At 43.7% G+C, this 144,179-nt stretch overlaps 3 protein-coding genes across 3 annotated transcripts; 1 reads left to right on the top strand and 2 right to left on the bottom strand.

The window, feature by feature from the left end:
* Positions 1 to 37,241: 37,241 nt before the first annotated feature.
* LOC139277493 (protein snail homolog Sna-like) lies at positions 37,242 to 43,987 on the bottom strand. Its single transcript, XM_070896008.1, has 3 exons — positions 40,731 to 43,987; positions 39,759 to 40,295; positions 37,242 to 38,159 (listed from the first exon to the last, which is right to left on the bottom strand). Exons 1-3 carry the CDS (start codon positions 40,807 to 40,809, stop codon positions 37,978 to 37,980), a joined length of 798 nt encoding a protein of 265 aa, XP_070752109.1. The 5' UTR covers positions 40,810 to 43,987; the 3' UTR covers positions 37,242 to 37,977.
* A 9,616-nt stretch (positions 43,988 to 53,603) lies between these two features.
* Positions 53,604 to 84,332, bottom strand: rnf114 (ring finger protein 114). The gene is made up of 8 exons (XM_070896006.1): positions 84,282 to 84,332; positions 75,475 to 75,605; positions 74,763 to 74,943; positions 72,376 to 72,526; positions 71,212 to 71,318; positions 66,932 to 67,046; positions 65,217 to 65,324; positions 53,604 to 54,124 (listed from the first exon to the last, which is right to left on the bottom strand). The coding sequence occupies exons 3-8, from the start codon at positions 74,885 to 74,887 to the stop codon at positions 54,047 to 54,049; spliced, it is 684 nt and encodes a 227-aa protein (XP_070752107.1). The 5' UTR covers positions 74,888 to 74,943; positions 75,475 to 75,605; positions 84,282 to 84,332; the 3' UTR covers positions 53,604 to 54,046.
* A 418-nt stretch (positions 84,333 to 84,750) lies between these two features.
* On the top strand, positions 84,751 to 126,377 carry spata2 (spermatogenesis associated 2). The gene is made up of 3 exons (XM_070895009.1): positions 84,751 to 84,890; positions 95,033 to 95,464; positions 124,517 to 126,377. The coding sequence occupies exons 2-3, from the start codon at positions 95,153 to 95,155 to the stop codon at positions 125,783 to 125,785; spliced, it is 1,581 nt and encodes a 526-aa protein (XP_070751110.1). The 5' UTR covers positions 84,751 to 84,890; positions 95,033 to 95,152; the 3' UTR covers positions 125,786 to 126,377.
* Positions 126,378 to 144,179: the final 17,802 nt, after the last annotated feature.

Here is a 144,179-nt window from a genome sequence, read left to right as displayed (position 1 = left end):
AGTTATTACTTATTAATGAAATGTATTTTTTAGCTGCTCTCATCCTTTTAATGTGACCGTAGTCAAAATTAAATGTGTTGTTTATCAAATTATTGGAGAGGTTTTCCTTCATTGCTGTCGGTGGCAGCAGGTATATTAATATTGTCATTAATAACCTGCCAATAAAAGATACATAGCTAAAAATTGAGTTGATTTGGAGGGAGGCAGGACCTTATGGGTTAAAGAAGCACTAGTAACTAATAACTAAAATTATTTGTAGAGATATAGATTGAAAATTACTATCTGTGTGGATAAATGTCAATAGATACTCATTGTTAGTGCACTGCATAGTTAAAACTGCCCAGCATTTAGGGAATGAACGGCACTATAGACCCACTAAAAGATGGGGCTACAAATTTGCAACTGGGATAAAAGAATCTGCTTCCATAAAATGAACATCAGGAACTAATCCTTTATGCTTGCATTCACTGCAATCAGGTCTCTGCAGCACACAACAGAACCCAGCGACTTATACACAACTGAAATATTATAAAAGAGAGCAGTGTAAACAAGTCGCTGCTCTTAAATGGGAACAATCTTGTAGGTAAGTTTTAAATTGCCTACTGTAACAGAAGTGAATTAAAACATTGCAAAGTGGATGTGATACAAAGAGTTAAGTAGTGCACACAATCTGTCTTTAGTCTGAATGCATTTTTAAGGCACTGTGCCCTTGCTTTAAAAGAGGTTATTTCCTTTTGCGGGTCACGCTTCTCGGAGTTTGCAATGAAGCCAAATTTTAGATTTATGTGCCTTCCATTCAGTTTGAATTTCCAAACACAGGGCTGAACTGTAAACAACACCAGTGAGATGGTTTGCAGCTGATACACAATGCACATGTGACTGAAACCAAAGGGATATTTTGCCGAGTTTGTTTGTATGAAATCATACTTGGGATGGAATTTGTATTTAAACTTAAGAAACATTCAGGAATATATGTTACTCTTTGTAAAGTTAAAGAAAAATATTTTACTAAACTGGGGAGGCGTTCCATGACAGTTTAGTAAACAAATCTTCCTTTACTTTTACACACAGAGTGAAACATATCCTTAGTCTTTAGGAAATTCGTTATTGTGGTGACTTGATAAAAATATGTTTCTCACATACATGCATTTTTGTAGCAACTAGACATTTTCAAGATATAGATGTTATTCTGAATTGCTGCAGAACAATAATTTACACCTCCGGTATTATCCTAACCAATTGTTTTCCCAGTTTTCCCTTCCTTTCCTCTTGAGTACAATTCCATGGGTGTCAGCAACTCTGGTATTATAATCAAGCTGCCATTGCTCATAAAATAGTGAGTTGTGTCAACTGCGGGGCATCACTGTTGGGTTCTTACTCAACATCCACACATGCAGGGGCAGGCGCTCTAGGAGGAGTCACTGGATAGCAATGTGCAGTGGGAACCTGGCTGAGGTCAACTAAGGTGCCCAAATATCATCCTGTTTGAGTTCAGCTAACTCAGCACAAACTAGGGATCTTTACAGGACTTGCTAGTCTGTCTGGCTCAGGACCACACTACATGGTGCATTTATCCTCTGAACTATTGGGGAGCTCATAAACAATTTTTATAGGATATTTGAACACGTCCAATATGATTTAACTGAGTACTGGTACAATCAATGAAAATGTCTATTATGATCAAAATTTACAATTTAAAATGTCAGCAGTCAAAAAAAAAACACAAGGTTAAATTTCTGTCCTTACAGGAAATAAAGTGTTTTTTTAAATTAGAAATTAGATGATAAAGGTAATGTGCAAAGATGAAATGAGTTCAAAGTAGGATTATGTGCACATATAACCAGGATTAGTGAGGATTAGATTACAAGCCTAACACTGACTCACATGCACATCCCCTTTTCCTAAGTCCATTTTTAAGTTTCCTTGTACTCGTGCTAGAGAAAAAAACATGTTGTGTAAAGAGCTGATTGTTTTTTTACCCACAGATGCACAAAGGGAATTCTCAGTCCGTGAGCCTTAAATTTAACATATGCTAATGATTTTGAACAGAAAGTAATTTTTTATTAATTTTTGAACACATCAGCCTAAGTCATGTTGAGGAATACCATGCTCAACACATTTTATCTGAAATTACTCTCTCTGCTATTTGAGTAGAGGTGTTTAACTCATTTAAAATAAATGAGTTAACACCTCTGTTAAGAGGACAGTGAGAGAGATTCCAAACTAACACAGTTGTATGCTAAGAAATCCTCAGAATCATTTTAAGGCCATAGTAATTAAAACGAAAAAAAGAACAATATTGAATATTTATGGAAGAAAATCATCGACTGTCAACATATAATGGTTAATGGTAGAATTGCAGATATAGTGTAGCACAGTCTTTCAGGGACTGAGTGATGCACCGGACATAGTTCAGAAAGTACATCAATTATCAAAGCCAAAAATTATTTGCAAGTGATCAGAACCCCCACAAACTATATTTATGGGAAATGTATAATTGTGCTCTTAAATTATATCCTTGAATGCAAATTACATACGAAGTTGGAAATTACAATTCCTTCCTTCCTGTGGTTTTTTTAAATCAGTATCTGATGGCACTGAAATTCCAACTAAAATACAGCATGTAAACATTAAAAAGAATTGTAAATGATTTGAAAGCATTGTAGAAAAATAATTCATGCATACCAACAATGCACTTTAAAATCTTAAAATTGCCTTTTGACCGACTCAGTACAAAAATACATCGACATGCAGCATCGTTAATTAAAAAAGTAATTTGTTGGTTTGAATATTTATAAATTTTATTTTTCCTATTCAACTTTATCAGTGGATTTTAGTTATGTTTTAATTCGCATCTCTTTGATGTAAGTTAGTTGTAATAATAGAGATTGAGGATAAGTTTGTTAGAGGCCAGAACAAACTCATAGACATACTATATACAATATAAAAACAGAAAATGCTGGAAATCTCAGCAGGTCAAGCAGCATCTGCGGAGAGAAAGCAGAGTTAACATTTTGGGTCGATGACCCTTCGTCAGAGAGTGTTCGGAAAGAACAGATTCTTAATAAGCACTGAAAGGGGGAGGGGAAGAAAGAACAAAATGGAAGGTCTGTGATAGGTTGGAAGACAGGAGAGATTAGAGAGACAAAAGGGATGATGGCCCAAATTCAAATGGTTAATGCCGGGAGTTAGAAAAGCATCATTCAAGATAGGGTGTGAATGGTGGGATAATGACCAACTGCCATTAGAGACAAGGAGAAAAAAAGAAACAAACAGACTCTGAGGGGGGTGGGGTGGTTGGGGTGGGGAAGGGGGAAGGGAGCCAAAAATAGGCAGCGGTTACGCTTTGAAATTTTAAAAATCGATGTTGAGTTCAGAAGGCTGTAAAGTGCCTAAACACTGAGGTGCTGTTCCTCGAGCTTACATTGAGCTTCATTGGAACAATGTAGGAGACTGAGGACAGAGAGGTCAGAGTGGGAATTCAGTGGAGAATTAAAGTGACAGGTGACTGGAAGCACAGGGTCACATTTGCAGACTGAACGGAGGTGCTCCGCAAAGCGGTCAATCTACGCTTGGTCTGCCCAATGTAGAGGAGACCACATTGTGAGCAACGAATACAGTATACTAAATTGAAAGAAGTACAAGTAAATCGCTGTTTCACCTGGAAGGAGTATTTGGGGCCCTGGATAGTGGGAAGGGAGGAGGTAAAAGGGCAGGTGTTGCATCTCCTGCGCTTGCACGGAAAGGTGCCGTGGGAAGGGGAGGGGGTGCTGGGGGTGACTGCAGAATGGACCAGGGTGTCGCGGAGGGAGCGGTCCCTCCGGAATGCTGAGAGTGGAGCGGAGGGGAAGATGTGATTGGTGGTGGGATCACGCTGGAGGTGGTGCAAATGGCGGAGGATGAAAGGTGAGGATAAGGGGAACCCTGTCATGGTTCTGAGAGGGAGGGGAAGGAGTGAGAGCAGAGGTGCGGGAGATAGAACAGACACGGTCGAGGGCCATGTTAACCACGGCGGAGGGGAATCCTCGGTTGAGGAAAAAGGAAGACATAAGAGAGGCACAAGTGTGAAAGGTGGCATTGTCAGAGCAGATGCAACGGAGGCGGAGAAACTGGTAGAATGGAATGGGGTCCTTACAGGATGCGGGGTGGGAGGAAGTGTAATCCAGGTTGCTGTGGGAATCAGTGGGCTTATAGTGGATACTGGTCGAAAGCCTATCCTCAGAGATGGAGACGGAGAAGTCGCAGAAGGGAAGGGAAGAGTCGGAGATGGACCATGTGAAGGTGAGGGAAGGGTGGAAGTTGGATGCAAAGTGAATGAAATTTTCAAATTCAGGTCGAGAGCAGGAAACGTCACTGATACAGTCATCAATGTACTGGAAAAAGAGGTGAGGGAGGGGACCCGAGTAGGACTAGAACAAAGAATGTCCCACATATCCCACGAAAAGGCAGGCATAGCTAGGATCCATGCGGGTTCCCTTAGCAACACCTTTAATTTTGAGGAAGTGAGTGGAGTTAAAGGAGAAGTTGTTCAATGTGAGAACAAGTTCAGCCGGGCGGAGGAGGGTGGTAGTGGATGAGGACTGGTTGGGTCTCTGCTCGAGGAAGATGCGGAACACCCTCAGGCCATCCTGGTGGGGGATGGAAGTGTAGAGGGATTGGACATCCATGGTGAAAAGGAGATGGTTGGGGCCGGGAAACTAGAAACTGTTAAAGTGACGGAGGGTGTCAGAGGAGTCATGGATGTAGGTGGGAAGAGAGTGGACAAGGGGAGAAAAAATAGAGTCGAGATAGGAAGAAATATGTTCTGTCGGGCAAGAACAGGCTGAAACGATGGGACTACCAGGACAATCCTGTTTGTGGATCTTGGGAAGGAGCCAGAAGTGAGCTGTGCAGGGTTGGGGAACTATGAGGTTGATGGCTGTGGAGTGAAGATCTCCAGAGGAGATGAGGTCAGTGACGGTCTGGGAAATTATGGTTTGATGTTCAGTAGTGGGGTCATGGTCCAGGGGGAGGTAGGAGGAGGTGTCAGTGAGTTGGCCAAACAACAACAGTGCCACCTTTGTCAGCAGGTTTGGTGACAAGGTTAGGGTTGGATCTGAGCGAGCGGAGCGCTGCAAGTTCAGAGGGAGGTAGGTTGTAGTGAGTGAGGGGAGCAGAAAAAATGAGACGGCCGATATCCCGTCGGCAGTTTGCAATGAAGAGGTCTAGAGAGGGTAAGAGGCCAGAGGGAGGGGTCCTGTTATTTTTCTTTCGGTTCTGAAAATATACACATTATTTCTATCGCACAACATTTGCAAAAAATAAATGTTTATTGCTGAATAAAGTCAACGCCAAACATTGCTGATGTGAAGATCTCTCTGATTAAAGCAGAGCATTCCGATGCACTAAATAATTTTCCATTATAGGAACATTGCTGATCTAACCAAAACATATGAGAAGTGGGACATTATTTCCAGTTCATTCGTTTTTTAATCCTTACTCCATTACCAATTTTAAATGACAACAGAATATAGTAGCCTCTTCGATAGTAACATTTTGCATTATTATCTGCTTAGAAAATATATTTCTTAATATTTTATGAGAAAAATCATTTTGCATTGTTTTAGTTTAAACTCAGTTCTGAAATAAATCATTTAAACAGTTCTCAATTAAAATTGAACAATGCCAAGTCATGCTAATTATAGCAATCCCTTTTTCATTTCATCGCTGTAGAGTCACTACCAGAGCCAAATTTAGGTTTCCCCTTTTTAAAGAGGGAGTATTGGCATCAATCAGTGCCCCTTTTTAAAAATCAAACATTCTTTTGTTATTCTCTGACTAATTCTGTTGATTTTGCGAATGTTTTTGTTTAAATAGGGAATACTGATGACATTATCAAGGGTATTGAACCTGACATGTGAAAAAGCTAAATTACCATCAGCAGAAATGCAGTTGTCAACCAAGAGGCCTTTGCCATCATGTTGTCTCAACTTGTGTATGTTAATTCAGCTTTCTTACACTCAGTAACTCCTCATAGTCTGTTCACTGCTGATTATATCAGATTTTCCTGTTCAAACCTAAATATTTCCCAAAAATCAACAGAAGAAAAATAGAAAAAAAAATTAGGGGCCCAAAATTCCACATTGCTGTTTTTTTCCCGTTATTTCAGATTAACGGTTGTTTTTTTTAGTCTGAAATAACGCCCCAAAAAAGTCCGAAGTTCCAGCAAAATTATTTTTCATTTTGTCGCAGCGCAGAAATACCTCTGGTTTTGAGGGTGGAGCTAATTTTTTGCGCCGAGAAAGTGAGGCCCATTCTGCGCATGCCCAAGCTTTTAGGTTTCCAGGGTAACGCGAGGCACAATGGGAAGGAAGGAGCTGTCTCTCTCCAGTTCCCGGGCGTGGGAAGAAGGAAATGTGAGCTGAGGGCTTCTTTTATGTAATTGTGTAGAGGGAACTTTACTCTGTAGCTAACCCGTGCTGTACCTGCCCTGGGAGCGTTTTGATGCTGAAACGTGAACTCCCCGTCCGAGCCGCCGGCAAATAACCTGCTGCGGCCGCCCCTATCCCTGGCCAACTGGCCCGCTGAGTGTTTTATCACAGTAACTATTAAGTCCAAAAAATAAAATAGCTTTCTTTTATAATGAAGTAATTCAAAGATAATGGCCCAGAAATTGGGGTCGGAGGCTTCCCGCGGGCAGATGCCTCCGACCTGAAAAATTTCTGCGCAAGTGCATGGTGGTCCCGGAGGAGCGTGGGATTCGGTTGGGGAGGCATTCTCTTCCTGCGCTGCGAAGGGCGCTCCCGTCCTCCAGGTTTGATCGCAGAAGATGCAGTCATGTGTGACTGCTCAACCAATCAGGTAAAGTATTCTCAATTAATAGCAATGGGAACTCCGTATCTACAAGTTCTCATTGCTATTAAATGAGAAAAAAAACAAACACGATAACAATAAATTAAAAATTAAAAACATACCTCACATAATTATAATAATTGAAACGAAAGTTAATAAATATCTTAGAGAAAAAATTTTCCGCGTTTTTAAAAAGTTTTTTTAATTATGTTTTAAAATAAATGATGTAGTGAGCAGGGTTTTTAAAAAAAAAATGTGTTTTTTAAATTTTATTTTATTATATTTTTGTATGTTTTTAAACTCTTATGCCTGTAAAGGTAAGCTATGTGCCTGCTTTTATCAGGTGCAAGATTTTTGAGGACATTTGCTGGGCAAGATATGGGTAAATCCCACAATCTTGCCCTTGCAAATGTCCTCACTCCCAATATGCAGCTCCAGTTTGACAGATCAGAAAAGCCGGTTTTCGGCGCATGAGAATTGTGCGCTGAAAAACGGCTTTTGCGATGCCTTCCCGGGTCCGTAGACACTCCGTACAGACCCGGGGAGGCCGGAATTTCCAGGCCAATATTGCATCACTACATTCAATAGGAATATAATAAATACAGATCAACGCAACAAATCAATCCTAAGCCCCCGTTAACGCCGATTTCGATCGGACTCTGACTTGGTAAGGTAAGGTTTTAAAAAGTGATCCTTAGCACTGTCCTTAAAAAAAATCCTTATTGCCGTAACTTGCAAAAACGGGCAAAAATGGCATTATGGGTGGATTTGACCCCGAGTGACGTCAGAAAAATGGTATTTAAAAAAACCTGCCGTTATCAGTTAAGGATGGCGTAATACCATTGGCGAAACAAGCAAAATTAAGTTAGCTCCAAAAAACACTATTAGCACAAAAGAAAATGGAGCTAAATGGTGGCGAATTTTGGGCCCCAGGAAAGTAAATGAGGAATGATGTATGGGAGGGTGAACCCCATGTGGGGCAGAATGTGAAGTAAACAATAAGTAAAAGGAAGTGTCTTTCTCACATGGAAAGAATCAGATGGTTGAAAATTATGTTGATAAATTTTAGCAGAGTGTGTTCACTGATCCTGCACTCCCAGTGGAGAATTGCATTTGAAGGGCCCACAGGTAGGTCATGGGGCAACCATGGTAGCATCAATGCTGCAACCCGTGCTCCCCTTAAGACTAGCTCCAGGCTGAGAGCGCAGGGTTGGTGACTTTTACCGTGACAGCAAAATCAGTCAGCCTGCTTTGGAACGTGTTAGGTCCATTGTTGTTTATGCCATTAATTACCCAGTATTGGCCAAGGCATGGTGAGGCAGCTAACGCATCATCATATACAGACTTTTAAACCAAGGCTTCTCCCAATGAGGCATTTTAACATTCAGCTGTTTAATCACATTTACTTTGGTTTAAAAATTGCATAGTACAGCTTTGCAAGCAGGATTTTAAAATAATGCTCATTTTAAAATCAAACTGTTGCAAGAAATTATAATTTAGTTGCATGACTATTTGATTTTTATTTTTTCTCTCTATTTCTATTGGGTTTTATTGCTTTGAGAATTTTGTGCTGATCATATTGTTTACTTAGATTAGTTTGATTTAGTTCCCAGCCGTCTGAAGTTACCCAATTAAGAGGCGAGAAATCCATTCAGCAATCTTATTAGTTTAACTCTGTCCATTCAGATTGTGTTCATAGAATCATAGAATGGTTACAGCACAAAAGGAGGCCATTCGGCCCGTCGAGCCCGTGCCGACTCTCTGCAAAAGCACTTCAGCTAGTCCCACTCCCCTGCCCTTTCCCCGAAGCACTGCAATTTTCTTTCCTTTAGGTGCTTATCCAATTCCCTATTGAAAGGCACGATTAAATCTGCCCCCACCACCCTTTCAGGCCGTGCAATCCAGATCCTAACTACTTGCTGCATAAAAAAGTTTTTCCTCATGCCGCCTTTGGTTCTTCTGCCAATCACCTTAAGTCTGGGTCCTCCAGTTCTTGACCCTTCCGCCAATTTAAACAGTTTCTCTCTGTCTAGGCCCCTCATGATTTTGAACACCTCTATCAAATCTCCTCACAACCTTCTCTGCTCTAATGAGAACACCCCCAGCTTCTCCAATCTATCAACGCAACTGAAGTCCCACATCCCTGGAACCATTCTTGTAAATCTTTTCTGCACCCTTTCTAAGGCCTTTACATCCTTCCTAAAATGTGGTGCCCAGAATTGGACACAGTACTCCAATTAGGGCCGAACCAGTGTTTTATAAAGGTTCATCATAACTTCTTTGTTTTTGTACTCCACAAGGGCGAGAAATTGGCCAGTCTTGCGCCCGTTTTTTCGGCGACAATTCGCCTTTTTTGACGGAAAAAGGTGCTCACCTAAATTGGCCAAAGTTGGGCATGAGTGGTTTTGAAATACCGTTGAAAACGGACTGCCATCGTGCAAGATGAAAAAAAGCGCGTCGCTTTAAATTGGCCGTTCGGCGCACCCGTATTCTGGGCCAAAAAACGCCTGAGAAAAGCGTTGCAGGTAAGTATGAAGACCTGCAAAAATGGTAAGTTAAAGTTTTTATTTTTTAATTATTTTTCAGCGATGGGAGTCCCTGGCCAAAGACCGCCCTAAGTGGAGGAAGTGCATCCAGGAGGGCGCTGAGCACCTCGAGTCTCATCGCCGAGAGCATGCAGAAATCAAGCGCAGGCAGCAGAAAGAGCGTGCGGCAAACCAATCCCGCCCAACCCTTCTCTCAACGCCTATCTGTCCCACCTGTGACAGAGACTGTCGTTCTCGTATTGGACTGTTCAGTCACCTAACGACTCATTTTTAGAATGGAAGCAAGTCTTCCTTGATTCCGAGGGACTGCCTATGATGATGATGAGATAAGTGTCTTGTGAATGTTTTGTGATTTTTTTTTTGTTTGTTTTTTGCAATTTCTTTTTGTGGTTTCCCCCCTCCCAGAGCCTGTCTTTTTAGCGGAAATCGGCCTCGGACTAAAGCTGGCGAGGACCACGGTTTCCGCCGTGAATCCTTGTGCAACGTCAATTTTTACCGTCGGGCACATTTTTTTGCCAATTTTAGGCCTTTAAAAATAGCTGTATTTTAACGGTATTTTTGGCAAAAAATGCCGATAAAATACCGCTATCACAAAAAGACCAATCTCTAGCCCTATGCCTCTATTTATGAAGCCCAGGATCCCATATTTTTTTTTAATCACTTTCTCAACCTGCCCGGCCACCTTCAATGATTTGTGCACATAGACCCCCAGGTCTCTCTGTTCATGCATCCCCTTTAGAATTGCACCCTTTAGTTTATATTGCCTCTCCTTATTCTTCCTACCAAAATGTATCACTTTGTACTTTTCTGTGTTATATTTCATCTGCCACATGTCCGCCCATTCCATCGGCCGCTCTATGTCTTCTTGAAGTCTAGCACTATCCTCCTCACTATTCACTATACTTCCAGGTTTTGTGTCATCTGCAAATTTTGAAATTGTGCCCTGTACACCCAAGTCTGAGGGGTCGAAATTGGTGAAGGGCAAGGGCTGCCCAACTGCCACCCAAAGGACCGCCGATGGCCACCTGATGTTACTCTGGGCGGGGTTTTCGGCGGCCGGTGGCAAAAGAGGGACTTGCGCCGCCAATCTGGGCGGCACTGGGTGGGAGTTCCCAATCTCGGCGGCAAAGGCACTTGCCGCCCAAGTGCCGCTGAGGATGGAATCGGGCCCACGGAGGGTCAAAGAGCTACAAATAAAAAGCATCAAAAAATGTTTTTAAAATATTGGAAGTCCTTCAGGGACCCCATCAAGGTAAGTTGTTGTAAAGAATTTTTGAAAAAATTGTTTACTAACCATTGGGGACAGACCAGCATCTACTCCTGTTGTGGCGCCTACTCCCACCGACTCCCGCCCACACCAATCTGGCATCTCGGCGGCTGGGAGTCCACTTACGCCACTCGGCCATCCACTGACGTCAGCGGGCGGTTCCCGGCGATTCTCCTCTCCCGCCCGCTCCAGCCCAAATCGAAACTGGCACTGGCCGCAAATTGAGGCGGAATGTTAGCGGCAATCGGTGGCAGTGGGTGGCAGTCGGCGGCAGTCGGCGGTAAAGCCATCAATTTCAGCCCCTAAGTCATTAACATAGATTAAGAAAAGCAGTGGTCCTAGTACTGACCCATAAGGAACACCACTGTATACCTTCTTCCAGTCCGAAAAATAGTGTTTACCACCACTCTCTGTTTCCTGACACTTAGCCAGTTTCGTATCCATGTTGCCACTGTCCCTTTTATTCCAAGGGCTACAAGCCTATTTTGTGGTATCTTCCCCCTTTCTGCCCTTTACACTATTACTATCCCAGTCTATATTAGGATAATTGAAGTTCCCCCCCTTATTACTATATAGTTCTTGCACCTTTCTGTGATTTCCCTGCAAATTTTCTCTTCTATATTTTTCCCACTAGTTGGCAGCCTATAGAATACACCTAGTGGTGTAAAGGCACTTCTATTGTTTCTGAACTCTAACCATATAGATTCTGTCCTTGACCCCTCCAGGACATCCTCTCTCTCCTGCTCTGTAATATTCTCCTTAATCAATACTGCCACCCCACCTCCTTTCTTTCCTTCCCTGTCTTTCCTGAACACCTTGGTCTGGATTTTCATTTTGATTGCGCCTCTGTTAGCAGCCCAGAGGGGCAGTAATGGGTCTGGAAATGGTTACCGCCTGAGCGGCCAGCTTCCAGCGTGCCGCCGGGACATTTGGTGCTGGTTTTGCCGTGGCGCTGAGCATTACCGCCCGGGAGCGTCGCGCCGGTGTGCAACGTCTCCAGTTTCGACAGCAGTGTGAGATTTGGTTGGAGCGGCACCTGTAGCACCCTGTAATGAGATGGCCAGGGAAAGCTGGTGGTCAGAGCTGTCCTGGCCACGGTGAGGGAAGCAATGACTGCATGAGGTAAGTGTCAGCGTTTTTTCCTGTTTTCTTTTTGCGATTTTTCTTTATTTGGGGTCAGTAATATATTGGGAATGGTTTTTGTGTTTTGTGTGCCAATTCTTTTGTTGTTGCAGCGAAGCCTCTCTTAGGGCACACCGAAGCCAGCTCTTTAGCAACAGATTTTCAGATGCTCACCCGGCCTAGCCCCCTAAGAGAGGTGTGGAATACCTCCCTTAGCGCTCCACTCCACACTCAGGGCCCAGCTGCTGAATTTTGTGGCTGCAGACACAAACCATTTCCCAGCGCAAATATACCGCCCCATTGCCATTAGTGCCCTAAGAAGCCTCCAACCGAAAATCCAGCCCCTTATATCCAGGAATATTTAGTACCCAATCCTGCCGTTTTTTGAGCCAGGTCTCCATTATCACTATGACATCATATTCCCTTGTGAGCCTGCAGCTCACCAACCTTATTCACCACACCGTGCATTCACACACATGCACTGTAAACCTATTCTTGTATTCTCTCTTAGTCTGACCCCATCTAATACCGTACTATTTCTTACTCTAGTGCTCTCTGCCTCTCCCAATCCTTTGAGCACTGTATTTTCCCTATCTAATGCTACGTCCTGGTGCCCACACCCCTGCCAAATTAGTTTAAACCCTCCCCAACAGCACTAGCAAAACAGACCGCGAGCACATTGGTCCCAGCTCTGGAGAGGTGCAATGTGTCCAGCCTGTAGAGGTCCCACCTTTGCCCCAAAACTGGTTTCAATGTCCCAGGAATCTAAAACCCTCCCTCCTGCACCATCTCTCCAGCCACACATTCATCTCCTCTATCCTCATCGATCCAACCCTCTTCTCAATCTTCCTCGCTGCCATGCTCTACCTCACAGTCAACAAGCTCCCCGCTGGAGTGGAACTAAACTACAGAACCAGTGGGAAGCTGTTTAACCTTTGCCATCTCCAGGCCAGGTCCAAGACCACCCCAACCTCTGTCGTCGAGCTACATATGCGGACGACGCCTGCATCTGCGCACATTCAGAGGCTGAACTCCAGGATATAGTCGACGTATTTACTGAGGCATATGAAAGCATGGGCCTTACGCTAAACATCCGTAAGACAAAGGTCCTCCACCAGCCTGTCCTCACTGCACAGCACTGCTTCGCCCCCAGTCATCAAGATCCACAGCATGGCCCTGGACAACGTGGACCATATCCCATACCTCGGCAGCCTCTTATCAACAAAAGCAGAGATTGATGAGGAGATTCTCCAGTGCGCCAGTGCAGACTTTGGTCACCTGAGGAAAAGAGTGTTCGAAGACCAGGTCCTCAAATCTACCACCAAGCTCATGATCTATAGGGCTGTAGTAATACCCGCCCTCCTGTATGGCTCAGAGGCATTGTCCATGTACAATAGACACCTCAAGTTGCTGGAGAAATACCATCAACAATGCCTCTGCAAGATCCTACAAATCCCCTGGGAGGACAGACGCACCAAAATTAGTGTCCTCGACCAGGCCAACATCCCCAGCATTGAAGCACTGACCACACTTGATCAGCTCCGCTGGGCAGGCCACATTGTTGGCATGCCAGACACGAGAGTCCCAAAGCAAGCGCTCTACTCGGAACTCCTCCATGGCAAACGAGCCAAGGATGAAGAGGAAACGTTACAAGGACATCCTCAAAGCCTCCCTGATAAAGTGCGGCATCCCCACTGACACCTGGGAGACCCTGGCCAAAGACCGCCCTGAGTGGAGGAAGTGCATCCAGGAGGGCGCTGAGCACCTCGCGTCTCATCGCCAAGTGCATGCAGAAAACAAGCACAGGCAGCGGAAGGAACGCGCGGCAAACCAGTCTCACCCACCCTTACCCTCAATGACTGTCTGTCCCACCTGTGGCAGGGACTGTGGCTCTTGTATTGGACTGTTCAGCCACCTAAGGACTCATTCTAAGAGCGGAAGCAAGTCTTCCTCGATTCAGAGGGACTGCCTATGATGATGATCTATCCTCCTATTTCTATACTCACTAGCTCACGGCACCGGGAGTAATCCAGAAATGACTACCTTTGAGATCCTGCTTTTTAATCTCCTTCCTAGACCCTAAAATCTGCCTGCAGGATGTCATCACTCTTTCTACCTATACCGATTTGGACCACAACCTTTGGTTGTTCATCCTCTTCCCTCAAAATGTTTTGCAGCCGCTCTGTGACATCCTTGACCCTGGCACCGGGGAGGCAAAATACCATCCTGGAGTCATGTCTGCGGATGCAGAAATGCCTATCTGTTCCCCTAACTATCGAATCTCCTATCACTATTTCTTCCTCTCCCCCCCGCCCCCCCCTTCCTGTATCGCTGAGCCACCCGTGATGCCATGGACTTGGTTCTGGCTGTACTCCCCAGAGAAACCAACGCCCTCACCAGTATAATACTGGTTGGAGAGCGAGATGTACTCAGGGGCATCCTGCACTACTACCTGGTCCTCCTCTTCTGTCTGGCCATCATCCATTTCCTCTATGCCTCACAGTCTTACGCTGCATGGTAACCATCTCCTGGAAAGTGCTATCCACATAGCTCTCAGCCTCACGGATGCACTGTAGTGACACATGAGTTCCTCCAGCTGACGATACTTCCTGCACATGTGCTTGTCCAGAACACGGGAAGCATCCTGCCGTTCCCACATGGCATAAGATGTGCATTCCTCTGGACCGAGCTGCCCTGCCATGTCTTCATTTAATACACTATTAAGTAACTTAACAAAAATAAACTTAAGACCTAAAAGAAACAATCATCAACAACTCACCCAATCAGCTCCTTCCCTTGTGTTGACATCACTTAGCTCTCTCCTTGACACTCCCGCTCTCTCCGGGCTCTTGGGCCTACCTTTATCTGCGGCCGCTCCTCTCACTCTCCCGCAGGTCTGCTCTCGTGTCTAGTAACTTAGAGACTTCTTGGGTTCTGAGGCTCCACTCTTCCTTTTCAGTCAGCTGACTGAACTGCCTTCCTCCTCTCCACAGAATTTATGTGGTCACAAAATTCCTCCACTCTGCTTGCAATCCGCTACATTTGCATTCTCCCAGCTCTGTCTCCAAGCTCTGACCTCAAGGTCATTTTGTACTGTGAATGCTGATAATGTTGTCAGAGTCAGTTCCATTGTGGATGGCATCAACACGAATATTCCTACAAATGTATTTAATTTGATCCATAGACTACCAGCAACTCCAGCAAATTCCAGTTACCTGGGACAGGAGAATCTTTTAAAGTTCTCAGCTCATGCACCATAGTACTGTAATACAATAAATGTTACTGTTTACAGTAATGAACGTGTTCAGATATCAGAACGGGTGTTTTTAGTGCAGCATTAAGCATTTTTAAGAATTAGACACTTACCTGTTTTCCTGAGTCTCCGGGGTGCCATTGTGTATTCTGGAAGTGGGAACCACATTAGCTGAAAACAAGCTCCGAAGGCTAGTGTTTTAACCAATAAAAGCAAAAGATTAAAAAAATTCACGTGATTCCATCATACATGCATCATCATTTTTGTAACAATTTTTTTAAGATTTCTGGAATTCCCAGCTAGAGCTCTTTGGATAACTAAAGATGTAGACATTAAAATGAAGCATAAAAAGAGGCTCATGATAAATGTCAGGCTCACAATACAGTCGAGAATCAAGCTGAATACAGAGAGTGCAAAGGAGAACTGAAAAAGTAAATAAGAGGGACAAAGCGATTGCACAAGAATAGATTAGCTGGTAATATAAATAGGAATCCAAAATATTTTGTAAGCATATAAATAGTAAAAGAACAGTCAAAGAAGCGTGGGCTGATTCGGGACCAAAATGGAAATCTTCTTGTGAAAGCAGAGGGCATGCCTGAGGTATTAAATGAATACTTTGCATCTGTCTTCACTAAAGAAGAGGATGCTGCCAATGTCACAGTAAAAGATGAGGTAGTAGAGTAATTGGTCAGGATAAAAATAGATAATGGGGAGGTACATGAAAGGTTGGCAGTCCTCAAAATAGAAAAGTCACCCAGTCCAGATGGGATGCATCCTAAGTTGTGAAGGAAATAAGGGTGGAATTTGCGGAGGCCGCAATCTTCCAATCCGCCTTAGATTTGGGAGTGGTGCTGGAGAACTGGAGAATTGCAAATGTTACACCCCTGTTCAAAAAATGGGGAGAGGGATAAACCCGGCAACTACAGGCCAGTCAGTAGTCAAGTGGTGGGTAAACTTTTAGAGACAATAATCCAGGGCAAAATTAATTGGCATTTTGAAAAATATGGGTTAATTAGTGACAGCCACCACATATTTGTTAAAGGCAAACCATTTTTGACCAACTTGATAGAATTCTTTGGTGAAGTAATGGAGAGGTCTGATGAAGGTAATGTGATTGATGTATATATGGACTTTAAAAAGGCATTTGAAAAAGTACCACATAAAAGCAAAATGTATCACTTGTTAGCAAAATTAAAACCCATGGGATTAAAAGGGCAGTGGCTGACTGAATGCAAAATTGGTGAAGAGACAGAAAGAAGAGAGTAGTGGTGAATGGTTATTTTTCAGACATGAGGGAACTATACAGTGGTGTTCCCCAGGGCTTGGTATTGGGTCCAATGCCCTTTCTGATATATATTAATAACCTTGGATATACAGGGCATCATTTCAAAGTTTGCAGATGAAACGAAACTCAGAAATGCAGTAAACTGTGAGATGGATAGTAACAGACTTCAGGAAGACATAGACAGACTGGTAAAATGAGCAGACCCATGGTAGATGAAATTTAATGCAGAGAAGTGTGAAGTGATGCATTTTGGGAGGAAGAATGAATAGAGGTCATTTAAACTAATTGGTACAATTTTAAAGGGGATGCAGGAAGAGAGAGACCTGGGGTGGCTTCAGTACTCAAATCTTTGAAGGAGTAGGATGTTGAGAAGCCTATTAAAAATGTATATGGAATCCTTGGTTTTATAAACAGAGCTACAGAGTGCAAAATCAAGGAAGTTATGCTGAACCTTTATAAATCATTGATTAGGCTCCAGATAAAATACTGTGTCCAATTCTGGGCACCAAACTTTAGGAAGGATGTCAAGGCCTTAGAGAGGGTGCAGAGGAGATTTTCCAGAATTAAACCAGGGATGAGGTACTTCAGTCACATGGAGAAACTAGAGAAGTTGGAGTTGTTTTCCTTAGAGCAGAGAAAGTAAATGGGAGATTTAATAAAGGTGTTCAAAATCATGAAAGTTTGAAAGCTATTATTGAATCTGTTTCCACCACCCTTTCAGGCAGTGCACTTTTCCCATCCAACCCAATTTCCGCTGCTTTCCTTGCCTCCTTTCCTGAAGGCGTTGACTTTTTCTGGGATGTGGCACCAGTTCCCAGCTCAAAGAATTGTTACTCATGTGAGTCTTCACAACGATTTCAGCAATCCAGTCCTGCCCTCTCCAGCATCCACACGTGCACTTTCAATAGGAATCACAAGGTAGTGATCGGGAGTGAGAACCTTGGCTAATTATTCCTCTCTTTAGCCTAACGATGTTGGACCCAATTATAGCATGCCAACTGCTGCCCTGGCTGAGATACATTAACTCAAAGATTGAATCTGGGATCTTCTGGCATCTGTAGCTCAATGCTATTTTGGGTAGTGCTTTAATACACTAAGCCAATTTGGGAGCCTTAAGAGCAATATATTGTTCAAAATAAACATTGCTGTTAAGTAGAATAAACGATGGTGATAACTTACATAACAATCAATACATTTCACATGGACAGTCAGCATTTTGAAGTGAGTTCAAGTTTGCAAATAAAAATCAATGCCACTCCCAGATAATGGGACAGAGAGCAATTAAACTGCCTAAGGTAACACGCACTATAGTAGATGAAGTACCCACAATGGGCAAGAGAAAGCTCCTTGTCCAACTGCTGAAAAATACTGCACACATATTTAATGAAAACTCTTGCGTTGTGGGTGGGTGTTGTGCAGGTGAAGAGAAATATTTGGAGAGCCTTGAACATCACTGGATGAAGATTGCAGCCCTAGCAACAGGGCACAGAGTGAAGAGGAGGTGGGCTAGGGTAAGGAGTGAGAAAAAAGCAACCTTACAGCAAGGAAGTGAGGTCCCTATTTTGCCCAGCACTGGGCACCGATTTTTCTGGCACTGAAGGTCAGTTAACAGTTTCCCCAATGTTGGGGCGCTGGCACTAACTACCAGCGCCAGAATGTTTGATGCCATACATTCTGGTGCTGGTGTACGTTAAAAAGCAATTTACCTTTCTGGCCATAAGGCCACTTTCCCCAATAAAGTTTTTTTTTGAAACCGTGCACAGACACATGCAACACGCTTTGAAATATCCTCATTTACACTTAAATAAATCGGCGCTGACCCACTCCTATCCCCGGCCGAAGGACCTACATGGTTATTCTCTATCAACTTAATGCAGTTAGAAAATAATTCAGCTTAAATAAAACTTACATTTAATGCTCTTCCTCATTTGAGAGAACTGCAGGCAGGCAAATTAAACAGAAATCTTCACCACTCGCCTTTTCCATCGAAGCTCCAAGTGGCTAAAAATTTCCAGAAATACTCCAAAAGTGCAGAGAAGCCTTACTGCAAATGGTAGGCAAAATCAGCACACCCACAGGAGTCATCCTTCAACAAACACAGGGCAGCCTTTTCCAATTCTTCTACGCAGCCCGACTCGACCGCTGCTGTCCCTGGCCGAAAGTCCTCCAGGCACATGGCCCGCTGCTATCCCAGGCTGAAGGTCCTCCAGGCACATGGCCCGCTGCTATCCCTGGCCAAAGGTCCTCCATGCACGCGGCCTACTGCTATCCCTGGCCGAAGGTCCTCCACACAAGACAGTGCAACACACTCCAGGCACCTAGGAAAGCATCAGTGATTTATTATAAAGAATGGACATTTAATTATCTTTTTAAATAAACCCCCTAAAATGTTCAATGTATTAATACAGTGTAGCGATGCTTAGGTGGACCTAAATAAACAATAATATATTTGAAGGGATATTTAATTAGCGTAAAAATGTCCTTATACACTAGAATAGGGTCTAATTAACCTCATAAGTATGTTTATTACCGTGTAGTGAAGCCTACCTCCATTCTTGCCTGAGCCCATCAGCTGAAACCCTAATGTGTGCCTTTTTCATGTCCCGACTCAACTATTGCAATGTGCTTCTAGATGGGCTTACATCCTCCAACTCCCTTAAACTTTAGCTCATTCAAAACTCTGCTGCATATAGTCCCGCTGACCCCTCACCTCTGTACTCACTAGCCTACATTGGCTCCTGGTCCAACTACGCTTCCAATTTAAAATTATTAGCCCTATGTTTAAATTCCTTCATGACCTCTGCTGCCCTAATTCTAACCTCCTCCGGCCCTAAAATTCCCCTAGAACTCTACATTCTTTTCTCCCCTTGCCCCACCATTGGCAGCCATGCCTTCAGCCATCTAGGCCCACATTCTGAGATTTACTCACTGAACCTCCCCGCCTCCCTCTCCTTCTTTAAGACCCTCGCAAACCCATCTTATGACCCTGATTTTGGTCACCCCTCCGAATAGCTCCTGGGTGTCCTTTTTGGTCTGAGTACACTTGTGTGAAACACCTTGAGACATTTTTCAATGTTAAAGCAAAATAAAAAAGCTGGTTGCTGCATGATCTGCTCCTTAACAATAGGAGGTGCTTAATGACAACTTGATTCCCAATCAGATGTTCTTACCGATCTCAACATGTCAACGGATTCAACATGTCAAATGGCCTCATTCCTTGTAACCTATAAGTTTAAATGAAACAGGGGCAGGTTCTAGTACTAAAGTGTTCATGGATCTAGCCTTGTTCAGGGTCACTGATACATGCACCATGGTTCTGTGTTGCATGTATCAGTGACCCAGAACAAGTCAGGGTGCAGTACTGGAACCTGTCCCTGTATCATTTAAACTAATAGGTTACAAGGAATGAGGCCATTTGACATGTTGAGTCCATTCCATTATCCAAAAATATTTAAAGTGCTGCATTAAAAAAATAAAGTGCAGGAGTCAGGTTAAAAGTCCAAAATAAATATGTTTATTAAACATTTGAATAGCACAGTTGTACTTAGCTTAACATAACTTATCTTTTAACTTTAAAAACTTTAATAAATTTTGTGTCAAGCTTTTAAATGAACAACCAACCAAACTAACCAACAATCAGACAAGCCATCTCTCCTCCTACTTAACGCTGTGCGTCACTCCTGCCCCAGTAGATGCCACTACCCCTGCGCGTGCCCGTTGTTGCAGACTTCTGCTTCCTCGCTTCCCCCCCCCCTCCCCCCAAGGTGTATTCTGTGTTTTTTCTGATGCAACATTTCTTGTTGTTGGTATACGACAGGGACAGAGCTAGCATGTGTCAATGTGGAAGGCCTGGGTTCCTCTTCGTAATCATCCTCAGTCTGTGAATCAACCCCTGATATTGGTGTGGAGTTATAAACGTACCTGGCAGCAATGACAGCCTGGGTGAGCCCCTCTATTGCAGCTACTACCTCTATCATCTGTCATCTTGCCACCTCTAATGACAGTCCCACAATTTCCCCCCTCACCTCACCCATTCCTCCAGCCAGTGTTGCTACTTCATCTCTCAGTCCCGCTAATTCTACCCTCACCCCACCAAAGGTTTCCAGGAGCAATCTCGATCGTTGGATGTTCTCCCCAATCATCCCCACAAGATGTCCTTTGTTCTCTGCATCCGGTGTTTCTGCATCAGCTCTCCCTTCAACCCTCTTTTGACATCTCGCAGGCGTGGCTTGCTGCGACACACTGGGACCCGCAGCCTCGCACACCTAGAAATGTCCCGTCAGTTGATTCGCTCAGGAAAGGGCTTGAAATCCTCAAGGGGTTCACCATCTCCAAATCCAGGGTAACCATCTCATTGTCGAAGTCTTCATGCTGCCCTTCATTCTCCTGCTGTAGAATATCTGACGTGGTGATTTCTTGAACATATTCTTCTTTTACTACAGGTGCACCTTCTGTCTCCACCTGATGCGTAACATCTTCAAAACATAACAGGGATGCTTGGTTAGCAGCATTGAGGAAGGAGAAGTGTAGGCAGCACACGCAGTACATAACATTTAGCCAACCCAGACTGTGCAATTTGCAGGGCTTACTCTCTCTTGGAAAACTGGGCCCAGCTTCCGCGTTGATGGTTGGTCTTCTCCTGTAAGATTTAATCATTGATGCTATCCTCCGCTCCACGGCTGTTAGTTGCAGCCTACTTGCTGGGCCTCCTCCAGTTTGTGACCGTTCTCGGTTGATCTGTGACACCATCTTCTGCAAAGATGAAAATGGAATCTTTAAGAGAGGGTCTTTCTGAACACACACACACACACACACACACACACATGAATCACATTTACAGATGTTATTGCAGTGCAGAAATATAAATATAATTTAAAAAGTAAATACATTTAAATTAAAATTATTATTCACAGTCACTGCTTATCCGAGGTCCTGCCATTTCTTTTTGAGCTGTGCACCGGTTCTCGGGGTAATAAACATTGCGACCTGGTCCAAAACTTTTGTGAGTACAAAAGGTTTAAGTTTCTTTTTACCGAAGCTCCCCTTGTTTTCAAGAACTTCCTATCTACTCTCAATTAAGTGTATCAGGGGCTCAATTTCTTCCGCGAGAAATCTCTTGGCCCTTACAGCTTTCCCTTCTCCGTCTCCGTCTCTGCCCCTTTCGCCTTTTCTGCGCCCTTCCCTTGCATCCATCTCTTGATTGAAGCTGCATTTCCTACCTGCAAATCCACCTCTGCCACCAATGGATTCTCACTGCTGATCCAGACTGACTCTACACATGCTGATTTTTTTAATAGCGCATGCGCACAGTTTTTTTTAAGCGCATGTGCAGTGCATGTTAGGCGCACCCTGTTAGTTCGGCCCCCAGCCCCCAACCCCCCCCCCCCAGATGCACTCGGGTAGCACCGGCGCTACATTGTTGTTTCGTTTACCAGAAACTTATGGGGTTTTTTCGGTGCTGACGGGGTTGAAAGAAATGTGCAGGTAAGTGGACACCATAATTTTTGATTGGGGAAAATAGGGGTCTGAGTGAGGGAAGAAATCTCGCATCCAACCTGTGACAGCAAGTGAGAGAAGAGGCAGCTGAATGAATGGCCCGGGATATCCATGTGAACTGTATACGTTTGTTGGTGAGAATCAGCACTGCTGCTAGCTCCACCCCTTAGCACCAGTTCTGACTTCTATCTGTTGGTCCAAGGGTGGAACTGTGCTGTGGTGGAAATTCCTGCAATAGTTTTGTGAAAACAGAAATTCCTATTCTTAGCAGAGTTACACTCCCTGGAGCAACAGCATAGGATTACATAGGATTGCATAGGATATACGGCACTGAAACAGGCCATTAGGTCCAACCAGTCCATGCCGGCGTTTATGCTCCACTAGAGCCTCTTCCCATCTTTCCTCATCTAAATCTACCAGCATAATCCTCTATTCCCTTCTCCCTCATATGCTTATCTAGCCTCCCCTTAAATGTATCTATACTGTTCGTTTCAACCACTCCCTGTGGTAGCGAGTTCCACATTCTCACACCCTCTGGGTAAAGATGTTTCTTCTGAATTCTCTATTTGATTTGTTGGTGATTATCTTATATTGATGGCCTCTAGTTATGCTCTTCCCAACAAATGGATACACTCTCTCTGTATCTACTCTATCAAAACCATTCATAATTTGAAAGACCTCGCAACAAAAATATATCCCAATGAGAAGGAAAGACTGTAAGAGAAGGGCTAACCATCGTGGCTAACTAAGGAAATAAGGGATGGTATCAAATTCAAAATAAGGGCACACAATGTGGCTAAGACTAGTGGGAAGCCAGAGGATTGGGAAACTTTTAAAAGCCAGCAAAGAACGACTCAAAAAATGATGAAGAGAGGGAAGATAGATTATGAAAGCAAACTAGCATGGAATATAAAAACAGATAGTAAGAGTATCTACAGGTACATAAAAAGGAAAAGAGTGGCTAAAGTAAATGTTGGTCCACTAGAGCACGAGACTGGGGAATTAATAATGGAGAACAAGGAAATGGCCAAGATATTGAACAAATGTTTTCTTTTCAGTCTTCACGATAGAAGACACTAAAAACATCCCAATAGAGGATAATCAAGGGGCTATAGGGAGGAAGGAATTTATCGTTACAATCACTATCACTAAAGAATTAGTACTCGGTAAAATAATGGGACTAAAGGTGCACAAGTCCCTTGGACCTGATGGCTTACATCCTAGGGTCTTAAAAGAAGTGGCGGTGGAGATAGTGGATGCATTGGTTGTGATGTACCAAAATTCCCTGGATGTTGGGGCAATCCCAGCAGATTGGAAAACCGCAAATGTAATGTTCCTATTTAAAAAAGGAGGCAGACAAATAGCAGGAAACAATAGACTAGTTAGCCTAATGTCTATCATTGGGAGAATGCTGGAGTCCATTATTAAGGAAGCAGTAGCGGGACATTTGGAAAACCATAATTCAATTAAACAGAGTCAGCATGATTTTATGAAAGGGAAATCATGTTTGACAAATTTGCTGGAGCTCTTTGAGGATGTAACGAGCAGGTTGGATAAGGGGGAACCAGTGGATGTGGTGTATTTGGATTTCCAGAAGGCATTCGATAAGGTGCCACATAAAATGTTGGTACTGCACAAGATAAAAGTTCACAGGGTTGGTGGTAATATATTAGCAGGGATAGAGGATTGGCTAACTAACAGAAAACAGAGAGTCAGAATAAATGGATCATTTTCTGGTTGGCAAACAGTAACTAGTGGGGTGCCGCAGGGAACGGTACTGGGGCCTATCTTAATGACTTGGATGAAGGGACCGAGTGTAATGTAGCCAAGTTTGCTGATGATACAAAGATGGGTGGGAAAGCAAATTGTGAGGAAAACACAAAAAATCTGCAAAGGGATAGAGACAGGCTAAGTAAGTGGGCAAAAATTTGGCAGCTGGAGTATAATGTGGGAAAATGTGAGGTTATCTACTTTGGCAGAAAAAAATAGAAAAGCAAATTATAATTGAAATGGAGAAAAATTGCAAAGTGCTGCAGTATAGAGGGACCTGGGGGTCCTTGTGCACGAAACACAAAAGGTGAGTATGCAGGTACAGCAAGTAATCAAGAAGGCAAATGGAATGTTAGCCTTTATTGCAAGGGGGATAGAGTATAAAAGCAGAGAAGTCCTGCTACAATTGTACAGGGTATTGGTAGGGCCACACCTAGAGTACAGCATACAGTTTTGATCTCCATATTTAAGGAAGCACATACTTGCATTGGAGGCTGTTCAGAGAAGGTTCACTTGGTTGATTCCGGAGATGACGGGGTTGACTTAGGAAGATAGGTTGAGTAGGTTGGGCCTATACTCATTGGAATTCAGAAGAATGAGAGATAATCTTATCGAAACATATGATAATGAGGGGGCTAGACAAGGTGGATGCAGAAAGGATATTTCCACTCATTGGGGAAACTAAAACTAAGGGATGTAGTCTCAGAATAAGCGGCCACCCATTTCAAACTGAGGAGAAATTTCTTCTCTCAGAGGGTTATAAATCTATGGAATTCTCTGCCCCAGAGAGCTGTGGAGGCTGGATCATTGAATATATTTAAGGCGGAGATAGACAGATTTTTGATGATAAGGGAATAAAGAGTTATGGGGGCGGGGCAGGGAAGTGGAGCTGAGTCCATCAGATCAGCCATGATCTTATTAAATGGCGGCACAGGCTCGAAGGGCCAGGTGGCCTACTCCTGCACCTATTTCTTATGTTCTTATGTTTTTATGTTCTAATAGGTCACCCCTCAGCCTTCTTTTTTCAAGCAAAAGGAGACCCAACCTTTCTTGTTAGGTAAACCGTTGCATTTCTGATATCCTGCTTCTAAAGCTTCTCTGCATCCTCTATATCCTTTTTATAATATGGTGACTAGAATTGTATGCAGTGTGGTCTAACCAAGGTTCGATACAATTTGGCATAACTTCACTACTTTTCAACTCTATCCCTCTAGAAATAAACTTTAATGCTTGGTTTGCATTTTTATGGCCTTTTTAACCTGTCACTATTTTTAGCAATTTGTGTATTTGTACTCTGAAATCCTTTTTCTCCTCTGCCCCACCCAGACTCACACCCGCCAAGTAATAACTGACCTCCCTATTCTTCCTACCTAAATGTACAACCTCACATTTATCCGTATTGAACTTCATTTGCCAATGATATGCCCATTTTGCAAGTTTATTAATGTCCTCCTGTAATTTGTTGCAGTCCTCCTCAGTATTGATTATCCCCCAATCTGCAAATTTAAAAATTGTGTTTTTTATTCCAAAGTCTAAATCATTAACATAAGTTATGAACAACAGTGATACCAGCACTGATCCTTGTGGAACACCACTGTCAGGATCAGTGTCAGGAGAAAAGCTGGGAATGACATTGAGGGGCACCGGAGAAGGTGGGTAGTAGCCACATTAACTGAGAGGATAGGGAGAAGACTATCAGAATTAACTAGCAGGAAGGAGAAAAGAATGGCAGTGTTAACTGGGAGGTGGGAGAAGAGAGCCAGTTTGAACTGGAGGTTGGGGGAAGAAGAATTTGTGAATTTGGGGGTGGAAGGGGTCAGAAAGGTGCCTTTGTGTCATTGTGCCAACTATATAGACAATTTATTAAATGTAGTAAGTGTGTCAATACATATCCACAATCTCCTGCAGTTTCTCTGTAAGAAATGAAGAAAAATCGCCACAGTTGTAAGTGTAAAATGCTAAACATAGGAAGGAGATACAGACAACATGTACTCTATGAATGGTGAAATAACTAAGTGCAAAGCTAAAAGAAATCTTTCAGCCTTAGCAGAGTTCACAAACATGTTCAACTAATGCAGAGCAGCAATCAACAAAGACAATAGAAACATAGAAACATAGAAAATAGGTGCAGGAGTAGGCCATTCAGCCATTCTAGCCTGCACCGCCATTTAATGAGTTCATGGCTGAACATGCAACTTCAGTACCCCATTCCTGCTTTCTCGCCATACCCCTTGATCCCCCGAGTAGTAAGGACTTCATCTAACTCCCTTTTGAATATATTTAGTGAATTGGCCTCAACTACTTTCTGTGGTAGAGAATTCCACAGGTTCACCACTCTCTGGGTGAAGAAGTTTCTCCTCATCTCGGTCCTAAATGGCTTACCCCTTATCCTTAGACTGTGACCCCTGGTTCTGGACTTCCCAAACATTGGGAACATTCTTCCTGCATCTAACCTGTCTAAACCCGTCAGAATTTTAAACGTTTCTATGAGATCCCCTCTCATTTTTCTGAACTCCAGTGAATACAAGCCCAGTTGATCCAGTCTTTCTTGATAGGTCAGTCCCACCATCCCGGGAATCAGTCTGGTGAATCTTCGCTGCACTCCCTCAATAGCAAGAATGTCCTTCCTCAAGTTAGGAGACCAAAACTGTACACAATACTCCAGGTGTGGCCTCACCAAGACCCTGTACAACTGTATTAACACCTCCCTGCCCCTGTACTCAAATCCCCTCGCTATGAAGGCCAATATGCCATTTGCTTTCTTAACCGCCTGCTTTACCTGCATGCCAACCTTCAATGACTGATGTACCATGACACCCAGGTCTCGTTGCACCTCCCCTTTTCCTAATCTGTCACCATTCAGATAATAGTCTGTCTCTCTGTTTTTACCACCAAAGTGGATAACCTCACATTTATCCACATTATACTTCATCTGCCATGCATTTGCCCACTCACCTAACCTATCTAAGTCACTCTGCAGCCTCATAGCATCCTCCTCGCAGCTCACACTGCCACCCAACTTAGTGTCATCTGCAAATTTGGAGATACTACATTTAATACCCTCATCTAAATCATTAATGTACAATGTAAACAGTTGGGGCCCCAGCACAGAACCTTGCGGTACCCCACTAGTCACTGCCTGCCATTCTGAAAAGTACCCATTTACTCCTACTCTTTGCTTCCTGTCTGACAACCAGTTCTCAATCCATGTCAGCACACTACCCCCAATCCCATGTGCTTTAACTTTGCACATTAATCTCTTGTGTGGGACCTTGTCGAAAGCCTTCTGAAAGTCCAAATATATCACATCAACTGGTTCTCCCTTGTCCACTTTACTGGAAACATCCTCAAAAAATTCCAGAAGATTTGTCAAGCATGATTTCCCTTTCACAAATCCATGCTGACTTGGACCTATCATGTCACCATTTTCCAAATGCACTGCTATGACATCCTTAATAATTGATTCCATCATTTTACCCACTACTGAGGTCATGCTGACCGGTCTATAATTCCCTGTTTTCTCTCTCCCTCCTTTTTTTAAAAGTGGGGTTACATTGGCTACCCTCCACTTGATGGGAACTGATCCAGAGTCAATGGAATGTTGGGAAATGACTGTCAATGCATCCGCTATTTCCAAGGCCACCTCCTTAAGTACTCTGGGATGCAGTCCATCAGGCCCTGGGGATTTATCTGCCTTCAATCTCATCAATTTCCCCAACACAATTTCCCAACTAATAAAGATTTCCCTCAGTTCCTCCTCCTTACTAGACCCTCTGACCCCTTTTATATCCGGAAGGTTGTTGGTGTCCTCCTTAGTGAATACTGAACCAAAGTACTTGTTCAATTGATGTTGCACTACATAATTATACTCATAGAATATCCGTCAGAGGAGATAATGATCAAATTGTATAGTGCTCTAGTCAGATCACACCTTGTCTACTGCGTCCAGTTCTCGTCGCCAAAAACAATAGAGACATTCAAACACTGGGGGAAGTACAGAGAAGTCTGACCATCGAACTGGATTTTTGGCTGATTTGCGGCCTATTTAACGCCTCGGTGGGGCGCAAAAATGATTTTTTTGGGCGTAAAACGAAGCGCACAAGAACAAAACTTCCACGAATGGTTTTGCGGTGGCGCTAAAACTTACCACCCCACTGCTGTCTTGACCGTTGGGGTGACGTAAATCGTCGTGCATCGCTGCACTAGCGCCCCAGGGCGGAACTTTCAAGCATTTCGTCTGATTTGGCATCCGCCCAAGAACCCACCCTGAAAAACCAGATGGATCCAGGGCTCACCAGGCACTAACGGCACCGTGTTGAAAGCGAAGGAGAAAGTCATAGTTGTGAGTGAATAAGACGGTTGGGAGAAGAACGCTGCATTACTGCATACTTTTGATTGTGAAGTTTATGTGAGTTTCTAGTTTGTTTTATAAAGGATATTTAAGGACATTTTAAAAAATGACGGCCATGCTAGGTCAGGAGCCAGTGATCCTAGCTACTATTGCCATATAGCTTCAAGCTGGAAGAAGGCTTATTGTTGATCAGTTGCAACGTAATCGAAGAGGTCGCTGATGTATGGGGAGGAGGCCTTACCCCTCACAAATTTACAGGGAACAGCGCTCATACCTGCAGCTCTCTGAGGTACAGTGCGTTAGAAGTCTGCGCTTCTGAAAAGAAGTGGTCACAGAGATATGCCAGCTCATACAGCCTACGAGCGGCAACAGTATTGCACTGCCCATCGAGGTGAAGGTGACTGTGGCACTTGCCTCTGGCTCCTTTCAGGCATCAGCGGGGGACATATGCTCCACCTCGCAGCACGCTACACATTGCTGCATTTGCCAGGTGATTAATGCACTGTGTATGCAAGCAGGATGGACTTCATAAACTTCTCAACGACCAGGGAGATCCAAAATGAGAGGGCTGTAGGTTTTGGATGATTTGCTGGCTTCCCCAAAGTTCAGAGTGCCATTGACTGTATGCAAGTCGCCCTGCGAGCACCTTTACAGAATGCAGGGATTTTCTGAAACCAAGAGGGATTCCACTCCATGAACATACAGATCGTCTGCGACCATACTCAGTGCATCACGGCAGTCAATGCCCAATATCTAGGGAGCATCCATGACGCTTTCATCTTGCATGAGAGGAGTGCTTGTTTGAGTGTCAACCACAAGGCCAGAGCTGGATGTTCGGGGACAAAGATTACGGCCTCACCACCTGGCTCATGACCCCCCTCCGGAACCCTAAGACAGAAGCCAAGCATTGCTATAATGAGAGCCACGCAGCTACATGCAACATCGTCAAACAGACAATTGGAGTGCTGAAGCAGCGCTTCCGATGCCTGGGCCACTCTGGAGGCTGCCTACAATACTCCCCTCAGCAGCTCTCTGAGTTCATTGTGGTGTGCTAGTGCTACACAACTTAGCCATCATGAGAAGACAGGAATTGCCAATGGGGATTGCAGGACCACCTCAGGAGAAAGGGGGGGGGGGGGAGGAGGAGGAGGATGAGGAGGAGAAGCCTGGCAAGGAACCCATGCCACCATTACCACCACCACAGCCACGGGGGAGGCATAGTGGAGATTTTGCCACTGCAAAAGCCTTACGTCGGCAGCTCATAATTGAATGCTTTGCTTGAAGAGTGAACGGCACGTTTGAATGTTGCCTGGTCACTCTATCCCCATTTTGACTATTCCCCCTCTATTCTGCAAATGAGACACTACACAGGAATGGCTCAGGTGAAAAATATATTATTCATTGCAACATTGTAAACTTTTTATTGTGATGCTTAAATAAAATAAAATGAGCTGCATCCAGCAGTGTGATAATTCAACAACATTATCAACAACATAATCCAGTGTGATACAATCTATAACATAATTACTCATCTCATAGGCAGTCCCTCGAAACGAGGATGACTTGCTTCTACGCCAAGAAAGGATGAGTTCACAGGTGTTTCTATGAAGGACCCGAACTACATCCTGAAAGGTGGAAGATGCCTGTGCGTGGATTTTTTTAACGTGTGGTGGCCGTTGCACACCAGCCATCACATGGGCTTGACAGAGTTAGGTCTTGGTCCAGTGGCAAGGTCTAACCAAGATGACTGGAGACCAGCTCTGCTGCGCTGAACTAGTGCGCACACATATTGCAGTGTGGGCTGGCCTGTGCTGCCCCTGGGCCCCTGGTCCCAAACTCACACCTCCCTTGGGCTCCGATCATATACTGATACATAAAACATACGATGCATCCAGCATCAACAAAATAATGCAGCAACATCATATCCTGCCCCACTATTTTTTCCTACTGTTTTTTGCCCCCCTTCCCCTTATCACCCTCCTTTGCCTGCTGCTCCTACTCAAAGTGGCACCACAATGGCATGCAGCAAGGCTGCCAGAGCACTGCTGTGTTGCGGGGAGAGACAATGGAAACGCGTCGGGGAATGCAGTGGAACAGCTCATGGCATGGAAGGCCCGGCTTCTGACTGGCTCGCCACTTCATCGGCGATGTCCAATCACAGGTGGTTTGGGTGTGACAGTGGGGAACGCAGAGAATATGGCAGCAGGCATGGACTGCATCACCTGCCCAAGCTGAAGCAGAGCTTGTGCCTGTGATGCACCATATTCTGCAAGGGTTCGCGCCACACTCACCGGGACTCCACTGTCATGTTGGAGGCCACCAGCCTCGTGTGCGCATTGATGGCCTCGCAAGTATCATGGCTTACATTGACAATCTGCAACCCTACCTCCATAATGGTCGCTTTCAGACTGTCGATGCTTGTGGGAATCCTACCCAGGACATCAAGGAGCTGACAGCTGTCCTGGATGCTCTCCCTGGACATTCCCACCATGTCCAGTGCCACGTGTGCCTGTCCGTCAGCAAACCGAATTTGCCGACTCACCCTCCGGAGAGATGGCATACGGGATTTAACCCCAGCACTGCGTTGCTGCGTACCACTGGTCCCAGGAGCCTCTATTTCGTCTAACCCTGAGAACGTCACGTCATTCTCAGAGGAGCTGAGTGCCGGTGGTGGAGCAGGGGTGGATTGATGCTATGCCGGGATTGGCTCATCGGTATCCTCCTCCTCCAGACAATGGCCTGACATGGAGTAGTCGCTTGAGGGATGCTGCGCCTGTGACTGGTCATCTGGAAATAGAAAGCAACAGACAAGTGGTTAGCAGCAGGGGAGGGGGCAGGGTGACATGAGGAAGGTCGCATAGCACAGGCTCATTTGAAGGACCACCGCTACTCCATTATATCTAGTCCAGAGACACTGCAGGACATTGCCCCAATCCAGCCCAGAGAGTGTGCAGGACATTGTTCCAACCTATCCCAGGGAGTGTGCAGTACATTGCCCCAACCCAGCCCAGGGAGTGTGCAGGACATTGTTCCAACCTATCCCAGGGAGTGTGCAGGACATTGCCCCAACCCAGCCCAGGGAGTGTGCAGGACATTGCCCCAACCCAGCCCAGGGAGTGTGCAGGACATTGTTCCAACCTATCCCAGGGAGTGTGCAGTACATTGCCCCAACCCAGCCCAGGGAGTGTGCAGGACTTACCCTCAGTATCTGAACGAGGGTCAGCACCCCCAGTGGCAGCTGCCTGGCCAGTGACGCCGATGAGGCCTGCCACTTGTTTTTCAATGTCAGTAAGTGGCAGGGTCTGAGGCAGACCGCCGCCTGTCCACACCTGCTCACGGCGATTATGAGACTTCTTGGCCTGCAAAGATGAAAATGGGAATGGTTACAAGACAGTCCATCTGCTCTTGTGGCACAGGTCGCCACCAAAGCACTTATACCATACTGTCTGAATGTAGTCCCCTGTTTAATGGCCTTGAAAGTTGCATGTGGTTCATCAGGTGGACATCGAAGTGGGAAGCCATCTTAGGAGAAAGCAATCTTAATAATGTGTAAAGATCATTCATGTTAAATAGGGTGCCACACTAAGCTTACCTATGTGTCATGCACTTTAGGAGGCTACCCAGAGAGATAGAACAGCATGAGAACACCCACAGAGTGCTGACAGGCACCAACAACATGAGAACAAATAGTGTGTCAGATTTATAATTGAAGTAATGAAGGAGTGCACGAATTAAAATTGTACTTACTCTGACCACCCGTGTCAGATCATTAAACTTCTTTCAGCACTGTGTGCCAGTCCTGACCACAGTGTCTGAGGCAGAGATCTCCTCAGCGATTTCCCTCCAAATCCTTTTAAATATTGATGGCTGTGGTCCAGATCCACCCGAAGATGCAACTCCTGTCATCTTTTTTCCACAGCCCCCACTAGAGCTTCATTAACTTCCTTGCTGAATTTCCTGGCATGCTGTCTAGAATCATCGTCCTCCATGATCAAAATCCAAATGTAAAATGGCTGATTCAGCCCCAGTTGTAATGCGCATGTGCGCAGCCGCGCCCTGCATTAGCGTTTGCGACAGGAGACCAGACAAGAAGTACGGGAAGAAAAAATAAATTGCGCATGTGCAGAACGGACGATTTTTTTCAGCTTTCGGCTGCGGCACACAAAGTGTGTGGTGCAATGCCGGAGTTAGCGCTAACGCTCCTCGTGAACTTTCATTTGGTGAAAGTTTCTCGCTCTGGCGATAACGTTAACTCAGTGCTAAATATTTGGCTCCGCCGCGAATTGCGCCCAGAAATGGGCGAAACGCAAAAAGCCGAAAATCCAGTCCATAGTGTCAGGGGTCTGATTTATGAACAAAGACTGGCGAAACACAGGCTTTTCAGCCTGCAGAGGGGATATCTAAGAAGTGATCTTAGAGAGTATTGTGTATAATTTGTGATTTGTTAAGTGATTTTTATTAAATTATGGCCTAGAAATTGGTCTTCTTAGCACCTCCCATTATCACCTCTGGGGGGGTCGATAACGGGGCACTAACAACTCACTGACCGGGCATGGCGAGATGAACGACTCCCGCTAATGTGGCTGGGAGGTATACAGCAGCGGTACAATGTTACACCATGATCCCCTGCGGCCGGAGAACATGACATCATCGTTGTGCGCATTGCTCCAGTAGCGCCTCGGACCCCAACTTCGATTCCGTCACCTGCAGCATTGTCGAGCGACAAAAGCTGCAGGAGGCGTTGTTCGGGAGGGCGGGCGCTTCGGGGGGGGGGGGGGGTGAAAGTTAAAGGGGAGGTTGCCGAGGTAAGTAGGAAAAATTCTAAAAATATTTTTTTCCAATTTTTTTGATTTCTCCTGGGCTGCGATCCATCAGCCCGGCACTCTGCTGTAGTTCATGGGGCTGATCGGGCCGGATCGCTGCCGCCGTCGGGCGCCAGCTCACTAGTCACAATGCAGAGCCTCGGATCGTGGCAGCACTGCATGGCCCATTGTGCAGCGCTGCACAACTACCGCCCTGCCTGAGTCCTTTAGTAGTCCAGGAAGGAAGTGGAGCACATGATTTAATGCTCCACTTCCTTCCTGGAGCGCTATCATCAAAATTAGAAAAAGCTCGGAATCATTAGTGCCTGGCGCTCATTTTTCCAGCTTTCAAAAGTTTCAGGCGCTCCCAAATTGCTTCCCCTATATTTTTGTACATTTGGAGAAAAACTGTCAAATGCTTAGGCCATGGAGTTGGTTTTCATGCTCAGTAAACAATATCATGTTTAGGTTAAAATGCAATGTGATATCATTTTGCATTATCAATGGCAAAAAGAGGAATATGCTAACTAGCGTAATTATTAAAAAAGAGATCTACCAGGTAAACTGATGGCTATGCTTATTTATTTCTTTACCATGTTTTACTTATTTCTCTGCCCACCAGATCCATGAAAACATTGTTTTCTCACAGAGTAGGCAGGTGAACTGGCCCAATCCTCTGTCAATAACACGCTGGTTTCAATATTTGAAGAGATGCAAAACCATTGTGGGGTGACCTGCCCTCTGATTTCACCCAACTCGCCTTCCTGTGAGCAGCAGGCCCACAGAGAAAGTAGTGCTGTCTTGTATAAACACACATTACATCTTTCAGATGAAATGTTAAACCAATGCCCATCTGCGCTCTCAAATGGACATAAAAGATTTCAAAGCACTTTTTGAAGATCAGCGGAGTTCTTTCCGTGTCCTAGCCAACATTAATTCTTGATCAAAAAACAGATTATCTAGCCATTTATCTCATTTGGGTTTGTGGGACCTTGCTGTACGGAAATGGCTGCTGTGTTTTCCTACATTACATCAGTGATTATACTTTAAAAGTACGTCATTGGCTGTGAACTGCTTTGGGATGTCCTGAGGTCAAGAAAAAAGCTATTTAAATCTGTTTTTTTCTTCTTACAAGGGTTCGGGCATATGTAAACTCTTATATTGTTATAAAGGACAGTTTTCTGTATTTTACCAGGACACCTTTGTTCCTTTCATTTAGTTTAGTTCTTAATACAATTTATCTTTTACTCATAATTTTTCCAATCGAATTCATTTCACTGTGACTGTTAAGTAGGTTTGGAGTTCTCATTATTTAGGATGAGTTATTTCTTAGTGTTACATTTTTATGAAGACATCAACAACATTCATTCACTATATTCAAACATAATTGATTATATCTCCATATTCTAAGTCAATAATATAAAATGATCTGCAATTAGGATCTTCAATCATGACACTATGAATTTGTTAATCAAATGTTAAGTAAAATTGTTGAATAAGAAATTGATAGTGTTTTATGGTGTCTATAAGCAATGTCATTCTTACAACAAATTACATTTATACGGTTCCATTATGTTCCAAGGCACTTCCTAGAGGCATGAGGGGATGATGCCAAGGGAAAAAGTTCAGGAGGGTTGACTAAAAGTTGGTCAAAGAAGTGGGTTTTAAAGCGGATCTTAATGTAGGAGAGGAAGATGGAAAGACAACAATAACAGCAATAACTTGTATTTATATAGTGCCTTTAACATAGTGAAATGTCCCAAGGCACTTCACAGGAGTATTATGAGATTAAAAATTTGACACTGAGCTGCATAAGGAGAAATTAGGGCAGGTTGGTCAAAGAGGTAGGTTTTAAGGAGCGTCTTGAAGGAGGAAAGAGAGGTAGAGGCGGAGAGATTTAGGCAGGAAATTCCAGAGCTTAGAGCCTAGGTAACAGAAGACACAGCCACTAATCCACACCTGGAGTATTGTGTACAGTTTTGGTCTCCTAACCTGAGGAAGGACATTCTTGCTATTGAGGGAGTGCAGCGAAGGTTCACCAGACTGATTCCCGGGATGGCGGGACTGACCTATCAAGAAAGACTGGATCAACTGGGCTTGTATTCACTGGAGTTCAGAAGAATGAGGGGGACCTCATAGAAACGTTTAAAATTCTGACGGGGTTAGACAGGTTAGATGCAGGAAGAATGTTCCCAATGTTGGGGAAGTCCAGAACCAGGGGACACAGTCTAAGGATAAGGGGGAAGCCATTTAGGACTGAGATGAGGAGGAATTTCTTCACCCAGAGAGTGGTGAACCTGTGGAATTCTCTACCACAGAAAGTTGTTGAGGCCAATTCACTAAATATATTCAAAAAGGAGTTAGATGAAGTCCTTACTACTAGGGGAATCAAGGGGTATGGTGAGAAAGCAGGAATGGGGTACTGAAGTTGCATGTTCAGCCATGAACTCATTGAATGGCGGTGCAGGCTCGAAGGGCCGAATGGCCTACTCCTGCACCTATTTTCTATGTTTCTATGTTTAATGATTGAGCGATTATATTCAGGGATACTCAAGAGGGCAGAATTAGAGGAGTGCAGACATCTCGGGTGGGGGGGGCGGAGGGGGGGGGGTTGTGGGGCTGGAGGAGATTACAGAGATAGGGAAGGGCGCAGCCATGAAGGGATTTGAAAGCAAGGATGAGAATTTTGAAATCGAGGGGTGTTTAACTGGGGGCCAATGTAGGTCAGTGAGCACAGGGGTCATGGGTGTGCGGGACTTGGTGTGAGTTAGGACACGGACAGCCGAGTATTGGATTATCTCTAGGTTACGTAGGGTAGAATATGGGAGGCCAGCCAGAAGTGCATTAGAATAGTCAAGCTTAGAGGTAACAAAGGCATGGATGAGGGCTTCAGCAGCGGATAAGCTGAGGCAAGAGCGATGATACGGAGGTGGAAATAGGCGGTCTTAGTTAAGTTGCGGATATGTGGTTGAAAGCTCATTTCAGGGTCAAATATGACACCAAGGTTGCGAACAGTGTGGTTCAGCCTCAGATAGAAGTTGGGGAGAGGGATAGAGTCAGTAGCTAGAGAATGGAGTTTGTTGTGGGGACCGGCAACAATGGCTTCGGTCTTCCCAATATTCAATTGGAGAAAAAGTCTGCTCATCCAGAACTGAATGTTGGACAAGCAGTCTAACAATTTAGAGACCGTGGAGGGGTCGAGAGAAGTGGTCGTGAGGTAGAGCTGGGTGTCATCGGCACACATGTGGAAACTGATGCTATGTTTTTAGATGTCACCAAGGTACAACATGTAGATGTGAAATAAGAGGGCCAAGGATAGATCCTTGGGCGACACCAGAGGTAACAATGCGGGGACAGGAAGAGAAGCTGTTGCAGGTAATTCTCTGGTGCTACGATTGTAGATAAGAATGGAACCAGAGGATTTAGGGAGAGAATTCCAGAGAGTGAGTGGCCTAAGGCACAGCTGCCAATGGTGGAACAAAGGGAGGATGATGCACAAGAGGGCCGAATTAGAGATACTGAGAGTTTGTGGGGCAGGAGTTACAGAGATATGGAGGAGCGAGGCCATGGAAGAATATGGAAACATGACGAGAATTTTAATTTGAGGCATTGAGTGACCAGGAGCTAATATAGGACAGTGAAGGTGTGTAGAGTTGTGGGGCAGGCAGGGTGGTGGATCAAATGCGATATACTGAGAGATGGTCCAATAATAACTGTTTTATTTTTGTAAACTCGTAACTCCCTTCCAGTCAGAACAATTGAGATCAGTCATCATCATTTCCCAAGAAGCTATTGATGGCTTCCAGCTGTGGGGTTGTTTGCATCAGTAAATTATTTTAACCAATTATGAAGTAAGTTCAGCCTCACAACATTTTAAAACATAACAATGCTATTCGTTGCTAAGAGTTAAATACTGAGTGTTTTTATTTGATAGGCATCTTGGCAATGATATAGTATGAACAAAGCTTACTGTACGTTTTGGGAACTCGGAAAGAAATCTTTAAAAATTCACTGGAAGTATAACCTACTCAAATCTAATGTTTAGGATTGCAACCAACCTGTTTCAGCTGACAAAATGGGAAAGATGACTTGGACAATATTATACTAAGGTGCAGATGTATTCATTTTTTAAACTTAGTATTTAACTTGTGTCTATGAGAGTATAATTTAGTAAAGGTTTTTATCCAGTGTTGATCCATACAAAGAAGAAACTGAAACATCTTGCAATCTTTAGAAATTACGGCCACTACACAGGTGGGCTCTAAACCTTCCACACCATTTAACAAAAGGATTTAAATGTCCCAATAAATTATCAATTGGACATGTTATATAGTTGAACTATACTATCTGCTTTAATGTATTTTGGAATATTAGATCCATGCATTGTGTTGAATTATTAGACATGTAGCAAATAGGTGACCTACATTGGTCACTGATATTTCTTATACATTCTCCATAAAATACTTCACATTCTGTTAAATGTAAAAATTTTATTACATATTCTTTACATAATGTACATGTTAAAGTCTCAGCAATACAAAACTGTCACGTAAAAAATTACAGTATACAAAGAGTAATACCAGTGTACCCTTGTAATGTAAACAAATATATATTGTGACAATTGTGTACAAACACTGTATAGAAAAAGATGCATTCACCAGGCACCTGTCAATAGCCATAAAAAGTCTTTTGGCATACACCTGTCAATAGTCAGGCATTTATCTAAGCCCTGCATTGTAACATGTGACAACTGCTTGCCATTAGTTACACTTCTACTGAAAAGCAGTTGTTAAGGTTCATATTAACAGGTGCTTCAGCACACAGCTTGCCCGTAAACAGGAATTTTGTTTCAAATAGCAAGTTGTGTCTGTTAAACCCATTGCACAAATCTTTACACATTGTAGGGCTTCATTGTTTCACTGAGAACATTTTATGCCAGCAGCCCTCAGAAAAAGACATTTTATTGCATAGTTACACCATAAGAGACAATCTCTTTTTTTTGGGTGGTTTATACTGAATCAAATACTGAATGTTATTGAGATCCCCTATGGAGTCCCTAAAAGAGCCAGTCTGTCCTGTCCTCCCCCCCCCCCAAAGGTGGTAGCTTTGATACATAAAAACAGAATGTTAATATTTATGATCTAATAGTAATAAATAAAAATTGACGTAGGCCAACAGAAGAGATTCAGTCTGTTACCAAAATGCAATGGGCTAAAATGCACACAGAAGTTCTTGCTTTGAAAGACCATTTCTTTCAGCGAGCTGCACAGCATCCTGTTTCTTCGTGTTTGTGAAGAAGAGACATTCTGGAGAAAGTCTTGGAGCAGTTTTTGCACTGGTACTTTTTGACATCTGAGTGAGTCTGCAGATGGGCTCGGAGGTTGGATCGATCTGCAAATGCTCTGTTGCAATGAGGGCAGGAAAAGGGTTTCTCTCCTAAAAAAAAGTGCAGAAAATAAATAAGCAACAGTGTGAATTTTCAGAGGTTGATTCGATTCCTTCCAGTTTTTCTTGGAAACTTACTTGGAAATCTCATTTTTTTTAAATGCCTTCATTTTAACTATGTCTTTTCAATTCTATTTTAACCCAAGCTATAACTCATATATAGTAATGATTAAATATTTTGGACAATGACAAAGGATGAAAATTGAAACAAGTTTAACCAAATCATTTAATCTTTGAAATGCTGATTCTTGCGCTGAGGCCACTGCAACAAAATATACTTTAAGATAGAAAAGTTATGTTGGGTTATATTAACAATGGATGTAACATCACAGAGCAGTCTTAAAGAGTACTGTTCCCTCAGTATGTGCCAAATTGAATAATATATTAGATGTGTTTCACAGGGCTAATTAAACAGTACAGCAATAAAATAAGGCATAATGGTAAATCGTTAACAAAATATGAAACAAGTAAACCATCTGTTCTTAAAAGGGGGGGGGGTTAAGTTGGAACTTAAACTTAAGAATTACAACTTCAAAGAAACAGTGATTGAGGGTCAATTTACAAGACGGAATAAAAAAAAGTTTTCTTTTAACTAATTCCTTTGAGAGCATTTGCTGTTACTTAAGAAGGTGTGAAATCAACAACAAAGTGGGTATTAACCCATGCCAGAGGCTGATAAATAGATCTGGAGAGGCTACATTGTGAAAAGTGATAATTCTTGTATTTAAAACTGATAGGTGACAGTGACAGCTGGAGTCTATAGCTGTGCCTGCAGTGTACTGTAACAGGTGCACTGTACAAACTGCATTGCTACATCAATGCACCTGCCCCATGTCTGTCAACCATTCACATACATGGCCCTCCGCAGGACAACACCACCACTCAAAAAGAATTAAATGCAATAGTGGTGAAACGAAGAATGACAACCGGGTCTTTTTGTTTCCTACTAAGAACATCCTCTTTTAGCTACTGGAGACAATGTATGGAACAAAAACGCAGTCTGCAAAGCCACCAACAAGGTTTAGGCCGAGAGGTGGTTTTATTGCACCATGTGTGTCTTTTGTACTGATTCAAAGGGGAGCAAGTTATATATCAGTATGTGAAATAGGCTAAACATATAAACAATCAAATACATTGGGAAGAGTGGGTTCCTTCACTTATTAGGCCATGCAAAGAAAAAAGCACGAATCGTAAATATTCGCACAAATACTAGTTTGGGCAAGTATAATCGAATATTGCACAGAACCGAATACAGAGACGTGTGTGTATACATGTGTATATATGTTCGTTCATATTTCTTTCTCACTATGGTAGATTAAATATCCATGAAATATCACTTCAGATAAAGGCTTGACGGGCACCAGTGACATGATTCTATTCCAGCAAACGTGGTCTGCTGTGTAACCACCTATCGGTTTGTGTGAATCACTTTCAAGCTGGAGTAAAACTCCACTTTCGGCTGGACATTGCCGGGTTAAAAAAGTTACCCGAACGGTTAAATCTCCCAGGCCGAGAAGGGTATTCACGGGAGGAGAAATTGAGAATGGCGTTGACTTGCTGGAAGCCGCGCTCGAGGGTTGCAATACTCACCAGTGTGTGTGCGAATGTGTCCTTGCAGCAGCCAGGGTCTGGAGAAAGCCTTGCCGCAGATTTTGCAAACGCAGGGCAGCGTGTGGCTCCTGATGTGCATCTTCAGGGCTCCCAAACTCACGTACTCCTTCTCACAGTACTTGCAGTTAAAGGATTTCCTGCTCTGGGTCTCGCAGTGGAGCTGCTTGTGCTTGGAGAGTCCGGCAAAAGTCGAGTAGGACTTGTTGCACTGATTGCACTGGAACTTCTCGGCTTCTGTCGCCGAGGAGTCGGGGCTGGGAGGATCCGATGTCTTCCCGTCCTCTTCCTCGCTCGACAGGGAGGCGAGGTCGTGAGGTTTGCGCCGTTTGGGGGTGTCCGCCGAAGGGGGGTCGCTTTTCTTACTGGAAAGGTTCGTTTCGATTTCTGCAGAGCAAAGGCTTGAGATCAATCCCGTGTCCCACACGATGGTGGGGTAATAAGCTCCGGCACTGAGGATTTCAGGCTGAGGGATGACTGGGATCGGGTACTTCTCATAAAGGAATGGAGAGATAATCACTGAAAGGAAAACATGAGCATGAATGAATGGGGAATAGATCGAGCTGCTCAAAACCGCCGCCACAAATACATTAACACACGGCGCACAGATTGATCAAATTTGGGGTTTTTACTTTCAAAAATCGCATAATAAATCGGAACAACATATGTGCATGTCGTATCGATGTTGCCTATCGAACAGTCACATTAACATGCCCCCAAGCAAAGGCTTTACGATTTTTTTTTGCTAATCCTAACTTTATTAAGGCTGCACTCCGCTCACTCAATCCAAAACCCCCTTTGCACTTGGCAGCGTGCTGAATCTGCATTGTCATTTCACTATTCTGCAATAAACTACATGCATAGTTACAGCAACAATTCAAAATATCATTTGTGGCGAACCGGAAAACAGATGCTAAATGTCGCCCATGTGATTGTCTCACACAGTCCCTGTACCTGTCTGGCTGTCGAGCTCGCTGTAGTTGGGTTTTTTGCTGGTCGAGAAATGCTTCTTGATGAGAAAGGACCTGGGCATCTTGATGAGATTGCGGGTTGCCTAAATTCTCCAAGTCCTGTTTTAGCAGCGAGTGCACCGATTGAATGCACCTCGTCCTTTTAACGCAGTGAGACCACTTGCGCAAAATGTGCGCGATCTGGTGTAAATATTGGGTCGTGGAAACGGCTGGAGGAGGAGGGGGGGCTTGCATTTGTCCCAGGGCCATCCAATCGGATAGAGGCACCAGGGGAAGCCGAGAGACGGGGAGGAGCTTTAGCCCAACAGGTGTTTGTACAAAGCTGCGAACCTCGGCATCTCAGTACAGACTCCCCGAGAAAGACTGGCTGACATTAACGGACCGATCGAAATCCATTGTCTGCCCGAGTAAGCGCTTAGCACAGGAGCAACAGTTCACAGCCGCTCAGCGATAGAACGAGCTCCAAATTGCCCCTCACTGATATTCATTAGGCTAGGCATTTCACCGCAGATTATGGATTCGGGTCTTAAGGTTCAATGGACGATGAAAGAGAGGAATGGCTAAAAGCAAGTTGATTGTGTATAACCAGAATTCAAATATTGTTCAGGATTTTAATTTCAAACGCGAGATGCTTAATGCTGCACAAGGCAAGACATCAGTGACTGCATTGGTCTGGTGACTGGTCCACCGATGAGCCCAGTCCAGTTCTCCGCCAACTTGCTGATTGTTGGTGGGTTTGAACCAGTCCTGTGTCAATTGTCACGTTGTCAAATCTCCATTCAAAAGTTGCCAGGACTCTGTTCGAACTTCAATACGACACAAAGCGATGGGCATTCACTATTTGGTTTGAGAATCGTAACTGCATATGTTACATTCCTTTAAAAAAAATCCGAAATTGTAAATCGAGGCGTGCAGTGCATGGCGTAAATCCGCGAACGCTGCGATTGCGCACAGATGCGCTGGAGAGCTGCGCCGCCACCCCTCCCTCCGTTGGCAACTGCACAAAATTATAAATCTCAATGAAGGACATTTGTATTCGGCAGGTAATTTGCTGCAGGAGCCCGGATCAGGCGGGTATCCCTGTACGCCGCTCAGCTCCACAGTGTGCAGGGTTGTCCCGTTCAATAGCAGATCTCGATTATTTTAAAATAACATTAATGTATGGGTGAGAACCTTTCGAAATACATCTCAGACACTTGTTATATGCTGCAATTGTGCTTGAGACTGGAAAAGCGAACTGTGTTCTTCATCTTACTTTAAATATAAAGTGACCCAGAACTGGACAAGCTGTCTGATCTGCTGGATATAGACCAGTTTGCTGGAGGCAGAACAATGGGTTTAATGCGCGTGATTTTGAATGCGAGACGCTTTCAGATTATCCTTGTAAAATTTAAGTGCTTAATTTTCTGCCAACACGAATTCAAGTTTTTGAACTGAAGATTGTGCAAGCTAAATAGGCGTCGTATTATTGTCTTACTCGGCTTACAGCGTAAATTTAAAGAGCAAAATGTGTATAATACTAAGGATGCCACGCAAGTCCCATCTTGCTTGTTTAAAGAACAGTAAGTGATGCTTCTTTGGAGTTGCTGGCACGTACAAAATTCCATGCAGACAAACAAAACACTGGCTTGTTGTGAGTCAGATTTCCTCTAAGACAGTGTCCCCAGGCTCCGAGCCACGTGTCGGGACAGGATGCACCTGCCTGGCGTGCTGCTGCTGATGTCATCCAGGTGCGAAGACAGATAAGACAGGCGCTTCAGGACAGGTGCAGGCAGTGAAAGGTGGGGCACTTGGGCTCGAGTGGATAGAACTGCAGAGAAAGTCCGTGCCTTTAGGGCAGGTGGTTGAGGAGATTCCACGTAAACCCATTGAATCAGCATTGCACAAAAAAAAATCCGGATTATCGAAGGCATCTTCAGATAATCCCGGTATTATTAAAGATGTTCTTTGTTTTTCATTCAGATACCACCAGAATTTGACACTATAACGTCAAACATCTATTCATGGCAGGTGGCAGCAGAAACCGCGAGCAACCCTTTTAAGGCATCTCGTCCATATTTGGACGGAGGACCTGTTAAAATGGATTAGCATTCCAAGGAGTTTCTTTAAATGGTATAATTAGAATAACGATTTAATTAGGCTAGTATTAACTTTTTCTAAAATCGGATTGTATATAACGAAGGAGAAAATACTAGTTAAAGGAAGGGTGTTTAACGAAGCTATCTCTTCATTAACACATTAGGGATATATGATTATTCTCGAACAGCGTCCAATGTCATTTTTTTAAAACGTGCAGAAATCTGGTTTTCTGAAAAGGCAAGCATGTAAATATAAAATGGTGTATGTTGCAGTTCAATTACAATGTTGGTTCTTTAATATTTAGCATCATTTCATTGCTAAGATGCAAATGGCATTTCAAGTTACTAAGAGGTGGCCTGTCGCTATAAAGCAGGAGACTGGATTTTGTTTTCATGAGGAATTGACAGGGCAGTTTATAGCTTTACACAACATTCTCAGTCAAAGGATCAGCGAGGGAAGATCGTAGATTGTCCATCATATTGGTCAATGTCTTCATCAGCCATGTGTTGGATGGCAAGCTAAGGGAATTTTCAGGCATTTCTGACAGAATTCAGCTGGTAACGCTCATTGGGAGTCGATTTCATTCCATTTGCCATTTTCATCAATGGACTGACCAGGGGATAGAATGTTGGCAGTTCCCAAGTGTGGTATAGTAGTGTTCACCCTATCCTGAGCAGATGACAACAATGGACTCATATACTTAATGGAGATGATCCTGTTACCCACTGTCTGCCTACTGAGAGCTTTAAACTCAAAATGTTCAGTTTCTGATGCTCAGCTAGGGGAAAGCTTGTTTGTGTGTGCGTGTGTGTATGTGTGCTCTATGCTGTCACTGATGATTGGCTAGCAGTCTGGCTCATTGATGGAACCTAATGCTCCAACAGGTCATAAGTGGACAAGCAGCAGGAAACTTACCAGTGCTTTGTGCTGGTAAGCTGCATGGTTTAGATACCTTGGGTATGTACCTACAAGGGAAATGTGCACCCCATATCAGGCAACAGAAACGCTGCTATACGGATTTCTCAATAGTTTGTTTTGGAAACTATGAAGCATAGTGATGGGTATCTGTGCATGTCAGACTGATCAAAATGTTTTAATATTGATGGAATATTGAAATAATCAAATTTACAGATTACAAAATAATGCTCCAGAATGATTTTCTATTTTCAATATCAGAGCAGAATTCAGAAGTGGCATTCATACTCAGTACAATCATTTCTATAGTCCAAAATACACTATGCATAAATGAGGTACTTCATGCCAGTAAATGCATATCTTTTAATCAATTATGTTTATAAAATAATCCAAATAATCTGAGTTTTATGTTAATGAGATGGAATCACAGTTGAGTTAAAACAAATATTTCTTTGCTATTTTCCTTATTCCCATCTTTTGTTGCAACAATTTAGTTTTAATAACTAATTATCACAGATTTTTTCAATGTTGTAAAAGTTGGGAAATTCACAGAATTAATCAATTAATGAATTATTTGTACTGACAAAATAAGCTTTGCCAATTGGATCTGAACAGTGATTATTTAATAAAACTGGATTACTTCATTATACTGAATGGAATATATTTTACAGTTGCTGGTATGGAATAGGTTTATTGGTTTTCAGATACTGCCAAGGCTGACATCTACTGGTTATTGTTGGTATTGTGCATCTCCATTGATATCCTTAGCTGGATTGGGAATAGTTTGCAACCCTGCAGATAATGCTCTCAATAGTAAAATTAAACCTTCTCCCAGATTAAAGTTTAGACACACATAACCATAAAATGTGAAAAGATCATGTTAGGCTTCTATATCATAAAAAGTAGCTATAAGAAGCATTTACCACAGCATCCTAACAGACACATTACTAGTGATGAAAACAAACCATTTCATCATTTCAATGATTTTCCAGTTTCAACAGTTTAACTGTATTGAAATTAATGCATCCTTTTAAAATAGGTTAAGTTACATTCTATAAAATGTTCAATTGAAATTCTCCAATTACATTTGTGCAGATTTGCACCAAAAGGTGGCAACAAGTTTCTAACGGTAGCTTTTGATGCTTTATTCAGATGGCAGCTGTTGATGTTTCTGATATTCCTAATTACACCTCTTCTAGACCCATCTTTTATTTTTTTACTTGTCCTATTACCATCACTTTTTGCCTCGCACCACCATCCCTTTTGTCATTTAATCACTGGGGCTGCCCACCCTATCACAGACCTTCTCCTTTGTCCTTTCCTCCCCTTCCTTTTCCTCTGCTCCTGCACTTGCTTAAAACCTGTTACATCTCCAATTTTTTCCAGCTCTGACGAAGGGTCATCAACCTGAAACATTAACTCTATTTCTCTCTCAGATGCTGCTGAGTATTTCCAGCATTTTCTGTTTTTATTTCAGATTTCCAGCATCTGCAGTATTTTTCTTTTGAACAAGTTTCTAGTCATATTGCAATTTCCTGCAGACTCTATTTGACTTTCACATCCCACTTTATGAGACTGAGGCAAGCAGAAGTGAAAGGATTAGCTTGATAAAATGCTCTTATACTAAAAGTTATCTTATCATACTTAATAATGTTGGTTTTCTTTTATGTATTGAATTCAATATATTGTATATATGCGAACTTCATTATAATGAACCGGCTTGTATCCAATAGATCCTTTAGATCAGGGTGTTCACTCTAATAGTTTTTGGCGATTTGCTGCATCTTAAAATAAAGAAATAACCAATTTGAATGAAACATTAGTTCTTTATGTTAAAAGAGCTATACATTGTACACTGTTTCATATTATTCTTGCTTTTCTCAATGCACGTTTTTTTATCTTGTTAACCAGTCCAAATAGATCCTCAGTTCCAGGCAATGCCTTGCTAAACTCATCCAGTGAAGGGGTAACTTGCTCTTTGCCTTCCATGCCCTCATCTCCCTGATTCAATAATGTTCTATTGCTCTCTCTGGCTGTTTTAAACCAGCGATGGACTCCTTCATCAAGACCTGCATGAGTCACAGTATGGATGTTTTCTCTGGATCAATGTTTTTCGATGATAGCAGACTGAATGTTTCCTCTGTTGGCCTACATAATTGTAACAGTGCTCTTTGCTAAGCTGAGTTCTTTGCAGTTTGTGTCTTGCAATTTTCTTTTATGGTCCAAATCATAGAAAATTACCACACAGGAGACCATTCGGTCGGTCCATGTCGGTTGAAAAAGAGCTACCCAGCCTAATCCCACCTTCCAGCACTTCTGTAGTCTTGTAGGTCATGGCTCTTTAAGTGCACATCCAAGTACTTTTTAAATATGATGAGGGTTTCTGCCTTTACCACCCTTTCAGGCAGAGAGTTCCAGACCCCCACCCTCCACATCCCCGGGTGAATTTTTTCCCCTTCCTCTTCACTATAATCCTTCTACCAACTACTTTAAGTTTATGCCCCCTGGGTATTTGAACTGTTGTTTTCAGAGACGAAGAAAATCTCTTACTCGCCATCTTCACACATGTGCCTGTTTCCTAATTACAGTTGCTGCCACCCATTGCAACATTTCAGTTTGTGTGCAGATGTGCCTTAATAGGCAACGAATGCATAAGTCAGGTGGGATTTGCACTGCAATTAGTTATCTTTCAATTAGCCTCAGCTTGAATTCCATCATTGTAGCCAAGTCGATCTTGCTTAAATGTTCGTTGTAGTAGGGCTGATTTCCATTGGAAAAAAAAAAAAATCGGGTCTTGCCATTGGGATCATTAAAACCGGCTGTTCATTATGAGCAGGATTTGTTATATTTAATTCAGCCTGTATGATTCTTCGTAGTAGTCAACTTATAATTACAAATATCCAACAGTTTAATGTTAGCTCCAAAGCTCCCCCTAGTGTGCTGTTTCAAGAAAATATATTCAGCTCAAAAATATTGACCATGAAAATGAGGTGGATTTGGGGCAGTCAGCACAGGTGGCAGTGGAATTTGTGTTGGAATCCAGTTATGTTGGGTCTTCACTACATTTGAGAAGCTCTGGGGGGGTTTCTGGGGCAGGATTGAAGGCAGTTCCTGTGTCCGCCCCTTGCAACCTGACATATGAATGGAGGTAGAACTGGTGGGATGATATCATCTGCTCGGACTCTTGTCAGTCAGCACTCCAAACTCTTATAGAATCATAGAAAAAATACGACATAGAAGGATATTCGGCCCATCGTGTCTGTGCCAGTCACAAAAGAAGCCAATCCCACCTTACAGCACTCAGTCCGTAGCCCTGTAGGTCACAGTTCTTTAAATGCACATCCAAGTACTTTTTAAATGTGATTTCCAGACCCCCACCACCCTCTGGGTGATTTTTTTTCCCTCATTAGGATTAATGAGGGACAGTCAGCATGGATTTGTTAAGGGAAGATCGTGTTTGACTAACCCGATTGAATTTTTTGAGGAGGTAACCAAGAGGGTCGATGAGGGTAGTGCGTACGACGTATACATGGACTTTAGCGAGGCTTGTGATAAGGTCCCACATGGTAGACTGGTCATAAAGGTTAAAGCCCTTGGGATACAGAGCAAAGTAGCAAGTTGGATCCACAATTGGCTTGGAGGTAGGAAGGAAAGGGTAATGATTGATGGATGTTTTTGTGACTGGAAGGACGTTTCCAGTGGGGTTAGATTTGAATATAGGGAGTATGATTAAGAAGTTTGCAGATGAAACTAAATTTGACTGTGTGGTTGATAATGAAGAGGAAAGTCATGGGCTGCAGGAGGATATCAATCTATTGGTCAGGTGAACAGAGCAGTGGCGAATGGAATTCAATTCAGAGAAGTGTGAGGTGATGCACTTTGGGAGGGCCAATAAGGAAAGAGTATACACATTAAGCAGTAGGCCACTTAATAGTGTAGATGAACAAAGAGACCTTGGAGTGCTTGTCCACAGATCCCTGAAAGTAGCAGGCCAGGTGGATAAGGTGCTTAAGAAGGCATACGGAATGCTTGCCTTTATTGGCCGGGGCATAGAATATAAGAGCAGGGAGGTTATGCTTAAATTGTATAATACTTAGGTTAGGCCACAGCTGGAGTACTGCGTGCAGTTCTGGTCACTGAATTATAGGAAGGACGTGATTGCACTAGGGAGGGTGCAGAGGAGATTTACTAGGATGCTGCCTGAAATGGAGAATCTTAGTTATGAGGATAGATTGGATAGGCTGGGTTTGTTCTCATTGGAACAGAGGAGGTTGAGAGGAGACCTCATTGAGGTGTACAAAATATTGAGGGGCCTGGACATAGTGGATAGTAAGGGTGTATTTCCAGTGGTGGAGGGATCTATTACGAGGGAGCATAGTTTTAAGGTGGTTGGTGGAAGGTTTAGAGGGGATTTGAAGGGCGGGAGGGGGAGGTTGGGTGTGCTTCTTTACTCAGAGGGTTGTGGGGATCTGAAACTTGCTGCCTGGAAGAGTGGTGGATGCAGAAACCCTCACCACTTTTAAGAGATGGTTGGATGGGCACTTAAAGTGCAGTAACCTGCAGAGTTATGGACCTAGAGCTGGTAATTGGGATTAGACTGGATGACCTTTTGTTGGATGGCGCAGATATAATGGTAAGTACTGCAGGGAAGAGAGTACGGCCAGGGTGATCTCCTGGGCTAGTTTCGATCACTGGATGGGTCGGAGAGGAATTTTCCCAGATTTTTTTCTCCCTAAATTGGCCTGGGTTTTTATCTGGTTTTTGCCTCTCCCAGGAGATCACATGGCTCTGGTTGGGGAGGAGTGTAGAATGTTTCAGTATAAGGGGTGTCGCAGTTGTGTGAGGCGGGCTGGTTGGGCTGGGTACTCTTTGCCTTTCCGCCATTGTTCATAGGTTTATATGTAACCTTTAGGGCTGCTGACCAAGGGCCGTGCGGCACGATGGGCCGAAATGGCCTCCTTCTGCACTGTAAATTTCAATGTTTCTATCTCCCCTCTAATTCTTCTTCCAACTATTTTAAATCTATATGCCCTGGTTATTGACCTCTCTGCTAAGGGAAATAGGTCCTTCCTATCCACTCTATCTCGGCCCCTCATAATTTTGTACACTTCAATTAAATATCCCCTCAGCCTCCTCTGTTCCAAAGAAGACAAACCCAGCCTATCCAATCTTTCCTCACAACTAAAATTTTCCAGTTCTGGCAACATCCTCGTAAATCTCTTCTGCACTCACTCCAGTGCATTCGCATCCTTCCTGTAATGTGGTGACCAGACTGTACGCAGTACTCTAGCTGTGGCCTAACTAGTGTTGTAGTGTTCTAACATAACTTCCCTGCTCTTATATTCTATGCCTCGGCTAATAAAGGAAAGCATTCCGTATGCCTTTTTACTACCATATCGAGCTGTCCTGCTACCTTTAAGGATCTGTGCACATACACTCCAAGATCCCTCTGTTCCTCCACACCTCTCAGTATCCCCCCATTTATTGGCGTAGAAATCCCGGTCGAGATCTTCCAGAGGACAAACAACTGAAAAAGGGAAAAAAAATGCACACTTACCTGTTCTTGCTGCGCCCACTCGAGATCCCAATCCTGAGGCCTTCACTCCGTGCGTCGCAGCGCATGCATGGCGCGACATCCGTAAGCTGGAGTCACACAGCTCTGGGCAGCCAATCAAGGTACAGTATTTTCTCATTCATAATAATGGGAACTCCATAAGTAGGAATTCCCATTATGATTGAGAAACAGCCCCAAACACCAAAACACCAATAAAAAATAGAAAATATACACTACATATTTAAGATTAATTTAAATTAAAAAGTTATTAATGTCATAAAAAAGAGATTTTTTAAAAAGTTGTTTTAAATAAACTTACCGTAGTGGGGAGGGTTTTTAAACAATAAAATGTGTTTATTAAATTTTATTTTGTTATGTTTTAAAACTCTTACTCCTGTAAAAGTAGGCTATGCGCTGGGCAAAATATGGGTAAATACCGCAATCTTGCCCATGTGAATGTCCGAGATGTGGAGATACATCTGTCAAGCTGCTTGACAGATCGGAAAAGTCGGTTTTCAGCGCATGCGCATTGCATGCTGAAAACCGGCTTTTCCGATGCCTTCCCGGGTCCGTAGAAACTTCATACGGGCCTGGGAAGCCGGGATTTCTGCCCCATTGTGTATTCCCTTGCCTTGTTGCATCTCCCCAAATGCATTACCCCACACTTCTCCGGATTGAAATCTATTTTCCACTTTTCTACCCAACTGACCAGTCCATCGATATCTTCCTACAGTCTAAAGCTTTCCTGCTCACTGTCAACCACATGGCCAATAAAGTTCTTTATTATGCCTACATTTAAGTCTAAATCATTGATATGTACTACAAAAAGCAAGGGACCAAGTACTGAGCCCTGTGGCATCCCACTCGCAAAAAACGCCCGTCAACCATTACTTCCTGCCACTGAGCCAATTTTAGATCGAATTTGCCACTCTCCCTTGGATCGCATGGGCTTTTATTTTTTTGATCAGCCTGCCTAGTGAGACCTTGTCAAAAGCCTTGCTAAAATCCATGTAGACTACATCAAACGTACTGTCCTCAGCAACCCTCCTCGTTACCTCCTCAAAAAATTCAATCGAGTCAGTCAGACACGACCTTCCCTTAACAAATTCACGCTGACGGTCCTTGATTAATCTGTGTCTTTCTTAATGAAGGTTTATACTGTCCCTCAGAATTGATTCCAATAGTTTGCCCACCATTGAGATTAAACTAACTAGCCTGTAATTACTCGGTTTATCCCTTCCTCATTTTTTAAACAATGGTACAACATTAGCAGTTCTCCTTCCTCTGGCACCACTCCTGTAGCCAGGGAGGATTGAAAAATGGTGGTCAGAGCCTGCGCAATTTCCTTCCTTGCTTCTTTTAATAGCCTACGATATAGTTCATCCGGTCCTGGCAATTTATCTACTTTCAAAGATGCTAAACCCCTTAATACTTTCTCTCTTACTATATTTACCCATCCAATATTTCACTCTCTTTCTGCTTAACTTCAATGCCGGCATCGTTCCCCTATTTTGTGAAGACAGCTGTAAAGTATTCATCAAGTACCTTACCCATTTCCCCCCCTAGATATCTGTTGCTCATGGAACCATTTAGACTCATTAAGCTCCTGAAATAAGGCATGACTAGATGTAATTTCAGCAGCACAATGATCTGTTGCCCGTCATATGCTGCATTGGTAATAAGTTCTGGCTCTGCTTCTTCTGCTACAAATAATTTATGAAATTACACATAAGCTGCTGTGCAACAAATGAAAACTTCATATTCAACAACAAGATATGTCAAGATCAGTCCAGTTCAAAGATAAATTTTACCAATTAGAAGTTATGAATGCAAGAGAATTATGACCAGCATGATATATGAATATATTTATATCATACTGTTGGCCACATTATACAACTATGCACAGCAGACACCTCAAAGCACTGGAGAAGTACCACCAACACTGCCTCCGCAAGATCCTGCAAATCCATTGGTAGGACAGACGCACCAACATCAGTGTTCTCACTCAGGCCAATCCCCAGCATCGAAGCATTGACAACGCTTGATCAGCTCCGTTGGGCAGGCCACATCGTTCACATGCCCGACATGAGACTCCCAAAGCAAGCGCTCTACGCAGAGCTTCAACACGGCAAGTGAGGCCTAGGTGGGCAGAGGAAATGCTTCAAGACACCATCAAAGCCTCCTTGACAAAGTACAATGTCCCCATCGACTCCTGGGAATCCCTAGCCCAAGACTGCCCAAAATGGAAGAGCATCCGGGAGGGTGCTGAGCACCTCGAGTTTCATTGCTGAGAACAAGCAGAAAACAAGCCTCGACAGCGGAAGGAGCGTGCGTCAACCTAGGCTCCCCAACCACCCTTTCCTTCAACACTGTCTGCCCCATCTGTGACAAAGACTGTAGGCCCTGCATTGGATTCGTCAGTCGCCTGAGAACTCACTCTTAGAGTGGAAGCAAGTCATCCTTGACTCCGAGAGACTGCCTACGATGATGATAACACAAAGTTTTGCATCTAGTATGTAAATCACAGCATGCCTTTCAAATGTATCACGCCTGAAAATGTGCTCTCTGCGGTGTCAGCCATCAAAAAATTGCACATCAGCTGGTTAGAGGATAGGATGCAAAGAGAGATTTATCTTTTATATTGAGTAAACTGGGCAAGTGCTGGAGTGTTCTTTATTTTTGTAATCAGATCAGCCATGATCTTATTGAATGGCGGAGCAGGCATGAGGGGCCAAATGGCCTACTCCTGCTCCTATTTCTTATGTTTTTATGTAATAGTACACAAACAAAAGTTGCACTGATTGTACCAAGTGTCTCTCATTATAATTCAGTGCGATGTACGTTTTGCCTACTGTGGAATAAAGCGAATGTTGTGTCACCTTGTGTTTACTATGTCTGCCGTTGGAAATCATGCCCACAATACTCCCAGGTCCCACTACAGTACTAGTAAATATAAAGCAGGAATCAACTTCCACAAGAAACAGACAACTTAAGGGAGTGGCTGACACCACTGAGTCTGAGTAGATATCTGGAGCAGACACAAATTTTTAAGATTTATAAATAAATCACAACTACCATGAAGAAATGGAGGATATGTTACAGATGGCCATTAAATCATGTTGACAAGCTTTTCAACTGTGAGAAAAAGAATTTAGGATTTTTGTTTTGCAGTCCAAGAAAATCAGTTTTCTTTCTGGAGTCACAGTCATATTAATCTGTTTGTTTAGGTCATGGGCTCACTCCATCAGTGTGTAGAGGATGCCTCTGAAGGCAAAGTCTATGAAAGGCGAGTCAGGTTGCCACCCATAGGATTGACCTTTAGTCTCTGGGAATTAGAGATGAATCTCCTGGACACTGCTGCGAGCAACCCAGGAGAAAAATCATAAGGGCACTAAAAAGTGTTTGCTTTCTATTACTTTGAACACTTTTGTTTATTATTAGTTATAACTATATTGGAGATGGGAATAAAGGCTGTTTGCCCAACAGTCACGAATCATTCAATTGGGTAACCAAGGAAGAGTCTGTTTACTTTCCAACAGTAATGGGAAGGTGGTGCGCTGCAAAGGTGGATGTGTCAGGCGAGCAATAGTGGGAACGTGGAGGTGGGGTGTTTGGGGGCAGCGGGTCACATGAAGTAACCTCCTGGAATACATCCAACCAGAATTAGCAACCCTAAAGGCAATCTCAATTTCTATATACAAGCAGGAAAGCTGACAAGTAGATTACATTCTTGTAACTGCTTCTCCATCAAATCGATCATTTTTTTTGCTGAGCCTAGCTAATTTTTTAAAGCAATCTTCAGAGCACAATGCAACTACCTCTTTAGACCTGCCGAATGTCACTCTTTTGGAGGGAGTAACTAAATTTTGTTTATTTGGATGTATACCACCCTATAAAGTATACACAGCTTCATTAGTTTAAATGGGTTTACAATGTGTGTTATTCTTACTGGTCATAAATGTCACTCTTAGCATTACCCAATGTTGATAGCTCTACTATCTATACCTGACATTCTGAAAATGGTGTTACAAATATTGAGATAAATGCTGTTATAGACAATAATGGACAGGAACTGGTACTTGTGGCAGTTTTTTCTATGGTAGTGCTTAGTACAAAATGATAAACACACTAGTTTAGAGTTTGTTACCATTAGGAGGCTGATTGCCATTAATGAAGAAAAGCATGTTTTATGAAGTTTAAAAAAATGCTAATGACACCATGGTAACATGCAGCTTTTAAACATGTGAACAGTAAGAATATGATTTTGTTAACAGCAATGGAAAAGCAATAGCCAAATCACAATGTACCTGAAATCCAACTAATGTTTTATTAGTCTTTCCAAAAGCTCGAAATAGCTAGCAGTAAACACAACTTACATTACATGGCAGTATAACTGGACTTTAATCAAAAGGCAAATATATCCATTAATAAACATGATGATTAAAGTGCTATTATAATCCTCAGACTTAAGATATCCTATTTGATAAAATACAACCTCAATTATGATTTTAGATTGCCTTACACTTATATAACCCAACTGCATCCTAGAGTACCATATTGATGATGATGGCAGATTTATGATAGTACAAGCACAACTCTCTTTTTCTTTCATCACCATTACAAGTATTATAACTAAAGAATCATTAAAAGTGCACAGGATAGATTTATACACATATAAAACCGCTACAGTAGCAGTAATCATAGAATGGAGCTTCAGGTGTTGCGGTTTGCCAGAAAAGCTGGTACTTAACTTAGAATCTCATACTTCGGTCCTGCAGAGAAAGTTCAATGGCTTCCTGCAGCATTTCATCCTCATCCACATTATAATCCTGTAAAATAAAAATAGTGCGCACTTATGCATAATCATTTGCAGAGCAACTTGATAGTACAGATTGTAGTTGAGATGTTGGTGTTCAGAGGGATCTGGGTGTCCTTGTGCAAGAAACACAGAAAAATAGCAAGCAGGTACAGCAAGCAATAAAAGGAAGGCAAATCACATGTTGGCCTTTATTGCAAGGGAGTTGGAGTTTAAGAGTAAGGAAGTCTTGTTACAATTGTACAGGGCCTTGGTGAGACTATACCTGGAGTACTGTGCACAGTTTTAGTCTCCTTATCTAAAGGAAGGATATACTTGCCTTGGAGGCAGAGCAACAAAGGTTCACTAGATTGATTCCTAGGATGAAAGAACTGTCCTATGATGAGAGATTGCATAGAATGGGTCTATACTCTGGAGTTTAGAAGAATGAGAGGTGATCTCATTGAAACATACAGGATTCTGAAGGGGATTGACAGGGTAGATGCTGAGAGATTATTTCCTCTGGATGGAGTGTCTAGAACTAGGGGGCACAGTCTCAGGATAAGGGGTAGGCCATTTAAGACCGATGAGGAGGGATTTCTTCACTCAGAGGGTAGTGAATCTTTGGAATTCTTTGCCCCAGAGGGCTGTGGATGCTGAGTCTTCAGTATATTCAAGGCTGAGATAGATAGATTATTGGACTCGAGATCAGGCAGGAATGTGTTGAAGACGATGACCAGCCATGATCTTATTGTATGGCGGAGCAGGCTCGAGGGGCAGTGTGGCCTACTGCTAATTCCTTTGTTCTTATGTACAAATCACAGTTATACTTGAGGGTTTCAGCTTTAGAAATTTGTTGGAAGAAAAGATTACATTACTGCAAACCGAGATCCAGCTTTTCATGTGACCATCACTATGAAGTTTATCCAAAAGTAGGCCTCGAAACCAAACAACAACTTATATTTATATAGTGTTTTTAATGTAGTAAAACATCCCAAGGCGATTCACAGGAGGGTTATCAAAGAGAATTTGACACGGAGCAACATAAGGAGATAGTAGGGCAGATTAAGAATTAGGTTTTAAGGAGCATCTTAAAAGAAGAGAGGTAAGAACAGAAGAAATAGCAGGAGTAGGCCATTTGATCCCAAGAGCCTGCTCCGCCATTTAATAAGATCATGCCTGATCTGATCATGGACTCAGCTCCACTTCCCTGCCCGCTCCCCATAACCCATTATTCCCTTATCGCTCAAAAATCTGTCTATCTCCGCCTTAAATATATGCAATGATCCAGCCTCCACAGCTCTCTGGGGCAGGGAATTCATAGAAACATAGAAAATAGGTGCAGGAGTAGGCCATTCAGCCCTTCGAGCCTGCACCACCATTCAATAAGATCATGGCTGATCATTCAACCTCAGTACCCCTTTCCTGTTTTCTCTCCATACCCCTTGATCTCTTTAGCCATCAGGGCCATATCTAACTCCCTCTTGAATATATCTAATGAACTGGCATCAACAACTCTCTGCGGTAGAGAATTCCATAGGTTAACAACTCTGAGTGAAGAAATTTCTCCTCATCTCGGTCCTAAATGGCCTACCCTTATCCTTAGACTGTGACCCCTGGTTCTGGACTTTCCCAACATCAGGAACATTCTTCCTGCATCTAACCTGTCCAGTCCCGTCAGAATTTTATATGTTTCTATGAGATCCCCTCTCATTCTTCTAAACTCCACTGAATACAGGCCTAGTCTCTCCTCATATGTCAGTCCTGCCAGCCCGGGAAACAGTCTGGTGAACCTTCGCTGCACTCTCTCAATAGCAAGAACGTCCTTCCTCAGATTAGGAGACCAAAACTGAACACAATATTCCAGGTGAGGCCTCACCAAGGCCCTGTACAACTGCATTAATACCTCCCTGTTCCTATACTCAAATCCCCTAACTATAAAGGCCAACATGCCATTTGCCTTCTTCACCGCCTGCTGTACCTGCATGCCAACTTTTAATGACTGATGTACCATGACACGCAGGTCTCGCTGCACCTCCCCTTTTCCTAATCTGCCGCCATTCAGATAATATTCTGCCTTCCTGTTTTTGCCACCAAAGTGGATAACCTCACATTTATCCACATTATACCGCATCTGCCATGCATTTGCTCACTCACTCACCTAACCTGTCCAAATCACCCTGCAGCCTTAGCATCCTCCTCACAGTTCACACCGCCAACCAGTTTAGTGTCATCTGCAAACTTGGAGATATTACATTCAATTCCTTCGTCTAAATCATTGATGTATATTGTAAATAGCTGGGGTCCCAGCACTGAGCCCCCATTCACTGCATAATCACTGCCTGCCATTCTAAGCAGGACCAGTTTATCCCTACTCTCTACGTCCTGTCTGCCAACAAGTTCTCTATCCATGTCAATACATTGCCCCCAATACCATGTGCTTTAATTTTGCACATTAATCTCTTATGTGGGACCTTGTCAAAAGCTTTTTCAAAATCCAAATACACCACATCCACTGGTTCTCCCTTGTCCATTCTACTAGTTACATCCTCAAAAAATTCTCGAAGATTTGTCAAGCATGATTTCCCTTTCATAAATCCATGCTGACTTGGACCGATTCTGTCACTGCTTCCACACATTTACAACCCTCAGAAGAAATTCCTTCTCATCTCAGTTTTAAAAGGGCAACCCCTTATTCTGAGACTATGTCCCCTAGTTTTAGTTTTCCCCATGAGTGGAAATATCCTCTCTTTGTCCAGCACTCTCATTATCTTATATGTTTCAATAAGGTCACCTCTCATTCTTTTGAACACCAATGTGTATAGGCCCAACCTACTGAACCGATCCTCATAAGTCAACCCTTTCATCTCCGGAATCAACCTAGTGAACCTTCTCTGAACAGTGTCCAAATGAAAGTATATCCCTCCTTAAATACAGAGACCAAAACTGTACGCAGTACGCCAGGTGTGACCTCACCAATACCCTGTACAGTTGTAGCAGGATCTCTGCTTTTATACTCTTACCCCCCCCCCCCCCCCTTGTAATAAAGGCCAACATTCCATTTGTTTTCTTGATTACTTGCTGTACCTGCATACTCACTTTTTGTGTTTCATGCACAAGGACCCCCCCAGGTCCCTCTGTACTGCAGCACTTTGCAATTTTTCTCCATTTAAATTATAATTTGCTTTTCTATTTGTTCTGCCAAAGTGGATAACCTCACATTTTCCCACATTGGGCAAAAAATTGGCAGATGGAGTACACTCACTTAGCCTGTCTATATCCCTTTGCAGATTTTTTGTGTCTTCTTTACAATTTGCTTTCCCACCCATCTATGTATCAGCAGCAAACTTGGCTACATTACACTTGGTCCCTTCATCCAAGTCATTAATATAGATTGTAAATAGTTAAGGTCCCAGCACCAATCCCTGTGGCACCGCACTAGTTACTGTTTGCCAACTGGAAAATGACCCATTTATCCTGACTCTGTTTACTGTTAGTTAGCCAATCCTCTATCCATGCTAATATATTACCCCCAACCCCGTAACCTTTTATGTGGCACCTTATCGAATGCCTTCTGGAAATCCAAATGCACCACATCCACTAGTTCCTCCTTATCCACTCTACTCGTTACATCCTCAAAGAACTACAGCAAATTTGTCAAACACGATTTCCCCTTCATAAAAACATAATGACTCTGCTTGATTGAATTATGCTTTTCCAAGTGTCCTGCTACTGCTTCCTTAATAATGGACTCCAGCATTTTCCCAACGACAGATGTTAAGCTAACCGGTCATTCGTTTCCTGCTTTCTGTCTGCCTCCTATTTCAAATAGGGGCATTACATTTGTGGTTTTCCAATCCGCTGGGACCTCTGCAGCCACTTCTTTTAGGACCCTAGGATACAAGCCATCAGATCCAGGGGACTTGTCCGCCTTTAGTCCCATTATTTTACTGAGTACTACTTCTTCAATGATCGTGATTGTATTAAATTCCTCCCTCCCTATAGCTTTGATTATCCACTATTGGGATGTTTTTAGTGTCTTCAACCGTGAAGACCGATACAAAATATTTGTTCAAAGTCTCTGCCATTTCCCTGTTTCCCTTTATTAATTCCCCAGTCTCATCCTCGAGGGGATGAACATTTACTTTAGCCACTTTTTCCTTTTTATGCACCTGTAGAAACTCTTACTATCTGTTATTTCATGCTAATTTACTTTCATAATCTATCTTCCCTCCCTTTATTATTTTAGGTAGAGAGGCGGAGAGTTTCAGGACGAGAGAGTTCCAGAGCTTAGGGCCTTGGCAGCTCAAGGCACGGCCACCAATGGTGGGGTGAATAAAATCGGGGATGCTCAATAGGTCAGAAATGGAGGAGCGCAGAGATATAAATTAACTGCACAAGCAGCAATTAATGAATATGATATAATTGGCATCACGGAGACATGGCTGGGAACTCCATATCCAGGGGTATTCAACATTCAGGAAGGATAGACAGAAAGGAAAAGGAGGTGGGATAGCATTGCTGGTTAAAGAGGAAATTAATGTAATAGTAAGGAAGGACATTAGCTTGGATGATGTGGAATCTGTATGGAACTGCAGAATACCAAAGAGCAGAAAATGTTCGTGGGAGTTGTGTACAGACCACCAAACAGTAGTAGTGAGGTTGGGGACAGCATCAAACAAGAAATTAGTGATGCACGCAATAAAGGTACAGCAGTTATCATGGGCGACTTTAATCTACATATAGACGGAGCTAACCAAACTGGTAGCAATATGGTGGAGGAGGATTTTCTGCAGTGTACTAGGGATGGTTTTCTGGACCAATATGTCGAGGAACCAACTAGAGGACTGGCCATCCTAGACTGGGTGATGTGTAATGAGAAAGGACTAATTAGCAATCTTGTTGTGCAAGGCCCCTTGGGGAAGAGTGACCATAATATGGTAGAATTCTTTATTAAGATGGAGAGTGACACAGTTAATTCAGAGACTAGAGTCCTGAACTTAAGGAAAGGTAACTTCGATGGCATGAGACGTGAATTGGCTAGAATAGACTAGCAAATGATACTTAAAGGGTTGACGGTGGATAGGCAATGGTAAACATTTAAAGATCACACGGATGAACTTCAACAATTGTACATCCCTGCCTGGAGTAAAAATAAAACGGGGAAGGTGACTCACCCGTGGCTAACAAGGGAAATTAAGGATAGTGTTAAATCCAAGGAAGAGGCATATAAATTGGCTAGAAAAAGCAGCAAACCTGAGGACTGGGAGAAATTTAGAATTCAGCAGAGGAGGACAAAGGGTTTAATTAGGAGGGGAAGAGAGAGTATGAGAGGAAGTTTGCTGGGAACATAAAAACTGACTGCAAAAGCTTCTATAGATATGTGAAGAGAAAAAGATTAGTGAAGACAAATGTAGGTCCCTTGCAGTCAGATTCAGGTGAATTTATAATAGAGAACAAAGAAATGACAGACCAGTTGAACAAATACTTTAGTTCTGTCTTCACGAAGGAAGACACAAATAACCTTCAGGAAGTACTAGAGGCCCGAGGGTCTAGTGAGAAGGAGGAACTGAAGGATATCCTTATTAGGTGGGAAATTGTGTTAGGGAAATTGATAGGATTGAAGGCCGATAAATCTCCGGGGTCTGATAGTCTGCATCCCAGAGTACTTAAGGAAGTGGCCCTAGAAATAGTGGTGATCATTTTCCAACAGTCTATCGACTCTGGATCAGTTCCTATGGACTGGAGGGTAGCTAATGTAACACCACTTTTTCAAAAAAAGGAGGGAGAGAAAACAGGTAATTATAGACCGGTTAGCCTGACATCTGTAGTGGGGAAAATGTTGGAATCAATTATTAAAGATGAAATAGCAGCACATTTGGAAAGCAGTGACAGAATCGGTCCAAGTCAACATGGATTTACGAAAGGGAAATCATGCTCGACAAATCTTCTGGAATTTTGTGAGGATGTAACTGGTAGAGTGGACAAGGGAGAACCAGTGGATGTGGTGTATTTTGACAAGGTCCCACACAAGAGATTGGTATGCAAAATTAAAGCACATGGTATTGGGGGTAATGTACTGATGTGGATAGAGAACTAGTTGGCAGACAGGAAGCAGAGAGTCGGGATAAACGGGTCCTTTTCAGAATAAACGGGTCCTTTTCAGAATGGCAGGCAGTGACTAGTGGGGTGCCGCAGGGCTCAGTGCTGGGACCCGCTATTTACAATATACATTAATGATTTGGATGAAGGAATTGAGTGTAATATCTCCAAGTTTGCAGATGACACTAAACTGGGTGACGGTGTGAGCTGAGGAGGACACCAAGAGGCTGCAGGGTGACTTGGACAGGTTAAGTGAGTGGGCAAATGCATGGCAGATGCAGTATAATGTGGATAAATGTGAGGTTATCCACTTCGTGTTTATGCCACCAAAGGCAGAATATTATCTGAATGGCGGCAGATTAGGAAAAGGGGAGGTGCAACGAGACCTAGGTGTCATTGTACATCAGTCATTGAAAGTTGGCATGCAGGTACAGCAGGCGGTGAAGGCAGCAAATGGTATGTTGGCCTTCATAGCTAGGGGTTTTGAGTATAGGAGCAGGGAGGTCTTACTGCAGTTGTACAGGGCCTTGGTGAGGCCTCACCTGGAATATTGTGTTCAGTTTTGGTCTCCTAATCTGAGGAAGGACGTTCTTGCTATTGAGGGAGTGCAGCAAAGGTTCACCAGACTGATTCCCGGGATTGCTGGACTGACATGAGGAGAGACTGGAGCGACAGGACCTTTATTCACTGGAGTTTAGAAGGATGAGACGGGATCTCAGAAGCATATAAAATTCTGACAGGACTGGACAGGTTAGATGCAGGAAGAATGTTCCTGATATTGGGGAAGTCCAGAACCAAGGGACACAGTCTAAGGATAAGGGGTAAGCCATTTAGGACTGAGATGAGGAGAAACTTCTTCACTCAGAGTTGTTAACCTGTGGAGTTCCCTAGCGCAGAGAGTTGTTGATGCCAGTTCATTGGATATATTAAAGAGGGAGTTCGATGTGGCCCTTACAGCTAAAGGGATTAAGGGGTATGGAGAGAAAGCAGGAAAGGGGTACTGAGGTGAATGATCAGCCATGATCTTATTGAACGGTGGTGCAGGCTCGAAGGGCCGAATGGCCTACTCCTGCACCTATTTTCTATGTTTCTATGTAAAGGGTTTTAGGGCTGGAGCAGATTACAGAGATAAGCCCCAAATTTCCCCAGCCGCTTAGAGCAGCGCATTTCGATGTGGTGCGCCAACTTCCTGGGGGGGGGGAAAAAAAGCGGCAAAAATCTCTTTGAATTTGGCCGCTCCCTCGTCGTCCGTATCCATCGACATCGCGCAGCAGAGCCTGGTGGGGTCGGAGCTTCTGCCGCGCTTGCTCAACGCGGCTGCCGGGGGGGCGGGGATTGGGCCCAGCGTGTTGTGTGATGCCGGCAGGGGCACGCGTGACCGTTTGAGCGTGCGCGCATGTGCAATGAGCGGTTCAGTTTGCGCGCATGCACAGTGCAACAGGAAGCTTGCCAATCGGCCAATTAAAGGGAGAGCATCCTCAGAATAATTGGTTATGGAGCATGTATAAAGGTGAGGTCTGAATATTGATTTGTGTGTGGCTGAGGGAGTGGAAAGGAGTGCTGGATAGGTGCAAGAGAGGTGCAAGTGTGATCTTTGAACATTACCTGCGTTTGAGTCCAATAGACGAATGGCGCAAGAGCGTGCAAGACGAACGAAGAATTTCCTCCATGAGGAAGTGGAGAAATTAGTGACTGTAATTGAGAAATGTCTGGAGCTAGATTAGCAGCAAGAGTAGTGCGTCAAAGGTCTCACCCATGGAAATGAGAAAAAGATGTAACCTAGTTGCAGAAGAATTCTCTGCTGGGATCAACACCGCAAGATCTGGAAGCCAGTGCAAGAAGAAATGGCAGGACGTTGGTCAAGTAGTGAGTGTAAGTAATATCTTCATCTTTAAATTGAGTTGCAGTCGAAAATGTGAGCACTTGTATGTGTCCCACCCATCAGAAGCGTGCCGTGTCTGACAATTAATATTTTCATCTTTGCAGAAGAAATTGGCCCACAAGAGAGAGAGAACTAGAACAGGAGGAGGTCCGCCAAATCTGCACCAACTGACACCCCTGGAACAGAGGGTTGCTGCCGTGCTGACTCGCACCGGCAGAAAAAGAATCAGCTCTGCATAAGCTGGATCCACACACGAGGGTGAGTCATTAAAATGCATAGTGGCCCTTCAAATCAACCTGCTGACTGGCCTGCTACGCGTGAGACTACTCATGCCACCCATCCTGCCCTCCTGTGCTAACCATTTGACTGTTGTGTTGTTTTTTGCAGAAGACGACATTTCTCTTGAGGATCCAGATGTGTGCGCTCCAGACCAAGGCGGGTGGGGGGAGGAGGGGTCCATGGAAATGTGTGCTCAGGAGAATGATGACCGCGATATGGATCACGACATATCACAAGGCATCACACTGCCAGAACCCTCCATGGGTTCACACCTTCAGAGGTCGCGGCTCCGATTGGCGGTCGGAAAATGCATCTTGGGACTCCCAGTCCCCCACCGTCCCAGCCTGCGCCTCGCACTGGAGGGGTGCCACCAGGCAGACCCACGGCGAGGGGAAGGAAAAGCCAACCAGAGAGGCAGCCCTCAGCAGAGGTTAATCAGGTTGTTTCATTGGGTGAGGAGACCAATGCTCTCAAGATCACTCGTGGCGGCCGTCAGTGGGGTGCGTGATGAGGTCGCGACACTATCGGGTGAAATCTCTGCACTAAGACGTGAAGTCAGGGCGGGCATTTCAGAGGGTGTGCAGACAATGGCAGATGTCATGAGGGAGCTGGCATCTGCAATTAAGGGCACAAAGGCCGGAGACTCAAATGCCACCCCCACTTCACTCCACGCACTAGCCACCAATCACTCAAGCCTGGCCCCCAACCCCACCACCACCACCACCATCACCAACCCTATAAGGAAGTGCACTTTCCCCAAGATGTGGGTGAGGGATGGGTGGGTGCAGACTTTCTTTCCTGTTGTGGCTGTTGTTGGTATCGTTGAATTGCACTGTAAAATTTACAATAAAAGATATTTTGCATCAAAACTGAATCATCCTCCATTAGGACCACCCAACATTTAGAGTCAACTGTAAAAAGTAAAAATCCCTCACCCCTACAATCATGCGTGCCTGCGTCCCTAGCCCTGGCAGGAGAGCTAGCCAGTGCATTCTGCAGTCGGCAAGGTAGGACTGCTCTATTTTCTGTAGCTGATTTATCTTTAATTTATTTGTGATGATGTTGTGCTGAAGATGTTGTAATGTTGTGAAGGTCTTTAGTGCTTTGGAACCCTCTAACTCACCTTCCCCCCCCCCCCCCACAACAAACCTATCTCTGGCTACCTGGGCTGATCTCTGAAATGTATGTAAGGTTTTTCTGTGTCTACAAAAGTGGCCATATACACATATACACTGGCCTATGTTAGTTTGGAGTAACTTTCAGCTGACCGAATTTGCTTCTATGGCCAGAAGAGGTGTTAGTGGCTTGTCATGCCCCCTTTTGGAGAGAACAAACTAAACCAGAAAAAAACCTAACAAACTGACTTACATTGGAGCAAGTTAAATGGGAAAATTTGCGATTTTTAAGTTACTCCAAAAAAAAAATGGGGCAACTCTTGGGTCCATAGGGAGGGGTGAGGTCATGGAGGGATTTGAAAACAAGGATCAGAATTTTAAAAATCGAGGCATTGCTTAACCAGGAGCCAATGCAGGTCAGCAAGCACAGGGGTGATGGATCAGCAGGACTTAGCCTGAGTTTGGACACGGGCAGCAATTTTGGATGACCTCAAGTTTACGGAGGGTAGAAAGTGGGTGGCCAGCCAGGACTGCATTGGAATAGTTAAGTCTAGAGGTAACAAAGACATGAATCAGGGTTTCAGCACCAGATGAGCTGAGGCAGGGGCAGAATCAGGCAATGTTACGGAAATGGAAATAGGCGGTCGTAGTGATGGCACGGATGTGTGGTCTGGAGCTCAGCTCGGAGTCAAATATGATACCCAGGTTGCCAACAGTCTGGTTCAGCCTCCAACGGCTGCCAGGGAGAGGGTTGGCTTCGGTGGGGAAGGATCAGAGTTTGTGGCAGGGACCAAAGACAATGTCTTCGGTTTTCCCAATATTTAGTTGGAGGAGATTTCTGCTCATCCAGTCGGAAAAGCAGTGTGCCAATTTAGAGAACCTCAAGACCAAACAAATGAACAAACTTGCATTTATACAGTGCCTGTCCTCACCTCAGGATGTCCCAATGTGCTATACATCCAATGATGCATTTTTGAATTGTAGTCACAGTTGTAATGTAGGGAATGCAGCAGCCAATGTTCACATAGCAACAAGATAACCAGATCATTAATTTTTAATGGTGTTGGTTGAAGGATTAATATTGGCCAGAATACCAGAACTTCTCTCCTCTTCAAATAGTGCCATTGGATCTATTACATCCACCCGAGGGAGCAGACAGGGTCTCGGTTTAACATTTCATCTGAAAGATGGCACTTTTAACAGTGCAGTGCTCCCTCACTACTGCAAAGAAGCATTAGCGTCGATTATGTGCTCAAGTTTCTAGAGTTGGACTTGAACCTACCACCTCCACCTGCTGCAAACAAAGCCGTTCATTCGGGAAAAATTTATTTTTGGGAATTCATGCATCTCTGGCCTCAGTGGAGCATTGTTGAGCAGCACCCCTGGCAGATGTGGGGCCCATCTTGGTGTCCTGGACCTCCTGAAGAGGAGGGTCCAGTTTATCAGTAGCTGATATTTATCCAACCTCCATGCAAAGAGGGCATTGGGTGCACGTCCAATCTTTCAGGGGAGGGAAGGAACCAACATTCCCCTGCCCTCCTCCCAGCCATGCCAGTTTCCGGTTGGACTTTATAGCCTCTCCGAGATGTGCCCTTGGCACCACAAGTACCATTCAAACAGTCGTGAGGGGACCTCCCTGTTCTGGACAGTCCATTGGGGATAAAGGCTGAAGATCTCGCAGGTACAATCCCAGTGCAAGTGGGAATTTTTGTTTACATTTAAGTTTCCTGAAACTGAAAAGTACATACCACAAAAGTATCGTATGAAAACTTATGACGAATTTTCAAATGTTGTATCAAGTCTGCACTTTTGAAGTTTGGGTCACCCCATGGCATGGAGGAACAAATTGGGCAAACCTAGTAAGAAATGGAATGCAAAAGTAATTTGAAACCACGAATGAGACATGAACTGTATAAAACTAATGTGAACAGTATTTAAACAAATATTAATTCTTCCTGTCATCCTTCAAATGATTCACAACAAAAGTGCACTTAGTGCAAAAGCAAATTCCATTGTAATACACTGAAGATAGTAAAATCTATCAATCTACAATCAAATTAGAAGTGACATATAGGTAGATAATACCCTGCTGGAATATTAAAAAAGAACATTTTGCCACACTACCAAAAATTAAAACAGCTCTCTCTCAACTGCACCCACTCAAGAGGCCTCAAAATTCCTCATGTTAACCTGATGGTTATGCCCAACCAGTGTTTAGTGTATCAGTGGGAAGCTACCACATTAAAATGGACCCAGCCGAGATGAATCTCTGCCATCTACCTATCCCATGCCCATGGAAATTCTGGTTTTGTTAAGTTGCTAGGGTGCCAGCCACTCCCCAACCCCAGCAACATTCCTCTAAGTGGGGACGGGGTGGTCAATCTGCTCAGCTTAATAGAAACTACATTGTGTGATGGCCACATATAGCCTTGTGGAGCCCGGTACATCTCCACTCATTCAGCAAACCCACTGCCACTTTAACACAGGATATTGACTGAAGCGCAGGAACGAGAACTTCTGGTTCAAGGACTCTCCGCTACAGCTCCACATCCTGCCAGTCATTTGCATTGCAAATGGCAGACTGATGAAACTCCTGGAAGAGGCAGAGACCTGGCTCAACAGGGGGGGTGGGTTCTCCCATCAGAAAATTCAGGGCCATAATCTTGGGATTCACTCAAACTTCACTTGACGTTTAGTTGGATAGCTTACTCTTCTCCACAGCATGCAAAGAAAGTGTGAGGATTCGGCCAAGTGCTGAAGGCACTTTGGGTGCGGATTTGGAGGTTACCGTGAGCTTTTAGAAGCTCGGGCATGTCATGAACAGTTTATTCTGTTTAATAATAAAATATATTTCAAAATAAGGGTGAAACGAATGGTTGATCTCCTTTAACTTGATATGCAAAAGAAAACCTAAAAACTGCCCCGAGATTTGGACGTCAGTACATCTATTAAAATTTTACTTCAATTTTAGTTTCTTTTGACAGCTGGAACCCACAACTGATTATTAAGTAAAAACTCTTACAACTGTAGGTTATCATACCCTAATGGCTTAGAGGGAAAATACATGGCCAGGAACGATACCTTACCACAAGACCAGGATGATCCCATGTTTGAACTTTGGTCTGTGCAGTCTCAGCTGGGGAAGTGCTAGGAATACTACAGCTGGCCTCAGCACTCCCTTGCTAAAAAAGTGGGTGAAACAAACAATAAACGGCTAGGCCGCTCCCATCTTTATAACTGTCTAGTGACAGCTGGAGAGGGTGTAAGGACAGGACTGGATTAGTTGCAATGCCTCCACAATAATAGTTTGCCAACACTCACATAAGGAATGATTTGGGCATGGTAATGAAGGATTAATTAAACCATATCCTAGAATAAATTGGTGCCTTCAGGAGCGGGGAGTACTGATACCATTAAAGAATTTAAGTTGCTCTATGCAAGTGTTTTTAAAAAAAAATCTTACCATTTTTCCATATTCTCCTGTATGGCTTGTAATACAATGCTCAACCAGGCTATCTTGGTCCAAGTTTTTTGCACTGCAGAACGGACAGGTAAAAGTAAAGCGATTGGGTACGCTGCTGAAAAACACAAAGGGAGGCACAACGTAATACTCTGGAGTTTGTCTTCTTTTACACTTTCTATAATTGAAAGCTGCATTAAGTTACAGGAAAGCACTTGAAAAAGAAAGCTTCAGCAGCAGAAGGGCATAGGTTTGACTTGCGGTCTGTCCAGAATTAGTTGATCTTAACTGGCGCAGCCTTAACTGGGTGGGGGGGGGGGGGTGGCGTGTGGGATGGAGGGGTGTAATCAGCCAGCATTACTCTTAACTGCTCTTAACACACATTGATGTTATATTAAAAAAAAAGGACTGATTGGGCTTTAATTCCTTTCTGTCCAAGCTTCAGACAAATAACCTTGTCAAACTAGTTTAGGCTCATATTAGGGGCCCAGAAGCATACCACAGCATGAGGTAGGTCTTTCATGAAAGTTGGAAAGAAATCAGCTAGGCACATATTATGGTTATATAAAAATAGTGTGTATGTTTTGTAGAATTTCTTCCGTCATTTTAATCATATTCCTAAATTTCAAATCAATCAATTCCCAGAGCATACTATGCATTCAACTAGATTCTGGAATCATTTCTGCAGTGTAGATCAGAATCAAGTGCATTTATAATGGGGAACAAAGAAATGGCAGACCAATTGAACAAATACTTTGGTTCTGTCTTCACTAATAAAGACACAAATAACCTTCTGGAAATAATAGGGGACTGAGGGCCTAGCGAGAAGAAGGAACTGAAGAAAATCCTTATTAGTCAGGAAATTGTGTTAGGGAAATTGGTGGGATTGAAAGCCCATAAATCCCCAAGGCCTGATAGTCTGCATCCCAGAGTACTTAAGGAAATGGCCCTAGAAATAGTGGATGCATTGGTGGTCATTTTCCAACATTCTGTAGACTCTGGATAAGTTCCTATGGATTGGAGGGTAGCTAATGTAACCCCACTTTTTAAATAAAAAGGAGGGAGAGAGAAAACAGGGAATTATAGACCAGTTAGCCTGACATTGGTGGTGGGGAAAATGCTGGAATCAATTATTAAAGATGTAATAGCAGCGTATTTGGAAAGCAGTGACAGGATCGGTCCAAGTCAGCATGGATTTTTGAAAGGGAAATCATGCTTGACAAATCATTTAGAATCTTTTAAGGATGTAACTAGTAGAGTGGACAAGGGAGAACCAGTGGATATGGTGTATTTGGACTTTCAAAAGGCTTTTGACAAGGTCCCACACAAGAGATTAGTGTGCAAAATTAAAGCACATGGTATTGGGGGTAATGTATTGACGTGGATAGAGAACTGGTTGGCAGATAGGAAGCAAAGAGTTGGAATAAACGGGTCCTTTTCAGAATGGCAGGCGGTGATTAGTGGGGTACCGCAAGGTTCAGTGCTGGGACAACAGCTATTTACAATATACATTAATGATTTAGACGAAGGAATTGAATGTAATATCTCTAAGTTTGCAGATGACACTAAGCTGGGTGGCAGTGTGAGCTGTGAGGAGGATGCTAAGAGGCTGCAGGGTGACTTGGACAGGTTAGGTAAGTGGGCAAATGCAATATAAATGTAGATAAATGTGAGGTTATCCCCTTTGGTGGCAAAAACAGGAAGGCGGAATATTATCTGAATGGTGACAGATTAGGAAAAGGGGAGGTGCAACGAGACCTGGATGTCATGGTACGTCAGTCATTGAAAGCTGGCATGCAGGTACAGCAGGCAGTGATGGCGGCAAATGGCATGCTGGCCTTCATAGCGAGGATTTGAGTATAGGAGCAGGGAAGTCTTACTGCAGTTGTACAGGGCCTTGGTGAGGCCACACCGTAAATATTGTGTACAGTTTTGGTCTCCTAATCTGCAGAAGGACATTCTTGCTATTGAGGGAGTGCAGCAAAGGTTCACCAGATTGCTTCCCGGGATGGCAGGACTGACATATGAAGAAAGACTGGATCGACTAGGCTTACATTCACTGGAATTTAAAAGAATGAGAGGGGATCTCATAGAAACATATAAAATTCTGACAGGATTGGACAGGTTAGATGCAGGAAGAATGCTCCCAATGTTGGGAAAGCCAGTCTAAGGATAAGGGGCAAGCCATTTAGGACCGAGGTGAGGAGAAACTTCTTCACGGAGAGAGTTGTGAACCTGTGGAATTCTCTACCACAGAAAGTTGTTGAGGCCAGTTCGTTAGATATATTCAAGAGGGAGTTAGATGTGGCCCTTACAGCTAAAAGGGATCAAGGGGTCTGGAGAGAAAGCAGAAATGGGGTACTGAAGTTGCATGATCATACTGAATGATGGTGCAGGCTCGAAGGGCCGAATGGCCCACTCCTGCACCTATTTTCTATGTGTCATCTCTAATTCAATCCAATCAAATTCCATTTAAAAATGATTCTGTGCCATTAACTAACAATACTACTTGCACTACCCCACTATAGGTTCCTAAAACTAATTACAAAATTGGCATTAAAAAAAAAAAATCAATGAATTCACAAAACTCTTTGCCTTCCAACTTACCATAATACTTCCTCATCCCACCTTCGATTCATTCCAATGTTTTTGCTCCCAAGGCTAAATCAACAAGCCCAACCCTAGTTAAGATTATTCCCATTAGCAGACCTCAGGGCCTGTATGCACTTCAGAGGATGACCAAACTTCCTATGGCAATGCACATGGGAGTCAAGACTAAGCAGACTCTCAAACTCAAGTAGGGTTAGAGGGCAGGAATAATTTGGGGCTGGAGCCTAGAGAAGCAATAAGGAGACAGTGTGAGGGTAGGGTAGGGTAGGCAGAGTGGGGCACAGGAGTGAATGGGGCAAAAGGAGAAGGTGAGGGTAACCAGCGGTTGCATAGAAAAATGGAGACCAAGGAGGAGCAGAAAGTTCAGCAGTCATGTTTAAGAGACTAGAAGAAGAGGCAAAGAAGGATCCTCATCGATCCTAGAGTTGGAGGGGGGGGGGGGGGTGGGGAGAGAAAGAGAGAAAGGAGCATTTAAATTAAACCTGAAAACATTTTTAAGAATTTAAATAAAGAATAGGATTCAAATTTTACTGCCTGAGCAGTTTTAAAATAAAGATAGCATCAGAAGTGAAGAAATAGTTCAGAAATCTTTGCTCCACAGCAGCACCCGGTGGTCAAAGCATAGAACAGACTCACACAAAGCTTTTTAATGGGCAGAGTTACAGTGGACAATCTTGATTTAGTGCGATAGTATAAAATGGGGGATAGTGAATCCCTGGGGATAAAAATTGGGAGAGATGTAAAACGGGTCGCCGACTATCATTCATTTCGCATTATCGCACAAAGTTAAGAACTACACCACAGACTTTAGTGAATGAAAAAACATGAAATTGAGAGCTCTAAATCAGGAAACCCTATTGCAGCTCCACCTATAGGTGGCACAGGCAATTATAAATGTAACAGGAATGTAAACACGATGGACTTGGAAATCTCAAAGGGTTATTAGAACATGGACAGTTTTACCACAAATGGCTATACAGGCAATGAAATTTAAAATTGAATTGTACAAGTAAATATAAAAGCATATTGGGAAATAGCAAGGACATGGGATTATAGTAGATAGCTTAGTAGAAGATTGAATCAATCTATTAAACTATGAGCTGAATGGCCTCCTCCTGTGCTATAAATTTCTACTCACAGTTGAATCAGTCTGATCTCAAGTTCACTGGCCCAAAGCCTGCTCCGAGTCCCACCTCAACTATTGCAGCCCTTAATAAACTGCAAGACCTCAATAGACACAAAGGGGCAACATCCATTCAGTACAGGTAATGTGTAACACCATACATACTCCATACTTACCTGTAAGCAATGCCATGGGAAATTTATTAGATTCAATGAGAATTTGAAACATGTTAGAGGTGGGAGTGTTTTACAGGATCAATGACAACAACTGCTGTCCAGTTTATAGTTGTTTTACTTTTGAGTCGAGGCCTTAAAATGCTTTCATGACTCGTACTAAATAACTGCTCTATAACTCTAGGAGGCATAGCAGGCACCTTCGACCAATGAAAGAACATCTGCCCAACATCCAAACAACAAAAGACAGTCTAAAAAGCATTGCATTTCACATGCTCAAGTTTCCACCAAAGGATCATATCTGGAAAAAAAAAGAATACAGTTCAGTAGCTGTGACTTACGATTATGAGGAATCCATAATACTTAAATATAGTCACCTAAGGCTGGGATGCTGATTCTTCATGGACGCTTTCACACCTTCAGAAATAAACTCCTGGTATTTTGCACATGTTGCATTATGGGAACGCAACTTTTTCATATAAACCTGGATTAAAACAATTTGAAAAAGTTACAGTAGTTACTAAAGGCAAAACAAAATGCAGTACATAGTCGCATGCTCTCAGCAACAGCTTCAAGTCAGATACAAAACATGAAACATATTATCCTCAGGCTGACATATCCTGCTGCATATAACCTTTTTGCATTTTCAGATTTACAGTAAATAAGAACATTTATTACTGGTTCCATCACCACAGTGGCTGTAATGCACTTTGGGACATCCTGAGGATGTGCAAGGCGCTATATAATTGCAAATTCTAATCACTCAAAATATTTTAAAACAAGACCCCTCATTTCACGAGAGTGGTCTGCTACTTGCTCGAATGGGACTGAATGCCAGATCAGTGACCAAGGACATCAGGTAACATTTGCCGTTTGGCTGGAAAATCGTGGGCACAGTTGCCTTAAATAAGTTATTTTTTTGTTTTACATTAGTGTGTACCCTAATATACCGTTACCGTTATAGTAAAATAACATATGAATGACATCTTGGTCATGGGCATTTATATTTCCCAATAGTTTACAAAAATGAACATAAAAACAGAAGTGTGCATTGATAATTTAAAATAGCTTCAAACATCGACAACATGGGGCCAATCATACAGAGTACAGCTGAGGTGTTCTTCACCTGACGTAAACCTACCTGTATTTCTGCATTCAGTCTTCTGCATTGGCCCGAGGTTCTGGTTTTGTCCAAAAATAGCAACTAGAAGGCCGTTGGCCCTGTTAGAAAGGCACCTACCTTTTACTGACTCCAGGACTTCGCTCCCAGCCCCCCTCAGATACTCTAGTCTGAGGGGTTTGAGCACAAGCAATAAGGCCCATTTTCTGCAGGTACCCCTGTAGAAAATGAGCAATCTTTTGTTTGAACTTTGAGCCGAGGTAATAAGCGTACTCTGGGCTCAAAGTAGAAGAAAACGGCCCTGTACTTTACTGGAATGTAACTTCAGTTCAAAAAGATTGGATGCAGTTAGTGAAGTGAACAAGAGAGGAGTCAAGTCATCCAACATTTCTCTTTACCACCCCCAGCAGGTACTACTGACCTGAGCTCCACAACCACTGCAGTTTGTAGAAGTTACTTCTAGTTTCCTCTCAATTTCAAAAGCTCTAGTTGCACCTTTCAGGGGAGAGCGACACACTGCACAAATTGGCTTTTTTGGCTTCTGTAACGCGAACAGGCAATTGTTGCAAAATCTAATAAAAAACAAGTTTAGAAATTATTGAACTCAAATAGCTGATGCAAGGTCAGAAGCAGTTCTTTAACATTGTGACTAAAAAAAATTTTTTTTTTAAAAAAATTATAGCAGTTAAAAATCAATATTTTAGTAGCATTATATTGTAAAATGACTATGGTTAAAAAGATACTAGTGTTGCAAAAATCTTAAATTATTTTCACGTTAAAAAATCAGCAATTTAAAAAAGGGACAGTGGATTGCACGGTTTGTTCCATAACGGCAAGATATAAGGGAGATACTTGTATTTGGGAGTCACAAATCTGTTCAACAGTGGCTCGAACTGCAAATGAACTTGCCCCTGCTGGATGTCAACAGCACAGCTGAAGCACAGAAGAGTTCCCTTGAAAAGGCAAGACTGTGGTGAAAATTTTTTTGTGGTACTCTGGATGTCCTCTTACTATCCTCTGCCCAGTAAAAGACTCAAGAGATCTCCCTATGTGTAATGAGTTCTTCATAAATGCAAGTTACTGTGCCGTAAATTGCGGCTTCTCTGGATATGTACGATGTGCGCATGCGCCCGAAGAGACCCTGCAATTTTTGGGTTTAGGTGCAAAGCGCATACGCCGAAATCCAGCACTTGCAAACGGTCGAAATGTCTTGTGACAGATCCAACGCATACGCAAGTATAGGGCTTCCGTGGACGGAGATTTAAGCTATTTGCCTAACATGCCCAGCGAATGTCCTTAAAACTCTTACACCTGGTAAGAGCAAGCGCAAGGCCTGCTTTTACCAGCCTAAGAGTTTTAAGAGATAGAAAAATTAAATTTTATCACTAATTTTTATATTAAAACCTTGTCCATTAAGGAGAGTTTATTTTTAACCCTATTAATACATTTCAAAAAATGTTTTCCCCTAAAACATTTAATTTAATTTCAATTATTTTTAAATATGTGAGGTGTTTTTAAAAAAAAACTTATTACGTTGTGTTCCTATATTTTTGGGAGTATTCTCATTGATAGTAATGGGAGCTCAGCATTATCAATGAGAATATTACATTGTGATTGCATGGGGCTGGATCACCAGAGGCCCATCCAGGATGCATATCTAGAACCTTGGAGCCAAAGTGTTCGTTCCTCCGGGACCAACAGGTACTTTCCGATAAGATTTTTTGGTTGGAGGCTGGTGGGAGAGAGAGAAAAAGAGAGAGAGAGAGAGAGAGAGAGCAGAAGCGGGGAGTGCAGAGGAGAGAGAAGGCAGGTGCAGGGGAGGGAGAAAGAGAGAAAGAGAGAAGAACATTGCATCAGAGAGAAGGGAGATACATTGAGTGAATGATGAGTAGGTAAGGAGAGAGGGAACACTCAAGTAATGTGAAAATAAATTTGCAGGATAGCCTGGTAGTTTGGCTGCTGTACATATACAAAGTATGGGTATCCCAACATTGTTCCCTGATGTGTTATGACACAATATTATGGCAGCACAAACATTTACTAGCCCTAGAAAGATCAGGTTCATGTTGATGTAATCATTCGCTGAGGTTGATCTGCTTGTGATGCAATAGTTGAAGAACAATAAACATAACCTGTGACATAAAAACAGCCCAAGGCAGAGTTGCAAAGGGGAATAAAGCACCCAAGGGTGAGTCAATCAAGGCCAGTTTTGCACATCTCCTTACAAGGAGTTAAGGAGAATGAGCAGTGGCTGTTGAAAAATGAATCATAATGTAATTTTCTTGGTTATAGAAGTTCACCCATACACTTGTAAAATATAGTAATTCATTGAAGTGTTAGTCACGAGCTTTCAGGCAGATTAAGTAAATTGTACAGACCTTTTAAGAGTACAGTAAAACATTAGTTCCTTTTTTATGTCCAGACTACAATACACTTAATTATAGTTATAACTTTCATCTGCAATGTTTAATCCGGTTGCAGCGCAGTTATCATTCCAGTAATTGCATTATATGTTATGAATTACAGAGTAGAAAGCAAAACACTACAGTTCCCCAAATCCTTCGCAAGCCCAGTATATCAGAGAAGCGAAACCGAGAGTATTATGCGCACTCACGACGGCCGCCTCAATATGTCAGCTCGTTTGAAACATCTCCGTTGAACAAAATAAAACAGACGTTTTGCAATTTGAGTTCTGCCGTATAATAAAAGACAGATATAATTCGATGATTAAAAAAAACATAAACTTTGGCTACGCATTCTGACGTTGTGAAAAAAAATAAACGAAGTCACAGCAAAATTGGTTCTTACGTATGGTTACATTCGACTCTCATGGGATTTTCATAAATTTCTAAGCAAACAGGGCAAGTTAAAGCTTCTTTGTCATCCCTTGTATCTTTACGACGTGACGCGTCCTCTTTGCAGTTCATCGCCATTTCTGCTCTTATCTGTCCGTTTCCGCAAATGGCTAACGTCAAGTGGAGGCGGGACCCTGAATACAGAGGTGAAGAAACAATACTGTACAATGACAATTAGCCAGCCGAAAGGAGGCAGTACCGCCTCCAATATATCTGAGGGCCACGACTGCTTTATCCAACCACTGCAGCCGCTTGAGGCGCAAATACTTCCGGTGCAGTATTTACTCAACCTAAACTTGCAAGAGAACTTTCGAGTTTTCTTTTAGTCAAATATATATAATATACACACACATTTAAAGTATTAAGCCCGTGACCACGTTCTCCATCGTTTTTAACCGAGGCAAAGACATTGGACAATGTTTTCGTAAAATGTTTGGACCTTTCCAGTAAAACGCAGTCTGGGCCGCATAAATTGTACAACTAATAATCTCGAGGTCAATTTGTGAAAAGTGGCGAAATAAATGAAATCGTAGCACCCCTTTATAGAAAATGGACTTTTGATGTATACCACAAATTAGAACAAAACTTAAAGAACATATTTTTATCATATACGAATTTCAACCCTTTTTTCCAGGTAAGGTGGATGCTACAACTTTATACTTAACTTTATTTTGGCTCCAGGACTATTAATGTCAATGGCCTTGATCTTCAGTCTTATGCTGCGGATTCCACTTGCTACACCTCTACGTCACGTGGGGGTCAGCCAATGTCACCTTTGGAGCAATATAGTTTACTCCTGACAATTAAAAATAGCATAATTTTAATTCTTCAATAATTCAATTGCAATTACTGGATAATTGTATTTTTTGTACAAAAATGTAATAAATATTACAGGTGCATTCTTTCATCTTAGCTCAGAAACAATCCAAGGTTTGTCACAGATTCTATTACTCTCTTGATTTTTACCAAAATTCCTTGGACCTACCTTCCTTGAGGACCCACTCATGTAACAAGCCGACAGCACAAATTAATTCCTTTTTCCCATTAATGGAAGCCTGTTTTCTCATAGCTTATACATTTCTTTTTAGTCTTCAGTCATCTCCTTGTTGATGTGTTGTTGTGTCTCAAATAAAGCAATGTGATTGAGTACTGTAGACGTGCATAAGTGTGACCCTAGTTTCTTTATTCTAACTCCAGAGTGCCAGCACAGCAAGGGATGTTGGGATTCCTTGGGACGCCAACAATTGCACCTTCTGGTGGCAGTAGAATGCTGGTTACATAGTGTTGCTTACATAACACTTGTGAAGATCAGCCAACTGTTGCTGCACACCATCAGTCACAGTCTCTCCTCAGATCAGTAACTCATCTTATGGCTAAGATTTTCTACTTCTCTACTCACCAGCCTGCAATTTTTCTCCTATTCGCTATAATGGGTGGAAAATCACAGGCCAGCGAGCACAAAAGCGTAGCATCCCAGCATATATGGTTAGTGGAACAAGCCTCACTAACTGCTGTGTTCGAGACTTGATACACTTTCATGGAGATAAGGATGGTTAAAGATTAGACAGCTGACTGCCTAGATTCTGGAATACGGACATACACATTAGCAAACTGTTTTGCATGAGCAAGAGTGAGTGATATAAAAACAGCCATTTTAGTATGTTCAAAGACACAGACCATAAGCAGAAACAAAGAAGGATGTCAACAGGGAATAAACCACTCTGTCTCCCGAAGTAGAAGAATTGATCATTTGGAGTTTCGAGTTGTACTACTAAGGTTGTAAGCATCTCTATCTGTAAAACTGTTGCTGTTAAATGTAAATGAAACCAATTATTTAGAAAGGTTTTCATCCTTGATTGATCCTTACCCCTTGGTACCCTAAAAGAAGTAAAGAGAGTTTAAAAACTCCTACACTCTTTCCTCCACTTATTGAAGAATCAAATCAAGGAATCTCCTCATTAAAACAAGAGGCCCTGTTTCTATGCTTGTGCTTACCAGAAATTATCTGCAAACACCCAAAATAATAATAGAGAAGATGTTCTAGGAGGTTGTGCAGAGTCAACAATGTCAAAAAATAAAAGCAAAGCCATGGAAGGGTCAAGAGATGTCAGGCCCAGAAGGAAGATAGCAAGCACATAACTTCCTCCCACCTAGAGCAGACTTCACTGCCTCGAGTTGCTGCAGGCTTTTAAGACCTGCAAAGCATTTGAATTTCCTTTGCTCAGTAGGCCTACACTATTGAAGGCTGACACATAAACCTGGGGCATGCCCAATGCATAATGATAAGCTAAAATACATGGTGACACCTGCATTCCGACACAATGCCTCCTTTGTGCTCATATGGGAGGGGAGATAAAAGGTGGGGGGAGAGAAAGGGATGTGGGGGGGGGGGGGGGAATTGGCTCTCTGGGGGAGAAATTGGGGTCATTTGCGCAAATGAGGTTTCACCCGAGCGCGACGCCGTTAACGACTCCCGCTAAATTCTGCGAGAGTGTAACGGCGGCGGTAACCGGTAGCGCCCCGCTCTGCTGGCGATGACGACTTCATCACCGTGAGCAGCGACCCGTTTTTGACCTGGAGCAAAAATTTGGTATCGCCCACAGAAGCTGCGCCGGATGATGCCACCGACAACTTCAGGGGGCGCATACATGGTGGCCAGCCGCTAGCTTGGGCGCTAGTTAAAGGGGAGGTGGCATGCACGTGGATAAAAAAAAAAAATCGGCCAACTTACTTGTCGTGGCCCGATGGCTCCTTAAATGCGGGTTCCGTGCCACGATCTGGCAGCCTGGCACTCTGCTTAAGTGTCGGGCTGATGGCACAGCACCCCGCTCCCGTGGTCCAGGTAGGGCTCCACGGACTCTGCAGCTTAGCCTGCCCCTTTAATGAAGGGGAGGGCCCTCCTACGCGGCCCAGTGCATAGCGCTGTGGGGGTTGATGAGGAAGGTCTAATACCCTTGTGCGGGAAGGGGATCCAGGAAAATAGCCCTGGATAAGCGCACATGAGAACGTGTGGGAAAAGTAAAATAGAAAGAAAATAAAAAACTTGCATTTCTATAGAGCCTTTCATGACTTCGGGACATCCCAAAGTCAATGATGTACTTTCATAGTGTGGTCACTGTTGTAAAGTAGGTAAGCAGTTCAGGTCACAAGGGAGTATTATTGTTATACCCGAGTTCTGCAAAGTCTAGTTAGATATTGAGCAGTATGGGCACACCCACCTAAACACAAGATGCTCAGAACACTTATGAAAGTCACCAACACCACTAATAATAACTTTTATTTAGATAGTGCCTTTAACGTAGTAAAACGTCTCAAGGCGCTTCACAACAGTGTTACAGACAGATACATTTGACACCAAGCCACAGAAGAAATTAAGGCAGATGATTAAAAGCTTGTTTAAAGAGGTAGATTTTAATGAGTGTCTTAAAGGAGGAAAGAGAGGTAGAGAGGCGTAGAGGTTTAGGGAGGGAGTTCCAGAGCTTTGGGCTCAGGCAGCTGAAGGCACGTCCACCGATGGTTGAGCAGGTGTATTTGGACTTCCAGAAGGCATTTGACAAGGTGCCACATAAAAGGTTACTGCACAAGATAAAAGTTCACGGGGTTGGGGGTAATATATTACCATGGATAGAGGATTGGCTAACTAACAGAAAAGAGAGAATCGGGATAAATGGTTCATTTTCAGGTTGGCAATCAGTAACTAGTGGGGTGCGCAGGGATTAATGCTGGGACCCCAACTATTTACAATTATATTAACGACTTGGATGAAAGGACCGAGTGTAACGTAGCCAAGTTTGTTGACAATACAAAGATGGGAGGAAAAGTAATGTGTGAGGAGGACACAAAAAACCTGCAAAAGGACATAAACAGGCTAAGTGAAAGGGCAAAAATTTGGCAGATGGAGTATAATGTTGGAAAGTGTGAGGTTATGCACTCTGGCAGAAAAGAAATCAAGGAGCAAGTTATTATTTAAATGGAGAAAAATTGCAAAGTGCTGCAGTACAGTGGGACCTGGGGGTCCTGGTGCATGAAACACAAAAGGTTAGTATGCAGCTACAGCAAGTGATCAGGAAGGCCAATGAAGGAGATGGAGTATAAAAGCAGTCTTAGAAACATAGCAAATAGGTGCAGTAGTAGGCCATTCGGCCCTTCGAGCCTGCACGACCATTCAATATGATCATGGCTGATCATGCAACTTCAGTATCCGATTCCTGCTTTCTCTCCATACACCTTGATCCCTTTAGCCATAAGGGCCACATCTAAATCCCTTTTGAATATATCTAACGAACTGGCCTCAACAACTTTCTGTGGTAGAGAATTCCACAGGTTCACAATTCTCTGAATGAAGAAGTTTCTCCTGATAGAAATATAGAAAATAGGTGCAGGAGTAGGCCTTTTGGCCCTTCAAGCCTGCACCACCATTCAATATGATCATGGCTGATCATTCACCTCAGTACCCCTTTCCCGCTTTCTCTCCATACGCCTTGATCCCTTTAGCCATAAGGGCCATATCTAACTCCCTCTTGAATATATCCAATGAACTGGCATCAACGACTCTCTGCGGCAGGGAATTCCACAGGTTAACAACTCTGAGTGAAGAAGTTGCTCCTCATCTCAGTCCTAAATGGCCTACCCCTTATCCTAAGACTGTGTCCCCTGGTTCTGGACTTCCCCAACATCGGGAACATTCTTCCCGCATCTAACCCGTCAGAATCTTATACATTTCTATGAGATCCCCTCTCATCCTTCTAAACTCCAGTGTATAAAGGCCCAGTTGATCCAGTCTTTCTTCATAGGTCAGTCTTGCTATCCCGGGAATCAGTCTGGTGAACCTTCGCTGCACTCCCTCAATAGCAAGAATGTCCTTCCTCAGATTAGGAGACCAAAACTGTACACAATATTCAAAGTGTAGCCTTACCAAGGCCCTGTACAACTGCAGTAAGACCTCCCTGCTCCCATACTCAAATCCTCTCGCAATGAAGGCGAACATGCCATTTGCCTTCTGCACCGCCTGTTGTACCTGCATGTCAACTTTCAATGACTGATGTACCATGACACCCAGATACCGTTGCACCTCCTCTTTTCCTAATCTGTCACCATTCAGATAATATTCTGCCTCCCTGTTTTTGCCACCAAAGTGGATAACCTCACATTTATCTACATTATACTGCATCTGCCATGCATTTGCCCGCTCACCTAACCTGTCCAAGTCACCCTGCAGCCTCTTAGCATCCTTCTCACAGCTCACACTGCCACCCAGCTTAGCATCATCTGCAAACTTAGAGATATTACATTCAATTACTTTGTCGAAATCATTAATGTATATTGTAAATAGCTAGGGGCACAGCACTGAACCTTGCGGTAACCCACTTGTCACTGCCTGCCATTCTGAAAAGGACCTGTTTATTCCTACTCTTTGCTTCCTGTCTGCCAACCAGTTCTCTAGCCACATCAATACATTACCCCCAATACCATGTGCTTTAATTTTGCACACTAATCTCTTGTGTGGGACCTTGTCAAAAGCCTTTTGAAAGTCCAAATACACCACATCCACTGGTTCTCCCTTGTTCACTCTACCTGTTACATCCTCAAAAAATTCTAGAAGATTTGTCAAGCATGATTTCCCTTTCATAAATCCATGCTGACTTGGACCGATCCTGTCACTATTTTCCAAATGAGCTGCTATTTCATCTTTAATAATTGATTCCAACATTTTCCCCACTACCGATGGCCGGCTAACCAGTTTATAATTCCCTGTTTTCTCTCTCCCTCCTTTTTAAAAAAGTGGTGTTACATTAGCTACCCTCCAATTCATCGGAACTAATCCAGAGTCTATAGAATGTTGGAAAATGACCACCAATGCATCCACTATTTCTAAGGCCACTTCCTTAAGTACTCTAGGATGCAGAATATCAGGCCCTGGGGATTTATCGGCCTTCAATCCCATCAATTTCCCTAACACAATTTCCATGACTAATAAGGATTTCCTTCAGTTCCTCCTTCTCGCTGGATCCTTGGTCCCCTAGTATTTCTGGAAGGTTATTTGTGTCTTCCTTAGTGAAGACAGAACCAAAGTATTTGTTCAATTGGTCTGCCATTTCTTTGTTCCCCATTATAAATTCACCTGATTCTGACTGCAAGGGAACTACATTTGTCTTCACTAATCGTTCTCTCTCACATCTATAGAAGCATTTGCAGTCAGTTTTTATGTTCCCTGCAAGCTTACTCTCATACTCTATTTTCCCCCTCCTAATTAGACCCCTTGTCCTCCTCTGCTGAATTCTAAATTTCTCCCAATCCTCAGGTTTGCTGCTTTTTCTGACCAATTTACATGCTTCTTCCTTGGATTTAACACTATCCCTAATTTCCCTTGTTAGCCACAGTTGAGCCACCTTCCCCGTTTTATTTTTACGCCAGACAGGGATATACAATTGTTGAAGTTCATCCATGTGATCTTTAAATGTCTGCCATTGCCTATCCACCGTCAACCCTTTAAGTATAAATCGTCAGTCTATCCGAGCCAATTCACGTCTCATACCATCGAAGTTACCTTTCTTTAAGTTCAGGACCCTAGTCTCTGAATTAACTGTGTCACTCTCCATCTAATAAAGAATTCTACCATATTATGATCACTTTTCCCCAAGGGGCCTCGCACAACAAAATTGCCAATGAATCCTCTCTCATTACACAAGACCCAGTCTAGGATGGTCTGCTTTCTAGTTGGTTCCTCAACATATTGGTCTAGAAATTCTCCTCCACCATATTGCTACCAGTTTGGTTAGCCCAATCTATATGTAGATTAAAGGCACCCATGATTAACTGCTGTACCTTTATTGCACGCATCCCTAATTTCCTGTTTGATGCTGTCCCCAACCTCACTACCACTGTTTGGTGGTCTGTACACAACTCCCACTAACATTTTCTGCCCTTTGGTGTTCTGAAGCTCTACCCATACAGATTCCACATCATCCAAGCTAATGTCTTTCCTTACTATTGTGTTAATCTCCTCTTTAACCAGTAACGCTACCCCATCTCCTTTTCCTTTCTGTCTATCCTTCCTGAATATTGAATACCCCTGGATGTTGAGTTCCCAGCCTTGATCATCCTGGAGCCAAGTCTCCGTAATCCCAATTACATCATATCCGTTAACAGCTATCTGCGCAGTTAATTCATCCACCTTATTACGAATACTCCTTGCATTGAGACACAGAGTCTTCAGGCTTGTTTTTTTCACACTCTTTGTCCTTTTAGAATTATGCTGTAATGTGGCCCTTTTTGATTTTTCCCTTTGATTTCTCTGCCCTCCACTTTTCCTTATCTCCTTTCTACCTTTTGCTTCTGCCTCCATTTTACTTCCATCTGTCTCCCTGCATAGATTCACATCACCCTGCTACAGTTCTACAGGGTATTGGTGAGGCAACACCTGGAATACTGCGTACAGTTTTGGTTTCCATATTTAAGAAAGGATATACTTACTTTGGAGGCAGTTCAGAGAAGTTCATTCCGGAGATGAGGGGGTTGACTTATGAGGAAAGGCTGAGTAGGTTGGGCCTCTACTCATTGGAATTCAGAAGAATTAGAGGTGATCTTATCGAAACGTATAAGATTATGAGAGGGCTTGACAAGGTGGATGCTGAGAGGATGTTTCCATTGATAGGGGAAACTAGAACTGGAGGGCATAATCTTAGAATAAGGGGCCGCCCATTTAAAACTGAGATGAGGAGGAATTTCTTCTCTGAGGGTTGGAAATCTGTGGAATTTGCTGCCTCAGAGAGCTGTGGAAGCTGGGTCATTGAATAAATTTAAGACAGAGATAGACAGTTTCTTAACCGATAAGCGGTTATGGGGAGTGGTCAGGGAAGTGAACTTAAGTTCATGATCGGATCAGCCATGATCGTATTAAATGGTGGAGCAGGCTCGAGGAGCTGTATGACCTACTCCTGCTCCTATTTCTTATGGGATTGTGAGGCTGAAAAAGATTACAGAGATAGGGAGGGGCAAATCTGTGGAGTGATTTGTAAACAAGGATGAGAATTTTGAAATTGAAAGCATTTTACTGGGAGCCAATGCAGGTCAGAAAGCACAGGGATGATGGGTGATCTTGACTAATAAATGGGTTGCTGAGTTTTGGATGACTTCCAAATGGATGGCCAGGAGTGAGTTGGAGTAATCAAGTGTAGAGGTAACAAAGGCATGAATGAGGGTTTCAGCAGCAGAAGAGAATATCTAAACGAGGCCCTAAGTTTGTAAGAGCTGATCTGAAAGGGGTTGAAGGGATATTAACTATTTGCTAACGTGGAGGGCATAATCATCATCATCATCATTATAGGCAGTCCCTCGAACCGAGGATGACTTGCTTCCAAGTCAAAAAGTTCACAGGTATTTCAATGATGGACCTAAAATTCCAGGTCCAAACTAAATCTTGAAGGGTGGAAGATGCCCGTGCTTGGATTTTTTAAACATGTGGTGACTGTTGCACACCAGCCACCACACGGGCTTGACAGAGCTAGGTCTTGATCCAGTAGCAAGGATTAACCAAGACGGCTGGAGACCAGCTCTGCTGCACAGACCTAGTGCGCATACATATCGCAGTGTGGGCTGGCCCATACTGGGCCCCGAACTCGCGCCTCTCCTGGGCCCCGATCACGTCGCTCCACGATCTCTCGCCGCTCCTTTGCCCTGACTTCGCCGCTCCTGATGTACCTGCCCACGCTCCAATCACCAAACTGGACCTTGGTGACGTCCCTTTTCACTGCCGTTGCTCTCATAGAAACATAGAAAATAGGTGCAGGAGTAGGCCATTCGGCCCTTCTAGCCTGCACCGCCATTCAATGGCTGAACATGCAACTTCAGTACCCCATTCCTGCTTTCTTGCCATACCCCTTGATCCCCTTAGTAGTAAGGACTACATCTAACTCCTTTTTGAATATATTTAGTGAATTGGCCTCAACAACTTTCTGTGGTAGAGAATTCCACAGGTTCACCACTCTCTGGGTGAAGAAGTTTCTCCTCATCTCGGTCCTAAATGGCTTACCCCTTATCCTTAGACTGTGACCCCTGGTTCTGGACTTCCCCAACATTGTGAACATTCTTCCTGCATCTAACCTGTCTAAACCCATCAGAATTTTAAACGTTTCTATAAGGTCCCCTCTCATTCTTCTGAACTCCAGTGAATACAAGCCCAGTTGATTCAGTCTTTCTTGATAGGTCAGTCCTGCTACAGTACTACAGACATCTAGGGGATAGTATAAGTGGAGGGCATAAGCCGATACGGACTGGTTGGGCTGAATGGCCTGATTCACTGCTGTCCATCCGCTGAGGATGAGGTGCGCTTGACCCACCTTGCTCACTCAAAGGAAGCTCCCTCGCAGACTGCTTGTTGCGCATAATTATAGTGGCATATTCTCCAGTGAATTAAAATTAAATACATATTGGAAGTCCTTATCAAACGATGGGACGTATATGCTAAACTTACCAGAGATGAGATTCGCTGTTGTCCGTTTGACGCCAGCCCCGCCCCCTCCCGTTGTCTTGTGCGCAGGCGCGCCGGCCGTTGGGTTTAACAGCGCACCCCTCCCGCGCCAGCCTAGTGTGCAGGCGCGCCGTCTGCTGGAAGTAACGGCGCACCCCCTCGAGCCAGCCTAGTGCGCAGGCGCGCAAGCTGTTGGGTTTAACGGCGCACCCCTCTCGCGCTAGCCTAGTGCGCAGGCGCGCCGTCTGCTGGATTTAACGGCGCACCCCCTCGAACCAGCCTAGTGCGCAGGCGCACTGGCTGTTGGGTTTAACGGCGCACTCCTCCCGCGCTAGCCTAGTGCGCAGGCGCGCCGTCTGCTGGATTTAACGGCGCACCCCCTCGAGCCAGCCTAGTGCGCAGGCGCGCCGGCTGTTGGGTTCAACGGCGCACCCCTTCCGCGCCAGCCTAGTGCGCAGGCCGTTGGGTTTTTGACTGCCTGCAAGAGCTCGCGGACCCAGAAGTTGGCGACAGCCAATCAGACGGCGAGCAGGCGGTGGGAGCAATCTGCTGCTTGTGGTCGAGTTACGCGAGTCTGTTCGGCACCGGTTTCCCAATGGATAACATTGCACGGTGAGTCCGCCACTTGGCCGCATCTTATAATCAGCATCCTTATGACACGGCCATACTCGGAGCTGTGGCAAGAAAGCGACGAATTGGAGGGAGGGAAAAAATGGCTCTTAATTGAGGTGCAAGTGTTGCTTGATGAATCGAAGATGGCGCCGTCACATTAGAGGACAGCGTATATTGATTCAAGTGGCAGTGGGCCTACATAGCATTGCTGTGACTCAATATGGATGTGTTGTGTTCCAGTGGCCAGCGTTATATTTTTGTTTCTGGAGCAGCAGAAATGGCAATGCCCAGTGCAACCTCCATCGGTCTTTTAATTTTAAGAGAAGTGCACGTAAAACGCAGCACTAAACCAGGAAGTTGATACAAAAAGTATGTAATTATGATGATGAAGAAGAATCATTTTGAAAGTGTAATGGTTACAAGTTGATAGGGGCAGTTAATCTTTATTGGACCAGAGAGTCTTGCCTTATATGACGAATATACAATATATAAGAGAACATAACTCGGATTTAACCTGTTGAATTTGAAGTCTTACCATTCCTAGAACCTACTTCTGGTGTTCAGTTTCCACAGATAGGCTAGGGTTCAGGATGCTGGAGCATTTAGACAGAGGTATAATTTGTATACCACATAATTCAGTCATCGAGTAGTAGCAGATTTGTGGCATTGCTCCCAAGATAGTCTAGAACACATTTGTGATCTTTAGTTGTTAAAATGGAGCAGTGTTTCATCTGGCCTGACCTTTAAGCCCTGCACATCCTCTGGGATTGTGCCCATTTCAACCACATTCCAAGGACCAGATATTCAGGGTCTGAAAAGCCAACAGTAAACAACTGATTTTTAAAAATATAAATGAACATTTTATGTTTTGAAGTATGACAGACATGTGTTAGAAGTGAAACTTCCTAAATGTATTTCTAATTTGTTTGAAACGGCTTTAATGCTGATATTGGAAAAGCATCTTGCTCATCAATCTGAAATTGTGTTTGACAATTTTGAAATTGAATGCATAGGTAATAAATGCAAAGGAGTTGGGTAATAATGAAAGAGGATGTGTAATCTATCCCATTCCCTCAACCCATACTAATTGCTATAAGGAGTGTAAACATCTGCAGAAATAACAACGTAGACTACAATGCTGTTTTTATTGGCCTAGAAATTGCGGTCAGAGGCTTGTCTCCAGAGTACACCTCCGACCTGCTAAACAAGTCCAAACCTACCTCCTGGCGTCCAGGCTGTGTAGAGTTGCGGTCTCGGACCTCCAGGCATACGGCAGCATAAAGGCCAATAGATTCCAGTGATGCAGGTGGTTCGGAAGCATCCCTGGGATCACATGAGCCCGGTCCTCCAATGATAAAGGATTCCATTGCAATCATTGATGAGCGACTGCAATTTCAGGACCATTGTGTTCCACTTGTATGTATTGGCTGCACAGTTCAACTGAAAGCTCTTAAAATTTGTTGTTTACTTTACGAATAGTGAAATTTGTGGTGACCAGCATGTGCTTTAATGCCATGGAAGCGTAATTGCTTTCAAAGGTTAAAATAAAACCAAAAATAGTACTTGACACACGAGTAATTGTACAAACTTGTGGTATAAATATAATAGTAATTAATGTCCAAAAATACCCATTTATATATTTTATTAGTGTAGGTAACTTTCACAGCTCAAGTCTGACTTTGCTACTGTGTAGTTAGTGTGGGCCATTTTGTATTTTGAAATATAAATATAGGTATTTCATTCTTGCACATCCTTTTGCCTGTATCTGTCAGTTCTCATTCCTTGTGGTTTGTTTTGTTAGTTTTTTGTTTTTAATAACAGACTATTATTAATATTGTGTTGCCAGCAAGTTAATACTCTTTCTTCCCTGTTGTGTAATGACAACATTGAGCCTCAGCAACAAAGATTGCTGAAATTGAATTTGAAATTTGAAAAATTTGTTTTGAAAAACACAATTGTTACTGTTCATGAAGTTCACTACCAATGAGGGAAAAGTTGATGTTTTAGTTGTGACAGGTAACGTGTTGTTTTCCCCAATAAAAGATCTGGCTTGACGCTTGCCTCATTGAAATATCAAAGCACTAATCTAGCCAGTAGAAATTAAAACATACATTGGAAATATACAGTTGTTTGATCAATATATGGAGAAGAAAGATGAACTAATTGCTGCTTGTAGTTTATTGAAGTTCTTTGCTATACTGATCTGTAAACATAAGAAAGAAATAGAAATGAGGACTGCTGAGTAAATATTTTGTTCTAATTTTGAACAAGAAATATTGAGCGAGGTTTTCGGTTGTCGGCAAACGTAGTTTTGCGCTAAAATTACCGTTTTCGCTGCGCTACAGTTTTTAGGCTAAAATTTCGGCCTTTACTTCTGCTTCATCGGTAAACTCGGCGTTGCACAAGGATTCACAGCACAAACCATGAGTTTCAGCAACTTTAGTCCAAGGCTGGTAGCATTGTGAGAGGCCTTGGAAGGGGGGAAAAAAACAAAACAAAAAAATTGCAATAAACATTCACAAAACCCTTACCTACTAAATCGCTGACAAAATAATTTAAAATAAAAACTTTAACTTACCTTTTTTGCAGGGCTTTATACGTACCACTTTTATACGTATCGCTGGCAGGGCTGCACCGACAAGTTTAATCCTGTTAGTATTCTGGGCGTGGCGGAGAGTGCCGAAATTACAATGGTAACACAATCTGCGGCATTGTAAGTCGGCGCATCTCTCCCCGGCTGTACGTGGAAGTGCTGCCGAAAAAAGGTGCCCGAAGACCCTGCTGACCTGGTTTTCGTTGCGCAGGGTCAAATCGTGGCAAAAACCCGGTCGCAAAGTCGGTGAAATTCTAGCCCTTCAAATGGCAAAATGCAACATTGTGCTGGGGTAAATAAGAATAGAAGAAACAGGAGCTGGAGTAGACCATTTGGCTCAAGCCTGCTCCGCCATTCAATAAGATCATGGCTGATCTGATCTTGGCCTCAACTCCACTTCCCTGTCTGCTCCCCATAACCCTCAACTCCCTTATCATTCAAAAATCTATCTGTCTCCATCTTAAATATATTCAATGACCCAGCCTCCACAGCTCTCTAGGGAAGAGAATTCCAAAGATTCATGACCTTCTGAGCGAAGAAGTTCCTCCTCATTTCTGTTTTAAATGGGTGACCCCTTATTCTGAACTTATGCCCCTGAGTTCTAGATTTCCCCACGAGGGGAAACATCCTCTCTGCATCTAGAGGTAATATGATAGGTCCAAGTCAGCATGGATTTGTGAAAGGGAAATCATGCTTGACAAATCTTCTGGAATTTTTTGAGGATGTTTCCAGTAGAGTGGACAAGGGAGAACCAGTTGATGTGGTATATTTGGACTTTCAGAAGGCTTTCGACAAGGTCCCACACAAGAGATTAATGTGCAAAGTTAAAGCACATGGGATTGGGGGTAGTGTGCTGACATGGATTGAGAACTGGTTGTCAGACAGGAAGCAAAGAGTAGGAGTAAATGGGGACTTTTCAGAATGGCAGGCAGTGACTAGTGGGGTACCGCAAGGTTCTGTGCTGGGGCCCCAGCTGTTTACACTGTACATTAATGATTTAGACGAGGGGATTAAATGTAGTATCTCCAAATTTGCGGATGACACTAAGTTGGGTGGCAGTGTGAGCTGCAAGGAGGATTCTATGAGGCTGCAGAGCGACTTGGATAGGTTAGGTGAGTGGGCAAATGCATGGCAGATGAAGTATAATGTGGATAAATGTGAGGTTATCCACTTTGGTGGTAAAAACAGAGAGACAGACTATTATCTGAATGGTGACAGATTAGGAAAAGGGCAGGTGCAAAGAGACCTGGGTGTCATGGTACATCAGTCATTGAAGGTTGGCATGCAGGTACAGCAGGCGGTTAAGAAAGCAAATGGCATGTTGGCCTTCATAGCGAGGGGATTTGAGTACAAGGGCAGGGAGGTGTTGCTACAATTGTACAGGGCATTGGTGAGGCCACACCTGGAGTATTGTGTACAGTTTTGGTCTCCTAACCTGAGGAAGGACATTCTTGCTATTGAGGGAGTGTAGCGAAGGTTCACCAGACTGATTCCCGGGATGGCGGGACTGACCTATCAAGAAAGACTGGATCAACTGGGCTTGTATTCACTGGAGTTCAGAAGAATGAGAGGGGACCTCATAGAAACGTTTAAAATTCTGACGGGGTTAGACAGGTTAGATGCAGGAAGAATGTTCCCAATGTTGGGGAAGTCCAGAACCAGGGGACACAGTCTAAGGATAAGGGGGAAGCCATTTAGGACCGAGATGAGGAGGAATTTCTTCACCCAGAGAGTGGTGAACCTGTGGAATTCTCTACCACAGAAAGTTGTTGAGGCCAATTCACTAAATATATTCAAAAAGGAGTTAGATGAAGTCCTTACTACTAGGGGAATCAAGGGGTATGGTGAGAAAGCAGGAATGGGGTACTGAAGTTGCATGTTCAGCCATGAACTCATTGAATGGCGGTGCAGGCTAGAAGGGCCGAATGGTCTACTCCTGCACCTATTTTCTATGTTTCTATGTTTCTACCCTGTCAAGCCCCTTCAGTATCTTGTATGTTTCAATAAAATCCCCTCTCATTTTTCTAAGCTCCAATGTATAGGCCTAATCTGCTCAACCTTTCTTCATAAGACAACCCCTTCATTTCAGGAATCAACCTCGTAAACCTACTTTAAACTGCTTGCAATGCCAGTGTATCCCTCCTTATATAAGGAGACCAAAACTGTATGCAGTACTCCAGGCATGGTCTCACCAATGCCCTGTACAGTTGTAGCAGAACTTCCCTATTTTTATACTCCATTCCCCTTGCAATAAAGGCCAACATTTCATTTGCCTTCCTTATTACTTGCTGTAACTGCATGGTAACTTTTTGTGTTTCATGTACAAGGACTCCCAGATCCCGTTGTACCTCAGCATTTTGTAATCGCTCTCCATTTAAATAATTTGCTTTTTTATTTTTCCTAGCAAAATGGATAACCTCACATTTTCCCACATTATACTCCAGTTGCCAGATTTTTGACCACTCATTTAGCCTGTTTATATACCTTTGCAGATTCTTTGCATCATCCACACAACTTGCTTTCCCACCTACTTTGTAACCAAATTTGCTGATGATACATTACACTCGGTCCCTTCATCCAAGTTATTAATTTAGATTGTAAATAGTTGAGGCCCCAGCACTGATCCCTGTGGCACCCCACTAGTTACAGTTTACCAACCTGAAAATGATCCATTTATCCCAACTGTTTTCTGTTAGTCAGCCGATCCTCTATCCATGCTAATATATTGCCTCGAACCCCATGAGCTCTTATCTTGTGCAGTAACTTTTTATGTGGCAGCTTATTGAATGCCTTCTGTTACATCCTCAAAGAACTCCAGAAAATTTGTCAAACTTGATTTCCCTTTCATAGGGCTCAAATTTTGGCCAGGAGTTGCTCTTTTTTTTTTGGAGTAACTTGGTTTTTCTGGTGTAACTTAAAAATCCCCAGTTTCCCCAATCAATTTGCATCAGAGTAACTGAGTTAGTTACAATATTTTTTGGTTTTTTTTCTCAAAAAGGGACGTTACCAGCCACCTATGCCAATTCTGCCCATTTAGGCAACTTTAGCCAGCTAATAGTTACTCCAAATCTACTTAGGCCAGTGTATGTGGCCACTTCAGAAAACCTTTGCGGAGAGTTAAGAAATCGGCGCAGGTAGGTACATTCGGCCTGGGATAGGGACAGGACGGGAAGGGAAACAGAGAGGACCTGCACCTAAAGCACCAAGCCTTACAAACCAACAAACCTTGAAAACAAAAAATTCTAAGAATTAAATAGCAAATAAAAAATTGAAGTCCTACCTTCATCTTAAAACTCGGCCCGGGAAGGCAGCGAGCCGGGCTGTGCAGGAGGCCACTCAGCCTGGGCTAGGAGCGGCACGACAACGTGCACCGGGAAGCCACTCGGCCTGGGCTAGGGGCGGCGCGACAACGTGCACCGGGAAACCACTCGGCCTGGGCTAGGGGCGGGAGCGATCGGTATCGGGATTCAACGCGCCATCTATATTCCACGGGGAGAGAGAGGCTGGGCTACAAATGAATGGGGGAGGAGGCGAGCGAGTGAATGCTGCATCTGTTGGGAGAGGGAAAGAGAGAGAGAGAGAGAGGCTAGGCCGATTGCCAAATTTTGGCGTTGCTACGTATGCGCGGACATCGCGACCCGACTCCAGTGCGCATGTGCAGACGTCCCGACACTGTTTTCAGCGCAGGACGTTGGCTCCACCCCCGACTCGACTGGCCACGCTGTGCGACGATTGGGCAGAGGTCGGACAGCGGCCAAAGTGGGGCTGAGATTTTTCGGCGCACTTGGCAACGGAGAAAAGTGGCGCACCTTGGGTGTGCGCCGAAAAATTACATGGGCCAAAATTGAGCCCATAAAACCATACTGACTCTGCTTGACTATTATGATTTTCTAAATGTCCTTCTACTACTTCCTTAAATAACGGACCCCAGCATTTTCCCAATGACAGCTGTTAGGCTAACTAGTCTATAGTTGCCTGTTTTCTGTCTTCCTCCATTCTTAAATAGGGCCGTTACATTTGCGGTTTTCCAATCTGCTGGGACCTCTTCAGAATCCAGAGAATTTTGGTAGATTACATACAACCTCTGCAGCCACTTATTTTAAGACACTGGGATGCAGGCCATCAGGTCCAGGGGACTTGTCCACCTTTAGTCCCATTAGTTTGTCTAGTACTTTTTCTCTAGTGATAGTGATTGTTTTAAGTTCCTCCCCCCCCCCCCCCCCCCCCGGCCCCCCAGTCAATTATTGGATGCTTTTAGTGTCCTCTACTGTGAAGACTGATACAAAATATTTGTTCAAAGTCTCTACCATTTCCCTGTTTCCCATTATTAATTCCCTAGTCTCATCCACGAAGGGACCAACGTTTACTTTAGCTACTTTCTTCCTTTTTATATACCTATAGAAATTCTTACTGTCTGTTTTTATATTTCTTGCTATTTTACTCTCATAAATTACCTTCTCCCTCTATTATTTTTTTAGTTGTCCTTTGCTGGTTTCTAAACATTTCCCAATGCTCTGGCCTTCCACTATTCTTCGCAACATTGTATGCCTTTGTTTTCAATTTGATACCATCCTTTACTTCCTTGGTTAGCCACGAATGGTTCATCCTTCCCTTAGATTCTTTATTTCTCACTGGAATATATCTTTGCTGAGAGTTATGAAATATCTCCTTTAAATGTTTGCCACTGCTCATCTATCGTCTTACCGTTTAATCTATTTTCCCAGTCCACTTTAACCAACTCTGCCTTCATACCTTTGTAATTGCCTTTGTTTAAGTTTAGGACTAGTTTGAGACCTAGCTTTCTCACCCTCCAGCTGAATTTGAAATTCAACCATGCTATGATCACTCTTCCCAAAAGGATCCTTTACTATGAGATCATTAATTAATCCAGTTTCATTGCACATTAACAGATCTAAAATAGTCTGCTCCCTGGTTGGTTCCACAACATATTGTTTGAAGAAACCATTCCGAATACACGATGAACTCTTCCTCAAGGCTACCTTTGTCAATTTGATTTGTTCAATCAATATGATTAAAATCATCCATGATTATTGTCGTATTTTTCTTACAAGCCTCCGTTATTTCTTGATTTGTACTCTGTCCTAGTCTCATCCGCATTGATGGGATTGAAAGCCGATAAATCCCCAGGGCCTGATGGTCTGCATCCCAGAGTACTTAAGGAGGTGGCCTTGGAAATAGCGGATGCATTGACAGTCATTTTCCAACATTCCATCAACTCTGGATCAGTTCCTATGGAATGGAGGGTAGCCAATGTAACCCCACTTTTTAAAAAAGGAGGGAGAGAGAAAACAGGGAATTATAGACCAGTCAGCCTGATATCGGTAGTGGGTAAAATGATTGAATCAATTATTAAGGATGTCATAGCAACGCATTTAGAAAGAGGTGACATGATAGGTCCAAGTCAGCATGGATTTGTGAAAGGGAAATCATGCTTGACAAATCTTCTGGAATTTTTTGAGGATGTTTCCAGTAGAGTGGACAAGGGAGAACCAGTTGATGTGGTGTATTTGGACTTTCAGAAGGCTTTCGACAAGATCCCACACAAGAGATTAATGTGTAAAGTTAAAGCACATGCGATTGGGGGTAGTGTGCTGACGTGAATTTGAGAACTGGTTGGCAGACAGGAAGTAAAGAGTAGGAGTAAATGGGTACTTTTCAAAATGGCAGGCAGTGACTAAGTGGGATACCACAAGGTTCTGTGCTGGGGCCCCAGCTGTTTACATTGTACATTAATGATTTAGATGAGGGGTTTAAATGTAGTATCTCCAAATTTGCGGATAACACTAAGTTGGGTGGCAGTGTGAGCTGCGAGGAGGATGCTATTAGGCTGCAGAGTGACTTGGATAGGTTAGGTGAGTGGGCAAATGCATGGCAGATGAAGTATAATATTGATAAATGTGAGGTTATCCACTTTGGTTGCAAAAACAGAGACAGACTATTATCTGAATGGTGACAGATTAGGAAAAGGGGAGGTGTCATGGTACATCAGTCATTGAAGGTTGGCATGCAGGTACAGCAGGCGGTTAAGAAAGCAAATGGCATGTTGGCCTTCATAGCGAGTGGATTTGAGTACAGGGGCAGGGAGGTGTTAATACAGTTGTACAGGGCCTTGGTGAGGCCACACCTGGAGTATTGTGTACAGTTTTGGTCTCCTAACTTGAGGAAGGACATTCTTGCTATTGAGGGAGTGCAGCGAAGGTTCACCAGACTGATTCCCGGGATGGCAGGACTGATATATCAAGAAAGACTGGATCAACTGGGCTTGTATTCACTGGAGTTCAGAAGAATGAGAGGGGATCTCATAAAATTCTGATGGGTTTAGACAGGTTAGATGCAGGAAGAATGTTCCCAATGTTGGGGAAGTCCAGAACCAGGGGTCACAGTCTAAGGATAAGGGGTAAGCCATTTAGGACTGAGATGAGGAGAAACTTCTTCACCCAGAGAGTGGTGAACCTGTGGAATTCTCTTCCACAGAAAGTTGTTGAGGCCAATTCACTAAATATATTCAAAAAGGAGTTAGATGTAGTCCCTACTACTAGGGGGCTCAAGGGGTATGGCGAGAAAGCAGGAATGGGGTACTGAAGTTGCATGTTCAGCCATGAGCTCATTGAATGGCGGTGCAGGCTCGAAGTGCCGAATGGCCTACTCCTGCACCTATTTTCTATGTTTCTATGTAGCTATGTTCTATAATGTTTTAATTACATCTAAACTTTAGACCAAATCTGCTTGAAAATTTTCAGTAACAGCACAGTTATGTGGGATATACTTAAATATCTCTCATCAGAGATGAACATTTGCTTTTTTTTGCAATCCTTGATAGACATGTGTCCCTTGTGCAACCAGTTTTGTTTTCATGGTAGTAAAGATTGCAATAAGAAATGGTTTTGATCAAGTGAGGTTTTTGTTTTATATAAAAATATATTGGCATCTTTGTACTCCATTTAACTAAAATGCAAGTTGAAACACATAGGCAACATTTTTAAAATGTTTTTGAAATTTTATTTGGGAAAATCAGACATATGTACACCTCAAAGAAAACATGACTACACTATAGGCTTGGGTTTTCCACTAAGTCAGATAGAAAGAGCCTATAGCATTGCTGATGTTTACTAGCACAGTCATCTTTAAACCTAACGGACTTTACTTTCGATAGTTTATTAAATACCTTTCTGTTCTTAATATTCTGGAAATCCCATTATAGTATATTTGTACTTTTTAAAAAAAAGTATTGGTTGTAAGCATTTGCATTCCAGTTTGACATTTAACCTTTACAACTACTATTCTGATATATGAAGTACTGTGCTGATGATTCATTTTGGTCTGGTTTTGTTAATTTTATCTGATTATAAATACAATGGTTTATGACTGCATATTCACTTATGAATTAGATTTTTGCAACAAACAGTTCATGGATTAAAGCATAACCTCAACTGTTATATTTACCATTTTCTCTGCCTTATCTAGTAATGATTTGTGATCATGTGTCACGGTTCAATTTCTAATTATATGTCTTCCTTTCATGTTGCAGTTAGGTGCATCACTTTCCCTGGCATCAGTGATTGTAATCTAGAAACTGCTCCCAGTCTGAAAACAACAGGAAAGCCATGGACAAGCTGTGGTGAACTGTGTGCCACACAAACAATTCCGAATGGATACAAATAAAATCAGAGATACTTTGTTTCGGAAATACGTACAGATTTGTGAATTAAAATTGAGTGAAAGGGATCACATAATTGATGATGCAGGCCTTAAGAAGACGGCCACATCCTTACTTGATTTATATCGCCAGGACTCCAGTAAAAGATTTAAGGCGTTTAGATTTTATGATATGATGGAGAATGCCTTGAAGATGCTCCGAACATCAAGTTTAAATGCGCTTCTCACTGCCTTTGGAATTCTGGAAACCTTCTGCACTAACCTCTTTCTATACCCCTGGAAAAAAGAATTTAAAACAATAAAGGTAGAGTAGACAATTTCATACTTTGAGGTAGTTTGGTGGCAGGTACGTTATAAATTAAAATCTGTAAATGGATTTACTAGTAAATTGTTTGAAAATAAATGGTGCTAGATTCTTTAAAGTTCTTTTTAAACAAAAGCATTTGTTGCAGTTTGGTTTGTGTATGTACATTGTAGGATATTTATAATGTTTGCTAGAGACACCTGTTAGTCAGTGCATTATGTGAACCAAAACTCCACAAGCCAGCATTTGCATTGTAAAATAGTCTTAAGCAGCTTGGTGTCTTCTAATTAAGAAAATTCTTTAAAATCTTTGCAAACTTTTTTGCAATGATTTTTAAAGAATGTTGAAGGTGAAAGCAGAATATTTTCTCTAGACAGGCAGTATAGGACAAACTAATGCCAATATGGTTTTTAGATTTAAAGGGCCCAAGTTTCCACACGATAAAAAACGGGCGCCCCTCCAAGCTGGGCGCCCGTTTTTCGCGCCTAAAATGGCGCCGGAAAAAAAACGCGCGATTCTGGAGCGCTTTGCAGCTCCTTGTCTGTTTGGCGCGGCGCCCAGGGGGGCGGAGCCTACACTCGTGCCGATTTTTAAGTGGGAGGGGGCGGGTACCATTTAAATTAGTTTTTTTCCTGCCGGCGACGCTGCGCGTGCGCGTTGGAGCGTTCGCACACGCGCAGTGTGAAGGAAACATTGGCACTCGGCTATTTTTGTAGTTCTTTGTAGCTGTTTAATTTTTGAATTTTTTAAAATAAAAGCACATTGCCATCAGCACTGAGGCTTCTTGCAGCCTCAGTGCTGATGGCTCCTCCCCCCCCCCCCCCCGCTGGAACGAACGGGCGCCTCCTTTCCCCACCCCCCTCCCCCCCCCCTGCCCCCGCGGGAACGAACTGGCGCCTTCCCTCCTCCCCCCCCCCCCCCCCACCCCGCAGGAACGAACGGGTGCCTCAACTTGTGAGGCTGACTGCAGCATTCTCCGTGGCTGAAGCAATTTCACACAGGTAGGAAGATGGTTTATTTAATCTTTTCTTTGCTTATAAATGTTTATTCAGGTTGGATTTATTTGTATAATATTTGTAGAAGTATAAATAAGGATTTATTGTCGAATTTAATGACTTCCCTTCCCCCCCCCCCTCCTCCCCACCTCGTTCTGGACGCCTAATTTGTAACCTGCGCCTGATTTTTTTAATGTGTAGAACAGGTTTTTTCAGTTCTACAAAAATCTTCACTTGCTCCATTGTAAGTTAGTTTGGAGTACGTTTTCACTGTGGAAACTTTGAAATCAGGCGTCAGTGGCCGGACACGCCCCCTTTTGAAGAAAAAATTCTGTTCCAAAGTAGAACTGTTCTACCTGACTAGAACTGCAGAAAAAAAAATGTGGAGAATTGCGATTTCTAAGATAGTCCGTTCTCCACCAGTTGCTCCTAAAAAATCAGGCGCAAATCATGTGGAAACTTGGGCCCATTGTGTTGATGCTGTATGACCTGCAGCATTTTAAATGATGTAAACGTATCAGAATCCATTACTAATGCAAATGTTATTGACTATAATCCGAACATTTATAATCTGATTGCCGTAGTTAATAGGAATGGATCTACTTGAATGTTAATTTCAAAGCACCAGGTCCAGGGTTTATTGTGCAAATGTAGCACTGCGTCATATAGAGTATGAAGGTTTCCGATTGAATACTTGGCTTGTGCTGTGTTAGCTGATTTAAGTGGTGCAGGTACAGTACAGTACTACAGTTGGCCTCAGTGTTCTTGGACTAGGAAGGGGTAATATCAGCTTTAGGCTGGAACATGCAGTAATTATTTCAATGAGGTACTGTTGCCAGCATGTTGTCATCTTCAGGAAAGAAAGAATATTGAGGGGGAGGAGAGAGGTTGACCTGTCTAACTGAAGTGTTTGAAAATACTCTTCTAATAATTTGCAGTGAAAGCTTTGCTGCAACACAAAGATTCAAAATGCAATTCAATAAAACCTGTTGAACTAAACTGCTCACATTTGAGACACTGCAACCTTTTTGGTGCTCCACTCTTGGGGCCCAAATTTCCCCAACCCCTTTTTCTGGCGCACTGTCCCATGATGCGCAGACTTTGTGCGCTCAAAACGGCGCCAAAAAACTTACTAACGATTCTGGCCGCTCTGCTGTGTCTCCTGGGTCCTGGCGCGGTGTTTCTCGTGGCGTGGGGGGCGGAGCCACAGCCCTGCGCCGAAAACAGTGCCGGCAGCAGCGCGCATGCGCAGTAGCTCCTCGCCCTCCCAGCGCGTGCACTGAGCTACAAGAAACAGGTTGGTGCGGGGGGGGGGGGGGAAGAGGAGGAGAGTTTCTAGAAATGATTTAGAAAAAGTCTCTCTCAATGGCACAATGCAACTGGCTGTTAAGAGGCGAGAATGACCAGAGATGTCGAAATCTCAACCTCCGATAAATGACTTGGACACCTTCAGCTCCGGCAGAAGTTTCTTTAATTTACTTGCTAGCAATGGCTAAGTGAACACCTCCCAAATGGTACAGTTTCACAATATATTTATACAGTAAAACCCAAGTTATGGCCTCTCCCTGTGTATTGGCTCTGTCTCGCAGTCAGTGAATACAGATAAAGAGTTAATTACTACATCCTTGTCCTGACATGGTTTCCAGATATTTCCTTTTGTCAGGGTTATTAGTAGGCCAGCCGGCCATTATTCGATGAGAGTGTGGTAATAAGCTATTACCTGCCTTGCATTGTGTCAGGATTGTCCAGTTTCTTGGTCAGTTATCTTTTTGCATCAAATGGATGAGGTCTCTACAAGAGATAATGGCTGGTGGTTTGAGTACTTCGAAAAGGCTGGGATGGAGTGGAACTGGTGTTATATGGACAATAGGAGAGCACCATGGGGGTACCTGTCTCAGCAGGACTTGTCTCCTAGCTGTCTGGTGGTTATCAGTCATTTCAAGCCAGGTTTAGCTGTTTATGCAAGCCGACTGCTTTATGTAGAAATTTCTGGAAGGACCAGGACTCCATTTTGTTATATATTAAAAAGGGCACAAAAATACCGTGTGGCATCAGCTTAGATAAAAATACATTTCCACAGAGAGAACTTTCCTTAGATTTGGTCACAGTACCAGCAAATATCTGGTCGTGGCTTTTGTTTTGGTAGTAATCATGACTTGGGTCAATTTTTTTAAAATCCCACCAATTCTTAGTGAGCAACTGCATGGATGCCCGTAGATCGCCTGTTGGGAACATTCCATCAGCACCCACGGGTGCCTTATTGGGGAGTAACTGCATGGGCACCCTCAGGTACCTTGTGCAAATGACCTTCGTTCATAGACCTGCTAGCAAAATATTTGATTCAGAAATGGTTTTATGAAACCCTTTGTTTTCTGATAAAATTTTTTTTAGAAAATGCATATTTTATGAAGCCTTATATAGTGGAATGTGTAAATTATGCAAAAGTTACAGTACAAGATCTGTATTAGTTGTTGTGAAGGTGTTTAGTGCTTTTTAAGGTCCTCTGTGCTTCCCTTCACCACCGTGTCCCCCCCCCCCCCCAACACCAATCTCTGGCTACCTGCGCTAATTTCTTAACTCTCCGCAAGGATTTTCTGTGCGGCCACAAGTGGCCACTTACGCTGGCCTAAGTTAGTTTGGAGCAACTATTAGCTGTCCAAACTGGCTTTAATGGCCAAAATGGCTGGTAACACCCCTTTTTGGGGGAAAAAAATCCTAACTAACTCACTTACAGGCGCAAATTAAATGTGCAGAATGGGGATTTTTAAGATACTCCAGAAAAATCAAGTTGCTCCAAAAAAAAAAAGGAGCAATTCCTGGGCAGATTTAGGCCCCAGTGGAGGGGCACCCTCCACGTGTGGTCTTTGCTTATTTTGATTCATATTGAGTTCAGTCTCTTAATGGCATCCTTGGCTTTGTTGTGAGAAAAGAGAAACTTCATTGCTGCACATCAGATGTTGACCCAGGTCACTTAAGTTCTGGGCATGGGGGAAAAAAAAGAAAGATTTGCATTTATAAAGCGCCTTTAATGACCACCGGATGTCTCGAAGCACTTTACAGCCAATGAAGTACTTTTGGAGTGTAGTCATTGTAATGAGGGGATGAGGTGAGCTTGGATCCAATTTTACAGAAACATAGCATAGCTTAAGCTATTGATGGATTCAATTTAAACATTGCACAATATATGAAGCATTTCTTTTTAATAAGTGGTGTTCCTAGAATTTCAATATATCCATTTAAACTAAAATATACGGTCATTTATTTTAAGTGTTTTTCTGATCACAGCAGACCTGGATGTTGAGGCAGAGCTAGTTCTGTGCACCTGCATTCTTGGGTCATACAGAACTGGCTAAATGCATTTAGTGGGCTACAAGCAAAAACTTTCTAATACAACAGCAGATTGCTATTACATAATAGCCCAGATTTTGCAGTCAGTGACGAAGTAACAGCACTCACCGTTCATCACGCTTGCAGCTGCCCACAGACATTTCACTGACTTTTGAGTGACAATCTCTGGTATTTAGAGATCGTTTCCAGCGCTGTGTCCTCTACAAGGGATCTGTGGTGTGTGAGCAATTCATTGTCATCTTTTCCACATTTTTTACCCATCATCATCATACCTCAGCCATTATCCTTCTCCTCAAAAAAAAACTACCCTCAATCCTGCTGTGCTTGCAAACTATTGCCCTATCATCAACCTCTTTCCTCAAGTCGCTGAACTTGTTACTTCCCATATACATGCCCATCTTTCCTGCAACTCCATGTTTGAAACTCTCCAATCAAGCCTCCACCCCTGCCACAGCGCTGAAATGGCTTCAATTTTGTCACAAATGACATTCTCTGTGAGAGTGGTGCATTTCCTTCCTCGACTTCTCTGCAGCCTTTGAAACAGTCTAGCACACCATCCTCCTCCAACCCCTCTCCATTGTCCAACTCAATGAAACTGCCCTTGCTTGGTTTCATTCTGACCTATCCAATCATAATCCGATCATCTCCAGTAATTATTACTATACTCACCCACATACTATTGCCTCGCATCCTCCAAAGATCTATACACTCCTCTTCCACATGCTGCCCCTTGCTAATATAGTCTGAAGACATAGGGTCAGCTTTCGCATGTATGTTGATGACATCCTGCACTATCTCTCGACCCCTCCGCTGCTCTGTGCTGTGAGTCTGTCCAACATCCAGTCTTGAATGAACTGCAGTTTCCTCCAGTTAACCATTGGGAAGACTGTAGCCATTGCCTCTGACCCCCATTACAAACTCCATAAGTTTACCACTGATTATATTCACCTCTCGTGTTCAACCGGAGACAGTGGCACATTTGTTTGCTATCTTGTTCTATTTTTGAAAGATAAGGAAGTTAAGGATTATGGGGAGAGGGCAGGGAAGTGGAGTTGAGGCCAGGGTCGCTCAGCCATGAACTTATTGAATGGCGGAGCAGGCTCGAGGGGCTAGATGGCCTACTTCTGCTATTTCTTATGTTCTTATTTGACCCTGAGCTAACCATAGCTTCTCCATAACAAACACTACTCATTTCCATCTCTAACATTGGCATATCCACCCCTCTCTCAGCCCATCTCATCTATTTTGTCACCTTTAGACTTGATTATTCCCATGCTCTCCTGGCCGGCTTCCCCATTGTAAATTTTAGCTCATCCAAAGCTCTGTTGCCCACACCCTATCCTGTATCAAGTCCCGTTCACCCTATCCTGTATCAAGTCCCGTTCACCCAACACGCCTGTCTTTCCTGACCTACAATTGCCTCTAGATCTAGTAACTTAAAATTCTCGCGATCAGATTTAAATCCGATTCATGGCCTTGTCCCCTTTTTTTTTTCTGTAACCACCCCCAGCACAGTAATATAACCCCTTTTCTCCCCTCCCCCACCCCTTCCATACACATATACATATATACACACACACACACACACACACCACACACCACACACCACACACCACACACCACACACCACACACCACACACCACACACACTCCATACTCCATTCCTTTGTCTCTGGCCTTTTCTACATTCCCCTGCTTTGCCCAAGAATAGTGGCCTTGCCTTCAGCTATCTGGGCCTTCCACCGACACTTACCACTCCTTTTTAAGACCCTTCTTAAAACTCCACTTTTTAAAGCAAGCCAATGGTCATCCGTTCTAATATTTTCTTTGGTTTGGTGTCTATTTTTTGTCTGATTACCACTCCTCTGAAGTTTTTCTATGATATAAATGCAAGTTGTTCTTACAATGAATAAAGGCATGAGAGATCGACTCATTTTAACAGTGTAAATGGTTTCACTATGGAACACCCTGGGTTTATTATGGTTTGAGAGAAAATTCTGTTCAGGTGCAAATTATGATCTTTACTGGCAATTGAATCACATTCTTCAGCTAATACTGAAGCTTTGTTTTTACAAAATTAATAAGGTTTGAGTAATCAAAACAATTTTTCATTAAAAGCAGTGGAACTTTATTAATATTAAGTCATGTGCATGTGCTGGCAGTCCAACTGCTGGTTCAGATGTTGCATCACAAGTTCATTTTTCTAGCACAAATGTTGGCTGTGGAAATCAGAGTTGCTGTCTGATTGGTTCTTGGGTATTATTTCAGCTCAGTCTGTTATAAAGCATTGCACCAATACAAATTAAAATCACTTGGATTTATTTTTAAGTTAACTTGATTAGCTGAAGAATGGATGCCAATCAACATCTATCTACTCCGATCTATCAGATTGGTGACTGAGCTGTAGATCTTGTGTTTAAGGATGGGGGACATCAGTGTCATCACTCCCCTCAAACAGTATAAAAAGTTCTAAGAGCAAAAACAGTTCCTTTTTTTAAAAAAAAACCTAGTTTGAAAGTGAGTGAAGCTTATTAGAAATCAATGAATTTGAGATTAGTTTGGAAATAAGTAGTTTTTATCTTCCAATTTTCTCGGAAGGCCTTTCCAGTACCTCGGTCACCGTTGGCTTTCCAGTTCCTCGGCCAGGTGGCCATTCTTGAAATGCAAGCCCACAAATTGTCGTCAGCAGTTTTATTTGCCATGTGACCAAGTCTGATTCTGATCTTGTCTAACATGTACACTTTCCAGTCGAGGACACTGGATACAATTCTGGAGCAAGAACCCGAGCTGATTTCCCAAACACCAACCAATTGCAGTGCCCCAACTGCTGGCCAGGCTGATTGCATCTAACTCAGCACAGATCGATGATTCATTCTCGGACCTTCTACAATGTATATCTCAGTAGCACACCACAAAATGTATTTGCATATATTGCTCGTTGTTCCTTTTTGGGGACGACTGCTGGGAATGAAGAATTATAGAGTTCCTTTATTCAAGATTCTTTGTTCAAGTTCATACTGCAAAATTTCAGTGTCAAAACTAAGATAGTTGGTTTAATATTTCTATAATATTAACCTGGTCCAGTTGGTAAAACATTATCCTCTGATTCAGAAGGACTCTAGGCTGACTGAGCCCCTCCCTCAGTGCCGTGCTGAGGATAGAGAATTACAATCTCCAAAATCTGATAATTTCCACTTGAGTATTAAAAGAAATAAGTGAGGAAGTTGCAGATGTATTGATGATTTTCCAAAGCGCTCTAGATTCAGGAATTGTGCCTTTTTGAATTGGAACATTGCAAATGTCCCTCTGTTATTTAGGAGGGAGGGCGAAACCAGGGAACTGCTGATCCATCAATTTTACATCAGTTGTGAGGAAGCTCCATTAAACTTAAGCTCATCCCAAACTCTGCCTGTATCCTATGTCGCACCAAGTCCGTTCACCCTTCACCCCTGTGCTCGCTGACCTTGGCACTTGGCTGAGCAACAACTCAATTTTAAATTTCTCATCCGTTTTCAAATCCCTCCATGGCCTCGCCCCTCCCTATCTCTGTAACCTCCTCCAACCCTCACATATCTGTGCTCCTCCAATTCTGGCCTCTTGCGCATCCTCAATTTTAATCACTTCACAAGTGATGGCTGTGCTTTCAGCTGCTGAGGCCTTAAGCTCTGGAATTCCCTCCCCAAACCCCTCCACCTCTCTTTCCTCCTTTTAAGACCCTCCTTAAAAGCTACCTCTTCGACCAAGCTTTTGGACATCTGCCCTAATAGCTCCTCGTGTGCCTTGGAGTCAGATTTTGTTTGATAACGCTCCTGTGCGGTGCTTTGGGACGTTAAAGGTGATATATAAATACAAGTTACTGGAATGTATCGTCAGAAACATTGGGGTCAAGTTTCGACCTGAGTTGCTCCTATTTTTTTTGGAGCAACTGGTTTAGAATGGAGTATCTTAGAAATTGCAATTCTCGGCATTTAGTTTGCTCCAATTCTAGTCAGTTAGAACAGTTTCATTTTGGAACAGATTTTTTTTTTCAAAAGGGGGCGTGTCCGTCAGTTTAGGCAGTGAAAACTTACTCCATTCTAAGTTAGTTTGGAGTCAGTGTAGATTTTTGTACGCTCAGAAAAACCTTGCCTACACTTTACAAATCAGGCGTAGGTTACAAATCAGGCATAGGGAACGAGGGCCGGGGGGGGGGTTGGCGGGAAGGGAAGTAATTAAATTCTACAAGCATTCAACAGTCTTACTTATACAAATAAAGAGCCATCCTGACTAAAAAAATTATAAACAAAGCAAAGACAAAATATTGAATATTCCAACCTGTGTGAAGAAGCAGCAGCAGCCTTCGAGCTGCGGTGCTTCAGGCAGGCCTTTCTTCCATGTTGGAGACAGGTGGCGGCGCCAGTGACTCGACGGCAGCCCAAAAACAACGGCAGCAAGCAGCCTTCGAGCTGCAGTGCTTCAGGCAGGCCTGCCTTCCATGTAGGAGACAGGGGCGGCGTCAGTGGCTTGACGGCAGCCGAAGACACAGCAAGCAAGCAGCCTTCGAGCTGCGAGGGAAGCTGAGGCCAATCGGCCACGGGATAGGGGCGGCAGCAGTGGCTGACGGCAGCCGAAAACACAGCAAGCAAGCAGCCTTCGAGCTGCGAGAGTGACTGAGGCCATTCGGCCAGGAACAGGGAGAGGTAGCCAGTTTGAAACTTAAATTTGCAGAATGGGTGCTGCATTGTCAACACCAGGTGATTTATTCAACAGTGCTGCTAAAAGTACTCCTTCAGGCACACAAAAATCACCAAAATTCAATCCCAAGCCTTTCCAGGGGTCCACGAGACAAATCAACACTTTTCTTTAAGTCCCTTTAAAAATGGCCGAGTGCCAATGTTTCTGGGCTACTGCACGTGTGCGCGCATTCCAATGCGCACGTGCAGGGCTGCCGGCACGGCGTTGCCTCATTTAACTTAGCCCCGCCCCCCTCCACTTGCAGAATCGGCACGACTGTGGCTCTGCTCCCCGCTGCTGTGTACGCGCCGCGCCGAGCTCCCAGGGACCAGCAAGTAGCGAAAAACGGGCGTCCTGGTCGGGGCTGCGCCGTTCTAGGCGCGGCCCGAAACTTGACCCCATTGGGATCAAGTTTCGGCCTGAGTTGCTCCTGTTTTTTTGGAGCAACTGGTTTAGGATGGAGTATCTTAGAAATTGCAATTCTCGGCATTTAGTTTGCTCCAGTTCTAGTCAGTTAGAACAGTTTCAGTTTGGAACAGTTTTTTTTTCAAAAGGGGGCGTGTCCGGCCACTTATGCCCATTTTGAAAGTTTAGGCAGTGAAAACTTACTCCAAACTAACTTAGAATGGAGTAAGTGTAGATTATTGTACGCTCAGGAAAACCTTGTCTGCACTTAGAAAATCAGGCGTAGGTTACAAATCAGGCGTAGAGAATGGGGAGGGAGGGGGGTTTAAAGGGAAGTTTACAAACATTAAACACTTCAGTTTTACAAATAAGGAGCCATCGTCAATAATAAATGATAAATACATCAATAAATCAACCAATAAATCAATCAAAAAATTACAAAAATTAAATCAATAAATAAAACATTTTCTACTTGCCGACTGCAGCACCGGGAGTCCTCCAACAGCGTGCGGGGATAGCCCCCCCCCCCCCCCCCCAAGTATGTCTCTGTCAGTGTCTCTATCTCTGTCTGTCTGTGTGTCTCTCTCACTCTCTGTCTGTCAGTGTCTGTGTTTCTGACAGCGGAGAGGGAGGGAAGAAAAGGAGGGGGAAGGGGAGAAGAGAGGGAGGGGGAGAGGAGAGGGAGGCTGGCTGGGCCCAAGACTTCAGGCGGGGCCCACCCCCAGCACCGGATTTAAAGGTAGGTGGGAGGGGGGCCAGGGGTGGTCAGGTCAGGAGCGGGGGTCGGGTATGGTCCGGGGGGGGGTGGAGGGAGCGGGAGTAGGGGTCGGGTCTGGTCTAGGGGCGGTGGGGGGAGCAGGAGTCAAGTTGGGTGGGAGGAAGCAGGAGCTGGGTGTGGGAGGTGCAGCCTGATCCACCAGCCCCAGTGAGGCCATTCGGCCAGGGTTAGTTGCTGCGTGCTTCAGGCCCCTCCCACACAGTTTTGGGCGCCTGGAGCTACTGCATATGCACGCCCACTGTAGCGCCTATGCAGAGGTCCCGGCACTGTTTTCAGCGCAGGGACCTGGCTCCGCCCCCCCCCCCCCACAGCTCATGCTGCGCCACGCCCAGCTCCAGAGGACCTGCAGGGAGCCGGAGAATCGGTAAGTATTTTTTAGGCGCACTTTCTGGTGCGAAAAACGGGCGTCCAGGTCGGGGCTGCGCCGTTCTAGGCACGGCCCGAAACTTGGGCCCATAATGACAGCACTTGGACAAGCTGATCAAAGAGTGAGCATGGCGTGTACTGGCTTGGGTGTATTCTCTTTCTGCCCCACCACCTGCCATAGAATTTTGCGGATATTAATGTAGCTAAAATGCAAGTGACAATAATAATACAGCACTCTAACAGATAAGGTATTGAGTCAGACATCCGGGGGAGTTCAAGATGGGTGAGTTGTAGATCAAGAGGGATGAGTTTTGATTAACTGAATAGCCTTTTCTTGTTCACGCGTCCTTGGGTAGTACCATCACAGTTCTAAATGTTGCAGACTAACAGTATAAAGCTACCCATAATTGAGTGTAAATTGGCACTTACCTGGGCCATAAAGATATATAGGAAATGGGGAAAAATTCACACTGGTACAGACAGATTGTATTCTGGATTTGGAGTTCAACCACTGATTAGAAAGAGCTTTATTCTGCACCTGGCTTGTGTTATATTTATACCTGACCTTTACCAAAGTGGAAAAGATGCTCCATTCCTCAACACTGACATCCCAACATAGCAGTACAACATTTAGGTCTTGGATTGTGTTGCGTTTTAAGAAAAGGTTTGGAGTAACTAAAACGTAAGAAAAGATCATGGATCATTCTTGCTCTTATCTGTACTCTCTCTAAAGCAGGGGTGTCAAACTCGTTTTATATGGTTGCCCAGATCTAATATTCTGGCAGTTAACATGGGCCACAATCAGCAAACTTTAAAAACTCCCTCATAAAATGGTTTTGACCCAGCTATTTCATCACTTTTATATAGTGAGCATTAGTAAACGTTGCTGGTTTATTAACAACTGCTAATTCAGAAACTGTAACTTCCCTGTGTACTTACCACTCAGCTGCCTGTTGCTTACAGATCAGGCACATGCGCTTTCCGCTTATCTCCACGTCGCAATAAGAAATTAATTTCACAATTCAAGTGAATATTCTGTAATTTACGTAATTAGTGTCGCATGTATTCTGGGTTGCAAGCTGCAATTTAAAAACCAGCATAGTTTGAGGGAAAGTTCAAAAGGGACAGCGAAGACTATTGACACGGTTTAAAAAAACAATTAATTTTGCTTTTGAAAAGTCTTTATTTTATTTTGAAGCTGACAGGAAATGTTTTGTCCAATTGTGTGTAGCATGGGTTCAGCTGAGGCAAAATACTTTTAAATCACTGAATTGTAAAATTTATCAGTAAAGTAAATGGGGCAAATAAAAGGTTATCAATGGATATCAAGATGTGTGGATTTGTATCATTAAAATTCTAAGTCTATCCCTCCAATCCTATCTTTCAGCTGTTTCCTCTCGTCAGATCCTACCCTACTTTCATTAAGCCATAATTCTTGTTTTAACATAACACTGATAAATCAGTCATCATCATAGGCAGTCCCTCGAAATTGAGGAAGACATGCTTCCACTCTAAAAGTGAGTTCTCAGGTGACTGTACAGTCCAATACGGGAATTATAGTCTGTCACAGGTGGGACAGACAGTCGTTGAAGGAAAGTGTGGATGGGGAGTCTGGTTTGCCGCACGCTCCTTCCATTGCCTGCGCTTGTTTTCTGCATGCTCTCAGCAATGAGACTCGAGGTGCTCAGCGCCCTCCCGGATGCACTTCCTCCACTTAGGACGCTCTTTGGCCAGGGATTCCCAGGCATCGGTGAGGATGTTGCACTTTATCAAGGAGGCTTTGAGGGCGTCCTTGAAACGTTCCCCCTGCCCACCTGGGGATCGCTTGCCGTGTAGGAGTTCCGAGTAGAGCGTTGCTTTGGGAGTCTTGTGTCGGGCATGCGGACAATGTGGCTCGCCCAACTGAGCTGGTTGAGTGTGGTCAGTGCTTTGATGCTGGGGATGTTGGCCTGATCGAGAACACTGACGTTGGTGCGTCTATCCTCCCAGGTGATTTGCAAGATCTTGCGGAGACATCGTTGGTGGTATTTCTCCAGCGATTTGAGGTGACTGCTGTTTACGGTCCACGTCTGAGTCATACAGGAGGGCAGGCATCACTGCAGACTATAAGCTTGGTGCCAGATTTGAGGGTCTGATCCTCAAACACTCTCTTCCTCAGGCGACCGAAGGCTGCGCTGGTGCACTGGAGGCGGTCGATGTCTGCCCTTGCTGATAGTAGGCTCCCGAGGTATGGAAGGTGGTCCATGTTGTCCAAGGCCGCGCCGTGGATTTTGATGACCGGGGCCAGTGATGTGTGACAGGGTCAGGTTGGTGGAGGATCTTTGTCTTATGGATATTTAGTGTCAGGCCCATGCTTTCGTACGCCTCGGTGAAGATGTTGACGATGGCTTGGAGTTCAGCCTCTGTGCGCAAAGATGCCAGCATCATCCGTGTACTGTAGTTAGATGACAGAGGATGAGACAGTCTTGGATCTAGCCTGGAAGCGACGAAGGTTGAACAGGTTCCCATTGCTTCTATAGTTTAGTTCCACTCCAGCGGGGAGCTTGTTGAACGTATGATGGAGCATTGCAGCGAGGAAGATTGAGAAGAGGGTTGGCGCAGTGTCGCAGCCCTGCTTGACCCAGGTCCGGACGTGGATTGGTTCTGTGATGGATCCATTGGTCAGGATCGCAGCTTGCATGTCGTCGCGGAGGGTGGTGGCAAACTTTTGTGGGCAGCCGAAACCGAGGAGGATGCTCCATAGTTCCTCGCGGTTAACAGTGTCAAAGAAGGCTATGTACAAGGGATGGTGCTGTTCCCTGCATTTCTCTTGCAGTTGTATTATTAAATCAGTATTATTCTTTCAAACTACAGAATGCAACGCCAGCATTCTGTAGATTGATTGTTCACATTTCTGCTTTCTCTCTTCTCTTTCCCGCCCTTAAAAAAAAAAGGAGTGCAGTGTGCCAGTACTCTAACCTACTGTACAATACCATGCCAGTAGAAAGTGGAGTTGAGGCCAAGATCAGATTAGCTATGATATTGAATAGCGGAGCAGGCTTGAGGAGCCAAATGGCCTACTCCTGCTCATATTTCTTGTATTCTGTGTTCTTATGAAGCATAAGACTGGTATTGGACAACGTGGAGCAAAAACCCATTCTGCAGTGATGGAGATTAAATGCTGTATTTTGCAGTGATATGACTGGTGTCATAGAATCATAGAAATTTACAGCACGGACAAAGGCCATTTCGGCCATTCTGTCCGAGCCGGCCGACCAAGAGCTATTCAGCCTACAGCATCCAGTCCTGCAGCATAACATAGAGCACAAAACTGGTCACCTTGTCACTCTACTGTGTGTAAGCTAGTTTCATGCTGCACTCTTAATAAGCACCTTTTGTATGTTTAAAAAAAAATACATGCTTCTCCATACGTTGATGTTTTGTGCAGGTGATCATGGCAGACCCAAAATCAGAATATCGGCGTTGTGATTTAGTGTTTCCTGACTACATCTTGTATTTTTCTACTTCCAGGCATTTTTATTGATGGTATCTCAGTTCCTGTATCTCTTGACCTATACTGCTCTAGAATGTGTATCTTCAGACCAGCTTTTGTGGAATTATTAAAGAATGGGTTTGTGCCACTGGAGGCACACCATCAGTTATGTACAGTATACAGATCATTCAACATTTTTTTCAGTAAAGTTACCCATTAATGTTTTAAATTAATTCTCTGGGTGTGTGAATTGCTGTCAAGACTGGCATTTATTGCTTATCCCTAATTGGTCTGGTTTGATACAACTTCGCTTGCTTAGGCTACTTCAGACGGCACTTAAGAGTCCCTTATTGGTGTAGGACTGGAGTCGCAGACTGGGTAAGGACTGCCGCACGCGGTGGGAGCTCATAGCAGAGGTGCGGTGAGTGTTTTTTGGCGGAGGAACGGCGAGAGATCGTGGCAGAGTTGCGGCAAATGAGGGTACAGGGCCAGCAGAGCTGAGGGCCCAGGGGCAGCACGGGCCAGCCCACACTGTATCTGTGTGCGCATTAGGTCCATGCAGCAGAGGAGGTCTTCAATCGTCCTGGTTAACCCTTGCCACTGGATAAAGGCCTAGCTCTGTCAAGCCTGTGTGGTGGCTGATGTGCAAACGTCACCACGTGTTAAAAAATTCACGCACAGGCATCTTCCACCCCTTCAATTGGAGTTTAGGACTGGAACGTTGGGTCCTTCATTGAAATATCTGTGAACTCATGTGGAAGCAAGTCATCTTCGTTGATGGACCACCTATGATGATGAAGAACTGCAGGTTTACTTTCCTGAAGGACCAGATGCCTTATGTCCTAGGGTCTTGAGAAGTGGCTGCAGAGCTAGTGCATGCATTGGTTGTAATCTACCAACATTCCTTGGATTCTGGGGCAGTCCCAGCAGATTGGAAAACCACAAATGTCACGGCCCTATTTTTTTTTTAAAAAGGAGGCAGACAAAAAGCAGAAAACTATAGACCAGTTAGCCTAACATCTGTTAAACTTTTAAACAACTTGATTTACATTTTTTAATCAACTTTTAATCAACTCTTAATTTTATTAAACCTTCAATCAACCTGTTAACTTAAAAAAAAAAAAATTTGGAAATACTTTTAAACTCTTAAACTTTTGAAACAACTTAGAAACATTTGGGGAAATTTTTAACCTTGGAAGAAACTTTCCAAAACATCCCTCGGAACTCCAGCGGACAGTTGACCTTCCAAATGCCTGCCCCCCAACCAAGCCTCGGGCCATCTACCATCAATGGCGCTACTCGGCGCCGAGCTTGCGGCCAACACCTCGCCGTAGGCAATTAGGCTTTATACAGCAGTGCCTGGTCTCCAGTCATCTTGGACCCCCTTGCCACTAGACCAAGACCTTGCTCAGCTAAGCCCGTGTGGTTGCCAGTGTGCAGCGGCCACCCCATGTTAAAAGAACTCATGCACAGACATCTTCCACTTCGTTAATATGAAGTTAGGAATCTGTAACATCAGGACCCTCACAGACAATTCCAACAGCGTCAGGCTGGAACAGCGCATCGCCATAGTTGCCCGGAAAATTAGACATTTTGACATCGACATCGCCGCCTTAAGTGAGACCCAGTGGGCAGGGGAAGGCCAGCTCAAGGAACATGGTGGAGGTTACACCTTTTTCTGGAAAGGAAAACCAGAGGAAGAATGCCGCCTTCATGGAGTCGGTTTCGCCATCAAAAATGAACTGGTTGACTGCCTCAAAGACTCCCCCTGCGGGGTTAACGAACACCTCATGACTCTTCGCCTTACCCTATCCCGGAACCAATGCGCCACAGTCATCAGTGCGTACACACCAACACTTGATGCAATGGATGAGGCTAAAGAGGGTTTTTATTCCAACCTCGAGACATCCCTGTCCTGCGTCCCCACGGGCGACAAATTGATCCTCCTAGATGACTTTAATGCCAGGATCAGCAAAGATACAGCCCTATGGAGAGGTGTGATTGGCAGAGAGAGGGTAGGGAAAGCCAATCCAGAGGTATCCTACTCCTGACAAAATGTCTAGAACACGAACTCATCATCACCAACACCCTGTTCCGCCAGAGGAACAAATACAAGGCATCATGGCAAACACCCTCGCTCCAAACACTGGCACCTGCTCGACTATGTCATCATCCGAACCAGGGATCGCAAGGATATGCGCATCACCCACGCCATGACAGGAGCTGACGACTGCTGGACGGACCATCGCCTAATCCGATCCATCATCGATATTAACATAGCCCCAAAGCAGAGGGACAGCAGAAGCAGTGCCGCAAAAAAGTTAATGCCGGGGCACTTAAAGACCCAGCTAAGAGAGCCCTATACAGCCAGCGCCTCGCAGCTAATCTGGCGTGTCTTGATGACCCTGAGATGCTGAAGGCCCACAGCGCTTGGTTTGCCCTTCAGGCCTCCATAACCAGTGCCTGTGAAGAGACACTTAGTCACTTAACCAGAAAACACCAGGTCTGGTTTGATGAAAATGATCAGGAGATCCAAGAACTAATAAATTGTAAGCACAGAGCATTTCTGAGCCTCAAGCAACAACCCAACTCGGGAGCTGCAAAGCAATGTTACAGACAGCTCAAGGCTGAGGTCCAACAAAAAACCCGGGACCTAAAGAACAGGTGGTGGATGGAAAAAGCACAGGAGATACAACAACTGGCCGACAGCCACGATATACGAGGATTCTTCATTGCAGTCAAGACCACCTACGGTCCAAGGCCCCACCCCACTCCTGGTCAAGAATGGGGAAACACTCATCAAGGACACCGAGGCTGTTGAGGCCCGCTGGAAGGAGCACTTTGGAGATCTCCTCAATCGAGACTCTGCCTTTGACTCGAGTGTTTTCAACCCCATCCCGCAGCATGCAACCCGCCACCACCCCCGTGAAATCCCAACGCTGCAAGAGGTAGGCAAAGCTATAAAACAGCTCAAGTATAACAAAGCTACGGGTGCAGATGGAATTCCTGCTGAGGCGCTAAAGTATGGCGGAGAGGCGCTGTTGGCGCGGATACATGACCTCATCTCTCATTTGGAGGAAGGAGAGCATGCCGGGAGATCTGAGATGCAGTGATCGTGACCATCTTTAAAAAGAGGGACAAGTCCAACTGCGGCAACTACATGGGAATCCCCCTGCTATCAGCCACTGGGAAGATTATCGCGAGAGCTCTCCTCAACCGTCTTCTCCCTGTAGCCGAGGAGCTCCCCCCGGAATCACAATGCGGATTTCATCCCCTACGGGGCATAACTGACATGATCTTTGCAGCGCGACAACTGCAGGAAAAATGTAGGGAGCAGTGCCAGCCCTTATACATGGCCTTTTTCGATCTTACAAAAGCTTTTGACACTGTCAACCGTGAGGGCTTATGGAGCGTTCTCCTCCATTTTGGATGCAGCCAAAAGTTTAACATCCTTCGCCTGCTCCACGACGACATGCAGGCTGTGATCCTTACCAGCGGATCTATTACAGACCCAATCCACGTCCGGACCGGCGTCGAGCAGGGCTGCGTCATCGCTCCAACCCTCTTCTCAATCTTCCTCGCTGCCATGCTCCACTTCGCGTTCAACAAGCTCCCCGCTGCAGTGGAATTAAGCTACAGAACCAGTGGGAAGCTGTTTAACCTACGCCACCTCCAGGCCAGGTCCAAGATCACCCCAACCTCTGTCGTTGAGCTACAATACGCGGACGATGCCTGCGACTGCGCACATCTGAGGCTGAACTCCAGGATATAGTCGATGAATTTACTGAGGCATATGAAAGCATGGCCTTGCGCTTAAAATCCATAAGACAAAGGTCCTACACCAGCCTGTCCTCACCACGTAGCACTGCCCCCCAGTTATCAAAATTCACCGCGCGACCCTGGACAATGTGGACCACTTCCCATTCCTCTGGAGCCTCTTATCAACAAAGGCAGACATTGATGCGGAGATTCAACATCACCAGTGCAGCCTTCTGTATGGATCAGAGGCATGGACGATGTACAGAAAACACCAAGTGGCTGGAGATCTATCACCAACGATGTCTCTGCAAGTTCCTGCAAATCACCGGGAGGACAGGCGCACCAACATCAGTGTCCTCGCCCAGGCTAACATCCCCAGCATTGAAGCACTGACCACACTCTGATCAGCTTCAGTCCACTCTAAGCTGCTTCACGGCAAATGAGCCAAAGGTGGGTTGCGGAGACGTTACAAGGACACCCTCAAAGTCTCCCTAGTAAAGTGCAACATCACCACTGACGCCTGGGAGTCCCTGGCCGAAGACCGCCCTAGGCGGAGAAAGTGCATCCGGGTGCGTGAAGAGGTCAGGCGCAGGCAGCGGAAGGAACGTGCGGCAAATCAGTTCCATCCCCCCCCCTTCCCCCGAAGAATGTCTGTCCCACCTGTGACAAGGTGGCTCTCGTATTGGACTGTTCAGCCACCAAAGAATTCACTTTAGGAGTGGAAGCAAGTCTACCTCGATTCCGAGGGACTGCCTATGATGGTGTTGGGAAAATGCTGCAGTTCATTATTAAGGAAGTAGTAGCGGGACATTTGGAAAAGCATGATTCAATCAAGCAGAGTCAGCATGGTTTTATGAAAGGGAAATCATGTTTGACAAATTTGCTGGAGATCTTTGAGGATGTAACGAGCAGGGTGGATAAAGGGGAACCAGTGGATGTCGTGTGTTTGGATATCCAGAAGGCATTTGATAAGATGCCACGTAAGAGGTTACTGCACAAGATAAAAGCTCATGGGGTTGGGGTAATATATTAGCATGGATAGAGGATTGGCTAACTAACAGAAAACAGAGAGTCGGGATCAATAGATCATTTTCCGGTTGGCAAACAGTGACTAATGGGGTGCCGCAGGGATTGGTCCTCAACTACTTACAATCTATATTAATGACTTGGCTGAAAGGACTGAGTGTAATATTGCCAAGTTTGCTGATGATACAAAGATGGGTGGGAAAACAAATTTGTGAGGTGGGCACAAAAAATCTGCAAAGGGATATAGACAGGCTAACTGGTTGTCAGACAGGAAGCAAAGAGTAGGAGTAAATGGGGACTTTTCAGAATGGCAGGCAGTGACTAGTGGGGTACCGCAAGGTTCTGTGCTGGGGCCCCAGCTGTTTACACTGTACATTAATGATTTAGACGAGGGGATTAAATGTAGTATCTCCAAATTTGCGGATGACACTAAGTTGGGTGGCAGTGTGAGCTGCAAGGAGAATTCTATGAGGCTGCAGAGCGACTTGGATAGGTTAGGTGAGTGGGCAAATGCATGGCAGATGAAGTATAATGTGGATAAATGTGAGGTTATCCACTTTGGTGGTAAAAACAGAGAGACAGACTATTATCTGAATGGTGACAGATTAGGAAAAGGGGAGGTGCAAAGAGACCTGGGTGTCCTGGTACATCAGTCATTGAAGGTTGGCATGCAGGTACAGCAGGCGGTTAAGAAAGCAAATGGCATGTTGGCCTTCATAGCGAGGGGATTTGAGTACAAGGGCAGGGAGGTGTTGCTACAATTGTACAGGACCTTGGTGAGGCCACACCTGGAGTATTGTGTACAGTTTTGGTCTCCTAACCTGAGGAAGGACATTCTTGCTATTGAGGGAGTGCAGCGAAGGTTCACCAGACTGATTCCCGGGATGGCGGGACTGACCTATCAAGAAAGACTGGATCAACTGGGCTTGTATTCACTGGAGTTCAGAAGAATGAGAGGGGACCTCATAGAAACGTTTAAAATTCTGACGGGGTTAGACAGGTTAGATGCAGGAAGAATGTTCCCAATGTTGGGGAAGTCCAGAACCAGGGGACACAGTCTAAGGATAAGGGGGAAGCCATTTAGGACCGAGATGAGGAGGAATTTCTTCACCGAGAGTGGTGAACCTGTGGAATTCTCTACCACAGAAAGTTGTTGAGGCCAATTCACTAAATATATTCAAAAAGGAGTTAGATGAAGTCCTTACTACTAGGGGAATCAAGGGGTATGGTGAGAAAGCAGGAATGGGGTACTGAAGTTGCATGTTCAGCCATGAACTCATTGAATGGCGGTGCAGGCTAGAAGGGCCGAATGGCCTACTCCTGCACCTATTTTCTATGTTTCTATGTTTCTATGCTTGCTTTGAGAGTCTTGTGTCTGGCATGCGAACAATGTGGCCTGCCCAGCGGAGCTGATCAAGTGTGATCAATACTTCGATGCTGGGATGTTGGCCTGGACGAGGATGCTAACATTGGTGCGCCTGTCCTCCCAGGGGATTTGTAGGATCTTGCGGAGGCATCGCTGGTGGTATTTCTCCAGCGACTTGAGGTGTCTACTGTACATGGTCCATGTTTATGAGCCATACAGGAGGGCGTGTATTACTACAGCCCTGTAGACCATGAGCTTGGTGGCAGTTTTGAGAGCCTGATCTTCAAACACTCTTTGCCTCAGGCAGCCAAAGGGTGTACTGGAGTCGGTGTTGGATCTCGTCATCGATGCCTGCTCTTGTTGATAGGAGGCTCCCGAGATAAAGGAAGTGGTCCACGTTGTCCAGGGCCGCGCCGTGGATCTTGATGACTGGGTGACAGTGTTGTGCTACGAGGACAGTCTGGTGGAGGACCTTTGTCTTGCTGATGTTTAGCCGTAAGGCCCATGCTTTCGTATGACTCAGTAAATACGTCAACTATGTCCTGGAGTTCAGCCTCTATGTGCGCAGACGCTGACGTCGTCCATGTACTATAGCTCGACGACAGAGGTTGGGGTGGTCTTGGACCTGGCCTGGAGACCGTGAAGGTTGAACAGGTTCCCACTGGTTCTGTAGTTTAGTTCCACTCCAGCAGGGAGCTTGTCGACTGAAGTGAAGCATGGCAGCAAGGAAGATTGAGAAGAGGGTTGAGCGACGACGCAGCCCTGCTTGACCCTGGCCGGACGTGGATTGGGTCTGTGACTGATCTGTTGGTAAGGATCACGGCCTGCATGTCGTCTTGGAGCATGGTGATGTACTTTTGGGGGCATCCAAAACGGAGGACGACGCTCCACAGACCCTCGCAGTTGACAATGTCAGAGGCCTTTGTAAGGTGGAAGAAGACCATGTATAAGGGCTGGTGCTGTTCCCTGCATTTTTCCTGCAGCTGTCGCACTGCAAAAATCATGTCCATTGTGCCCCATAGGGGCAACTCCGGGAGGAGCTCCTCGGCCACAGGAAGAAATCAGTTGAGGAGGAATCTAGCGACGATTTTCCCAGTGGCTGGTAGCAAGGAGATTCCTCTGTTGATGCCACAGTCGGACTTGTCCCCTTTTTTAAAGATGGTCACGATCACTGCATCTCTGAGTTCTCCCAACATGCTCTCCTCCCTGATGAGAGAGATAAGGTCATGTATTCAAGCCAACAGTGCCTCTCTCCTATACTTCAGTGCCTCAGCAGGGATTCCATCTGCTCCCGTAACCTTGTTTTTAAGCTGTCTTATGGCTTTTTCTACCTCATGCAGTGTTGGGGTCTTACTGAGGTGGTGGCGGGTCACATGCTGCGGGATGAAGTTGAGAACACTTGAGTCAAAGGCAGAGTCTCGATTGAGGAGATCTTCGAAGTGCTCCTTCCAGCGGGCTCTGACTGCTTCGGTGTCCTTGAATGTTTCCCCGTTCTTGGCCAGCAGTGGGGTGGGGCCTTGGGTGTTTGGACTGTAGGTGGCCTTGACTTTGATGAAGAACTCTCGCACATCATGGCTGTCAGCTAGCTGCTGTATCTCCTGTGCTTTCTCCATCCACCACCTGTTCTTTAGGTCCCGGGTTTTTGTTGGACCTCAGCCTTGAGCCGTCTGTAATGCTGCTTTGCTGCTCCTGAGTTGGGTTGTTGTTTGAGGCTCAGAAATTCCCTGCGTTGCAATCTATTAGCTCTTGGATCTCCTGATCATTCTCATCAAACCAGTCCTGATGTTTCCAGGTTGAGTGACCGAGCGTCTCTTTGCAGGCACTGGTTATGGAGGCCTGGAGGGCAGACCAAGCGCTGTGGGCATTCTACGTCTCGGGGGTCAATAAGGCACGCCAGGTTAGCTGTGATGCGCTGACTGTATAGGGCTCTCTTAGCTGGGTCCTTAAGTGCCCCGGCATTGACTTTTTTGCGGCACTGCTTCTGCCCCCTGTGCTTTTGGGCTATGTTGATGTCAAAGATGGATTGGATTAGGCGGTGGTCCGTCTAGCAGTCGTCGGCTCCTGTCATGGCGCGGGTGATGCGCACATCCTTGCGATCCCTGGCTCGGACGATGACAGTCGAGAAGGTGCCAGTGTTTAGAGCGAGAGTGTTGCCACGATGCCTCTGGTGGAACAGGGTGTTGATGACAAGTTCATGTTCTGGACATTTTGTCAGGAGTAGGCTACTGCTGGAGTTGGCTTTCTCTGCCAATCATGCCTCCTCAGAGGTACGTGTCCTTGCCGACCCTGGCGTTGAAGTCACCAAGGAGGATCAGTTTGTCGCCCGCGGGGACGCAGGACAGGAATTTCTCATGGTTGGAGTAAAAACCCTCTTTGGCCTCATCTGTTGCATCGAGTGTTGGGGCTTACGCCCTGATGACTGTGTCGCACTGGTTCCGGGATGGGGTCAATCGAAGATTCATGAGGCATTCATTAACCCCACAGGGGGGGGGAGTCTTTGAGGCGGTCGACCAGCTCGTTTTTGATGGTGAAGCCGACTCCGTGGAGGCGGCATTCTGCCTCTGGTTTACCTTCCAAAAGAAGGTGTAACCTCCACCTTGTTCCTTGAACTGGCCTTCCCCTGCCCGCCGGGTCTCGCTTAGGGCGGTGATGTCGATATCAAAGTTCCCAGGCAACTATGGCGGTGCGGTGTTCCGGCCTGTCGCTGTTGGAGTTGTCCATGAGGGCACTGACGTTTCAGGTCCCAAACTTCATGTTAGAGGAGTGGAAGATGCCGGTGCGTGAGTTCTTCAAACGTGGGGTGGTCGTTGCATACCAGCCACCACATGGGCTTTAGCTGAGCACGGTCTTGATCCAGTGGCAAGGGAGTCCAAGACGACTGGAGACCAGGTATTGCTGTATGGGCCTAGTTGCCTACGGTGAGATGTTGGCCGCAGGCTCGGCGCTGGGTAGCGCCTTTGATGGTTGGTGATCCGAGGCCTGGTTGGGGACAGGCATTGGGAGGGTCAGTGGCCCACTGGGGTTCAGAGTGGGAGGGCGGTGGGAGGGGGGGTCACAGCCATGGAACTCACCACATGCTGGAGGAGGAGAGGAGGCCAGGTCACCGATGGGGAAGGAGAGCTCCAGTCGTTGCTGAAGGGGTGGGGAGAGAAGGAGGCCAGCCGACCCGGTCACCGTTGAGGAGGAGATCGCCTGTCACCGCAGGAGGTCTAGCCGTCGTCGAGGAGGCCCGGACTCCATCGTGGAGGAGAGGCCCATCTGCTGCCACTGGAGGTGTTCCGTTCGCCGCTGGAGGGGGAGTGGAGATCAGATAGCATGTCACTGATCAATAATTGAAAGCTGAGCATTTTAAGAACTTGCAAGAAAGTATGGGACAAGAAAAGGCTTTTCAACCCAACCAACACGTTCCTTTTAAAGACTATATACAATCTGCTCCATTATGGACTCTGCCATGATAACCTTATTTAATCTTTTGTGGAAAGGCTCTGTTGAATTTCTATTTCCTCAATCCCCCTCTCAAAGGTAAATTAAACAAAATTACAGAATAAGCAAGTCTGTCTGCTTTCATCCTGGACATGATGTTGCCTTCTGTGGCATGATGTTTTCAAGATCTCAACAGCCTTATTGTTTTAGACCCTATTCCATCATCATCATCTCTTATTTATTATTTTAACCATTCATAATCAGATACTCATACATCTTTTTCCCGAGGGGTTTATAAACTTTTAGCTGCGAGTCTCTTGCACATATCCACTGCCACTGCAAGCTTTTGTCCTCTTGTTCTTTGCGGACAATTAAGTTAAATAAACTGGTTACAATTGCTAACCTTGACTCCAGAAGTACAGATTCTGCACAGATTTTGGCTGTCAGCCTGTTTTTCCTCTGATTATAACTGCAGTACATTCCTTGTCCTCCTGAAACTCTCCATGGTGTTGACAAGGCCGATTTCATTATTCTTCTCCTATGTGGTCCAGCTTTGTGGATTGCCTTTGTATAGTTCCACTCTTACCTATCACACTATAGCCAGCATGTCTCCAGCAATAGCTTTTTTCCCCTTGGTTAGTTACTTGCAAAGTTACCCAATGATTCATCCTTAGCCCCCTTTCTTCTCTTGGTGTAATGTTCCATAAGCATTAGGTCAGTTTACATACATACACTTCCAGCTTTACCTCAACCACCCCATGCTTGTGTCTGCTGTCAGACTGCTTGTCGAACATTGTTGTGAGTAAACATCATCAAAACTAGGGTGTGAAGGGGGAAGTATCAAAGTTTATTGACAATACTAAATAGGGAGGAATAACAAACAGCTGAGAAGAGTAAAGGAGGACACAATCAGGCTAGGAGAATGGGCAGCGTCATACAGAAAAATGTGAGGAAATACATTTTGGGCACGAGTGAAAATAAAAATAGACACTCAATGTAAATTTCTTCATGCAGTGGAGGAGCAACTGGATTTAAGGTTGTAAGTACATCCATCCTTTAAAAGTAGATGATTGGGACTGAGGGGTAAAGTCTTAAGAAGGCAAATAGGATTTGTATCAAGAGGGATTGATTTATAAAAGTAAAGAGGTCATGGCAACTCTACAAAATGGTTAGGCCTGGTCTGGAATACTTTGTAGTCTTGGACTCCTCATGCCGTGGAGAAAGGTACAATACAGGTATACCAGGATGATACCGGTGATTAAGAATCTGAATTATGAGGAACAAGGGAAGGTAGAGCTAGGGCTGTAGGGCCCAAATTTGGCCCTCCGTTTTTTTTGCCGCACCTCTGAGCTTCCCACCGACATTTTACCTCCGAAGCAGTGCCAAAAAAATTCCGTCCGATCATGGCCGATTCTCAGGCTGTCTCTGGAGCTGGCGTGGCGCAGAAGATAGATAGGGAGGCGGAGCTAAGTCCTGGCGCTGAAAACAGTGCCGGGACCTCTGCACATGCATGCTAGAGTCTGCGCGCATGTGCAGTAACTCCTGGCAGGCCATTTCGGCAAACGCGCGCTGCAGGCTGTGTGGGAGGGGCTGAAGCACGCCTTCCCTAGCCCTGGCCAAATGGGATCCCTCATCAGCGGCCAGCTGCGTTCCTAAGGTAGGAGTTCTGTCTTTTTTATTATTTACTGATTGATTTTGGTGCTTTAGATGCAGGATTCCTTCTATTTTTTTTATTATTTATTGATTGCTTATTACTTTGGTCTTGGTGCTTTAGGTAAAGGGTTCCTGCTATTTTATTAATTAATTGTTTGTTTATTACTTTTTGTGCTTTGTTTGGTGCTTGGTGGTACTTTTAAATGTAGTTACTTGCACCAATTCCTTAACTGTAAGTAAGGTCTTTCAGTGCGGACAAAAGTGGACACATACGCTGCCCAAGTTAGTTTAGTACAACCTTTTTCTGGCCAAATTGGCACAAATGATGTAAGTGGCTGGAAACACCCCCTTTTGGGGAAAAAAAAAACTGACCTAACAAAAAACCTAACTAACTTACTTACATTAGCGCAAATTAAATGGCCATATTTGCAACTAAAAAGATACACCAAAAAAAACAGTGCAACTCATGGGGAAATTTGGTCCCGTAGTCTCTTGTACTGAGGGAGATTTGATAGAGGTGTTCAAAAGTGAGAAAAGGAATGCACGAGGCATATTTAGATGATTTCCATTGGTAGGTAAATGGAAAATGAGGCCGGAGTCTTACGATATGGGCTCGATACATAAAGGAGTATATTTATCAAAATAGGAATGCTTTGCCACAAGTGGCGATTGATGCTAAAGTAATTGCAGCTAACAAAAAGGTATTGGATAAATTTCTTGAAGAATGCAAAATGATATGGGAAGGAAGCAGTAAAATGGGACTATTTTGTAAAACCAATCCTCGAAAGGTACTAAAGTTCAGCACGGGCAAGAAGGAATAAAAGGCTTCCTCCAAATAAAAAATTCTATGTTTCTGAGATGAACAATTTCCTCCAATTGAACGTGGGGATGACAAAAGCTATCATTTTTGAAATATTATAATTGAAGCTTCTTTGGCACAGTTCAAGCTGTGTACAGCTTTGTTTCCACCATTGCATTATTGCCTAATTCTAACCCTAAATCTCATGTATTATAACCAAAATTCCTATCCACACATTTGCCACATTTAGACATGGCCTTTCTCTAATACCCCCATTGCCAGTCTCTATAAATCCAGCTCATTTAAAACTCTTTTTTGCCTCTTGTCCTCCTTGCTGATTACAGCATTGTTATTTACCTACACTGGCTATCTAACCCGCTACACCCATCAAGTTTTAAATCCTTGCACTCATCTACAAATCTCTCCACAACCTCGGACCACTGTGCCTTTGCAACTTTTTACAGCTTTCTGTCCCCTCCTGTGCCCTCTGATTCTGCCCTTCTGTGCATCTCCCTTTCCATCTGTTTCACCAATAATAATAGCTTTTATGTATAAAGCGCCTTTAATGTAGTAAAACGTCCCAAGGCGCTTCACAACAGTGTTGCAAGACAAAACAGATAAATTTGACACCGAGCCACAGAAGAAGAAATTAAGGCAGATGACCAAAGCTTGTTTAAAGAGGTAGGTTTTAAGGAGTGCCTTAAAGGAGGAAAGAGATACGGTGAGTTCCAGAGCTTAGGGCCCAAACAGCTGAAGGCATGGCCACCGATGGTTGAGCAGTTATAATGAGGGATGTTGAAGAGGGCAGAATTTGAGGAGCACAGACATCTTGTGGGGTTGTGAGGCTGTGAGGCTGAACAAGTTTAGAGATAGGGAGGGGCAAGGCCATGGAGTGATTTGTAAACCAGGATGAACATTTTCAAATCGAGGCGTTGTTTTACCAGAGCCAATGTAGGTCAGAAAGCTCAGGGGTGATGGATGATCGTGACTTGGTGCGAGTTAGTACACGGGCTGCTAAGTTTTGGATGACCTCAAGTTTACGTAGTGTAGAATGTGGGAGGCAAGCCAGGAGTGAGTTGGAGTAGTCAAGTCTAGAGGTAACCAAGACATGAATGAGGGTTTCAGCAGCAGAAGAGCTGAGGCAGGGGTCGAGGCGGGCAGTGTTATGGAGGTGGAAAACGGCGGTTTTAGTTATGCCACGGATATTTGGCTGGAAACTTATTTCAGGGTCAAATATGACATCTAGGTTGTGAACAGTCTTCTTCACCCTCAGAGATTTGATGCTAGGAATCAGTGGTTAGGGAACGCAGTTTGCAGCAGGGACCAAAGATAATGGCTTCGGTCTTCCCAATAATTGGAGAAAATTTCTGCTCATCCAGTATTGGATGTCGGACAAGCAATCTGACAATTTAGATACCAACCAGGGGTCAAGAGAAGTGATGGAGAGATAGAGCTGGATGTCGATAGCGTACATGTGGAAACTGACTCCGTGTTTTCGGATGATATCGCCAAGGGGCAGCATATATAGATGAGAAATAAGAGGAGGCCAAGGAGCGATCCTTGGGGGACACCAGAGGTAACGGTGTGAGAGTGGAAAGAGAAGCCATTGTAGGAAATTTTCTGGCTACGATTAGATAGATAAGAATGGAATCGGGTGAGTACAGTCCCACTAATGATGGCGGCGCTTTTGACTGTCTTGGTCCAATTTTCTGCCATTCCCTACTATACCTCTTTGTCTCTCTACATCTTTCTTTGCCTTTCAAATCCCCCTCAAACTGCATCTCTTCAACCAAATGAGTCACCAATCCTACCTCTTCTCACAAAGGCCCCTGTCTGTCCATTTATCCGTCTATGAAGCACCTTGAGATATTTTCTTCACTAAAAATGGTGTATAAATTAATTATTATTTCTTGGCTTTTCTGTTCTCCTCGTGCTGTTAATTTTCTTAGCTTCTGACTTTTCTCTGTATTTTCTTTTCCCTATCTCTCTAATCTCCTCCAGCCTCTCAAACCCCCGAGATATCTGCGCACCTCTAATTCTGCCCTCTTGAGCATCCCTGATGTTTCCTTGGCCCCAAGCTCTGGAATTCCCTGCCTAAACCCCTCTGCCTCTTTCCTCCTTTTTAAGACGCTCCTTAAAACCTACCTCTTTGACCAAGCTTTTTGGTCATCTGCCCTAATTTCCCCTTGTGCAGCTCTGTCAATTTTTTGTTGTTGTCTTGCAATACTTCTGTGAAGTGCCTTGGGACATTTTACTATGTTAAAGGCACTATATAAATACAAGTTGTTCTTCAAAATGATGCTGTCTAATCTCTAAGGAACTCGACTTCAAAGTTGCTTAGTCAGAAAGAGCAAACCAGACTTGAATGGAACATTACTCATAATTTTTGCTCCGGAAGGCTTGAATGTAGTCAACTGTCTTCGTTGTTTTATTATAAGTGATTGAAACCAACACAAATGTTTAGTGAAATATTTTACTGGTTGATAGTCAAAAGGAGGAAATGAGGTGAGAATTATTCACCGTGCTAAACGAGCATAGATCATATTTTTGGAATTCTGTAAAACCTTATGCCCAAATTATACCTGGGATTTTAACTTTGAAAAGCTTTCCTCATTGTCAGTCATTCATTCATTCAAGCTGATTATCATAGTAAAATATTTTGAATTCTTGTTTGGTGTTGATATCTATACTTTGCGGACAAGAGATCTTTGTGATGCCCTCCTTTTTAAAAAAAAAAAAATGTTTTACTGTTTGTTTTTGATAACCTGGAACAAAATAATTGAATTATAACATTGTAGATTGTTACAATTTTAAATGAGTCCAAATTTAAACCCCATGGCTGTCTAATGCATTTACAAGTTTACAATCCTGTTAAAGGAAGTTGTAGAAAAAGTTACCATGTGTGAAATTCTAAGAACATGACTCATTCAACTTTTCTTTCTATTCTAGACGTTTACGGGGCATTTTGTCTACTATATCAAATCTGCGATGTGTGAAGATGATATTTGGTGTATCCTACATCATATAGGTTATTACCAGGAAAAGGAAGCGTATGAACTGAGAAACAAAGTAAACACTAACCATGTGAAATTGATTTCTTTTGACCTCTTCTTGGCTGGAATTGAATGTGAAAATTTACTTGAAATCTGTTCACAAATAAAAGGTAAAGGTTATTCAGAGCTTAATGTGGTCGAAGAACGAAAGAACAGCACCGAAGATATGAGGGGTTGCATTGATGCAATGAAAAGACAACGCAGACTGATGGAAGGCATGCCTAAAACAGTGGACTTTCGAAGATCAGACGCTGAACGTATATCGAACAGTTGCATGAAACAGTTGATGTACAAATCTTCACCACCTATAGATAATGATGAAAATCATATGGAGAAGCAGTATTTGACACCTGTACATCGCAAAAAAGAAGTGGTTTATGACTCTTTTGAGGACATGACTGATGAGATTTTTCGTCCTACACCATCACTTCTTGCTATGTCAAGTTCCCCACGTGGAGGGTCGGAGGAATACTTGCAGTCTCCGACTGATAGTTGGAGAGCAGAAACCAAAACCAATCTTAACACTTCTTTCCATGCACTTGATGATGAACTGGATCTTTACACAGCTGAAGATCCTAGAAGCACTTTACCACAGAGATGGGCAGACACAACAAATAGTCACAGTACAAGATTGATGAAAAGTAATGACCTAAGAATTATGTACCATGAGACTCCACATCTTACCAAAGAAAGTGCATCTAGCGCAGTTGCGTTGAAGTGCCAAATATGTGGAATATCCAGTGGTACCTCAACTTGCCAAAAATGTGACAAGATTCTTTGTAACCAGTGCCAACGAGACACCAGAGAGTGTACACCTTACACTTGTAAACATGAATATCCAAGAGTAATGGGTATCTTTTCACGCTCATCATCTGTTCAAAATGATCTTTCTATGAGTTCTGCTCTGAAGGAGAAATGTGCGTTTTCTACCACACCACAGTATCAAGAGCGCTTACCCAGTTCCAAGGGCTCTAGCATAATGCGCTGTGGATTTTGTGACAAACCTGGTGCAAGGTTCACTTGTGTGAACTGTTCTAAAGTCTCCTGTGAAGATTGCAGGGCTTGTTATCATCAGGATTTATGCAACAAGAATAAGAATCACAGTTTCCATGCAAGCAGCCAGCTCAACTTCAAATCTAGTAAACTTTATACTGTATACAGATGAATTATATATTCTGGAATAATGATGCATGATCAGCCCTGGAAAAATCTATGCTGAGAATATTTTGAAAATATACAGATTGTAGAATGAAAATTCTGTTGAAATTCAATTGCACACTGTGATCTCTTGTACAATATGTACTGTTCTTGTACAATATGTATCTTAAGGTATTTAAGTTGCTGCTATATTTTTCAAGGGCTGATGTATGTATGTTAAAAGCTGCTTTGATCTAAAAAAAAATCACACCAGTGATATAGAAAATGAGGGTTTAGAACCGGGAGCAGATAAATATTTTGTAACCAGAAGTGAATGGGAGACATCAGTCTGCTATATTTGATGCTGGAGGATTTAATGTAAAACTGTCATGTTTATATGAACAAGCCTTGTTATTGATGTGCAATTTTTCTCTTGCCTTTTTCTAATGTGATAGTGTTTCATAATTATTTTTTACTTGCAATAGGTGAGCAAGTGTGTGTTTTCTGATGGGAACCCTGATCCTGTTCTGGTATCTCTTGGCTTATCCATGCATTTTTTTTTTGTTGAAGACTGTTAAATCATTGCTTGTATGAATAAAACTGCGCTTGGCAATGCTAAATTCTGGTGGTTTATTTTAAGCCAAGGAGTTAACCTAGATTCAGACACAATTTAACATCCTTATGTACTGGTAATACTGAATAATTATTTTGAGTTTACAATACTGAATATATTTGTTAATTTGTATCTCCTGAGTTGTGAGGTTCATGGATCCCTCCCTTGTATCCACAGGCTATACTGTCAGTTGTGGTACCACAGAATCTTATGACATACTCAATTACATTTGATGTATTCAATTTTCTACTGGCACAGTCTAAACAGATATTTTAACCATATTCAGTTTTAACTAGCTATTGAACTTTTGTCCGTTACAACCTGATTTCTAGGTAAGTTCCTCCACGAAGAGATCAATTGATCTGTCAGTTTATCATTTATCTGTTCACTAACCAGATAAATGTGAGATGTAGTTATAAAACATTTCCTACCCTTCCTCTTAAAGTGCTGACTCATGCTAGGGTTCAGTTGTGCAGGTACTGTTCTTCACTCATGAGTTTTGACAGACCCTTCAATCTGGCTGAGCCAGATCCATCCTTCCATTTGTGTACTTTTCAAATGGGATCAGTGGATTACAATTAAGGCGAGTAATCTCAGTTTTATTATCCCCCCCCTTCACCCAGCTGAAGACCACAGACAGCATTCCTGCTGTTGCTCAGCTGAGATCATCAAACTCATCACAGGCCAGAGATCAAACGTTGGGGCCTTCTGTTGTGTATGGCTTAGCAGTATACCAGGTAGTGAATATACCCATTGAACAATCGGGAAGCTTCTTTCAAAAGATAGGTATTTTAAACTTTTGAGGAAGGGAGTTTTTACTGTAACTTAAATGTACTTCAATTCCTTGTACAAACAGTACCTTTTCGGCAGGATTTTATTACCTGCATACCTGGGTTGTGATCTATACATTAATGCATATTGTTGTATGCAGTATATGGGTGTGATATCCACAATTCTGTGTTTCAGATAATCTGAAAAGCAGTTGATAGGAACAGGAATAGGCCATTCAGCCTTTTGAGCCTGTAACGCAATTCAGTTAGATCATGGCTGATCTGTATCTTAACTCCATTTGCCTGCCTTGGTTCCAAATCCCTTAATACCCTCGCCTAACTAAAATCTTATCACTCCGTTTTGAAATTGTCAATTGACCTAGCCTCAACAACTTCTTGTTGGAGAGATTTCCAGATTACCACCACCTTTGGTTTGAAGAAGTGCTTCCCGACACCACCTCTGAACAGCCTAATTCTAATTTAAAGGTTATGTCCCCTTGTTCTGGACTCCCCCCCCCCCCCCATCCACCAGGGAAAATAGTCTATTTCTATCTACCCTATCATATCCTTTAATCAACATAATACACCTTAATTAGATCACCCCTTAATGTTTTATACTTTTGGTCCTTGGGGTGTTGAGTTGCATTAAAGGCGCTATATTAATGCAAGTTGTTGTTGAGGGTATACAAGCCTAGACAATGCAGCTCTGTTAGCCCTGGTGACTGCGCTGCACCCCCTCTAAGGCCAATATATCCTTCCTGAGGCGTGGTTCCCAAAACAATGCAGTAGTCCAGATGCAGTTTAACCAGAGCTCTATACAGCTGTAGCATAGCTTCCTTCCCTTCGTATTGCATGAAGGTGTAATTATTTTTGTACCTGTCCTCTAGTTTTTTGTGACTTCTTTATATGGACCCCTAGATCTCTGGTTCTCCACAGTTCCTAGCTTTTTACTATTTAGAGAATACTCTCATCTAACTTTCTCAGGTCCAAAGTGGATGGCCTCACACTTCCCCCACATTGAGCTCCATCTGCCACAGTTGTGCCCACTCATTTATCTATCAATGTCCCTTTGCAACTTTCTGTTCCCATCTACACTACTTATTGTGCCACCTAACTTAGTATCGTCAGCAAACTTGGATATATGGTTCTCTCTTCCTTCATCTAACTTGATAACTATACTGAAAAGCTGCGGGCTCTGTACAGATCCCTGGGGAACACCTCTAGTCACATTCTGCCAATTAAACTACATACCCATTATTCCTACTCTCTGTCTCCTACCTTCTAACCAATTCCCTACCCATGTCAATAGGTTGCCTCCAATTCCATATGCTTTAATTTTTGCTAACAGTCATTTGTGTGGAACCTTATCGAATGCCTTCTGGATGTTCATATAAATAACAGTCATAAACTACCATGTTCGTAACCTCCTCCCAAAAGTTCAGCTAGGTTAGTTAGACCAATCCATGCTGGCTCTCTCTGATCAGTTCGTATTTGTCCAAGTGCTCAGTCAATCTGTCCTTTTTAACAGATTCTAGTAATTTACCCACAACAGACATTAAACTAATAGGTCTTTAATTTCCAGGTTTCTGTCTCCCACCCTTCTTAAATAATGGAATGACATGGGCAGTTTTCCAATCCAAGAACACCATTCCTGAATCAAGAGAGATTTGGAAGATCATGACTAAAGCATAAAGGTTTAAAGGAGGAGAGAAGGGATGAGGGGAGGAGCAATTTAGGAAGGGAATTCCAGAGCTTGGGACCTAGACTGCTGAAGGAATGGCTGCCAATGATTGGGGGAAGCCCAAGAGGCCAGAGTTGGAGGAACAGAGTTCTCGGAGCGTTGCTGGGATGACAGAATTTAGAGATAGGAAAAGGTGAAGCCATGGGGGGATTTGAACACACGGGTGAACATTTTAAATTTTGAGGTGTTGGTGGACCAGGAGCCAATGTAGTTCAGCAAACACAGGTGATGGGTAAGTGGGGCTTGCATATTGTCACTCCTCCTCATTTCCCTTCAGAATGTCCTTACCATTGCAAGCAAGGCCCTTATCATTCACACCTTATTGTGGACTACACTGACGTCACAGCTTTGGCTGAAACTTGGCTCGTAAGTGGCAAGACCTTGCCTTTTAATGAAACCTCTCCACCTGGCTATACTTTCCACCACCTAGCCTACACAAACTGCTGCAGTGGTGGTGTGACCTTTGTCATCAAATTACACCATACTCTTCTGGCACCTTTTTGTACTTCAGCTTGTTCCACCTTGTTTGCCTCTCCTGGTGGAAGGACACTACATACATTAATCTCACTGGATGACTGGATTTACTCCAGGATTAGAGATCAGAACTGTAGAAAAAGGACCCGAGACTGGAACTGAGCGTGGGGTGGAGGTAGTGGGTGACGGACCTGCATGATCGTGTTATGAGGAAGCCTGACAGATTTTAATGGCAAGTACTCATTGTTTCCGGGTTTGTCCTCTTCTAAAAGCCCAGTGCAGCAAAGAGCAGAAACAGCTTAAGCAGTTTCTAAAACGAGGAAAGAAACATGGAACTGCGAAACGGTTGCAAAAAGAGGAAAGGTTATCCCCTGTTTCTCAGATGTTTCCCTTGATGTTTCTCCAGGCCCGGATGAAATTCATCCCAGGCTGTTGAGCGAAGCAAAAGAGGAAATAACAGAGACCTTGACCATTATTTTCCAGTCCTCTTTGGATTCAGGCAGGATGCCAGATGACTGCTGATGTGGTCCCTTGTTTAAGAAGGGAGAAAGGGCTAGGCCGAGTAATTACAGGCCTGTCAGCCTAACCTCAGTGGTGGCAACATTATTGGAAAAAATCCTGAAGGACAAGATAAATCTACATTTCGAAAGGCAAGGATTAATCCAGGACAGTCAGTATGGATTTGTTAAGGGAAGATTGTGTTTGACTAACCTGATTGAATTTGTCAAGGCGGTAACCAAGAGGGTCGATGAGAGCAGTGCGTATGATGTAGTGTATATGGACTTTAGCAAAGCTTTTGATAAGGCACCACATGGCAGACTGGTTACCAATGTAAAAGCCCATGGTATCCAGGGCAAAGTGGCTCGTTGGATCCAAAATTGGCTTAGACGTAGGAAGCAAAGGGTAATGGTTGATGGATGTTTTCGTGACCAGAAGGATGTTTCCAGTGGCGTTCTGCAGGGCTCAGTACTGGGTCCCTTGCTTTTTGTGGTAAACATCAAAGATCTAGATTTGAATATAGGGGGTATGATTAAGAAGTTTGCAGATGACACTAACATTGGCTGTGTGGTTGATAATGAAGGGGAAAGTCATGGGCTGCAGGAGGATAGCAATCTACTGGCCGGGTGGATTGACCCTCTTGGTTACCGCTTCTCAAAATTCAATCAGGTTAGTCAAACACGATCTTCCCTTAACAAATCCGTGCTGACTGTCCCTGATTAATCCTTGCCTTTCTAAATGTAGATTTATTATGTTCTTCAGGATTACCAGTGGCAAATAGAATTTAATTCAGAAAAGTAAAGGAAAGGGTATACACATTAAACGATAGGCCACTTAAAAGTGTAGATGAACAAAGGGACCTTGGAGTGCTATCTATAGATCCCTGAAAGTTGCAGGTCAAGTGGATAAGGTGGTTAAGAAGGCATACAGAATGCTTGCCTTTATTGGCCGAGGCATAGAATACAAGAGCAGGGAGGTTATGCTTAAATTGTATAATACACTGGTTAGGCCATTGCTGGAATACTGCGTGCAGTTCTGGTTGCCATATTATAGGAAGGACATGATTGCACTGGAGAGGGTGCAGAGGCGATTTACGAGGATGCTGCCTGGAATGGAGAATCTTCGCTATGAGGTCAGATTGGATAGGCTTGATTTGTTCTCCTTGGAACAGAGGAGGCTGAAGGGAGACCTCATTGAGGTGTATAACATTTTGAGGGGCCTGGATATAGTGGATAGCAAGGGCCTATTTCCATTGGTGGAGGGGTCAATTACGAGAGGGCATAGGTTTAAGGTAGTTGGTGGAAGGTTTAGAGGGGATTTGAGGGAAAGATTCTTCATGCAGAGTGTTGTGGGGGTCTGGAACTCACTGCCTGGAAAGGTGGTGGATGCAGAAACCCCCACCCCACTTAAAAGGTGCTTGGATGGGCAGTTGACCTCGAGCTGGTAAGTGGGATTAGGCTGGATAACTCTTGTTAGCTGGCGCAGATACAATGGTAAGTACTTCAAGGAATCTAATACAGCCAGAGTGATCTGGAGTAGTTTCAATCGCCTGGATGGGTCGGAGAGTAATTTTCCCAGATTTTCTTTCCCCAATTGGCCTGGGTTTTTATCTGTTTTGCTTCTTCCAGGAGATCGCATGGCTCCAGGTGGGGTAGCGTGTAAAATGTTGCGATACATGGGGTGTCGCAGTTGTTTGGGGTTGGACTGGTTGGGTTGGGTGCTCTATCTGTCCGCCATTGTATATTGTTCATAAGTTTCTATGTAACCTTCAGGGCTGCTGACCGAGGGCCATGTGGCTCTTTGTTGGCCGGCATGGACACCATGGCCGAAATGGCTGCCTTCTGTGCTGTAAATTTCTATGCTTCAATGTTCTCTGTGCTCTAAGGGCCAGGAGGGAGATGCTGTTTCCCAGTCGCAGAAAAAGCAACCTGCTGCCACCACACACCTGGGTAGAGCTGCTGGAAGACGTCAGTAGCAGGACTGTGATTATGAATTTGTGGATTCAGTGCTGCAAACAGTTCAATGATCTGACTAGGTCAGGAAAGGTTAGCAGACATCTTGTATGCAGCTAAATCCTGTAATACATCCCCTCTCACTCTTGTCAATCCTACTCCATTCACACCACTCCTTCCCTCCACATTACTTTCATCAGCTCCAACTCCTTGCCATGCACCTCTCATCCTCACTCCCTTCATATGCTCAATTCCTTCTTCCCACCACTGCTGCCAGTAACTGCACTACCCATCTCATCTGACCTTATTCACCTTCATCCATTCTCATTACAACTCCTGAGGTAGCATTGTGACCACGTTCCACAAAGGCATGCCATTCCCACTGCTTATGCATCTGCCTGATTCTCCCCTTCACTGTATGCACTGTATCTGTTGGATACTCACATTAGGTTGCAGATCAGCCATGATCTCATTGAATGGTAGAAAAGGCTGGAGGGGTTCAATGGTCTATTCCTGGTCCTATGTCCCGCAGACAGGTATGACTGATATCCTGCTGCTCCTAGGATGGAAGGAGGCAGAATGGGCGAGGCAAGTGTAGCTCTCTCGGAGGAGCAGCCAGGGGCCAGGCCCTCACAGGCTCCAACACCTGGAGGTTGTCATCCGCGAGCACCTCATGAGAGTGAGAAAAGTACACAGCAGCCTGCCACCATCTCTGCTGGAGCCACTGGGGTAGCACCACGCAGAAGCGATAGGGATAGAAAGAGAAAGGCTATATAGATCACCGAGGGTTAACAGATGGGTGTTTCTTTAGTTTTTTGAATAATTTAATTTCTGGAGCACATAACCTTTGTAATTCAATTCATTCCCTTGTGCTCCATGATTGAATAGCAATTTCACAGTCTGGTTATTATTTAATAAGTGTGGAAGGCGGAGATGTGTATTGATGGTCACACTTTGGGAGACGTGGAACCAGTGCATTAAGGGTTACAGGACTGTTTGTATGAGAGGGAATGAGAGTGGTCCATTTGACATCATTCTGAACCAGCACACTGTTAGAGCATCCCTTGCATCATGGGCAGCAATATGATCTGCTGGATGTGCAATAGGCTCCCTATCTTCTTCACCATTTATTTGTAATACTATTGACCTCCTCATCAGATGACCCCTTAGCGCCTCCTTCCTCCTGCACCTCCAGTCCTTTTACCTGCGCTATGTTGTGAAGGACGCAGCATACCACAATGATCCTTGACAGCCTGGCTGGTGAATACTGCAGAGAGCCGCCAGACCTGTCAAGGCACCGGAACCTCAACCTGATCATTCCAATGGCTTGTTCGATGACGTATCTCGTGGTGATGTGGCTGGTATTATACCTCTCCTGCTGTTGAATGGTGGGGTTCCTGAAAGTGTGGGTGGGTAGATTTACAGTGGAAACTGTCTATTTATATCGAAAAACTATCCATTAATAGTGACTATCCAATAGTGGCACCAGCAAACAATGATTCAGACTTGAAGCTGGATTAAAGGAACATTATCTTGGGGTTTGCACAACTTTTTATAATCTTTCCTTCTAAGCCTATTATTCACACTCCCTCACTCACTGGAATTAGTAAAATCAATTCTTTGTTAGTCATTCTGTGGAAAGCAAACTGCCATCAAGGCTGCATCATGTCCCTAACTCCTCTCTAGCTTTAGCACTTGAGGGCCAAGGAGCCCTGGAGGAAAGCACCTCTGAACAGGTACGTTCACTCACTCTAATTGTGTAAAGCACTAGCTCAGGAGCATGCATCAATGGTATTTTGCATTGGCTGATTCACAGAGCAGGAGCAAGGCACAGGAGGAACGGGAAGCAGTTATTCCTTCCCCACCACCCCCTGCAATGCCCGAGCCTATAATACCAGTCACAGCATCTCAAGAGTGCTCAAATTGTTGCCATGCAAGCTTTAGACATAATTGCTTCTTCCTCCATGGATTGGTTTGGAGTTTACATTTAGACAGCTATTGATAGGAGCTTCAGTAATTACAATGCTCTCATTGAGTATGCTCTCATGCAGATAAGTTGGGGTGCTGGGACAGTGTTTTATAAAGGGGCAGGCATGGAATGGCCATGGCTGATAACTGTATCTAGACTACAACGCATCTTCATCCTTTTGCCACTGCCGTTCAATTCCTGCACACATGCTACAAAGTGTATCTGGGCAGGATTCATCTGCAGCTGCCAAAGAGCTGTCAACTTTGCAGTTGGGCCATTTTAGACTCTTACAGAAGTTCGACATCACCATTATCTTGAGTCTTTGACAGAAATACAGCTGTCAGCCATGTCCCATGCTCTACCCATGGACAGAACATCCACAAGAGGCACTAGATTAGGTAGCAGAACATATCAGACACACAGGAGGGAGGCACAGGGTGGCATACACTAGACCTGCGGATCCCATTTTGGGAAGTAAAATATGATGGCATTTCAGAAGAAATTGTCTGTTTGGGAGTTGTCAAATCTAGATGGCAGCGCCTGTGTTGAGGGAAGGGGGAAGATGTAACAAAGACTGTTCATGCAAAGGCTCTAAGGTGTAATTATGTAAAGAGAATCCTGAACCAGATCCTAATAAACAGCTCTAGAAGCTGGCAAATGTAGTTAACAATGACATCTTTAGTTTTATATATGTCCTCACCCTTAGAAGTTAAAAACTTATAGTGTACAGCAAACCATGATGATGCATGACATTTTGACTAGCTTGTAGGAAATTCCAGATCTGTCAAAACATCCAAAACACCGCCTCACCATATTTTTTGTATTGTCAATGATGGCTTTCGTTATTACATGAACTTAATTATACTTGAGTTCAGCAGCTTTTGGAATCCAGTACTGCACAACTGTCATAACCCAGGTCTATAGTGGGTCACCTTGGTTTTCAAGGAGCCAACTGTACACTTTTTGTTTCCTGGGGTTAAATAATGCAGGCGCAATGAATTCTCATAAAATAAAAGTATTTTGACTGCTGGCAGAAAAGAGAACATTCACTTGAATGATCTTGTGCAGATTATTGCAGACTAATATTTATCTCGTAGATGTCTTTGCAATTCTTGAAGATTCCACTATTGTGAGCAAGAATATGTAGGGCTGCATGTGTGCAAACTATGACATCGGGGCTGTCTAGGCAAAATCCAGAACCCTCTCCTGTTTCCGATTTCCCACTGGAAAATTGTTTTTGAAGTTGTTTGCTGTGGCAAACAACATTTCAGTCACCTGATTTATATTTATTTAGATTGCAGATTGACAATATCGTTGTTGTCTGTCATTGTTGTCTCCTGCGACAGTCTGGAATGGGTCCAAGCGATCCTTTCATCAACAGGCAATGAGAGAGTGGTGGTTTGTCATCTTCCAACATATGACACAATTCTGTCACTGCCTCCCTGGTGAAGTGGAGCTTCAGTATGTATTTTTCTTTTTCTGACCAGGCCAGGAGTTTATTTATTATGAGGTACAGCTTTTTCTTTTATACTTGGTTGGGAGGGTAAAGGGCAGGGAAGAACAGTCCTTCTAAAATATCCTTGCATTCTAGCCCCATCTTCATCAAGAAAGCCAAATGAAGAGGGATTTCTAAAGCAGCACTCATTGTCCAAAGGGCTTGGTGGCTTTCAAAAATGGAATCCAAACATTCCCTCCTGCAAACCCTCTTCACACACAGGATGTCGACCAATAACAAAAAATTCTTCAATATTCAGAATTGCTTTGTCTTCAAAATGGAGTAATTTATGTGAACTATGGAGAAACCAAAAAGGCTAATGTTAATTAAAACCATGAATACTTATTCACGGAAAGCAGGGAAACATAAGCCATCAAGGCCAAAGGCACAGGGAAAACTCGTTATGAGGAATATGTGTGGCACTCCTTATCAAAAAGAAAACTTGGTTAAGAAGAGATTGGAGTGAAATCGCTATCTGACATGTCTGGGTCATCATTCAGGGGTACTCATGACGGAGATGACACACCAAAAGGAGTGAAGTCTTCAAACGTGTGTTACTCAGATTGGTGAACTGAGTTAAGATTTCTTTGAAAATCTAGATGATATAAAGTGGTGTTTTGACTTTATCAACAAACAGTTTAGTGCTTAAGTAGTGTCTGCAGAAGGCTGTCCCTGTAAAAGATGGAAAGTGCATCTCTGACAGCGTGTGAGAGTGACTTTACAGCAGTTAACATAAGAACATAAGAACAGGAGGCCATACAGCCCCACGAGCCTGCTCCGCGATTCAATAAGATCATGGCTAATCTGATCATGGACTCAGCTCCATTTCCCCACCTGCTCCCCATAACCTCTTATCCCCTTATCGTTTAAGAAACTATCTATTTCTGTCTTAAATTTATTCAATGTCCCAGCTTCCACAGCTCTCTGAGGCAGCGAATTCCAGATTCACAACCCTCTGAGAGAAGAAATTTCTCCTCATCTCTGTTTTAAATGGGCGGCCCCTTATTCTAAGATCATGCACTCTAGTTCTAGTCTCCCCCATCAGTGGATACATCCTCTCTGCATCCACCTTGTCAAGCTCCCTCATAATCTTATACATCGCGATAGGATCACCTCTCATTCTTCTGCATTCCAATGAGTAGAGGCCCAACTTACTCAATCCCTTCATCTCCGGAATCAACCTAGTGAAACTTCTCTGAACTGCCTCCAAAGCAAGTATATCCTTTCGTAACTATGAAAACCAAAACTGCACGCAGTATTCCAGGTGTGGCCTCACCAATACCTTATATAGCTGTAGCAAGACTTCCCTGCATCCCCTTTGCAATAAAGGCCAAGATACTATTGACCTTCCTGATCACTTGCTGTACCTGCATACTATCCTTTTGCGTTTCATGCACAAGTACCCCCAGGTCCCGCTGTACTGCGGCACTTTGCAATCTCTCTCCATTTAAGTAATAACTTGCTCTTTGATTTTTTTCTCCCAAAGTGCATGACCTCACATTTTCCGACATTATACACCATCTGCCAAATTTTTGCCTACTCACTATGTCCTTTTGCAGATTTTGTGTGTCCTCCTCACACATTGCTTTTCCTCCCATCTTTGTATCGTCAGCAAACTTGGCTACGTTACACTCAGTCCCTTCTTCCAAGTCGTTAATATAGAATGTAAATAGTTGGGGTCCCAACACTGATCTCTGCGGCACCCCACTAGTTATTGGTTGCCAACCAGAGAATGAACCATTTATCCTGACTCTCTGTTCTCTGTTAGTTAGTCAATCCTCTATCCATGCTAATATATTACCCCCAACCCCCTGAACTTTTATCTTGTGCAGTAACCTTTTATGTGGCACCTTGTCAAATGCCTTCTGGAAATCCAAATACACCACATCCACTGGTTCCCCTTTATACACCCTGTTCGTTACATCCTCAAAGAACTCCAGCAAATTTGTCAAACATGACTTCCCCTTCATAAATTAAGGCTGTACCAGTCAGATACAGCCAGATTAACTGTGTTACTCAGATGTATAGGTTTCCCTGCTAGTCCAGATGCAGTAACCAGCAGGAAAGGTGAATTTATGCAGGTGCAGAAAATGCAAGAGGAACAGGTAGCACTCTACAGATGCGGGTTAATTACTCTGACATCTCCAAAGGCCAACACCATCCTCCCAGAGGAAGGTGAAGCAACCAGTTCATCTTTGCTAGGTCAAACGGACAAGGTCATATAAGTACTGCATACATAGTTAACTACAAGTACATTGACTACAGGATAGGTTAAAATCTATCCAAGGTTGTTAACTTGTTTCTAATCCTGAATTAATCTCCTCAATTTCTACCAGTTTCAGACACTTATTTAAACTGTAAATTGATAATCAGCAAACTGTTAATGCTGAATGACTTGCATAACTGAACTGCTTTTGGTAGCTTTGTTATTTATTGTGTCAATTAACTCTACTAATTATTTTCATGCTCAATGTCTAAGTGTAAATGCTGCTACTTATGATAAGGTAAATAAACAATTGCTAGTTCACGACTTCTTGTCTGGCTTCTTTGGCAAGAAAAAGTTCATGCATTCACTCGGCAGCTTGTCCTGATTGGCGTTTGGTGGTGTAAATGCAAATACAATCCGAACTGGTTGATGGAGGACGAATTTCGGCATAGACTGGGTGGTAAACCCCAGATGGTTCCTTGTTAAGAAATTAAGGTGAACGGGTTAAGGATACAACTGGTACCTTTGATAAATATTCTTGCCAGGGTACATATCCCATTGTCCGACAAGGACAAATAAAACAAATTCAAAACATGCCTGCAAATAGTGAAAAGTAAATTAAAAAAGTATCAGAAGAAACTACTCAAACAGTGATAAATGTTTGCAATAATCTACCATTTAAAGTAATAAAGGTAAGAACGATTGAAGGGATTAGAAATACAATTGGATGCCTTGATGAGACAGTTATTGGAATATAGGGATGATTTTTGATGGCCAAATGCCCTTTTCTCATTCCTGATATTTTTTCTGATGTACTTATACATCATATTAACATACCGCAGCATCACTCTGCCTTTGTCTAAGATGCATTTCCTCTTTCATCATATTAACTCGTATAAGAGTTGATATTTTATTCTTTTAGTTTAACTAATGCCCATTCTACATCATGTTTAAAAAAAGAGCATACTTAATTTGCTATTTGACAGAGGCGGTTCCTTAGGTAACACGAGCGAGGCATTGCCTCACCTAGAATTTTGTGTGCACTCGTGAGGAAGGAGGCAGTGTCTCTATCTGCAGCAGTTAAAACCCTAGGTGAACAGCATGGAGCAGAATGCTGAGACCATGCTCCACATCGTGGTGGTGGAATTCCATGTGAAGGGCTAACAAGTGAGCGATGGACCGGCTCGGAGCCAGAGCCAGGGGTTGGGAGAGGGAGAGAGAGGCCTGGACCGAGATTAGAGGGTGGGATGGAGGTTGACAATATGCATATTGGAAAGAACGAGTTCAAGAAAAGAAGCTAGCTTTGCCAATGTGAGTATTGGCTTCTTCTGCACCCATCTGTTTACTGGATCCCTCTTATTCTTTTCTTTAACCTTGCTTTCTTCTTAAAGTGAAAGATGGCTATGGACAAGAAAATAAAATGTGTTGTGAGAGGAGCCAGTTGCTATGGTGACATGCTGGCTTAGTTCTACATGTCCTCTCCAGTCAAAAGGGTCAGCAACAATATTTCCCCCAATTTTTTAGGAGGGGCTGCGCGGTCCCTTTAACGGGCTGCACAGCCCATTCAAAATTTCGTGCATGTGTGAAATCTTCCATTGAAAAGCCGGTGACCAGCCTGCCCGGGACTTCCAGACAGCTGCAGTAGCAAGAACGTTGGTCACCAACCACCACTGAGATGTAACATCGCTTGCTTAAACATATTACAATTTCACCTAAGACTATCCTATAGTACTGTTCTACAGTCAGCTACTTGCTAACATTTTTTTAAAAGTTGGAAACGTTGGACTGCCTGAGAATTTATTACACCAGTTTATATAACAGTGCAAAGCCAAGTTCGTTTGGAACTGCCATCTCAAGGTGATCCCGCAGTGCATGCGAGAATCCAATGTGTTGTCAAATGCAACTTTTGTGTTGATGCAATATGAAAATCACATCACATCAAAACAGGAATTACAGCATCATTGGACCATTTAGATCAAACAATGGAATACCAAATTATGCTAGGACCATTCTTGAGAGACAGATGGCGCTATGGCTCCATATTTCCACGAAGTTAATTTAAATTATTTTAATTTCAATGACTAAACCTAGATCAGGGGATTTTCATTATAATTACAAATTTTGAACTTCATTTTCAATGTTAAAATACCACTAGTCTTTTCAGGATGGGTCTTTCCACCAGGCTGAAGTTATACTGTTAACCAGTGTGGAATGATCACCTGGTGAGTATCTCATTCGACATGATTTTAGTACACTCGGTTGCCAAACTGGGATTGGATTCAAATTATACTGCCATTTTCACTGTGATTTGCATCCAGGACCACTTTGCATCGATACAAGCGTATCAGTACAACTATAGCCTAAGGGTCAATAAATACAGATGCAAAGTCACCTGAGGCATTTAGATCACAGCAGTTCCTACCCCAGAACCTGTGTTTATAAATCTCTTCACATGTACATCAGAGGAGACCTGTCTTCACCACAGCTTCACAAGACAGGCTGCTACAGACCTGTACTACCTGCTGCACAATGAATAACCAACAATATCAGGATCAAACACATGTTGTGAAGGCGTCCAAAGCAAGAAGCTTTGTTATCTATAATAACTCTGTAAGCGTTTTTATCGTACAGTAATTACAAATGAACAGCTTTGCATTCCATTATTAACTTCTTGCCAAATGGATAAAAGAATAGAGCGGTTAAGTGAATAAGATTACGTGGCAAAATCATTTAATTAACCGTTTTGCACTGTTGTAGTTTTTTTCTTGTAACAAATTTGTTTTGATTTTCAAGGAAGAGTGTATAACCATGTAGTCTTGCTTTGCGGAAAAATGACATCTATAGTCGCAGCTAAATCACAGGATGTCATGATAAAATTAATTTTAATTCTTAAGATAACTTAGTTCTAAAATAGAAAAGCCTGGCGCTAATTTTTTCAACTTTCAAAAGTTAGTGCTGTAAATGGGGCGCTCCGGAATTTCTCCCCCTAACTGTTTAAAACCATTAACATTCAGTAGAATTAATTACAATCCAAATCAAATTCCATCCACTATTGTACAATATTAGAAAAGGGATAAATATTTTAATTCTAATCAATATGACAGAGTTGGGTTCAGAATGCAGAATTAATAGAAACTTTTATAAATGTATTTTCCTTCGGCAACATCCCTAAAAGTAACATATAAATTGTCTATTTAAAATAATCTGAAATAATTTTTTGTTTTTTACAATAATGCATACTATCTTTAATATAAAGACAATCAAATCATACTTCAAATTAAGAAATATTAGCAAAAAGACCATTTGGTGCACTATCACACAAAATTAATTTTCCTGCCAGACTTTGATTCTCCAGTCCACTCGGGACCATGAGTCAGACTCGTAGAGGGGAGAAAGGAAAGGGAAAGACTGTCTTCGAACCTACAGGGGGAAGCTGATAGTAAGAGAAATAAAAGCAAAATACTGTGGATGCAAACAGCGATGTAAACAGGATGTAAACAGCGATTTACTTGCACTTCTTTCAATTTAGTATACTGTTTTCGCTGCTCACGATGTGGTCTCCTCTACATTGGGGAGACTAAACGCAGAATGGGTGATCGCTTTGCAGAACACTTCCGTTCCCCCGAGCTTCCGGTCACCTGTCTCTTTAATTCTCCGCTCCACTCCCACTCCGACATCTCTGTCCTCGGCCTCCTACACTGTTCCAATGAAGCTCAACGCAAGTTCAAGGAACAGCACCTCATCTTTCATTTCGGCACTTTACAGCCTTCTGGACTCAACATCGAGTTCAACAATTTCAGACCATAACCTCTGCCCATATTTGGCTCCCTTTCTTCCTTTTTTTAACCCCACCCCCTCCGATCGATGTAACTTGTTTCTCTTTGTCTCCTGTGGCAGCTGCTCATTATTCCGCCATTCACACCCTATCTAGACTAACCTTTTTCTAACTTCTACCATTACCATCTCAAGTCGGCCCATCATCCCTTTTGTCTCTCTAATCTCTCCTGTCTTCCACCCTATCACAGACCTTCCCTTTTGTTCTTTCTTCCCCTCCCCCTTTCAGTGCTCTTTAAGAATCTGTTCTTTTCGAACTTTCACCTGTTCTGACGAAGGGTCATTGACCTGGAATGTTATCTCTGTTTTTCTCTCCACAGATGCTGCCTGACCCGCTGAGATTTCCAGAAAGAGAAACACTTTGCAGAGCATGAAAGGTGTGAAACAGAGAGGGATCGAAATCCAGTTGCGAGGTGCCAACTTTGATTCTGTTGGGAAAGGGAGGGACATTTGCGGTCAGGGTTTGAGGGCCCATATTAGAAAACAGCGCATCGTTTGACTGACTGTAAAGGATACCATGGGAGATCCACGTTGTTATATATGCAGACTATAGATATACTCTCTGTGTAGTCACTATAGTTGCAGAAGATGGAGACTTGTTCCTGATGCACTATGTATATACTATGCTGGCACCACTAGAGGGTGCAACCGGTGGAGACCGAGATTTCCTGCCCCTGTGGCAGAGGCTGTCCACCAGAGGGCACTGCAGTGGGAGATCTGAGGGTCACCTGATAAGTGAGCAGGGCCCAGTATAAAAGGCTGCCCACCATGCTTGTGCCTTTCTCTGGAGTTACGAATAAAGGATCAAGGCATTACAGTTTAAGTACAACACATTGCCTCGTGGAGTCATTCATAAGTGCATTACAGACATAACACATACGGAGACGTGGCTCCAGGATGATCAGGGCTGGGAACTCAACATCCAGGGGCATTCAACATTCAGGAAGGATAGAATAAAAGGAAAAGGAGGTGGGGTAGCATTGCTGGTTAAGGAGGAGATTAAGGCAATAGTTAGGAAGGACATTAGCTTGGATGATGTGGAATCTATATGGGTAGAGCTACAGAACACCAAAGGGCAAAAAACGTTAGTGGGAGTTGGGTACAGACCTCCAAACAGTAGTAGTGATGTTCGGGAGGGCATCAAACAGGAAATTAGGGGTGCATGCAATAAAGGTGCAGCAGTTATAATGGGTGACTTTAATATGCACATAGATTGGGCTAACCAAACTGGAAGCAATACGGTGGAGGAGGATTTCCTGGAGTGCATAAGGGACGGTTTTTTAGACCAATATGTCGAGGAACCAACAAGGGGGGAGGCCATCTTAGACTGGGTGTTATGTAATGAGAGAGGATTAATTAGCAATCTCGTTGTGCGAGGCCCCTTGGGGAAGAGTGACCATAATATGGTGGAATTCTGCATTAGGATGGAGAATGAAACAGTTAATTCAGAAACCATGGTCCAGAACTTAAAGAAGGCTAACTTTGAAGGTATGAGGCGTGAATTGGCTGGGATGGATTGGCGAATGATACTTAAGGGGTTGACTGTGGTTGGGCAATGGCAGACATTTAGAGACCGCATGGATGAACTACAACAATTGTACATTCCTGTCTGGCATAAAAATAAAAAAGGGAAGGTGGCTCAACTGTGGCTATCAAGGGAAATCAGGGATAGTATTAAAGCCAAGGAAGTGGCATACAAAATTGGCCAGAAATAGCAGCGAACCTGGGGACTGGGAGAAATTTAGAACTCAGCAGAGGAGGACAAAGGGTTTGATTAGGGCAGGGAAAATGGAGTATGAGAAGAAGCTTGCAGGGAACATTAAGACGGATTACAAAACTTTCTATAGATATGTAAAGAGAAAAAGGTTAGTAAAGACAAACGTAGGTCCCCTGCAGTCAGAATCAGGGGAAGTCATAACGGGGAACAAAGAAATGGCGGACCAATTGAACAAGTACTTTGGTTCGGTATTCACGAAGGAGGACACAAACAACCTTCCGGTTATAAAAGGGGTCGGGGGGTCTAGTAAGGAGGAGGAACTGAGGGAAATCCTTATTAGCCGGAAAATTGTGTTGGGGAAATTGATGGGATTGAAGGCCGATAAATCCCCAGGGCCTGATGGACTGTATCCCAGAGTACTTAAGGAGGTGGCCTTAGAAATAGTGGATGCATTGACAGTCATTTTCCAACATTCCATTGACTCTGGATCAGTTCCTATAGAGTGGAGGGTAGCCAATGTAACCCCACTTTTAAAAAAAGGAGGGAGAGAGAAAACAGGGATTTATAGACCGGTCAGCCTGACATTGGTAGTGGGTAAAATGATGGAATCAATTATTAAGGATGTCATAGCAGTGCATTTGGAAAGAGGTGACATGATAGGTCCAAGTCAGCATGGATTTGTGAAAGGGAAATCATGCTTGACAAATCTTCTGGAATTTTTTGAGGATGTTTCCAGTAGAGTGGACAAGGGAGAACCAGTTGATGTGGTATATTTGGACTTTCAGAAGGCGTTCGACAAGGTCCCACACAAGAGATTGATGTGCAAAGTTAAAGCACATGGGATTGGAGGTAGTGTGCTGACATGGATTGAGAACTGGTTGTCAGACAGGAAGCAAAGAGTAGGAGTAAATGGGTACTTTTCAGAATGGCAGGCAGTGACTAGTGGGGTACCGCAAGGTTCTGTGCTGGGGCCCCAGCTGTTTACACTGTACATTAATGATTTAGATGAGGGGATTAAATGTAGTATCTCCAAATTTGCGGATGACACTAAGTTGGGTGGCAGTGTGAGCTGCGAGGAGGATGCTGTGAGGCTGCAGAGCGACTTGGATAGGTTAGGTGAGTGGGAAAATGCATGGCAGATGAAGTATAATGT

This window comes from Pristiophorus japonicus, chromosome 12 (genome assembly GCF_044704955.1).
Source record: "Pristiophorus japonicus isolate sPriJap1 chromosome 12, sPriJap1.hap1, whole genome shotgun sequence".
NCBI classification, from domain to species: Eukaryota; Metazoa; Chordata; class Chondrichthyes; family Pristiophoridae; genus Pristiophorus; species Pristiophorus japonicus.
Note: the sequence above shows the minus strand (reverse complement) of the source record. Positions and strands in the feature narration are given on the sequence as shown.

Bases quoted from the DNA above. Each gene is read 5' to 3' on its own strand.
- spata2 (XM_070895009.1), top strand. From the start codon at position 95,153: ATGGATACAAATAAAATCAGAGATACTTTGTTTCGGAAATACGTACAG. The intron at 95,465-124,516 runs GTAGAGTAGACA...TTTCTATTCTAG, and splicing joins AAGAATTTAAAACAATAAAG to ACGTTTACGGGGCATTTTGT.
- rnf114 (XM_070896006.1), bottom strand. From the start codon at position 74,887: ATGGCGATGAACTGCAAAGAGGACGCGTCACGTCGTAAAGATACAAGG. The intron at 67,047-71,211 runs GTGACTATATTT...TGTGTTTTTCAG, and splicing joins AATCAGCATCCCAGCCTTAG to CAGCGTACCCAATCGCTTTA. The intron at 65,325-66,931 runs GTAAGATTTTTT...ATTTCTTACTAG, and splicing joins CAGGAGAATATGGAAAAATG to GTTTGCCCAATTTGTTCCTC.
- LOC139277493 (XM_070896008.1), bottom strand. From the start codon at position 40,809: ATGCCCAGGTCCTTTCTCATCAAGAAGCATTTCTCGACCAGCAAAAAA. The intron at 40,296-40,730 runs GTACAGGGACTG...TTTTCCTTTCAG, and splicing joins CGAGCTCGACAGCCAGACAG to TGATTATCTCTCCATTCCTT. The intron at 38,160-39,758 runs GTGAGTATTGCA...ACTTTTTTTTAG, and splicing joins ACACATTCGCACACACACTG to GAGAGAAACCCTTTTCCTGC.